This window comes from Hakea prostrata, chromosome 11 (genome assembly GCF_041222555.1).
Source record: "Hakea prostrata isolate BN-2017 chromosome 11, UWA_Hpros_2, whole genome shotgun sequence".
Classification (NCBI taxonomy): Eukaryota; Viridiplantae; Streptophyta; class Magnoliopsida; order Proteales; family Proteaceae; genus Hakea; species Hakea prostrata.
The window spans coordinates 25,189,725-25,323,036 of NC_142610.1; the positions used below are offsets into that span (position 1 = coordinate 25,189,725).

The window sequence follows — 133,312 nt, forward strand, 5'->3', positions numbered from 1 at the left end:
TGAGAATCAGATGAATTTGTAGAATTGTATTAGTAGGTCGGAGGAGCAAAAACGCATATCATAATTAATAGCTATAACTAAGCTGGGTACCCATGACGACTGTCTGTATTATAATTTCATAAGACGTTCTACTTCTACAGCCACAGGAGATAAAACCCATTCATAATAGCAGCACAAATGTGGAATTCCAGCACAACTACTCCTCCCATTTATTAGAAGACAGCCCACAGAATACTCTACCCCCCATTAATTCTTAATCTTTCTGGCCATATATATTATTTGATCCTTGATCTTCTCTGGTTATGTTCTAGTATGAGTAAACAAATTTCAGTTTAGATTTTGTCCTTTTGAAACTAATTATGTTAAGAGGTCCCTAGCTGTATGTATCTCTAAGTGTAGTACCTAAAGTCTGTTTTTTTTTTTTTTTTCTGTTTTTTCATCGAAAGAAAAACTAGATATGATAACCACTATACTTCTCCAGGCCGGACTTGTTCATTTGTAATGCAACGAGCATCAATCATTATTGACATATATGATACACGTCAATTTTCTACTAACACCATTGATGTATTCAGATGTGAATTTGGTACGTATCATGGTATATCTCACCAAATTAATAAATATACCTAGAGAGTAGAGAGTAGAGAGAGAAGAGTATATATAATAATATATGTGTGGGATGTTTTTGAGAAAAGAAGATATTTATGTAGGTATGTGAATGAGGAAACGTAACGTACCTGGACAAGTGGGACCTCCGTAGGCTCCATTAGGACAAAAGCAGATAAACGCGTCGGCGGTCAGATTATACCCACAACGCCCACCGGAGTCCTCGCACGCATAGCAGCTTCTCTCTGTTCCCCAATTCAACTGAAACCCAGATTTCACGGCGCCGGCATAACCAGTACTCAGTCCCGTCACCGTCAAACTTTCGGAAGCGTTGGTTACCGGCACCAAGACGTTAACGTCACAATGGAGTTGCCAATCGAACCCACCACCACCACCAGCACCACCTCCTAGGATATCAGCTGGCTCCAGGGACACATAAGACTGGTTGGAACCAGACGAGAGACACGAAACGGGAGACAACTGATAATCGTTTGTTTGAGCGTGGGAAGAACAATTGAAGAAGAAGGAGAGGTTGTGATCCAATTCAGTGTAGTATAGGTTGGGAATGGATGAGAGGGAAACGTTCTGAGTCGGCCTTGGGCAATCTTGATCTACGACATCGGTGTCCACGACGGTGAAAGTCTCGGTGGTGTAGTTGATGCTTCTGACGTAATAGTAATCGTCAGAGATGTTGATGTAGGGCGTGTCGCCCTCGCAGGAGATGCGGAAACCAGGGTAACCACAGTAGAGTTCTGGGTTTGAATCGCCAAGGTGGTGCCAGAATGGGTACCTGATGGCAACGCCGTCACCGCAGTCATAAGATGAAGAATTGCAGAGGCTGGAATATAAGCTTAGGGGATTGCTATTGGATCCGTTAATCAAGAGTAAGAGTAGGTAGACGAAGAAGAGGTAGTGGAGCAGGAGGAAACGGTGGATGGGCATGGGCATGGGCATGGGCTGTGGAGGAGGCATCACGGCGGAGCAGCAGATCTGATCTAGAGTCGATCTACACAACCTACGAATTAAGATATTTTTGTAGCAGTGCGTCTCCTCCCTCCCTCCCTCCCTCTCTTATTATTCTTTGAAATCAAAAGAAAGAAAAAGAATTGGATTAATGAGATTTTACCTTATTTATTGTATAATTTGTTTTGAATTCCTTATTTCATTGGCTTTGGCCTTTGGGTGAGACGCTCAGCTAAGCAAAGAAAGGAATTCGAAGAAGATCGAGATACCTACATAAACACGTCATGGCGTTTACCGCAAACCAATACAGGGTCAGGGCGGACCCAGGACAAAGGGGGGGCGAAGAATAAAAAGAAACCCCCACGGGAAGCATAAGCATGAGGGCCCAATGATAAAAGACAAAATAGATAAAAAAAAAAAAAACAACAACAACAACAACAACAACAACAACAGAAAACCCAGAAAGCAACACAAACCGTAGAGAGCAAACCAAGGAGACCACTAACATAGACATTATTCACAAGATAAAATCAAATAACAAAATTGTAAAGAAAAAAGAAACAAATAGTATAAAATCAAATAAAAATAATATAAAAAAGAAACGATAAATAAATGAGAAAGAGAAAGAAACCAAGTGGAGAAGATTTCCAACCAACCCAACAGAAAGGGAAAGAATAAAAGAAAGAGAAAGAGAGAGGAGAGAATAAAACGGAGAGGAGAATTAAAGGAAGAAATTGAATACCAAAAGATTTTTTCAAAAATTCAACCCACGTTATAAAAGAAAGAGAAAAATAGGAAGAAAACGAAAGAGAAGAAATGGGAGAAAAAAGGATGAGGAACAGTAATTGGAAGACATAACCAAAACCAAAAGGCCAAGGGGGGCAAAGACAACAGAAAGAGAAAACGAAGAAAATAAAGGAATTAACAATAAACGAAAATTAGGAATTTATAACAAATTTTTAAAATCCGGGGGCCAGGCCCCCCCCCAGTCCGCCCCGGGGTTCAGACTTCAGACTCCGCGTGCGTTAATTCTTTTATTTTGACAAAACATTTCAAAATCCCAGTTTCTTACGTATCTCCCACAATACACAAAAAAATAAAAAATAACACGCTTTCTGGTTGGCTTCAATGTACAGTATTTGAACCTCGGCCTGCAGTATTTCCACCACTGGAGTCTTGGGGCTGTTGTAATTTTTAAATGTAATATATGAATGTATTTCTTATATTCATTTTAAGTTTTTTTTTTTTTTTTTTTTTAATTCTATGCTAAGAAAGTATTTATGATTAGTCCACGTCGAAGAGTCAAATGCCGTGAAAAGAACACGATATTGCGTGTGTGCAATGTACGCGCAGGCAGGCAGTGAAATCGTTTAGACACACAATTCATTTGTATCATCTAGATCGTATTATTCAGCATTTATTATTATTAAAATTCTTTTAAAATGAATTTTTATTCTTATCATCGAAGGTTAAGTATAATTAGTTATCTACAAATCAAAACTAAATTTAATTTAATCACATGTTATATTTAAGAATTTGACTTTAATACAAACAATTTTTTTTTTCATCAGACCAATTAAAGATTAGGGGCTCAAAAGTCAAAAGACGGGAAAAGAAGAAAAGAGGTGGGAGGGATGTAAATAGACGGAGGTTAGCATTTCGACTTCTTATTGTATTTATACAATAATCTATCACTATTATACCAAATGCACATCTATAATTTTAACAAATATATATAAATAGACAATGAACTAGATAGATAATAGTAAACCTGTAAATGGATAGTCGAAAATTTACCTCCAAATTCACATTTGTATTGTTTAAGGGTGTTCGTATTCGAATTTTTTCTTACCATAAAATATTTATCCGTCCATTAAACAATTGAATTTGAATAATTGCTAATTATATCGGATAATAATTGGATAAAGTAAAATATTCAACATTTTTTTTATTTGAAAATGGATGATAATCGGATTCTAAAACCAGTAATCAAATAATTGGAAATAAAAAATTATTCGGTTAGAGTAAAATATTAAACATTTTTCACAAAAAATGGTTAATAATCGGTAACCGAAAATTATAAATAAAAAAAAATCACCAATCAATAGGTTGTTTATCAGATCGGATTATTATCTAATATCCAATAAAGTTCCGGATTTGAATTGGACGCCGCCTTCTCTAATTTCTGCTAGATTTGGGTTCAGATTTAGAACATAGTTTTGCTAATCGAATGTGGATACTAGTATATTCGAGTCAAATCCGATCCGTTTAAAGGTCTAGGTAATAGAAGATGCCATACCAAAACCTCCTAGAAAATTTATTCTTATTTACCAAATTCAAAGTCAACTGTGCGAAAGCTGTCGTCGTACTTGAGCGACTTTTCCTATAAATTTTGTGCCCTCCACACATTGATGACAGGGTGGTAATATACAAAAGATTCTCTAATTCACCAATCGATGTTTAAGTTTAACCCAGGCCAACTAACCCAATTGCTCATTTCTTATTTTGGATATGCTATTGCTATGAAAAACAAGTGGTCCCCCCACCCCGGTCCAGGACAAATTAGAAACGATAAGATATTTGAATAAAAATTCGATTAATAGATAAAATAAGAAATTTAAACTTTATATTGGTAATAGAGTGCGATAAGTCCAACCCCTATTAGGCTATTATGGTAAATGGTAGGTGCAGTTTTGATTCAGTAATTTACTAAAAGAAAGGGAGCACACTTTCTCTTACTCCCTGCCATTCAATAACATATCTTTGTTATTTTAAGTAGCACCAAAGTAACTTTAAGGTATGTTATTGTTTATTCATTTTATCAACTCCAACTTTTTGTTATCTAAAGTCACATCAATATAAAAACAACAAATTAATATTTCATTTCATTTGTTTAATTGAAAGTATTATCTTCTTTTGGTTTCTTAGTTCTACTAAAACAAAATTGATGGGCACTATCTAGTTTTTCCGTAGGTGGATATCAAAAGAGATTGTTTAGGCCTCCAATGAATATTGTTGGATCATGAATTATTTGGGCCTTTCCAAGTAATGGAGTTAATTCAAGATCGTAAAGAAGTAGCCTTAGGCTGTTCTAGTTGCTTCTTCTATTTTATTTGTAGAATCTCAAATGGGGTTGTCCATAATCTAGCACAGGAGGCCAAGCTTGTTTCTGCTAAGACCTCTTGGCCAGTATCCTCTTTTTGGATTTTGGAACTTTGTAACTGTGATTCAGTGTTCTTCCTAGATTTTGGAACTTTGTAACCGTGATCTAGTATTAGTTTCTGTTTTTCTTTTGATTGAAATGAAATCGTTTCCATACCAAAAAAAAAAAAACTCTACTAAAAGAAAAATGAATATTACATATTCAATGTTAACATTATAAATATAATTAAGAGAATTGAGCAAAATTTTTAGACTAATCTTATGATGTAAAACATAATGCAAGCTATAAATATATTATCAAATTTCTTTATCATAGGCAGCAGCATCTCTAGGTGTAGCCAAATTTTGACATCAAATATATTTTGGTCTTAGCTTTTGTACATTGGTTAGAAGAGCCTAAAAGGTGCATTCCTCAATAATTACAATCCATTACTATGGCATTAGACCAAGGTACAATTCCCTGGCACTGGGAAGAAAAAATTGAACAACATTTTGACGAGGCTAAAACATTATGTTATTAGTGGATCATTTTCAAGCATTTTCTAATTGTATGAAAAGTAAGCAACCAAATGGAATGAATAGATCATATAAATGTAATCACAACTAATTCATATCCATCTAAATTGCTTTACGAGTGTGTTAGGCTAAGTGAATGTTTCAGTTTTTTTTTCTCTTTTAATATATGTTGTTGGGAAGGAAGATTATATCATCATACATACCTAAACCCTCATATGAAAAGCCATAATCATGATCAACCATAAATGACAGGATGTGGTGAAGGAACAATTATTACCTGCATTATGCTATTTTATAGACATCTAAACTTGGATCATACAAGTCTAGAAGGCCTTGGAAAGTGTTTTGAAGATATCCTAGTGTAAACAACTACAACAGTCAACTTTTAAAGAGAAGAACCTTATTCAGAGCTTCATAATGGTCCACCCAAAATTAATGACTATGCTTTCCACATAATAGAGTGAAATTAGGATACTTTATGATTCTTTTTCTTTGTCTCTATGTCAGCTTTCACCCAAGTTTAGATAATTTAGAATTGTCTACATATATTTAATTAGCAAAAAACAAGAATAATTAAGAATTATTGAAATATGTATCAGTTCTCACCACTGATGACCAGAATCGAATGAGAATTCACTAGGATTGGTGATTAATTGGTGAGCGTAAGTTAAAACTTGCCTCAATTTAAATATAATGAATTGGATCATAGATTCATTAGATTGAGATCGAAAGGAATTCTAAGTATCAAGTGAATTTAAACTAATTAATTAAGAAGGCCAACTATTGTGGGTATGATGTTAAATGTTAAATATGATTGTTATTTTAATTGACATAAAAGGATAAAGAAAGACCTCTTAAAACTTAGACACTTTATCTGAATAATAGCAAAATGCGATAATTTCAGCAAGAGTAGAGGACAAAGATGGCTACTATACCAATGGTTACCTTTTTAAATGTACTTTCTTTAACGATTTAATCTAGAAACTGAAATGTGTGATTGATCCTTATTATGAGTCAAAGAATCAAGATTCACATTCAAGTACATACAGGACACCATGGGTTCTTGCAGGTCTCTCTCCAAACAGGATCACTAGCTAGAGGAGAAGAATATAATGGTCTTTTTGTGAAAATGTTTTGATTTGTGAGGATAGTAGAGAAGGGTAGTTTAGAAATTTTTGAAAATGTAATAGCAGATGCGTCACTTGACCTCATTATTCTTATAGTGTATTAATATATAATGTAAAATACAAAGGGATGTAAATGTAATAGGATAAATTTCAAAGGATGCATATTTAATAGTTTGCAAAATTTAAGGAATGTGTATGTCATGTGATCTATGATTTATGAAAAAAAATCTTTTCATTCCATTTGACTCGTCCCTCGTATGTTTGTTTAGAATAAATAACCTTGGTTCTTTAAGCTGGCGTGAGGCATTCCTCAGTCTTTGTATAATAAGCACATATCTATTTATCTTTCCTCAGGTCATATACCAGCCGTGCAGAACTGCTACTGATACCAGCAGAACTGGCTTCCAACAAAAAAAATTATACAGAACCGGCACTTGAGAATCTAACCAATTTAATTTAGTTTCAGTTGGAATCTTATATATAAGACTACTTATTCGATTACAAAGAACGTGAGTGTGGGCTTCCTCTGAGGACATACGGGAAGCCACCTTCAATGATTAAGTCAGAATTTGAAAAACACTAATTATCAAAGAGAGGATTAAATACTTGAAGAAGACGGAAAAAAAAAAATCTTATTGAGTAGTCATTGCAATAAAGTAAATGCCATAATTCTTGTTTATGGACTTACCTGCCTAATATGTGTAGAACATTGGAGAATATATCAAAGTTCACACCTCTAAGGTGGCAAAAATGCATCATAGTCCTTTGATCTTTTAGTTCCAAATAAATGATTGTGATGACTCACAGTGGATTACTTGATCACCAAGTTAATGACCCAATCTTTTTGAAGAAACTTCAAGACACTTATACCTTATTTCCATCGATTTAGTGGTCATGGATGTGACAACAATCCCTTACTTTAGTAAACAAAACGTAAGGATGCAATACTAGTGAAAGTACCAAGTGAATGAAAAGCTTCTTTACAGACATTGAGCGGATGTTCACTATTGAATTTAATGCATTGATTGACGTTTTGATAAAGGTATGCCCAATCTACTTACAACATTATTTTTGCCGATCGAGATATAGCTTCTCAGGCCCTAGACACTGAAAAGTTCACTATTCCAGCTGACAGTCACCATGAAGTGTCATTTTCAACAAGGAGAAGAATTCTACCAAGAAATGCTGTGTAGAGAAGTATATGATGAACCCTGCAAATCGTGTCTGAACCAAATGTAGTGACCGACGTGGTTCACTCAGGTCCAACGGTCCAAGGCGTTAATAATCCCATAATGTCTATAACAGCCTGTTGCTGCATGCCACCGTTAATTTGGAGTCCTATCTAGTGAGTAGTGAGTGACTGCAAACAGCAAACCCACGAGGAAGGGCAGGGCCGCAGGGCCGCAGGGCCTTCCTTCCTTCTACACTTCTACTTGGGCTTCACTCCCACGGCCACGGGCTGGCGCTCACCACCCACTTCCCCACTTTTGGGGTTTCAATCTTGGGGGCAGTACGAAACAATTTTCTCCACCTTTAATCCTGTACATACACGTGTCTACTTCTGAGATTCTTACCACGTGTCGAATATTCCGTCCATCTGTCACCCAGCAAATCCGAATGCTAAAAATGTTAGCCAATTACACCACTCTATCGACCCACATCATCAGGTACTGAATAGGAGTGAGTACTAATGAAGATTTTTACTCTTTAAATTTTTCTCACTAACTCGACTGTTTAATGAAAACATGGGAAACTAAATTAATTAATCTTCCTCGTCGTTTCTTGGCCCCTCCAATTTAGTCCAACCTTGATTGCCCTTCCTTCCTGTCTTCTCCAGTTCTCCCGTCTCGTCTCCGCTTCTCATTTTTTCCTGTCGCTCCTCCGCTTTTGCCTTCTTTTGTCTGAAAGACTGTTAACTTCTGTTGCCGGCGAAGAAGATACTGATGATTATTTTCGTTTCTGGCAGATCTAAAGCCTCGAGTTAGGTTTAAATTGCCGATCTTGCTCTTCCGTTGTTCCCCTCCTCACTGTGCCTCTTCAGCTTTCCTGGTAGATTGTGAGATTCTCACTTTGGGCAAATTCTGATCTTCCGATTATTGGCCAGAGTCGCAACTTCAGCGAGTCTGGTCTTGTAGATTCGTATTAATTGGCTTTATAACGGAATCTTTTGTTGATTTTGGTCTCACAACCTGATTTCGATTTTAAAGAGGTAAATTAAGGTTTTTGTCCGTGGAGATGTTGGGGGCAGGATTGCAGTTCGGGCGTGCTCATGGAGAGGATCGATTCTACAATCCTGTGAAAGCCAGGAGGAATCATCATCATCATCATCAACAGCAGCAGCATCAGCTGCAGTCACAGAAACAGCAGCAGACACAGCCACAACCACAACCACCGCCACAGCCACAAGGCCCACAATCACAACATCAGCAGGTTCATAGGACTAGGAGTAGTGGAACTGTGAACGCGGCGGCGGCGGTCACTAAGGGCAAGGCTATAGTTTCAGACAACAGAGAGCCGGAGAATCGAGTGGTGTCTGAAGAGACGTCGAAGCCTATGGCTGTGCCGGCTTCAGAACCAGTTATAGCTTCTCCGAGTAATCTCGATCGTTTCCTGGAGTCTACTACACCATCTGTTCCTGCGCAGTACCTCTCTAAGGTTCTTTTTTCGGATCTTGATCTTAGTCTCTATCTTTGTCTGCTGTTTGCAAACTAAAGTTCCTCTTAGTTTTGATTTCCTTGCGATTTTTGGTTCCCATTTATTTATTTATTTACTTATATATTTATAATTCTGCTTCTAGACTAGGATGAGGAATTGGAGGACTTGCGATGTCGAATTCCAGCCTTTCTTCACCCTCGGTGATCTATGGGAATCTTTTAAGGAATGGAGTGCCTATGGCGCAGGTGTGCCTTTGATACTGAACGGCAGTGACTGTGTCATTCAGTATTATGTCCCATATTTGTCCGGCATTCAAATATATGGTGACTCAAGGTCGTCGGCCAAGTCGAGGTACTGATCATGTTCTCAGGTGTTTGTTTGTATCTGTTTATCTTTACCCCCTAGGCGAGCCATAACTTGTCTGGTTAATGCAATTTAAGCTTCGATTAATACCTAAGAAATACATGTGTTGCGTTTCACTTAATTCACACCTGATTTCCTCAGCCACTTCCTCTTTTCCTCTCTTTTACTGCATGTTCTTGTAATATGTTTTATATTATTTGAAGTGTAAATTTGAATGGCTTGCTTTTCGTTTCCATTACATGCAATTTGGTTCCTTGAAGCAGGGTTTCCAATTGATGCCAGGTCAGTTCATGTTGCTTGTTTCTTTTACTATTATTTTCCTCACCAAAATGGAATTTCCTCCTCTTGCTGTGTGGAAACTGGGGTATGGTTTCGTATTCGGAATTTTTTGTCAAAAAAGCTACTGTGATGTAGTTTGGTTGACGTGCAAGAAAATCATGGTTCTAGTGTTCTAATGTATCTGTGACTTATTTTGATGTGAAGTGAGGTTGGTTTCTCTTTCTCCTTAAAGGGAACCACATTGTGAGTGGTTTTGCATTCTTTGCTCCTTAACTGGCCCAAAACATAGTTTTTTTCCCCCTCATTTGATAGCTCAACCATTTTGATTCTGGTTGTTTGAAGTTAGTTACATCAATTTTTCATGAGAAGCCCTTTGTGAATTGGTGAGGGAATTACTCTTCTCATTTTTTAGGAGGATAAACTCAGTTTGGTGGGGGCTTTTGGTAACTACTGTGATTCCTATCCAATCAGAAGTTGGGCTACAATTTAGATGCTGTCCTTTTTTTGGTATTCATCTATTTTCAGAGTACACTGTCGTGGGCTAATTATTGTGGATATCTCTTCACAATAATTGTGATGGAGAAAATATGAACTCAAATTGAATGAGTTAAAAATATGTTAATGCTTGGATCAGGATTACAGAGTTTCCCATTTTCATCCATTTAATAGTTTTTAAATACTTGGAAAGTATGCTACTGCTGAATGATTCTTTTCTGTTGCCTCTGTTTTTCTCTCCCCTTTAGGTGCAACATTAGGGTTGCTCAATTGTGACCTAGTGGTATATGAGTTTGAGTTTGGAAACAGCCTCTCTTTGCAAAAGCAGTGGTAAAGGCTGTGTGCATTATAATCCTCCCAAGACTTCGGAATTGCAGGAGCCCTATGTGCCGGGTTCGCCATCCCCTCCCCCCTTCTAACCTATTGTTGTCTACCTGAAAAGATGGCCCTAATTATCAAGGTGGATCATCTCATTCTGCCGTGTGGAATGGTGATGTTGTCAATTTTGATTGTTTATTTCCCTTACTGGGTATACAAATGATCTAAAATAATATTCTTTTGAACTTAAGAATGCAATATTTTAGTTTATCCATCATCCATACTATGTTCTTGTTGTGGATTTATTTTTCAGCACAACAGGAATACTATCTCGTACCCAATTAAGAGAATCAAAAGAGTGTATGGACTTTCTCGTTTGAAATTAAAGGAGTAAAGAGTAAAATATGGGAAGGGGTGGAGTCCTAGATTCAAGAAAGGTGCATGTGTGTCTTTCTATATGGGTGACTGTTTCCAGAAAGAGGTTCATGGGTCTTATGTTAAAGATTGTATTGAGTTTTGTTATTTATTTCACGTCTTTATGGAAAGCATCTACTTTTGGTATTCTATAGCCATGTGGTGTCTGTTTTTCGGAGGGGAACCGTGCTGTTATTCCTAATTTCCGAAAGTCCGGGATTTCCTTTTAACGCAGGACCAGTTAGATTTGGTTTATTTAGTCTTATTTATGCGAGATTTGAACCTTTCGGCATGATTGGGTTTCCTGCAGAATCTATTCACAATTAACATGACCTGTCTTGGGTGTCGATTATCTAGTTTCATTTGTAGATGTGACAGCTGTCAGTTATTTGAGCTCCTGGTTTTTAGGAACCTAATCTCCAGTCCAGACTTGGAGTCTGGGTTATTTATTGTTTCTTTCTTAGATTAAGTGTTGTCTGTTAGATATGGAAACTCCTGAGCTGTTATGATTGGCATTAGAGATGTATATGTATAGTCGAAAATCTGAATTCTGTGGAAATTCTTATCTGTTTATTTAGATGTATTTTTGATTATTGAATATCAGATATGATTTGAATAACTTTCGCTTTCCAAATGGTTATTGGATATGGATCCAGCTATTGATGTATATAACAACTTAACCTTATCTGAACTAAATGGGGTTGGATGCTTGGATACACATGGGAATAAATCTTGGTTTTGTTGGAATTTTGTTCATCCGAAAATGAAAAAAATACCAAGTTTTGACAGGTTTCAACACAGTTTAGTTAATATTGCGGAGATTTGGATAGTTTTGACCAATAATTAACCAAGATTAGATCAATTTTAACCAGTATACTTTTGATAATTCTTGATAGTTTTTACAAGTTTAGGTGTTTTTGACCAGCTTTGACCAGCCCAAAAGAAATACGTTATGAACAATTTTCCCCATAAATCTGATATTGATGTGGTGTTCAAAGGCCTAAAGTAGGCTAAATACCATGTTTCAGCCCTGTCCCACTCTCCTAAGATGGGCATTTGAGTTGCACCTCCAGGTGAAAAGAAGAGAGGGGGGGGGGGGATGACCAAACATCCCAACTCGGTTTTTGAGGGAGTGAGATCGAGTTCTTGAACCATGGTCATAGGAGCAATGTGTGGAAGAATAAAATGGTAAGCTCCCAAATGTTGGAAGAGCAAGTATATCTAGTTAGCATTGAAGAACCATCCAATGCTTATACACTTTGATACGTGATCATACCCTCCAACTTGTGTTTTCACACTGCAACTTTAACAACTGATTACTTATACTTGATTTTGTATTGTTGGGTGCTAGTCTGATTGTTGGTTTCATTGGGTCAAGGCATAGTTATCAAGGGGCTTGTCTAGGAGACACAAGTGTCCACAGTTCTTGATTACACCAACTCCTCCCCGCCCCCCCGCTGCGGCATGCGTGTGCCTGCTGCAGGGTGCAATTTCTTCTTTATCGTCCAAATTCAGGTTTGAATCCTCAACCTGATTATATACAGCAAGAAATCTAAAAACCAAACATTTTTATTTCATAAATTTGTATGCCTGAATGAAAGGCTTGAGATATCAACTCTTAAAATCTGGCTCCTAACATGACTAGAATTGGTCTAAGCCAATGAATAGTCAAACAAGCTAGTAACTTAATTGAAAAATCGAAGATAGGACCAAAAGCCTGGTTTGGGTTTCCATACTCGATCTTGCTGGTCCCATCTACCCATCCAAAGCAAATATAAGAAAGTAAAAGGTGTAATGTTTAACTAAACTACATCCAACCCTTGCTGAACAAAAAACAATTATGTCTGGATTTGGGTTTCCATACTTGGTCATGCCAGTCTATGCAGTCTAGTGCTACTGCATCAATCTGCATCCTGCATAGTAGTGGGAGCAAATTCAGGCCGTGGTTCTGAATCTTGAAATGCTCCCACATTTTCCTTGTGATAGAATGATTACTTGGGGTCCATCCGTAGTCTCTTGCTTCTACTGCAACCAAAAAGATGTCAAAGTCCACATGTTTGCTGGACCTTAGAGATCCATCACTCTGTCATTGTTTCTTGGTTTTACTGGCTTTCTGAAATCAGTAATGTCATACTTTCAAGGACCTAGCTTATCTATCAAGCATTAGTAGGAATTCAATATCAGTTTCTTTTATTCAGCTTGATCTCACAATCTCAATATTTTAATTATTTTGTCACAGACAGTGGAAAAATGCTCGGACAACTTTCAAAAATGTTAGGAAATATAATCATAGGATAAGACGATTATCAAAATCCACCGGGGCGGGGACCGACTATTTTATGATTTAAAACCTTTAGGTGGATCTGTTTCCTCTTTTGGTCCTGGTTCTATTTTAGATATTTAGTCGTCTTTTTTCTTTTTCTTTTCTTTTCTTCTTCTTCTTCTTCTTATATGCTTTATGCATATCTTTGGTTGATATTTTTTTATGCTATAGGCAACCTGGGGAGGACAATGATGGTGATTATTATAGAGATTCAAGTAGTGATGGAAGCAGTGATTGTGAACTTGATAGGGGCATGAAATCCTCCAGGGAACTTTTGAATCATCATCATCTAATCAGTGAGATCCCTCTTCGTATGGACAGGTTGTCTTTGCTAGATAAGCACATTTGTACACAAGAAGGTTCTTCTAGTGATGATGGTGAAGCTGGGAATTCAGAAGGTCACTTGCTTTTTGAGTTCCTTGAACAGGATCCTCCCTACAGTCGAGAACCATTGGCTGACAAGGTAAGTTGTTTCTTCTATATATACCTCCCTCCCTTACTCCCTTACTGTTAAGGATGATCTTGCCTGCTGAGAGTACCTCACTGTTGCCCCTCTGATGTCACAGATCTCAGACCTTGCATCACGATTTCCTGGACTAAAGACACTCAGAAGTTCTGATTTGGTTCCGACCAGTTGGGTCTCAGTGGCATGGTAAAATCTTCTGTTAGCATATCGCATCTACTTGTTCCATAGTAGGCATCATTGATTTATTGGATTTGCTTGATTTGGTGTAGGTATCCAATATACAGGATACCCACAGGACCAACCCTTAGAGATCTGGATGCCTGCTTTTTGACGTTCCATTCTCTTTCTACACCAATGCGAGGTAAGACTAAACTCATTGTTCTAGTCTTCCGAAGCAATCTATTTGTAAGTGACATTGAAGACATTAGTATGACTTGAGAAAACATTTTCTTCCTCATAGTAAAATGTCCTTGTTTGAGTTTTGAAAATTCACCTTTCATTTGGCATAAGTTATGTATTTTTAAACTTGAATGGCAGAACACGCTTCATATGTCCATGATGTTCATTAGTTTGTTTAGTTAACTTGGATGTATGCATTGTGACTTCTTGTAGGTGCAGGAAGTAGACAGGCTCCTGTTGTTAACTATCCTAATGGGATTGAAGTTGTTCCCAAGATTTCCTTACCTGTTTTTGGGTTGGCCTCATATAAGTTCAAGGGGTCAATGTGGACTCCTAATGGTGGATGTGAGCGTCAACTGGCAAGCTCACTCTTGCAGGCTGCAGACAACTGGTTAAGGCTGCTTCAAGTCAATCACCCGGACTTCCAGTTCTTCTCTTCACATGGCAGGCACATGCTGTAGGTGAAAGGAAAATGTGCTAGAGCCACATGAGTCTTCCATCCTGAAGGCACAACCTATTCCATGGTTAATTCAACGTAAACCAAGGGTTACCATTGCAGAAATCTAGATGGCAACCCTCTGGTGAATTGCTCTCTGATTGTTTTTCCTGTTATCTTTGTGATCAAGGGGGGAAAAGGGAAATGGAAAACGGATGGAATTAAAATTTGAAAAATGGATCTAAAAACGAGTCAATACAAAGTGTATGCCATGGAAGGGGAGCAGAATAACGCTCCAGAAAGTGAAGGTAAAAAGACAAGCTATGCTTCTGAGGTAGACAAGGGGTATAAAAAGGAAATAGTTTGGCATGATAAGTAGGTGGTTGGGTGAGTTTCTTTATTGCTTGTTTTTCTTATACATATATAAAATATGATATAGTATTTATTATAAGTATATTATGGGAAACACAGGCCCTTTTAGTATGTCCTGATAATTTTAATTTTAGACTTTTCTGATTTTTTTTTAAAATTTTCAATATCATAGGATTACTTTCAAGGGGATTTTGAAGCTATGATGTGTAAGAGGGCTGAATTTGAGTTGCCCTTCGTTTGGTTATCTCTCGAAGACTAACCTTTGTTTGTTGACCGCCCAAAAGAAAGAAATTAGTTAACTTTCTGCTGAGAAATTTGTATGTAACGAAACTGGTTTTGGATTCATAGTCCTTTTCTGTCGTTGTGCCTATTCCTGTGTTTAGCCTCTGTGTCATGGTGTTTTGTATTGCCGAGGCTCTGTTTTAATGGACAACCGTACCTGAAAAACGAAAATTTCAATTGAAGCAGGTTTTGTTCTGAATCTTCTGATTATATGTTCAGATTTCGCTTCTAAAGCGAGACCGAGATTTATGTGGTCATGTAGTTGCATTGTTTACAAGATATATGTAATCTGTATTCTCGTGTACGATATATTAATTGTACTGTGTTTACCAGAAAATACTCAATGTATATTATGTGCGTACAAGATTTGTATTATGAATCGTGTTCGACCAAAAAATATTATTTTTGTATTGTGTAGCTATGATATGAGCTTCCACTGTTAAACCAAAAAAAAAAAGGACTTCCATTGATGCTGTGAATGGATCGTGCCTTCAGTGGGCGGCGGGTTGGCTCAGGGAGTTCACTTTACCAAATATGTGAGCTCTCTTATGTTCGTATGTCATGTTTGTCCTTATTTACGTCTATTTGACGAGCAGAAAGGCATTAGGGTGTGGTTTACTGTGGGATGGTTTCTATAGGTCGGTCTTCACAAGGTGTTTCTGCATTGTGTGAACAACTTGATCGAATGATCGCGGAGTTCGAGAACATCAGCCGTAACAAATTCCTTGCTGTTTTCACCATTTTCCCAAGGCCTGATTAATAGTGCTTTTGTGTAGATTTCCTTGTTTGTTTTCACCATTAAATGTTCTGAAAATGAAGGCTTTTTTTTTTTTTTTTTTCTCACTTTTCAAAATGATGAAATCAAATTTCTTCCTACTAATAACTTCCATTCAAATTTTTTTCTTTCTTTCTAGAAAACATAATAAAATTTTATCATCAAGAGGTTGTAAATTTGTAACGCTCCACACTTTTTAGTAAAGGTCATGACTCATGAGTTCGACTTATCTTGGGGTGTGTAATTTTCGTTATGTAAAATATGTGAAAAACATCTAAAAAAACATCCTTTATAAGAAAAACATCCTTCATGAGAAAGAATTGTAATATTACGTGAACTTGTCAAATTACCATCAAATCACCAAAGTGTTATGTGGATTTTTCAAATTAAAATAAAGTATGGATAGTAACTTCTTTGTTTGTTATTCCCAAATTGATCGAGAGGGGGATGAACGGGCTTCAAAATCATCACAATGTGGGCGACCACCTCCAATCAAGGCACTCAATATGTGCAACAAAGAAAAATAAACAAAACGAAGACCGAGAGGGGGAAAGACACAGGAAAAACCACAGGGGAAAAAACACAGAAGACACACAACCAGGAACACAACCAAGCAAAAGAAGGAAAGGGACCAACCCAACCCCCAGACAAGCAAGCAGGACAAGAGACAAACCAGAACACAACGAAGCAAAAGCAAAGACAAAGGACAACCCAACCCAGAAAGCAACAGACAAGAAACCAAAACAAGCCCAAAACAGAGAAGACACACAAACAAACCCGAAAAAAAGACAAAGGAATAGGACAACGGAAGAGCAGGAACAAAGCCAACAATAGCAAAAAGAAAAGCCGGAAAAAAAAAAGAACCAAGACCCAACAACCAACGGGGACCAGCACCCAACCCAAAAGGAGAAGAAAAAAGAGAAAAAAGCACAAAACAAGGAGGAAACAAAAGAAACAGAGACAAGAAAACCCACCGTGGATGAAGCAAAAGGAAGCCAAAACAACGAAGAACACCGGAAGAGGTACAAAGAGCCCAAAACGGGATGAGTTTTTATGAAGGATTTGAACTTGGTGTTGTGACCTTCAACCATTGTTGCACTGACAACACCTTTTAGGCCAATGGAACAACAGTTTTATCTCCAAATTAAGTACGCTTTGTTGTCATGTTTCTCATGATGGATGAACCAAAAAGTTCTCAAATTTAGGCGATCTAGAATATTGTATATAATTATCCTGTTATTTAGAATATTGTATAATTTTATCATGTTATTTTTTTTTTGAGGTTAAAATTCTATCATTTTGTTATTTTACCATATTCTATTCCACCAGTTAAGGTACACTTTTTTTCTTCGTTCTTTGCTGGTAAACACCAGTTAATGTACACATGTAGGACTTTCTTGCAGACACATGTGACATGGCGCCGATAAATCGGGGGCCTTTTGTTCCACGATAAATAACCGAGAAATTGGAGAGAAAAGGGAACTCGAATGAACTAGCCGTTAGGATTCTGAATTAAAAATGATTGGGCGTTTCTTTCACTTTTGAGTTTGATTTGTTTTTCGTTTTTTTCCTCTTTCTTCATGAAAGCTCTTAAAAACCCTAGAAATCAAGGCTCTCGTGAGTTGTAACGCTCTTCTTTCACCCACTCTCCTACTCAGTATTCGCGTATTTTCTCTCTCAGATCGCTCCTCTCATCGTCTCCAATTTGTTCGTGCGTTGTTGAACCTCGCGTTCTTGACACTAGAGGAGCAGAGCAGTTTTAGAGACTTCTGTTCTTTCAGATTCTGTGAGTAACTTCTTTACTTTTTCCTCCCTTGGGTTCATTCTTGTCTTTCAGGTGGAACCTGTTGCTTATAATGAGTTGAAATGTCGAGAAAATTTTGTTCCTCAGTTTCCTTTTATGATTCAGTTACAGAGTAGTTAGATGTGTCATGTTCTGTTTCTTTGCTGAAAAGAAAGAAAAAAATGGGTTTTTTCTCCTCTCTGTTATGATAGTTCCAGTTGAATCTGTAACCAATTCAGATCCTTGAGTGAAGGAAGAAATTCTTAAAATGAGAGAGACGGAGAAAAAGTTTTGCGAGAAATGACAAATTACTTCTGCTCTTGGGCTTTTGGAGAGTAATCCGGTTGCCAAATGAATAGTGATATGTTTGTTACAGAAGAAATTCATATAGATTGCCTGAAATTTCTATGTGCTTTTTTGGGTCCTTGAAATTGGCTAGACTTCCCTTTTTCTTTAAATCTCTAGGGTGTAACCTTTCCTACTTTGTTAAACCGAAAAAAAGTAAAAGCTAGCGTTCGCTGTTCTCTACCTGGTTCTTCTTAATTTGGATGATTTGTTTTGATGGCTTTCCATGAATTGTTTCGCCTATGTTTTTATCACCTTACTCAGAGGTGCCAAGAGAATTTTAAATTTTTTAAAAAAATGTTATTTATTATACTTCAGAGCTATAAACATTCAAATGATTTATGTATTTTATTCTTTCCTTACCTGAGATCATGCTTTAAACGACAAAATTTTATTATTGTTCAGCTAAATGCGAAGTGCTTATCAGTAATTGGCTTGGGCATGTATAATTTCAGTCCCCTCAGGCATTGAAAATTCTACACTTACACTCATTTGGGGAAGATTAATTCGTGTAGCCTCTCTTCGGAGAGGTGTGAACTGTTCTCTTTGTCTGTTCTTCCTTGGAGTAACTCTGTGAAGGTAGTATATAAATCGAATCAACCAATATGACAATCCGAACTCCAGCTACTCCGGGTTCAAAGATAGACAGGACACAAGTATCTACACCAGGTGGGCCCAAAGAGAGGGAAGAAAATATTGTTGTAACAGTACGGTTAAGGCCATTAAGCAAACGAGAACAGTCCCTTAAAGATCAAGTAGCCTGGGAATGCATTGATGATCATACAATCATATTCAAGCCACCACCTCAGGAGCGGTCAGTTGCACCAGCTTCTTATACCTTTGGTACGAATACAAAACACTATCTGAGATCTCGAAGTCCTATTTATAGCATAATAATAGATTTGTGTAGCTTAATATCTGTGATTTATAAAACACTAAAGGAATTTGTTCTCTTCTGTTAGATAAGGTCTTTGGTCCAGCTTGTTTGACAGAGACAGTCTATGAAGGAGTGAAGAATGTTGCTCTGTCTGCATTGATGGGCATAAATGGTACCTATGCATCTAATATTTGGATATTGTACCTTCCGACTCTACTTGTGGTTCAGGTCTCTAACAGTTTATTCTCCACCCTTGCAGCTACCATATTTGCTTATGGACAAACTAGTAGTGGAAAGACATATACAATGAGAGGAATAACAGAAAGGGCAGTAAATGACATATATGACCATATATCAAAGGTATGCTTTAATAGAAAATTCAATTATTTGTCAAAGATTAATATTACAACCCCTTTAATCCGTTGTTGAGTTGCCGGATGTGCCTAGCTGATATACATTCTTTCTGGGCCCTCTACAGAATCCAGAGAGGGATTTTGCAATAAAGATTTCTGGACTGGAAATCTATAATGAGAATGTGAGGGACCTGTTAAATCTAGACTCTGGTCGTAATCTTAAGCTTTTGGATGATCCAGAGGTATTCCTATGTCAGATTTTAATCAATTCAGTAAAAAAAATTTGATCTTTTTTATTATGAATTTTTTTACTTTTATTTCTCAGTTGCATTTATTTCACTTGTATCTGCATACAGAAAGGAACTGTGGTTGAGAAGTTGGTAGAAGAGACTGCAAATGGTGATCAGCACTTGAGACATTTGATCAGCATTTGTGAAGGTACGAAATGAAACCTTCAATGAAAGCTGGTATTACATGTTCTGCAAAATTTGATTAGAGTGGAACGCATCTCTCTTGATTTATGTACCATGTGTTTGACAGCTCAAAGGCAGGTGGGTGAAACTGCACTAAATGATACCAGCTCAAGATCACACCAGATAATAAGGCTGGTGAGATTAGTTTTAGAATTCATTTCTGTTCTTTTAATTTGATCTATTTAGTTGTGCGAGGATCATTTTGTCACCATTAATCTTTTTTGTCAATCCAGACCATACAGAGTACACTTCGAGAAAATTCAGGTTGTGTGAAGTCTTTTGTTGCAAGCCTGGTAATAAAACTCACCTACGTTCTTGTGCCAGATATTTAGAAGGTCTTTCTACTTGGTTGATAATAATTACTATCACATATGTGCAGAATTTTGTAGATCTTGCTGGAAGTGAAAGAGCCTCACAGACTCATGCAGATGGTGCTAGGCTTAGGGAAGGATGCCATATCAACCTTAGCTTGATGACTCTTACAACTGTAATCAGAAAGCTCAGGTCTGAACTTATAGATAATTACCTTATATGTTGAGTAGTGGTTTATGTAAATAATATAATGGCTTTGATTATTTAGATTTTCTGGCTTAAAGTAAAAATTGTCTTGTTTTAAAATATTCTCTTGGTGCATATTTTTGTTTCCTTTTTGTTGATGATGGACTATTTCACCTTGCAGTGTTGGAAAAAAGAGCGGTCATATACCTTATCGAGATTCAAAGCTCACACGTATATTGCAGCACTCGCTTGGTGGAAATGCTCGTACTGCTATCATATGTACATTGAGCCCAGCTTTAAGTCATGTGGAACAATCTCGGAATACTCTATCCTTTGCTACCCGAGCAAAGGAAGTCACTAATACTGCTCAAGTAAACATGGTACTGGTTCTTGCTTTCTCTTTCCTATGGATTCTTCTGGTGACAGCTTTTTAGATGTTCAGGACTTATATTCCATCTAATCAGGTTGTTTCCGAGAAACAGCTGGTGAAACATTTGCAAAAAGAAGTAGCCAGACTTGAGGCAGAGCTTCGCACCCCTGACCCATCCAGTGAAAAAGATCTGAAAATTCAGCAGGTACACTTTGTGCCTTCTAATCTGGATTTTGGTTTAAGGATTTCTTTTGTCTGTTTAATGAGTATCTTGTTATTATGAATTGTATGTAGATGGAGATGGAGATTGAAGAACTAAAGCGTCAAAGAGATCTTGCTCAAATCCAAGCAGATGAATTGCGTCGGAAAGTGCAGGAGCAGGTGGTAAGGATGGACCCTCACTGTCTGTCTGTCCTCTCTCTCTCTCTCTCTCTCTCTCTGATGCACTTATTGACTTCTATTGCATATTTCAGGTTCTGAACCCAGTTGAATTGCCACACCCAGTAGTCAAGTGCCTCACCTTTTCTGGTTCAGTGTCACCAAAACTTGATGGAAAGGAGTCTGCTCGTGGTGATAGAACGGGAAACATATTGGGAAGGCAGACAATGAGGCAATCTTCAACTGCTCCCTTCACACTCATGCATGAGATTCGGAAGCTTGAGCAGCTCCAGGAGCAGCTGGGAGACGAAGCAAGCCGGGCCCTGGAAGTCCTACAGAAAGAGGTTGCTTGTCACAGATTAGGTAATCAAGATGCAGCAGAAACTATTGCCAAGCTGCAAGCTGAAATAAGGGAAATGTGTGCTGGAAGGTCCATAGTAAAACAGGTAGAGGAGGGGGAAGTCGTTGCTGCAAACAAAAGTGTCAGTGCGAACCTCAAAGAAGAGATCACCAAGCTTCATTCACAGGGAAGCAATATTGCTATTCTGGAGGAGCAGCTTGAAAATGTGCAGAAATCTATTGACAAGTTGGTGATGTCTCTCCCAAGTAAAATTCAACAATCGAACAGTGAGGCTACTCCAAAATCCAAGAGTCAGTCAAAGAAGAAAAAAATGCTTCCTTTGTCCACAAGTAACAGTCCCAACCTACAGAATCTCATAAGATCTCCATGCTCACCTCGGTCATCATCTAGGAAGATATTGGACTTAGAGACGGAGAACAGAGCTCCAGAGAACAATAACATGGTATCTAATGGGACTTTACCTGAACCCCAGAAAATGACACCAGCAAGGAGTGAAGATGGAGGAGATATATCATCAAGGGAAGGAACTCCCTGCTATCAACGTTCTAGTTCTGTAAACATGCGAAAAATGCAAAAGATGTTCCAAAATGCAGCTGAGGAGAATGTGAGAAGCATAAGGGCATATGTTACAGAACTGAAAGAACGTGTGGCCAAGCTTCAGTACCAGAAGCAGTTGCTTGTTTGTCAGGTCAGTACTGACTTGTAAACTACCTACAGTTTTCTGTTGCCACTGGTATTACATGCCCTTGATTAGAGCAATTTTTTTCTTACTATAACGATTTGATTAGGTGTTGGAACTTGAAGCAAATGAAACTGCTGGATATGTCATGGAGAATGATGAGAACGCATCTGAGCTACAAGAGCCCCCTGTCTCATGGGATCTCACTTTTCAGGAGCAAAGGAAGCAAATAATTCAGTTGTGGGATGTATGCCATGTCTCAATCATACGTAGGACCCAGTTCTACTTGTTATTCAAGGGTGACCCTGCAGATCAAATTTATTTGGAGGTTGAGCTCCGTCGCTTGACTTGGTTGGAAAAGCACTTTGCAGAGCTTGGCAATGCAAGCCCAGCGCACATTGGGGATGAGCCTACCATCTCTCTATCCTCCAGGTACAGCTCCACTTAAACACCCTAACATGCATGGTTAACTCTTTTTATCAGATAAAACGGCTGAACATCTGAACTAGCTCAATTTTCTTGATCGTGTAGTGTTAGAGCATTAAAGCGTGAAAGAGAGTTCCTTGCTAAGAGGGTGATCACGCGATTGACCGCGGAGGAACGAGATGCATTGTATATAAAGTGGGACGTCCCACTTGATGGGAAACAGAGGAAGCTACAACTTGTAAATAAATTATGGGTAGATCCTAATGATGCCAAGCATGTAGAAGAAAGTGCAGAGTTAGTCGCAAAGCTTGTAGGATTCTGTGAAGGTGGGAAAGCATCGAAGGAGATGTTTGAACTAAATTTCGTGGTTCCAGCTGACAAGAGACCATGGATTCTGGGCTGGAATCCAATTTCAAATCTTTTGCACTTGTAGGATAGGAGACTATCTCATTGAATCTTGCATCACTGTTATTAATAGAAACTAGGTACGCCATAAATTTGATTGTGCAGATCGCACTGTATTCATTCATTACCTTGTACAAAAAAAGCAGAAGTCGCATCCGAGTTGGTCGATTTCTGCGTTCGTATTAGCCCTGATGATATTTTGATTTTTTATTTTATCTTTCATAGGAGGATTATAAATTTTTTGTTGTATATGGAGTGCAAGAAGAAATGGTTGATTCACCGCTCATTTGCCATGCATGCCACATCAAGTACTAAACTCTGACTCATTAGATTCGTTAATAGTAGGCAGGAATGTCTTTTAGCTGGTCTTCTCTTCGCGTTTAATACCTCATTTTAACCGCATGAGTACTCTTGGCTGTTGGAGTATATTTTCCCTGAGTCTTCCAATATGTTCTTCAATTAGGGCCGGTGGGGAATAACATTTCTCTTTCATATGTTTGTTTTGACCTGCAAACAAAAATTGAAGAGTCCACCACAGCTAAATGGCAGATGAAATCTAGTAAGAGAAGCGATTAATCACTAGTAACACACAGAGAAAAGCCAAAAAGAAAAAATAAGATGAAGGGAAGTTGGGGGAACTTGATTTTTATTTTTATTTTCATTTTCATTTTCTACATTTCTTGCTTGGAAGTGAAAATGAAGGGAAGTTGATTAAATGTATATCAGTTAAAGCGTGCATCAACTATGGCTTTGGGTAGATTGAACTGGAGGATCGGGAACTCTTTTTAGTTGGGATAAGATACATTGGAAAGGTACATTGACCAAAAAAAATATACATTGGAAAGGTACTGTTCTATAAAAACACTACACGATGTTAAACCTTACAAACTTATTCTTTTCAGTCATTTCGGACAATTTGATGTAAATATATATTTATTGGTGTTTTCTGCAACTCGTGAGGAGAATTTGTGAAGAATTATTATGTTATTCAAATCACTATGTTGGCCAGCATGGAATGCTTCATGATGAGGATAAAATGTAAAGAATATTATTCATTTTTTATGGAGTCAATTTTCTCATGTAGAGAGTCTACATACATGTATGTATTGCCCCATTAGAAAAGCATCTGCAAGTATCGCCTTGGTAGGCATTTCCATACCATTTTCATGTACAAGAGCCAGATGACAAGTAGCATTCGTTCTCCATCAATCCTCCCTTTCCAGTTTCCACTCCCATCATCTTGGGAAACTTGATTCATTGCAAAAATGGTACACCCAAAACAGGAGGACCGGTAAAAGAGAAATAAAAGAGTGTCCACTAATCTAATTGAGAAGGCACTGCACCTGATTCTCTAAAACCTCTGAGCAAATTGTCCCCATCATGTGGTAGAAGGATCTGAGATCAGACAACTGCTCTATTGACATCTTCCCCATTATATTCCTGGCTAGTTTCTCTCTTTCCTCATTCAATTTCAATCTCTCAAGATACATATGAGCATTCCTAACAGTTGCACCCATCTGTTTCAACCTATTCTCTTGTTGCGTACTCAAAGCCTTATTTGACTGAAACAGTAACATTAACCAAACAAAACAAATCATGTCAAACACAATAATAAAATAAGGACATGCAAATTAAGGTAAGAAATCACGGTCACCTGAAGGAATTCAGCTCCTGCTTTGAGGTCAAAGTCAGAGTCATGATCCGGAGGCATTTCACGCCCTGCAATGTACAGCTTTTTGGCAACTGAGAAACTCCTAACTATAGTGCTTCTTTTCTTTTCCATCTCTTTGTAAAGCTTCAAATCTTTTGTTGTGCTTATCGATGAGCTATCCAGTTTCTTCTGATAAGCAATTGCTGCCCTCACAAATTCCTGAAATTAACGACAATCAGTTAATTGACATCACAAGACATCCCATGATTTGTGAGATTGTATATTACAGTATTAGCTAGACGGCCCCGTCCCCGTCACTGACTAACTCTTGCGTACGTACCTGATATGCTAATGAGCAACCAGGGTAATCGAATTCATTCGAAACAGGATGTCTCATACGCTCTGGATGGAATTGAAGTCCCATTATGAACTTACCCTCAAGGGGGTCATAAGCGTCAGGATCATAGAAGCCTTCGACCAATCCATCTGGAGAGAAAGCCATGGGAACAAACCTTTGGGCCAATCTCTTGACGCCTTGATGATGGTAGCTGTTAACCCACATCTCCATTTTCCCTTCTTCTGGCAGAGAATCTTTGAACCAGGCGTGCAGTGGGGTTCCCTCCAGCAGTTTCACCCTGTGACGATGCCCATCATAGTTATCATAGTCAATGTGAACTGCTCTCCGTTCTTCTGGGAGATTCTTGGAGAGTTCTTTCTCAATGTCTTGATAAAGTGAACCGCCACTGGCAACGTTGAGGATCTGTGAACCCCTACAGATTCCCAAGTAAGGTATGTTTCTCTCGAGGCAGAGCTTGGCAAGACTCAATTCTATGGCGTCCTTCTCTCGATCGATGGATGTATCGCTGACATGCAATTGCCTGATTTCTTCTAATTCCTCAGGGGATAGCCCGGAAGAATCGGCATCGTATTGTGAAGGGTCGATGTCTTCGCCTTCACAGAGCAGAACTCCGTGGATAGGCTCGAAGCTGTCCAATAGGGTATGAACTCCAGCAACCCTGGGCACAATTACTGGTACCGCTCCGTATTTAACAATGAGATCGAGATGATATTCACCTGAAAAAGACGCGAAATGGTTATGTAGGATAGATATATCGAAATGAATCGAAAAAAAGGAGGCGTTAATGGAGAAGATTGATCAGTAACCGGAACGAACCCACAAAATCGACGAATTTGTTCTTGCGAAGGCTCCGTCGGGAGACGATTAGGATCCTTGGAAGTACGGAGGAGAGGTCGTGGGAAGCCATTAATTGATTCCTTGCTTGGTTTGTCAGTGTCGGCTGTGCTTGCTATGCGTGAATGCTTATCCCAAGTAACCTTCTGGAGATCTCCATTAACACTGGCTTGCCCTTCTTTTCTTGTCTGGCCCTGCTCTTCTTCTTCTTCTTCTTCAATCTTCGTTCATGCCTGCATGGCTGGATTTTGGTTGGGGTGGATTGTGTATTAAGTATGTATCTCTTCACAAGTCTTACCCGACTCACATGAATTACAATCGATTAATGTGAGTCAGGTATGACTAGGCCAGGGTTTATCCCCGTAAAAGGTGTATCTCACTATGCCAGCCAGGCAGGGTGCGAAGGTGAAACGCTCCATCGTATGTACAAGTGCACAAAGACTCCGGTGCCACGTTGTCCGACTGCTCCACATGGCAATCAGTCTTTAGAAATAAATCTTATTATTATTATTATTATTATTATTATTATTATTATTATTATTATTATTATTATTTCTCTATCCAGGTTAACAAGGTCTCAAAGCCAAGGAATGGAAAATTGGCCAAACTACGTCTTAGCTAGAGAATCAACACAACTGTTATTTGTCATTTCTCCCATAATGCGGATTGAAAGAGGAGACAACCCCCATGTACTATTACATTGTCCATTTGCGAAGAGTGTATGGTTTGGTTTTTCCCTTTCTCTCAGATGACAAATATAAATATCTTCAAGAATAAATAACTATATGGAAGGAATTCAACAAATTGGGCAAGAAAAATGGCAAGAAATTATGAAAAACTTCAGTTCATTTGTAGCCTGGTGGTTATAGAAAACTAAATGATCGCATTATGGGAAAAAAGACCTGGAAAATCCAAGAAATAATTGAGAAAGTGGTCACTGCTATGAAAGAGTTTTGGGATAATTAAAAAATGACTAATCCATCTTCAGCTAGTAGAGGTATTTGTGAAGAAAATGATCGGCTCTCTTGAATACCTCCCCCAAATTGTATATTATGTTCTAGTCCAAACAATTCAATCTCCAACTTAGGTTAGCTTTTGGTAAAAAGCAAATTCATTAGGTAAGAAGGAAAAGAAGAGTTGATATAATCTTCAGCCTCAGATCTAAAGAAACTCAGAAGTCAAAAAATTGCATTTGGTCCAACAAATGACTGCCCAACCGAAAGAACCAATCAATTTAAGGCATCATCAATCGATTTGAGACGAGCCAAATGGTTGCACCTCAGGCTGAAAGATTACCCTTACACCATTAAAACAGTAATTACACATCAAAACAGTAAAGTCCACCGACAATTAAAAAAAAATTTCTGTTATTTATTAAGAATCATGTTTCTTCTATATATAAAAGAAGGTATTCACTCATTTTTCTTTTTCTTTTTTGTAGAAATGTTGTTTACAGCGTATTAATTTGCTCATTTTCACTTACTTGAAGCAATTTTATTCATTTATTTATCTGACATTTGGTGGATGTATAAGTCTATCTGTAGAAGTCCCAAAATTGAAAGAAGAATTTTGTCTACAAAGCCAGATTAGAGGGTATATATCTCAATTGTAGTAGACATAAGCATAGAAGATGTTTTTTATTTATTTATTTTGTAGTGGAAAACATCATATATATATATACATATACATCTGAGTACATAGACTCCCTTACCTTGAGAACAAATCTACAAGGAGAACGTATATATGGAGAATAGAAGTAGTATTAAGTGATCGTAAACATGACTAAATAACATTAGCCATTATATTATTAACTATTTCAGATCGAGCAGATAAAGCGTCATTAAGGAACCAGCCATTCCAGACGCATATGCAAGCACATATATAATGATGATACACAACTGATAGGTGCGTCAGTTGGGTCTAGCAACTGGGCATGGCAACCCCACAGGCGCTTGCAACCTTCTTAGCGTTGGCAGAATTGACGAACTTCTGGTAATTAGGGTCCTTCATATACTCGCAAAGGCATGGCTTTTGTTCCTTGAGCTTGTCGCAGCAGGACTTAGATGGAGAGTTGCCTGAAGTTATCGCAGAGTAACAAGGAGCCAGCTCCACCGCATTGCAAGTAGCTGCCAGCGACAAACTCGCTTCGCCCAGGAGCAGCATCATGACCATTGCAAACATTAGGGTGTTGTTAGAGACCTTCATCATCTTCACCCAACAGATACACGCTAAAAGCAAAGCAGAAGCAGAAGCAGAACAGAGCAAGGAAGGAGCTTGATGGGTTTGGTTCACTGAGCTAGGATTTCTTCCGTATTTATATAGAAATCAGAAGCCACTGTTGTCGTATTTGTCTTTCTGGATAGCTTAAGTTATCTTGTATTTGCTGCTAGTGCGCCAAATCATGGATGGATGTATTGCGTGGAGCATTGAAACATGCGAATTGTCACTTTATGTCAAAATAAAAATCACATACAGGAGATGGGAGTAGGTGCAATAGGCGCGTCACCCTCTGATTTCTTCATATTGTTTCTGATAAATGCTATCAAGTCACCCACCTATCTCCATGGTTGACGGTTGGCAGCTGCCCCAAATTAACCAAACTTTCAACTTCATGGAGTGCCTTGGCCATCCAGTAAACCTGCTATCTGCAGCTAACAGATTTGTAATGTAGTTTAGAACAGAAAAAGGAAGACTTTCAGCTGCAAGCAAAGCTTGGCAGAAGCTACATTTGGAATTGAACCCGCCCCACTCCCCAGAGTGGTAATGGTGACAAACCCTTTTGATTTGATTATGTGCATGATTAAAACACAACATGATCAAGGTAACTTAATTGGAAAGATATTTGAACCGACCAATCTTTGAATCCGATACAAGAATTTGAGGTGCACAAAACAGATCTGTCTAGTATTTTCTCCACTCAGGATAAATAATTTCACAGTGATGCTGCTGCTGCTGGTGAAGTGGGTCTTAGTTTTTTTTAATTAAGCCGACACCAGGCCACTCACTGACCTTATTTTAATAGAAAAACTGATATCATGGAGCACTTGCTCACATGCATAGTTTTTCTGGATTGATTGCTGGCATCGATCCTCACAGCTTTAATTGTGTTGTGTGGTGTGGTGTGTCAAGTTAACAAGGGCTCCAGCCAGAGCTACACTGGAAACTCATGTTGCATTAAGTGGTCATTTTTAGTGGAAGACTAACACAAACCCCACTAGTAAAAAAAGTAAGTGGTTGTGTCCATTTCCATTGGATCCACCATATTTTTAATTTCCCCTTAAATTTTCTTTTAGCTAAAATGTTAATTTATTTATAACAGTAAGAATCGCGATACCAATTCCATTAGAGAAAAAGAAAAAGGAAAAAAAAAAACAGAAAAATCTTATTTGAGTTGAATATTCAGAAGTTATAGCCATGATGAGTCCATCCATAACTCCAAAACGTCATTGACTTAATACTAGGTATTGGGTATTATTAATTAATTCTTCCAGAGTCGACGCCGACATCTCGATTATCCCCACCATGTTGGTTCTAGCAAGTGGGGATGGTGACCTTGCGTACATGCTTTGGCAACCCTCTTGGTATTGGGAGATTTTAAGTACGTTCCCCAATTTAGGGTCCTTCAGATATTGAGCATGGCTGTTGAAATTATTACGCAGCACTAAAGTCGAAGTCGAGTTCCATTGTTATTTTGCCTTTCAAGTTCATGCAGGACTCCATTGGTGGAGAAGAGCCACTAGAGCCACTAATTATTGAAGGTAGACAAGAAACCAGCTGCTTTGGATAATTGGATTGCAAGTGACTGCCGTCGAGAAACTGGGGAGGTCGTGGGTTCGCACCCACTCCCCCGTATATATAAGTACACATTGGCTAGAAAGAAAGATGAACAACAGATTTGGAAAGCATAAGATAAGATTGCTGTTAATACCAAAATTTGATATTGATCTTGCCTGATATGGGAAAATATTACTGATTTGTGAATAAATCCCTTGGATAATGGGATTGACTAGCTAGCAACGTAATGGTAAAAGATAAGAATATAGTTATAAGAAGAATCCTACTGAAACGATGTTTCAAATTCAAATTCCTACTTCTTTGGATACCTACAGGCTACATCCTCCGAGTCTGAATCCCCTAATATTAAGAAGAAAATTTTAGGGGTTAAGTATTTTAGTTCCTAACATCATTATGGAGACGGCTGAAATTGCAGTGTTTAAAACGGTGGCTTGTCAGCAGAGGAGTTCAAACAATACGTATGGAAAGAGTCTCAGGAGGATATGCGGCCAAATGAAAAGTGAAGAATCTGCCAAATGAAACTTTTTACTCCAAAAACACCAGTATTAGGGGCATTCCACACAGGGGAGAGTTTGAGACCTTGATCATCTTCACCTAAAGCAGCAACAGAAAGAACAGAGATGGAACAGGGAAGAACAACCAAAGAGATTGGTTGATGGGCTTCATTGGGCTAGCTTGGACTCCTCCATTTATAGATCCCAGATGAAAAAAAACTTCACAATTAATGGACTTTTAGAAAAGTTATGGTTTCTAACTATCTAAGTGCACAGATGATAGATTTCTATATGATGTATTGTCTATTTATTTTTTGGTACAAGGGAGTTTTCTATGTAGGGGGCGTGGATATTACATATGCTATCAGCAAGAGTTGAACTAGGACTTCTTCACTAAGAAGCGAATAGAAAAGGAGAAGAATAGAGAGCTGTGAATACAAAACTTTGATCTCACCTGATACAACAAAATATTACAGATTTGTGAATAAATCCCTTGGATAATGGAATTGACTAGCAACATTAAGGCAAAAGATAAGAATATAGTTATGAGGAGAGAATCCTACATGTTTCAAATTACTACTTCTTTGAACCTCCAGGTTGCTCAGCTGAGAAAAGACCAACGCGGCCATGTAGGAAGTTAGAAAAAGAATCCTCCTGGGGCCAAGGGCAAAATCTCGCTTTATATTTAAGTAGTATATAACAGCTAAGCTGGCAAAACAAACCTCAATTTATACATACTCCTACTGCTTTGGATATAATTTTTATCTCACACATGTAGTTCCTTCAAAGGATCAGACTAATGATGTATACAATATTTGAATTCTCTATGTAGATGCTACATGATTGCTTCATATCCTTCAGAGACTACAAGTGTAACAGTAGCATCTATCGATAAAAAGATTACCCTAAGATGGTCATCTCCCAGGGCTACATCCTCCTTCTCTTTCTCGCTCCCTTGTAGCCATGGTGATACATCGGATCATGCTAGTATGTTGGGTTCTAACTAGTGCTATTTTTTTATTTTTTTTTTTGGTAAACTCTAACTGGTGCTACTTATGATGTACAATATTAGGATTACACCATGTCGCTTAAACAATTATGGACCATTGATTTTGAGCTTATGCTCAATGAATTAAATGAACGGAACTAAACCGAATGAAAAAAACCCTAAATCCCCAAATCGTCTGACATTTACACCTAATGGACCTTGAGGTTAGTTTGCTTTACATTCTGAGTGGACACAATCATAACATCAAATTCCTCCACTCAATTGCGGAGTGTGGATCCAATTTGATATGATCCTGCAACTCCAAGTTGATTAATGGTGATAGTAGTAAGTATTGCACAGTCACTAACCCATGTACCTGTCTATACTACACATTCTTGCGTAGAGGAGCTACTGATGATCTGGTCTTCCCAAGATCCGGACTTCATCACCTGGGAAGTTTCAAAGGAAGACAGGTCAAAGTTACTGGTTAAATACAGTCGACCTGGTTACGAAGCTGTAACCTAATTCATGTATTCTTGATGGCATTCAAGCTTGATAGTAGCACTAGTTTTTGGAGATTTTCCACCTTTCATAGTACAACTCGTGAGTGAAAACAGAGGATTGATGATACATGAACAAGAACAATATATATTGCAAAACAATACTGAACTGATCCAAGTAGCAAATACTCTCCCATCACCACTAACAGTCTTAATGAGGTACTATAGAACTACATCAGAAATATATATATATATATATATATAATCGTTGTAAATATACTAAACTACCACCAAACCCAGTAGTAGATCGATATGGTGGACGATAAATCAAATTGGAGGCGTTTGGGTCTAGCAGGAGGGGAACGGGGTACCACATGTGTTGGCTACCTTCCTTGCATTGGGGGAGCTGACAAACTTCTTGAGTTTAGGGTCTTTAAGATAGTTGCAGAGGCATGGTTTCTGCTCCTTAATCTTGATGCAACAGAGCTTAGATGGAGGAGTTGCAGAGATGATGGCAGATGCACATGAAGCCAGTTCTGTGGGCTTGCAAGTGACAGCCATTGAAACTTGAGCTTCAGCTAGAAACATCACCAGCATGACACACAGTGCTATGGATGACACCTTCATCTTCGTAGTGTTTCTTTGTTCAGGGCCAACAATGGAGATGGGGAAGGAAAACAAGAGGAGAGAGTTCAAGAAGATGGGTGTAGAAAGGGTGAGGCTTCCTTCTCTATTTATAGGCTTGAAAACCTCTGGAGGGGCAAAGCCAAATGTTGCTGGAGTATTAAACTACGTATATGTCTTCTCCCTCATCATGATAAAATATGACCTTGAAATGAATTTTGAGTCTTGAATAGTTAGCTTTTAGCATCAGTTTGAGGTGGTAGAGGGTCATCAGCCATGAATGATTCTCACTAGGGTCCAAATTAGTGAACCAATGAAGCTAACTTGGCTTTGGCCCATCTATTCATTGATCTCCAAAAAAAAAGAGGGTTATTAGACTTCCTGCCTTTGCCATCTCCCAACCCGAGAAATGAATGAATAAAAAATAAAGGACTCTTGCAGGTAAAGCTAAAGCTAAAGCATGGAGATTCAGAGGAGCTGGGTACTTGATAAAACTTGGATACAGAACTAGAAATTTAGAGAAGCCAAAATATGTACCTTCAGCGGATCTAGGTGCTTGATAGAATTTGAAGAGAGAAAGAGATGTCCCAGTAACATGTGGTTGATTTCACCACATAGAGGCAGGGGAATATTAAGCTCACGAGTAACTCAACTAGTTATGGTGAGGAAAAAAGATTTAGCATGCTTATTTGCATGGTCAATTATTAGCTTGATTGAGAATTACACAGGGGAGAAAAATAGTTGGTTGAAAAGTTAAACAAAATTCAGTTGCTATACTGGTAAGTTTATAATTAGGCTATGCAATTATGGTTGTACAATGATTATTTGTATTTTATTTTTATTTTTAGCTTATAATACTACATTATAGCATTTTAGATCTACAAGATTCAGGTTGGAATCTTGACCAAATTAAAAACAAAATGGTTATCTCTTAACCTCACTGCTTAAACCATAATGTTACCAGAGAAAAAAGCCTAGGTATCTGCTGCTCATGAAGGTTGACAGACAGAGATACCATATCTAGGGAAGGAACAGAACAGAAATTCTCGAAATAGCCATAGAACTGAACATGGAAATATAAATTATAGACTGTACAGCTGTTAAGAACGTCAAACTGGGGCAAATAAGAGTGCATCCAAAGGGTTTATTTAACATCACATGAATCAACATGCATATTTGACAGGTAGTTCAAGATACACTAATTTTTGGAAATTCCCTCAAGTCTTAGAAGTGTTACCCAAGGAAAAGGAGATCAAGAGCTTCTGATCTCGTTGGCTATCTCTCTTCAAGATTTGTCAAGCCAAAGACCACGATCTTCAGATGAAGTTCTTCACCCAGACCATGTTTGTTGGAAACCATTGTTCAACTGGAGCCCCCCACCATAGTCTTCTTTAGAAGCACATGTTATCAACAGAAAGAGGAGTTAATGCCTGTTATTTCATTTACTAGATTCAGGTAAAGGGTTTACCATTTGCAGATAGTTTATCAAAAGTGCATGACAAAGTCAAAATTGAGATAATACAAGATAACCAAGAGAACATGTCTACTTTATAAGACCCAACAATGGCACTCGGTCTCAATTCTGATAATTGGGTTTGAAGACTCTACAAGCTCGGGAAAAGACAGAAATTCTCTATTCAACAATAACATGAGCAATGAAATTGAAATAATTGATTGAATATTATTCAATCAACCCTATCAAGCTTATCATATCGTATAGCTGGTGAAACAGAATATGTTTTTCCTGAATCACAACATTGCCCTTGCTTCTGAAATTCTAATCTCCCCTTAAGGCCCTTGTAAATGATATCAACATTAGGCACTGCTAGATGGTGTTCTCTAGTATGTCTGAGTTTTGAGTCCTTTGCCTAAAATATTCCACAGCATGTTAAAGGATTCACAGGACCAACTTTACTTGGGATACAAAAAGATTATCCAAATCAGAGATTCTTTCAACCAACCCTATTTATACGTATATTGGCTTTGAGTTGGTGAATATGTCTTCAACCCAGTATCCAAACAAACCCCAACCCATGCTAGCCTGAAACCTATTCACGTACTTAAATGACCTACCCTGCAACCAACCCAAGCCGAACAATCAACAAACAGATCCTGTTTGGCTATTGGACCTTTAGTATCATTGCTAACAGTCAATGCCAGTATGCCACTGATCCAATATATTGCCGCTCTTATCTCTTGTTCATCTACTGGTTCAAGTACTGGACACAAGGGTTATAGGACCAGATCTCTAGAAACTCTTCATTAGAAGAGAATTCCATAATGACACCAGTGAGTTAAATAGATACAAACATAACAGTCTCTTGCTTGATCCTTGGCACCATTTGGGTGTGCTCTACAACATCCTAGGTCCTCACCAGCTCTATGGTTCCCTTATTTCCAAGGCCATTATTACACTAGTGAGTTAAATAGATACAAACATAACTGTCTCTTGCTTGATCCTTGGCACCATTTGGGCGTGCTCTACAACATCCTAGGTTGTTGCCAGCTCTATGGTTCCCATATTTCCAAGGCCATGATGCTCTCTTTGTTCATCTCTAATGGTACTTGGTCCCCTCCCTCCCCCTCCCTGGTTCTCACATAGATTTGGTCCTCCCTGTCAACAACCCCCCCCCCCACCAAAAAAAAACCGCAGGACTGCACCCTCTGGCTCCTTTCTCCGCTCAAAGGTTTTCTCCCCCTATGGCAGGAACCTTTCCTCCCCATCTAAGTAGTCAGTTGGTCCCAGGTCACATACCCCGTCATTTTCCTCACAGTTTGATGATCCCTACATTGCCTTCCTACTCAATCATTTCTCATTCACCATCACCTCCCTACCAACTCCAATTGCATAATCTACTGGAATGGCACTGAAGATGTCAACCACCAGTATCCTTCTCCAAAAGATAAATAAGCAATTCCTTCTCTTTCTTTATTCTCAATTTTGGAAAGATAGGTTGCTACTTGAAGTCATAAAGTGGTTATTTCTACTTCCTAGAAGAGGAAAAGATCTTGATTAGCATAAAATATTTTGTTATGTTGCTATTTTAACAGTCATCTAGACATTAAACACCCTAAGTACTAGTAGCTGGAAGATACTACTATTAAAGTACTCACCATGCAATATTGTCCCAATGAAGGAAACCGCCATGACCTCTAGCATTTGAGAAGTTATAAACAGCACCACAAACTGGCAAAGACAATATCAACAGGAAGCCATATCATTAGAAAGTGCTGTCAGTTCTACTGCATGGTGTAGAGATCTGTAAAGTAAATAAAAACTTGCAGTGTGGATTGAATAAAAACATGAACTTTGAGAACAAAGCAACAAAAAGCATGAAGATGAATATACCTTCGTACCCTCCAAAAACTGGATCCTCCGACAACAGCAGAGGTGTATCTAGATCAACGAATCTACAATTCAAAAGGGAGGGGGGGGGAGAAAGAGCATAAGATGAATAAACTACCACAAAAATTCAGGGGACTACCACATATTTATGCACCAAAGACATAGCAAGCATGCAAATAAATACATAAGACACAGACACCACTCCAGGGAGACACAGTACATGCATTGACCTTTTAAAATAAAAAATAAATAGAAGGGATGACTAAAAAGGGAGTGTGATACTTACCTAAAGCAGCCAAGCCCGGCAGCAAGATGACCAGCAAAACCCATAGCAAGTCTAGTCTCAACCATGCCTCCAATCATCAAACTCAAGCCTGATCTTCTCACTACCTCAACGATTTCAAGGGCTCCCATAACCCCAAATTTTGCAAGTTTAATGTTGATGACATCAGCAAGATTTCCTTCAATAATTTTCTGAGCATCTAACAAACTCCGGCAGCTTTCATCTGCAGCTACGGATATCCCATATTTTTCCTTTGCAACACGGTTGACTAGACTAAGACCTTCCCAATCGTCCCTATGAACTGGTTGTTCGAAGAGAACAGGAGTCACCCCCATCTCTGCCAGAAAGTAATAGTTAAAGGAATTGTTCACTGTCATGGACATATAGATTCTGCAACATACTGAAACAGACGTGTGTGTTTCTCTCTTTTCTGTTTTTTGTGTGGCGTTGGTTTTTCCTTTCCTTTTTTCTTTTTTTTTTTTTTTTTTTTGGGGGGAGGGGGCATGGGTTTTAGGTGAGTTTGATGCTTGGAAAGCTTGAAAAGTCAACACTTTCCAGATGCTTGAAAAGCTTGAAGAGACAATACTTTTCCCTTCTTTGTGAGTATCACCATTGCAACTAGGGTTTCAAAGACGTAGATTTTTGGTTCCTTCATAATTAAGGTGGGAGTATCAGTACAAGAAAGGACTAGCTTTTACAACAGGTCTATGGTATACAGATATTCTTACCATGTAATTTGTCAAGAACTTCAATAGCTTCCTTGGATGTGTAACCCTCATTGGCATCCAGGATAAACAAGCAATCGGGGTGGACTAACCGAATTGCTTTAAGAGCTTCAATGTCTGCATTAAGGTTTTTCCCAACCTTAAGTTTTAAGGTGCAGAAACCTTGTTTCTGATAAATTGAAGCCAATCTTGAAGCTTCAGTTGGGGAAACAATTGGAATCTGCATATTGGAACAAGGCAATCAAATTTAGTACTGACACCATGAAGATCCACTGAAGAAAAAAGTTCTTTTTAGTGAACAAGCACTGTCAAAGATTGGAATTGAACCGTTATATCAGTAGTTATGGTATTTGATGCCCCGCCAAACAACCTCCAAAGGGGTACACCGATGCTATTAGCCGTTGCATCAATCAGTGCCATCTCAAATCCTGCTCTAACCTTCAATCACAGATATACTATGGTAAGGGCAACTAATCTACCTCAAATGTATGACGAATCAAATATTATTAAAAGGGAAGGCTAGGTGTACTAAAAGTAAGAGGAGTGAATCAATCCACATAACAACAGATACTACATAGTAGGATCAATTAATCTGCCTCAAATGTATAATTATTTGAATATGATGAAAGGGAAGCTAGGTGGACTAAAAGTAACAGGAGTTAACCAATCAACAGAACATGGACATCAGTTAGAAGTTGAAAACCACTAGCTTCAAAAACAGAGTCTTTGACATCTATAACACGAAAAATTAAGAAGCCACAACTTAGCCAACAATAATTAACTCAAGAACATCAAACCGATGAGCTAAAATCTCAAAAAGAAACTGACAGTGCAGCAATATCACATACGGTATGAAATTATAAGAAGTTTACTCACAGAAGCAAATTCGTGTCCAGGAAGAAGAGCACTAATCTCGCGGAGTATCAAACTCAGAGTCATCGGACGACTCCGAGCAAGGAACTCACAGACTTCGCCGGCCTTTGTAAGTGCCGTATGCTGATCCTCGGCGGTAACAAAAGGAAGGATGGGGGTCTCACCCCAACCCGCAGACCCATTATTGAATTCGATCCTGATGGCTACATTCTCCACTTTGTCGAGCCTCGAATTGGCAATCGTGAAGGGAGATTTCAGGGGTACGTTCAATGGCCTTCCTTCTGCTCTATGTACATCGACGGTGAAAGTCTCCATCAAGTCCTTGAAGCCAAAGATCTTCGTCTTCGTAGTCGCCGTCATCGTGGTCGGCGCCGATGCCGCGGCCATTGTATTGGAGAAATAAACGACCTTCGAAACAGGATTCGATTTCAATGTACTCAAACTGGGTATGGTGTGAAAAGGAAGAGAAGAGACAGTGCCCAGGGAAGGAGAGTAGATAGAAACCCCAATCTGATTCATCTGGATTGAAACTTCGTCAGCTGTACGTGTTTGTTTCGACTGTTTCTTGTTGTCTGCAACGGACGGATCGTATCCGGTTGACGTCGATCTCGGATTCGATTATGAGGAGCAAACCAAAACCTACTGCTGCTTCCATTATTACGTCATTTGTTAATTCATTTTTGTCACAAATTCAACCAGATTGGCAGATTCCCCTACTTTTCCTTTTTTCCATGCATCTGTTGCTTCTTTCTTTAATTGTCTCTGCCGGCCTCAGTGCACGCCTTCCCTCCATTCAAAGAACCATCGAGTTGATTACAATATTATTAATCTTACAGAAACAACGTAACAAGCTCAACCGCCACTGGATGTGCTTGACAAACTGCTCTTATTCACTGCTGGACAAGACAAGATTCTCCACAAGATTCTCTGTTCTGATGCCATGCCATTGGTGTCTACCAGACCCACCATTTTAGAATATTAAAACAGCCATCTTCGGTGATCTTATGGACATTAGTCACTCAATTTCTTTAATTTGTTAGAACTCTGCCATCACTATCTGAAATGGACGACACAATAAACCTATCTAGGTCGACCAAATAAGAATTAGAACGACTTGATTAGACAATAAATAAATATACGAAAGAAAAGTATTAAGCAACATATACAGTATGAATCATAATCAATCTCTTTAAAGATAGAAATAATAATCCTGATCAAGTGAAATAATTTGAATTGCTAGTGGAGTCAAGATTAGACCATTAGACGACAACCAACCCAAGGAATTTTCTCTCTCCTTTGTTAAGTTTAGCAACGATTATAAAGTTCAAGTTGAACTCCATCTCCACACAACCAAAGTAACTTCCTAAATTATAAATATCTTCACCTTCACCATTATCAGGTATGCATTCTTGAGTTACTCCCTTTAGTATTGAGATCTACAATTTTCTTTCTTGATACAAAAAATGTGAGCTTCACTGACTTGATGGTAGTTGTTCAACCAAACTAGTCAAACATGATTTTTCAAGTTGGCTCACTTTGAACTGTCAAAAGGATTTTGGAACAATAATATCCAATAAAGCACTCTTTTCTTCCCAACCTGAAGGATGAGAGATTTCAGCCACACACAAACCCAAAAGATACCTATAAAAATGGAAAATACAAGAGAAGCTGATATTCTCATTTTCTCAAGAACAATGAATTACTACCCATAAAATAAGAAAAAAAAGAAAGATGGAACCAGATGATTTTACTTGATTAACAATAATAATTCAGTCTTATCTCAATTACATAATTTTCTTCAAATCAGCCCTATTGAAGGTTATTTTTAAGGTTATTTTGGAAGTAAGATCTAAACCCTATTGAAGGATATTTTTAAGTAAAGATTTTTTTCATGGATTAAGTAAAGATCTTAGACATTGCTCTCATCCCAAATCTAGATGTCAATTAAGGTCGCTAGTGTTTTAAAATCTTGGGAAGATTTGTGAGTTTCAAATCCACGAGACTAGAGGGGATATTATCCTTTTTGTTTTACTTGGGAACTTGGTTCGTTTTAATGGATTTTTGTCTCCCGTGCGGCAATCAACAATTCGTTTGTTACCGTTATTTAGATATAAACAAGTACCGCGAATCATTTGTGTTGATTATGAACCAAGCAACCATACTTTCAACGGCTACAACCCCGGATTTTGGATTCTCTCTCCTTGATTTTGCTTCAGTCCTGTGCCTTTAATGTACAGGACTGTTCAGTCAACCGTTTGATGCATTACAAATGATTCGTGGCCGTCGATCTATACATGTGTGACTTTAAGTGAGTTAAGTGAGCAGCCGACCGGTCTATCTACGAACCGGCCCATTTACTGAACCAGACGAACCAACCCATATGTTTTTTCAAAATCAGTTGAAAACACCAAAACACAGTTGCAAACGAGATTTTGACATATCGTCTTCTGCCCTAATTTCCGAAACCTCTGAAGAAGCTCTTCCACTTGCTTCTATATGGCTCTCTACTGGGTGTGAACGCAGTCTTGTGAAATCTAGATTCATTTTTTGTGGTGATCGTTTGCTTTCTTTTTCCTTATTTTTTTCTGGTCTTTGATGCTCGGGCCTTAAGAAGAAGGAAAATGAACTAAACTGATTTTCACGTTTTTTTTCTTTTCTATTTGAGTCTCCTCCAGATTCGCCAGGTTCTCTATGTTCTATGCAAATATTTCACCTGGGTATTGTTAATTTTATTTGCCCTCGCGGTTTTCCTTCTCATCTGTTCCTCCTCTCCTATTCGTCTTCCATTTTGTTTAGATAAATTCTGGAGTTGCCAGTGAAAATCTTACATATTTCTTTACTCATCTCTTTGTCTTCCTCTGTTATTATGTATTCCATCTTAGAGATTGCTCTTTTCAGGTTGTGCAACAGTACATCTGAAAAGTGTTCTTTGGATTTATCCTTGACTAGAAAATCCGTCTTTCTTTTTCTTTTCTTGCTGGTTTAATATTTTTTCTTGGGCATTTGAGATCTCTTTTCGAATTTGGGAAGTGGATCTTTTTTAGATTCTTCATTTCATGCTTATATGAAAGGAAAAGGTATTCCGATTCCTTGCAAATGACTGTCGGTATAATACTTCGTCTCCTCTTAAAATCTCCATCTCTCTGCATTTCCTCTCGGGATTCCCTTTCCCCCTGCAACTCTGTCCTCTATATATCGATCTACTTTGGCTTAACTCATGATCTCCCCCGTTTGAATGAATGGGAGGTTGAAGAAGACAGGACGCAACTAGAAATAGAGAGAGAATCCAGTTGGGTTTGTTCCTATCAATATGCTCTGTGTTTACCTTTGGACTTGCATTTTGGGTTGGCAAGGGAATCCTTTAATGTATTTTGAATCTGATGGTGCAGCTTGTGCTTCCCACCTTACCTTTTGGCGGGGTTGGAGAAAGTGGTACCGGTTCCTACCATGGAAAATTTTCATTTGATGCTTTCAGTCACAAGAAGGTAGTTCTGCACCGAAGTTTTGGTGGGGATGCACCCGTGAGGTACCCCGTACCCTGATACACGCCTAAAAACCAAAGATTGCTCAAGGCTATGCTAGCGGGTGATATAATTGGAGTCATTTGCGCTTTGATCGGATGGCCTAGGATTTGATTGATCATGTAAATTTGCATCATGTTTTCTGTATTACTCGTATGGTTTACCAACTCGTTTGTAAGTTGTGTAATTTGTTCCAATTATATACAAAGAAATGATGTTTATTGTTTGTAAAACATTTGATCTTGGTGATTAGTTTTTCAATGTTCACTTGGTGTAAATTGGTTTGTGTTTTGAGGGATTCTTAATCAAATGTTGGGTCAGTTAAAGAGTTCAATTCTGGGAGCACCAGTATCAGTCGGTTGTCAACAAGATGAATATTTAAATTACCATATGGTCGGACATGTTGCCTGAGGAAAGATGGACTGGAGCACATTTATGGAACTCAACCATTTTCATTCGTTCATTCTATTATTTGTCCTGCCCAGATGTTTACTTGAATACGGTGGCCTTGTGGTCTACTTGTTTGTATCACTTCCGAAGCTTGCTTGCTATTTTTGTTAAAATGGCACGGATGTGTCTTCTTCATACTAGAAGGCCACCAACCACATAGAGCCAGAGGCTGTTACTTAGCGCATATTTTTGGTCCCATCAAAATGATATTTCTTTTTGTCCAAGGATGCAAAATTGACCAAAGCCAAGCAGAGGGAGTTGGAGGACCCTGGTATTCTGGAAGTTATACCCACTTGAATGAGGAAAGTTTTATCTAGAGTTTACGGATAAAGAATGGTTTTCTTTAGTATTCTCAAAATTACCTGCAAATCCGACAAAGTTGCCTTGATTAACCAACTAGATTATTCAATTGGTTGGCCTTCTGGCCTTTTGTGAACAAAACAGAGTTCAAGTTCTGGGGCTGGTGGTATGAATGCTTGTGAACAAAACAGAGTAGTGCGGTAGAATCATCAACCAGGCTGATGCTCATGTTATTTAGAATAATGCAAAAGCTTACCATTCAAGGGGACAAGTGCGGTAGCCTCCACGGCCGGTGAGCTTCCAAGGTGGACCTTGTTGTCTATGAACTTGTTCCATGAATCTGTGGACCCTCGTAGACTCGTAGCTTACAGCCATCCCTGCAGTCCAAAACATAGAGCATAAATAGAAGAACAGTAAGCAAAAGTTAATCGGGAAGGACAAGAACTGGGGTTATAGCTAGAAGGGTTTTGCAAGAAGAGCAAACACCATAAGCATCAAGCAGCAAACAAGAACTAGGTTTGAAACAACAATATCAAAACTACATTGATCAGCTTCTCATGCCCACAAGTGAGAAATCTATGGTGAAATATACACAGGGTCTCCAGCAAATAATCATGCCTAAGACAAATGATAAATCTGAAGCCATATATACAACAAAGTAGGACAATAAACTCATCCAGAAGTGAAACGCTATCGCCACTCAAATAGGTGAAGGAAGAGCTAAAGTAAGAATGGGATCCTAGCCTCAACTAGAGGCTAATCTTGCCTGAACAACTTCCTACCCCCTCAAATTTATGCTCTAATCTAACTCGAACAACTTCCTACCCTGAAGCAAAGTAATCAAACTTAGAAACACCAATAGTCCTGGACTTCACATAAACCACCGAGCTTACTGGACTCATCATTTCCTATAGAAAAAACAACAGAACAGAAGCCTTCTGTCTTATAAGACCAATATATCCAATATGTAATCCGCCCATCATTTGATTTAAACTGCCTGAAACAGGAAAATGTAGCATTCTTGCAGCTCCAAACCCCTAGATTTGAAACCTGAAACAAGATAATGTAGCAATAATCAAGAAAAAGATAAAAACAAAAATGAAAACCAGCAGATCCTTCAAACATTTAGGCACCTCAAATTTCAAAGCTTTCCTCCAAGGCTACAAATTCAACGACAATTCCATCTGGTACCTTTTGGAGATTGAATAGGGTATGCAAGAAAGTAACAAATGAAATTGATTCTGGAGTGGGCTTACTAATGGAGCTTGAACTCGGACGCCTCTTTCTGCTTGGGAAGAAGTTTCACCGGCCTCCATCTCTAAAGGACAGGTTCATCTAGAAATTTAGCATAAATCCCACAATTAGCAAAACCGGGCTTATAGGAGCAGAGGAGGCTTTAATCGAGCTTCTGGTGCTTTGATTGGTGAAAGTGCCAAGAGACAGAAGCCACAAATGGAAAGCTCTCTATATATCTCTTCCAATGCAACCAATAAACAATATGACCAGAATCAAAATCGTAGTACGAAAAAATAAATATAAAATATAAATTTTACATTGCAAAAGAATGGCGATTTAAACTTTGCGCGACAACAAATGTATTTCCGGCCGTAAAAAACATGAAATTTTTTATCGTTACTGAATCCACCAACAAACTTAGAAGAAGCAAGAAGCAGAGGAATATGAAAAAAAAGAACAACGATCTACTTGATCTTCGATCTCCTTTCATTTGAGAAAAAAGTTCAGTTTCTTTGCAAAGCTAGAATTAAAGCCTACCAGATGAACCTTCTCTCTGCGATTTTGCCTGTTCAGAGCTTCTTCTTCTGAAACGAGGGTTGAAGACGAATTGGAGACCTGTGTTTTGGTGATTTTCAAATGATTTTGAAAAACGTAAAACCCTATCGATTTTGATTTTGATTTTGATTTGGTGTTTTTCAAACGATTTTAAAAAACGTATTACCTCGGTTCGTCTGGTCAAGTGAAATGGATCGGTTTGTAGAGAACAAACCGGCCGGGTTGTTCACTTAACTCTATAAATTGCATGAACGGTAAAGATTGATTTGGAGGCATCGGACGGCTTGCTGAACAGTCCTGCGCATTTAATGCGTAGGACTGAAACAAAATCGGGTAACTTGGTGATTGGCTATTTGGATTCCAAGAAAAAGGCGATTAAAAGGAGGAAAGTATATATATATTTAGGAAGAGTCAGATGGGAGGATATAAATTCTAAACCATCTTATGCACTGGCGGGCATGTGAAGTAAGCTTGGAATCCATGCCAAAGCACCCCCCATATATTATGAGGAGAGTCAGATGGGGGGAAATAAATTCTAAACCATCTTATGCCTGGCGGGCATGTGAAGTAAGCTTGGAATCCATGCCAAAGCCATTCCTTTCTTTCCTACTTTTTGTAACTTTCCTTTCTTTCCTACTAAGACTAGAATCCATCTTCTTATATAATGTCTACCATCTTAAGACCTGCAATCCATTACCAAAAAATAGAAACAGAAAAAGCAAAAAAGAAGACCTGCATTTCAAATTCCAGTCTTAACTGTTCTCAGACATTCCTATCAATATGTCTCTCATTTTAGATGATGAATTGCCTTCTTCATCCAGAACTCCACTCTTTGGTCGAGAACGATCATTAGATGCAATCTTTGGTGGAGGAACAGGTATTCTTCCTTTGCAAAAAAACTACTCTACCGCCTAAGATGCTTAAATTTCGAATTCTATATCTATCAGTTCTAACGTTAGCATAAACGGAACCATAATTCACAACGCATGAGCTGGAAATAAATAAAAGCAAACACCTAACTTTGTTCTGCTATTAAAATGATGGTTGTATTTTTGCAGTTGCAAATGTGTTGTTATGGAGAAACAGGAACTTATCAGCTGCAGTTCTTATTGGGTTCACACTGATATGGTTTCTTTTTGAGGTTGTCGAGTATCACTTTCTGACACTTCTCTGTCATATCTTCATCACTGCGATGCTCATCCTCTTCATATGGTCCAACGGCGCCCCATTCTTCAACCGGTGAGCTCCTTTCCCAAGTTTCATTCTTTCTGATTCTTCTATAATAAGAACATTGGCCATGAGTATGGTGACACAAAGCACCAGCTTAAACTATATGTACTCAAGTACCAATACGTCTACATAGTGCAGTAAGATTCTCACAAGAGACTTCTCAGTTAGCCGAAGGACTCCTGTAACAATAAAAAGGAATCCTAATCCCTTAATCTGCTGCTTTTGATTATGGAAGCCATTGTTTGGTTCACAGTTTAGCTTTCCTAATTCACGTTTTGTCTTCAGGAATCCTCCAACTCTACCTGAAATTGTCTCATCAGATTCGGCATTCCAAGAAGTAGCTATAAATTTCTACAAGAAACTCAATCGATTCATATTAACTCTCTATGACATTGCATGTGGAAAGGATTTGAGCCTCTTCATTATGGTATCTTAATTTACCTCCTGTCCTGTTCACTTTTTTTTTGTTTTTTGTTTTTTTTTTCCCAATTTTGAATCACCATTATCACTTACATGATTCCAACTATCAATGTTCTCAGGTCATTGCTTCCCTCTGGCTACTATCAATCATTGCTTCCTGTTTCAGCACTCTGAATCTTGTATATCTCGGTAAGCAAATAGTGGGTTTTCTTTGAATTTCTCCAACTTCAATTCTTGTTAACTGACCTTTTGAGCATGTATCAAGGTTTCCTCTGCATGATGGTATTGCCAGCTCTGTATGAGCGCTATGAGGAAGAAGTGGATTTTCTTGCAAGCAAAAGCAGTCAGGACATGAAAAAATTGTACAAGAAATTTGACTCAGAAGTTCTTAACAAGATCCCCAGAGGTCCAGTGAAGGATAAGAAATTCAAGTAGAGTGGAGATGCACGTTTGATGGTTGAAGGTTACACGTAAAAATTTCATTCAAAATAAGAGAGTTTCTCATGTGGGATTAAAATGGAATCTCCAATCTTTACTAAGAGATCCAAATTTCCAGAGGACCTCCCTACAATTTCATATGATGATATTATTCAATAATAAAGAATCCTACAATCTTGGTTGTAAAATTCAATCTGCGAAAGCATGGCACCAACAGTCTGGAACCATTTGCAATTTATGTTTTTCCTCCACTCCTCCAACCCCTCCACCACCCTCTCTTTTTCTTTTTCTTTTTTTTTTTTTTTAAATTTTTGTATCCAGAGACATACTTCATGATGTACTTTATCATGCTCTGTCTAGTAGGAATATGCCCCATAGTAAAAACAATGAAAGAAGACCCAAAACAAAAGGGAAGATGAACCCTAACACCAAGGACACAAAATTTTGATTTTAACTCACAACAGTTGATACAATATGCTTCACATCATTTGACAGCATACCATTTGCTTCACATCAGTAATAGCCAAGGAATAGATGCACGAGATGCATAAAGCCTATGAATGACAACCTGGTATACAACAAAAAGCCTTGCCCCAACTAAATGGGGTCGGCTAAATGACAACCTGATATGCTGTATCCAAATTATGGTATAGATGCTGAAATGATGTCAGTATCGCCTATGTAATAAATAATGGATGCTGTTTCTAAAGCAACATAAAAGCATCCATTGTAACTTTCCAATCCAGCATGGACACAATTCAGCTAGTAAGAAAATCACATATGTCAGTTTCATGGAAGGAAAATATGAAACTAGAAAGGAATTGAAAATACCTAACAATAGAGTAACATAACTGAGAATAGGACTTACAGTAGGGGTTAAACTCGTTTGGAAACAAAAGCATGTACTCAAGTTACAAAAGACAACAACCCAAAAGAAAGAAAAAAAACAAAGCAGCACCTGGTGAGTTACTTCACAGATAGGTAAACAGGAATATATCGTGTCTCCTTATTGTTGTAAGTTTTCTTATGACCTTTGCTGACTACTACATGTTTGCTAACTTTTAGTAACGCATCATATATGTAATGAGGCTTCAATGGTTCACTTGTTACCGTGCAGAAGGCAGCCTTCTACATGAAGGTTTGTCCTTTCAGCCTGCCACCAATGAACAGCATCAAGGATGTGATTCCCGAATAAGTGAACATCCATGCAGTAATTACGTTGAAAAGGGAAAAAAAACTAGTTGAGCTTCAAATGCATAAAATGTTTAGACTAAACCATATTGAGATAGAATGGCAGCTTCTACTACCTGCAATCCTCAGCAATAAGAAGAGCAGTATTGTAGAATGTCATCAAATGAAGAAAGAGAGAGACACTTGGTGGACTTACAGAATGTAAACCAGTTTGTGTAGACTAATAGAAACACCAAGCAGCACTATTTGGGGTCCAAAAACTTGTCAAACCACAAAAGTTATTCTTCAACAAGTATGATATTAGAGAATGATGGTCATTGCATCACATATTTGACAAAGTTAAATAAAGAATTAGAGACAAATATAGGTAAATTAAGGATATGTATTTTCTTTCAGTTCCTACTAATAAATTTTAGGGGTATTCATGGTTTCTAGATAATATTCCGGATTGGGAGAAGGGGAAAAAAACAAAATAGGTTACTTGAATATGTGCAATTTCAATTAATTAAAGTATTCAAGTTCAAAGTGAACCTGGTAAAGTACTGGAACCTGCTGGACATCATTAGCAGATTTCTCTGGTGTTGAAGAGTGGGTTGTGAAGGGCATATACTTCACGGGCACTAAAGTGGTAAAGGGAACCAATCCTGACCTTGGTGTTCCTGGCAAACTTGCAGCTGTTGTGATTGGTGAACAGGGACCCTGTGAGGGGACTGCAATCATGGGAATACCCATGGGATAACAAATTGCGACCATGCCTATTCCAAAACCAATCCCTACTCCACCTCCTGTGCTAATATTCATGCTTGTAGGCATAAAGGGAGGAATTTGGGGAGGATCTACATTTTGAACACCAGCTGTTGATACATATGGAGCTTTCAACAGGCTACCTCCCCCCATTGACATCATCTGATGAATGAAAGCACAAAAGACAATTGCAATTAACCTAGTTTAAAGAATAAGGAAAACAAACAGATATACATGGTGGGTCTTCCTTACCTCAACTTGCAGTTTAAGGGCTTTGAGATATTTAATGGTCCCATCCAACACTGAAGCTCTGTCTGACTGAAAGCCACAGTTGGAACAGATAAAGCTTAAGTGCGTAGATATTTTATTGCAATGAAAGTCAAGCTCTCAGCGACAGACTCAGCAGCTAAACCATATTTTAGAATTATAGTATTGGGGATATTAATGTTTTTGTATTTTCAGAGTGAAAAACGGAATCCAAAGTGTTTGTTAGGCAATGAAACAGAACAGGGAAAATAGTGAAACTGATTTATCAAAAATTACAATTTCACAGAACTAAGAGAGGGAGAAGATAGAATTTATGAAAAACCAATAAGATCAAACTACATAGCAGCATTTTAAATTCCATTAATTGCTTACATAGCCTGTTTTGAACAGCGTTACATGTTCAAACATTTTGAGCCATGTGTACAACTACTGGACAGAGAGAACGTGGTTTGGATCAGTAATTTATTGAATTCAGTACATGTAAAGGCTTAACACATATTAATCCAATGTTCATTAGATTGTAGGCAATTCACAAGATTGAAGTGTACAAATCATACAAGAAATTGGAACCGTAATTTCCTGGGAGGGTTCTCTAGCAATCTTGCGCATTTAATAAAACTTGCAAAAATTCCTCCCTGATGGTATATGTAATTTCCCCACCCCTACATATAAAAAGCTACCTTGTACTCGAAAATAAGAAAAAGAAAAAAAATAACATTTACAAGAACTCAATCAACAAACTGTCAATTCAAACGATGGTTGAATCCAAATTCACTCACCTTGTTACAATTGGGAATAAGTTCCTGCAAGGTTCTGATCTTCTCATTGATTCGATCCCTCCGCTTCTGCTCACAAGTGGAAATTATTTGGGGGAAAAGGAAACAATTTTCTTGTTCTTCTCTAACATAAATCCAGTAAAGATAGAAAAGCAGTTATCATGAGCAAAATCACGCTGTCCCTGCTCCCTCACCCTCTCAGACTGGTTGTGACCCTCGCCAGTCCAGTTACGCTTGCACGGGCTAGCTTGCTTTCTCTTCATAACGTCCATGATCCTCTCGAACTCCTATGTCCGAAAAATCAAATGGATTCAAAAACAACACCGACGGAAAGAAGTGCATATATTGAAGTCTTAAAAATTGATCTCTTTTACCTCGTTGCATACCCGCTCCTCGGAGCCGACAAGTTTCCCTTTCCTCCTACTTGAAGAGTTCCTTCTTTCCACAGCTTTCCCTTTGCTTCTATCTGAAGAGTTCCCTCTGTCCAAAGCTAAACAGCAAGACTCAGGTGTAAGAGCAAACGATTCTCTGTTCCGATGCGGAAGAACTATTTGGAGAACTCCTTAAGCCTGGTAGCTTGGACATCTCGTCCATCCTCAAGGAGCTCATGAAGTAGCTCAAGCGCAGTCAGCAAGTAGTTTTCTTCGAGGAGGAAATTGATGACACAGTTGCAAAGCGATGATCTCTCTACGTCCATTATTGGTTAATGGCGATTCGCGGTGTCCAAACAGTGGCTTAAGACATCCCCATAGTCGAAAGATAATACATTTCTAACAAATTAATCTCGAACACAGCGGAGGCAGAGACGAGTGAGCCTTCGTTGCAGCTCGAAAAGACATGATTCACAGAGGAATCCTCGATTTCGCTACAGTTTTCAATTTTCATATGGCAGATACAGGCAGGAATAATCCTATGATTTCGTGTTGATTCTCCGCTATGGGCTTTCCACGTCTGCAAGGGGCCCAAGTCATTCGCATGACGAAAATCCATAAACGCCCTACCTAGATGGGTCCGTCAAATTAAGTGAGCCATAGCTGTTACCGTTGATCCAGAATCCAGATGCTTTGAATTACAATGAAACACACCAAGGATTTATTTATTATTATTAAATTATTTTTTTCTTTTCATGTTTTGTCGTCATCAAATCAATCAAAGATTGAAGCCCATAAGCCCCAAGAGATTGGGAATTTTTAAGGGCCTGGTTGGTTAAGCTTATCCAGAGATTTCAATCTTCGATCCAAATGGGAGATTTTTGCTGATGGAATCCCTGATCATGAAACGAGACCATTTACACAACGGGAGATTTATGGAGGGGGAACGGATTCACCCAACATCAAAGCGTTAAAGATTTGAACCAATCAATAAATATTTTTAGGATAAATCTAAAATTTCTTCCAAAATTCAAACTAACCAACAGTTATTTTACAAACCATGACTCTAGAGATTTGAAATTTGTAAATTTAAAATCTCTAAAATTTTGAAATCTACCGACTCAAGTAACCAAACAGGCCCTAAGGGAATGATAAGGGTTTACATCTAAGAATAGATTTAAGGATAGAAAGTTATATTTATTTATTATTTTAATTTAATTGTAAATCTTAAATCTTAAACTTAACATTGTACTCGTATTGTTCATCCATAAGGAAATGATGATCATTTCCATGTCATAAATCAGATAGTGAAGAGAATAAAAATTTGGAGGAAAGGAAGAGTGGGAAAAGATAGAAGTTATAAATCAATACTTTCTTGGTCTTACTATCTACAAAACACATTGAAGGCTATCACTACTATACCTAAAGCATATCCACTACTAAGCCTTATTTAACTTTTACTTTGAAAGTTAAGTCTTGTGTGACTCGTAATTTAAACAAACCATGATACCCAAGAAGGGCAAAAAAAATGAAAAACCAACAAGTAGAACACCTCAACTCCTTCTTTCTTTGTATACAAAATTAACCCAAAAAGTAATTGTCTGAAGCACGCAACAAGGAATTATTCCAAAGATAGTGTCAAATAAACCAGTTTCACTTCTTCCTTGAAAGGGAGCCCCAGTAGGGATAGATAAAATTGTGATATTAGTCCTCAGAAAGGAAACCATGGAGGTTATGGTTAAGTTTTTCATGATCAAAGGGTTTGCATTTTGGAGGTTATCTCTTGTATAGTATTGATGCGGCTGAATTTTTTTTTTGAACCTTATGGTTCAATTTTTACACTTGCACTACTTATTCATGCAACCAAAGTAGGTTTTCAACGGCTGATAGTTGAATTTAATTGTAGTGAACTCATTTTAAAAAGAATAAACAGATGATCAACAAGGGGCCAAGTCCATTTATGCTACTAGGGAGAGAGAGAATATGATGATGGGGACCCCTTTGTTCTTGACACTGGCCCTAATCGCGCTGTCATTGATATTGGTTTCTAAGTTGTAACATATGATAGGAAGGCAAGGACCCGACCGAACCACTATTACTCATGGCTGCCGCCTTCCTTTTATATTGTTTTGGTTTGGTACTCTGGCATGCGCTGAACTGAATGATCTGTAACGTCGGTAACGAAAGGCTTTATATATCAAAAAAAACATGGAACCTGTAAAGAAAGGCTAACTGCTAACTGCTTTCTTCCAAATTAATGATTAACTAAGTTACATGAGTACTCTTTTCTGCTCTTCAATATAGAAATGAGATTAATGGGAATAAAAACAGTACCTGATCAGTTAGTTATGGAATGTACAGCAGAGATCTTATGATGTCTGCTCTTTGCAGCCGAGGGAGTCATTATTGAGTTGGGTTGGCCATGGCGGCGATGGCATGGCCCTCCCAGCTCGTTCTGTGGGGGGTTTTTACTAAAAGAAGACAATTAATTACATGGGAATTGATTTATTTTGGTAAAGATAGGTAGAGAATCATATCGACAAATTTAATATGCAGTTTTAAATCATCTATATTTATCATCCACAATTTCTTTTTCCTTTTTCCTTTTTCCTTTTTCTGTTGGGGCCTGCGAGTCATATGCATCGAATCGAAGGAAGAAAAAATTAATAGAAGATTGGAAGAATCGAGACATGTCAAAAGCCAGAAAGGAGAACTTCTGTGTGAGCAGGATTGGTTATACACTTATACGATAAGATATATGATCAAATGTTCTATCTATTAATCAAGCAGGCACGCTCTCACACACACACTTACCATTAGTGCCGACTGCCCAGGCCAGTGGGGCTCACATTTGGCACTTCAACTCTAGCGTCTCTGCAAACAAACGGCTACTTCCTTAGCTATTTCAATTTCTCGGCTTTTGCTTTATACTTTAAAGACATCTCGCGAGATATAGAGTTTAGTGCATGAGTGCATCCCAATACAGATGACATTGGCTAGTATAGTCGTTCTTTTGTTGCCTTTCTTCCCAGGTGGCTCGCATGCAAAAGGTGTTACCGTACTACATGGTCCGACCAAAATTCAGAATTGGACCAGGGTTCAAGGTACATATATGATATATCATTATCATATTCACCACATTTGACCAAATGCGTTTCCGGCACTAAAAATAGCCTGTATCTTCGACCAACATTGGTTCAGTCCTTGTTTTGTTAATCCGGAACCGGTTCGCTCCTGTGGGTGGAGTGGTTAATTTATAATGACTCAGGGGTTCAACCGACTGGTCTGCTTGACCTCTTCGAGTCATTGAGTGGCGACGACCCATCCACGGAGGACCGCAATGACCCTTACAACTGTCATTTTTTATAAAGCCGCTTTGCAATTCTCTTTTTCTTTGTGTCGGTTTCCGTTCTGAGGAAGAATAAAAGGGTTGGCCTCATGGGTGGGTTCTTCTCGCAATAATCAACAACTTCCAACAAAATCACTATAAAATTCTTTTAGCAAAGAAAAAAGGAAAACGATAAATTCGCAAAGCCAAATCATTCAATCACGAGATAACTAATGCAAAGTCCGTGTCAAAGATGAGACTTTCTCACTTGCTCTTTCTTTGCACTTCCATACACTCCCTAGCTATATTCTGGGTTTTGTGACCTCGAATCCATTCGTGTTATCCCAAGTCCAAACCCGTCTCTTCTTTTCTCATTGCTTCGAGCATCCGAAGACTAGTTTGCTTGCTTTCTCTGGCTGCTTCCTTCTTCATCGTTCCTGCGCCACTTCAAAAAACCCCCATACCTCCTGGATTTGATGTAACGGACGTTTCTCTCCGCGAATCACAGGATTTTGCTGTAATGGTTCTGGCTCTTGTATGGCTATTTCTTTTTCTCTGCAACTCGACTCTTCTTGTGGACTCTTTGAATGATGAAGGTGTTGCTCTTTTGTCACTCAAAAGGTCCGTTAGTAATGACCCAGAAAGGTCATTGAATAACTGGAACTCCTCTGATGACAACCCGTGTTCATGGAATGGGATCACTTGCTCAGAAGGTAAGGTTGTTTCCATCAGCATACCTAAGAAGAAGCTCGTTGGCTTTCTTCCTTCTGCTCTTGAATCCCTCACTGTGCTCCGGCATGTTAATCTCAGGAACAATAAGTTCTATGGGAGCTTGCCCGTTGGCTTGTTTCATGTTCAGGGACTCCAAAGTCTGGTTCTTTATGGAAATGCTCTATCTGGGTCTATCCCTCCTGATGTTTGGAAGCTTAGTTACCTTCAGACCTTAGATTTATCACGGAACTTTCTGAATGGGTCCTTACCCACTGCGTTAATTCAATGTAAAAGATTAAGATCTCTCGATCTCAGCCAGAACAGTTTTACTGGTTCTTTGCCATCTGGGTTTGGTACTGCTCTGGTTTCTTTGGAAAAACTCAATCTTTCGTACAATAAATTGAGCGGTTCCATTCCAAGCGACATGGGTAACCTCACGAGCTTGCAAGGAACTGTTGATCTGTCTCATAATTCCTTCAGTGGTAAAATCCCATCCAGCCTTGGGAATATTCCGGAGAAGGTGTACATCGATCTTTCTTACAACAATCTAAGCGGCCCGATACCTCAGAATGGTGCTCTCATGAACAGAGGACCTACGGCCTTCATTGGGAACTCAAGGCTCTGTGGACCTCCATTGAAAGAACCCTGTTCTTCAGACACCTCTGTTTCTGGCGCTCCATCTTCGTCCCCCTTTATACCAAATAACTCTTCTACAACACCCGACAATGGCCTTATGAGCGGAAAAGGCAAAGGACTGAGAAAGAGTGTAGTGATTGCGATTGTGGTGAGTGATGTAGTCGGAATTTTCCTCATCGGTTTATTGTTGTCTTACTGTTATCTGAAAGTATGCGATCGTGGGAAAGGTGAAGAGGGCTACAGTAATAATTTTGAGAAAGGATCAAAGGGGGGAAAGGAGTGCTTCTGCTTTAGAAAAGATGAATCTGAGAGTTTATCAGAAAATATAGAGCAATACGATCTTGTTCCGTTGGATAACCAGGTGGGTTTCGATCTGGATGAGCTTCTGAAGGCGTCTGCGTTTGTTTTGGGTAAGAGTGGAATCGGCATAGTATATAAAGTTGTGATTGAAGATGGAACTACTTTAGCTGTGAGGAGATTAGGTGAGGGAGGTTCTCAAAGGTTTAAGGAATTTCAGACTGAAGTAGAAGCGATTGGGAAGCTCAGGCATCCCAACATTGTAACTCTTAGAGCCTATTACTGGTCTGTCGATGAGAAGCTACTCATCTATGATTACATACCCAATGGCAACCTTGCCAATGCCATTCATGGTAAGCTAATTAAAAACTCAAAAGTTAAAAAGTCATTTCTACATATTTTGATATGCTGCTAATGTTTTCCAATCTTGGTTTTTGACTTTGATGATGGAATGGTTTCTCAAACTTTCTACAGGTAAGGCTGGGACGCCATCGTTTACACCCTTGAGGTGGTCTGTTAGGCTCAAAATAATGAGAGGGATAGCGAGAGGTCTAGCTTATCTGCACGAATTCAGCCCCAAAAAATATGTCCATGGCGATCTGAAGCCGAACAATATACTGCTTGGACAGAACCTAGAGCCGAAAATTGCTGACTTTGGACTTGGACGCCTCGCCAATATAGCTGGGGGCTCCCCAGCAGTGCAATCCGGTCGAATGACTTCAGAAAAGCCATTGCAGCAGCAGAGTGCCTCATCTGAGACAATTAGTTCAACTCCATCTGTAACCTTACGATGTTGTTATCAAGCTCCTGAAGCCATGAAAACGGTGAAGCCATCACAAAAGTGGGATGTTTACTCATATGGGGTGATCTTACTGGAATTGCTTTCTGGAAGATCCTCGGTGGTCCAAATGGGCACCTCAGAATTGGATCTGGTTCAGTGGATACAGCTTTGCATTGAGGAAAAGAAGCCTTTATCAGATGTCTTGGACCCCCTCTTGGCTGCAGAATCTGACAAGGAGGAGGAGATGGTTGCAGTTCTGAAAATTGCTCTGGCCTGCGTTCAGACCAATCCTGAGAGGAGACCCTCTATGAGATATATCTCAGATGCAATGGCTAAATTGCATGCCTCAATTTGAGAATGAGAAAGATAGCACAATTGGCACTTTAAATCCGTCTCCACTAATGGTCATGAAATTTGTATTTCAGGAACAGAGAATTGAGTACTGCAGAAGAGACACCCATGAAGCTATGAGGTTGAGTTATCAGTGAAAACTTGAATCTATTTTTTGGGTGGAGAGAAATAAAGTAGAATGGAGAAACAATAACTTGTCCTATATATATAATTTGGTTGAATCCAGATGGATATAATGAGTAGCGGTTTAATATCCAAAAATCATGCCATTCTGTTCATTAATAGTGTATGCTTGCTATTTGTTGATTAAAACTGTAATTTTTATCTCTTGGAAGATGGGGGACTTAAGGGTTTGGTGGGAGTGAAGAAGTTTACATCCAAGTCTAGTTTGTTTCGTTTTGGGTGATTCTACTGTTTGATGCAGTGCATGGTATTAGGTTTGTATAGTTTATTTTACCCTCGTTAATTATTCAGAAATATTCATCCTTCAGTTTGTAAAATGGTGTAATTAGCTAAGATTATTTGACATACAAAAGTACTTGAAACACCTAACTAAGCGTCTACTTACTCACCAAATTCCAGACTTAAACAATACCTGCCATGCATGGAGCAATGAATTGCTGAGGTACTAAGCACAGAACCTGATTTATAAGAATTTGAGGGAACTTCTTCTGCAATTAGGTTGCTTATATGAAGATTATGCATCCATCCATGCGTTTCTGGTCAATAGATCGAAATGGAAGGTGGGAAATTAACTCTTTATTTGTTCTTTGTCTAGCTCTGCCACAGTATGGATATGTATAACACCAGCCAGTTTGGATTTTGGGTTGCCTTAATTTCTGGAAATGGGCCAAGTTGATGGATTTAAAATATGAGTCACCCAAGTGTGGACTTGGGCCTGTGAATATAGGCTAAATAACTGGTTTTTGACACTAGCATTTGAAACTTTAATACCAACCATTGACAATGAATTCTTTAATTTAGTATTATTTGACTCCTTGTGTATGTATCTATGTCAAAGGGATAATAATAAATGAAAAACCATATTAAATCATTTCTATAGATTTCATTGACCTTTAACCATAGAGACCCTTAGACCTTGTTGAGTTTTAACTGCCATGCACATGCACACGGGATTCAAGATGAGTACCCCTAGACCTTAGCATGGCAGCATTCCTCTATTTTTCTTCTAGTGTTTGTGTACCTTTTGCTTTTAATGATATTCATAATTTCATAATTTCATATATATATATATATATATATTCAAAGATGAAAAAAGTGAGAATTGGAAGACAAGACCCTTTTTTTGATAGCGATAACAGATCGTCTTTCACATTTTATAGTTTTCAAGTCTGGAGACGCTCTGGAACTTTATTCAGTTGTCCTCAAAAGAATAGAAATAAAACTGTAAAAACACAATCAGATTCCAACCAACCAAATGTCACAATGTTCTTTATGGCCGGGCACACGACAGGGATCGAGTTTCCCTCCACAATCCACTTTTCACCAAACACGATGTTTAGTTTTAAAAACCAAAGAATTGAGAACAACTTTGAAAAGGATCTCATTCTGGCCCATATTCACCAATTCCATAACTCTCCTCTGTCATCAATCCTCACCCAGATGTCTTGAAATTGGTGACGGTTTATCCTGATTCAAAATGTTCTGTAGCTCTGAAAAGAGATGGGAGTGGAAACAGAACATGTATCTTAAAGCTGATTATACTAGACATTAGTGAAAGTCCTTCAGCTCTTCCGAAAAGTTCCTTAGTTATATGTGTTCATATTTTTTGGATAAACAAAAAGGATGCAACAGTGGTTCATTTGCCACATTTACTGAACAATGTTTGGACTTTTGAGTTCAATCCATATAAGCATTAGTTCTGTGACTGTCCAATATAGAAAATTGAGAAAAAAAAAGAATTTGAACTTAGGACATTGAGGCTACCAAACAATTTGAAAGTGAGTTTGAGACCACTAAACCACTCCTACCGCACCAATGGTACATGTGTTCATATTTAAATGAATAAACTCTTTTTGGGGGTCAAATTTGGATGAATAATAAAGTAAGAAAAGGAATTCTTATAGTGAAACAATTATCACAATACAGGTTCAAACTCCAATGAAAACAACCGCAATTAAGTTTGCACTTTATTGTGCTAAGTTTTGGGGTTTGGTCCAATACCAATAGATCATGTAGGAGTAAAATATACATAACCCATCAGATCAGATCAGATCAGATCAGATCACTTTTGCTGTTAAGGGCAATAAGGATTAAGGGGGTTCACACTTCACACCAATTAACAGCAACGGTTTCCCTGCTCGCCTGTCAAAGAGGTTTTGTCTTGACAAACTTTGTACTGTCTTCTCCAACCTCCCTCGAGAGGCACAAATCCTTGAATTTTCTCTGTCAAAACTCTCCTACATTTGTAACTTCATGACAGTGTTCAAGGGAAGGTATTGTCTGCTCCTTGGGTGGAAATTTTAAATGCATGTTGAAGTGTCAGTCAACCTTTTGGGGCAAAAAACAGTTTTACGGTACGAATGATCAGTTGCCAGTATATTGGTTTTCCAACAGGTTTCCCTTTGCTAATTGGTGGCTTTTATAAAAAAAAATATGAAACCTTCCTGAGTTCTCCGTAGAAATACTTATCTTGAGCTCAGCTGCTGTATTTGGATCCTTGTGCGCCTTTAATTTCAACATTTTTATGTCATCAAGTTCATATACTTTAGTGGATGAAACCTCAGCTTTACCCATCATGAAATGCAACTCAGGGTTTCAATGCAATAAAGGGCTGTGCCTAACTTGTATGGTGAGCAATCCATGTTGATTTTGATTTTGATCCTCCAGCATAGCAGTAGGAGTAGAAATTTAAAAGCAATAAAAAAGGGGTTGGCGGAGAAAAGAAGGAAAGATGCGCTTAGTAATAATTGATTACCACTAATGCTTATCACCCACCACTACAAAGAAGTTGCATCATTTAAACAAATTCTCCCATTTTGCATCTTTAAACCTTCAAATCCATTAGAAATTTAAACAATAAATGCTTGCCAACCCAAACAGAACATTCATCATAGTACCATAAATAACAATTTAACCTAAAAAAAGAAAAGAATGTCTTAATACCAATTCTCTTTCTTATTTAAATATCACCATACCCTCTGACCAAGCCTTTGTCTGTTTTCACCAAAGAAAGTTATGAGGCTCTGAAAAAACGATTCCCACCAACCCCACTAGGCCACTACTACAGTAGTACCAGAGGGAAAGAAAGAATCTCAAGTAGAACGCGTTAAGACAAGAATTGATTAATTACAGTAAAAACGTTCTGTCGCTTTCTCTCTCACCTAACCTCTTCGTTTCATTTTTTTTTTGGTAGAAAAGGGTCTATATATTAACGCGTGACCCACGCAAGGCATCCAGATTACAAAGATCAAGAAACCCAGGATCTAACATAGGCCAAAGAGTCCGGCACGCTACGGACACAGCCTTACCAGCAAGGAAGTCTGCTACAGCATTACACTCCCTTTTAACATGAAAAAAAGAAATATTTGGAATCTAGAGGAAAGATTCACCACATCCCAGACAAGTTGAATGCCACTGGAATCAGTCCCTGTTGGTCACAAATCGATCGCCTCCGCCGAACGACCACCAGGACATTAACAAAGCCTCCTCTAGAGCCAACAAAATACCCCGAGCCACACTCGCCCACAGGACGAGGCAAAAAGGCGGACCAACCCCATGATGGGTTTTCCATCCCCGCAAACGAGGCCCAGCCCACTTCCACCCCCAGAGCGCATCCACATTAATTTTGAGAAGCAAAGGAGAAAACCCATCGACCAACACGGACGATTTCTGCGAAGACGATCTGCAACCCGAAGAGAAGAGGTGAAGCTTCTGGAATACTCCGCTGCCTCCATTGCTGCTTTCTCCACCACCAAACATTAAAAAGTCATCTATTTTACCCAGCTGGCTTTAGATGTCTTATTTCTTCTTTTTTATATATTTTTCTTTTCAGGATAATAAAAAATCATGGACTTAAATTGAACTGTTGGTTCAATAGAAATGGTACAATAGAAACTTAGAACTACCCAGCCTTAAGTTAATGAATTGAAAAACCCAGCTAAATCTCCTCCCATTGTTCCAGTTCTTGAGTCGATATTTGGGTTGTTATTACTGATGCTAAAAGTAATGTTTGGTTCAATTTTGGACATCAAAGGGTGGCAACCATTAACCTAACCACCAAATCTGAGAAATGACACATTGACACATGCACCCAATTTGCTTAGTAATTAAACTTGGGTGAATGGCTTCACAAACTCAGCTTATACTGTCCTCAGTTTAAACAGTAGAGGGATCAGAAGTAGTAGTAGTACTTCATGTATTAGATTAAATGTGTTCCCAAAGAGGATCTGCCTTCTATAATTAGAGAACTTATTCAATTCTTCCTTTGATGCAATGAAAATGAAATATCAGCCACTGTATCTCTGAAACTGTTCTATTGCTCTCGATAATTTGCTCTCCTAGTTCTTTGAATAAATAAAGAGAAAGAATTAGTGCAAGGTGAAACTTGTTCAGGGATATGTGGTGTTCTGACTTCTGAGGGTGGTTGCCCCCTCTGACATTTGGGATTTTTTTTCAAAAGAGAGTCTGATGATTCTGATACATAACAACTCTTTTCAGTGCTACCAATAAAACAAAAAAGAAACAGAAAGAGAAAAAACGTTGTACAATTGCAAATCATATAGTTGCATCACTTTGTCTATTAGCTCTTTGTCATTGCAGTATTGCAGTGACAGTAAGCAAACAATTACGCCACGAATGAAGGTATAATTGTATCACTAACTGAGAGTCACCACCCACTCACCGTCTGAAAAAAGGAAAGAGAAAGACTAAGAGTCTAAGACCATATGGTTCACATGTAGTGGAACTGTGGAAGTGTAGGACTTTGGGAACCTGCCGACTTGATAACTAATTGTATGCTTTCTATTGTATGCTTTCCACCAAAGAAATTACAGAGAGAGAAGAGTCAAAAAGAGGAAAGCATAGAAATTTAATCTCTTCACATGATTGCAATTAGTTGGCCTTTCGACGGAAACTAATCAATTGGAGATTTATGTTCGCATATACAAAAGCACCCATAGAAGATGCTTAGATGTCCCCCTCTCTCTCACTCTCTCTCTCTGTTCTGGGTTTGGTTCAAATACCCCCAGTTGTTCTCACAAACATCAAATCATGGATGACCGAGGGAAGAACTTACATCACAGATCTATACAAGGTGTGATTAAAGGGTTCCTTTGGAAAACTCTCTCCATAATAATAACTTAAAAAATAAGAGAGCCCAGGAAGAAAAGAAACAAAAGCTTATCATAAGTTTGTTTGCCACCCACATCTCCAATCTTTAAAAAGAGTATCCAACAAAGACCCTGATAGGAGAACAACAGGAAGAAAAAAAGCAAGAACCAGTAAACTCCACCAACACTCTACCACGGTACAAATCAAACTGTTCAAAGCTTAATTTTCAGAACTGATCTCCACCTTTTTCCTTTCCTCCCCTGGTTTTTTTTCTGTCTCTTCCTTCAATCATGGCTGCTGTTGCAGAGAACTCGATGACAGCTGAAGAAATTAGACTTAGGAGGTCCCGGACCCAGCCCATTACACCTTCAGATCGAGACACACAAATCCCTCCTATTATTCAATCTACTCGCTGTAAATCCACTATTTCTTCTCTGCTCTTGTCCACTTTCTCTAATAACACCATCAACTCGGACATGAACCACATCAGAACCAGCAACTCCGGCAACGATAACAATGCTTCCCAAGTGTCGTCGACATTACAGCACAAAAAGAAGTTTTCATCCGCAACATTTAGAGGACTTGGGTGTGCGACGTCTTCACAGGCCTCAGCTCCAGAGGTTATTCGGTCTTCGGCAGATTGGCAAGCTAAGAAAGTGAGGAAGAAGAAGCAAAAGACCCCACAAACGAAGAAGAACCAGCCGGGCTTGACGACGCCCACTACGGTGACGAACCCCACGTCCGTTTCAGTTGTTCCTGATGTTTGGTGCTCTCCGGGGATAGCTTTCGTTGCCGATGCTGATCCTGTTGATTGCGTTGTAGCAAGGAGACCTAATGCTGGAAGAGGGAGAGCTGATGGGGATCGCTCAAATCACAGAGAGGTTTGCCTTCGCCCCCACCTTCCCGCTTTTGCTTCTCGTATTTGTGGTTCATCCTTCTGTGAGGATTTCTTTGTGGAAAATGGAACTCAGTTCTCTCTCTTCCTCCATAATTTCTTTCTGGCTATTTTGGCTGTTTGTTTGGAATTTATCCTGTACGGGTATTCCCGTATTGAATCTATCCTTCTTGTTATTATTTCGAATTTAGTTTTGGGTTTCTTGACTTCTGCAGTTCCTGTTTCCCTGTTTCTAAGGTTTGCGCTTTGGGGTGTTTTTTTTTTGGTACAATGCGGTCTTGTACATTTAGTATCCCTTAAAAGGGTAAAAATCTTTCCAGTTTTGGTTATATTTTTGTTAATGCACGAACTGCTGATCTATAGAGGAAAAAAGAAAAAGAAAAAAAAGTCAGCTCTGTTTTCTACATGGTGATCATTTGGGCGATCACACAGTCACACTGCCCTTATTTAGGAAGTGCTCCTGTGTATCCAATTCCATTATTGTACTTCAAATCTTATTATTGTAATTGTTTTGAATTTCGTACTTTCTTTATTTGTCACCCTTGATACTTCTTAGCCTTTAATGTTCATATATCATTGTGAACGAATTTACGTTGACCCTTTTAAGTAAATGGATGTACCGTGCTTGTGTGTGTTTGTGTATATATATGTTTGTCTATTTGAAACGAAGGTTATGAAACTCTCTTTTTTCTTGTTTGCCTTGATAGCGTTCCTATACCTCGAGAAGAGCTTCTAATCTCGAACACATCTCAGAGTTCGATTCTCCATCTGTCTTTGAGACACTGCAGTCAGGATCTGATGTATTTGGAGATAGAGATAGGCACTACCGTCATTTCCGCCATCATTCTCCAGGAGGACTTGCTGAGGTAATGTAATATGTATTTTCTCCTCTCATCCCAAAGCTATGGGGGTGCATGTTTCTGTATTAGTATATTTTCATTTCTTTTGGCACCATGGTTTAACATTATCTCCATGATGCAAGAAAGGATAAAAACTTTTATCGTCCTGTTTTAAAGAACTACATTTCCTGGTCTATGGTGTCTCCTGTTAGAGCTTGAAAAGGTTCTTCTTTTTACACTAAAGCTAGATCTGATAGAGTCATCTTCTTTTCCACAGGATACACTTACACTTATAATCAGAAACTAGCATGCCAAATTTGGGTGAAATCTGATCAGTACCCAAGTGATGTTGAAGAAGAATGTAACCAGAAAATTAGATGGAAACAGGGGTCTAGCCCTTGTGTGGAGATTTGAATAAACTAAAATATTATTAAAGAAAATTAGATAACAGAATAGAAAAACTTTTTTTTTGGTTAGCAGAATAGAAGATAAACAGGTCAGTAACAATGCCCTTGGAATTCTTTAATTTTGACTTGAAGTCCACACTGAATACTTGATTTCAGTGCTTGAAGAAAAAGTCTTGTGAACTCATAAAGAGGTGTTGGCTGTCTGAGAATTCTAAAGTTCCTCTTTTTGGCCCAAGGAATGTAGCTTGGCACACAATTTATGGTAGAGGGGTACTCCTTGTACGGAAGGACACATCAGTGAAGCACTTGAGGACCTTGTGAGATCCAGTTGAACCCCTGCTAAGATGTCAATTCATACTCCTCTGTAGGTCAAGGCCCAGGCCAAATATTAAGGTCAAAGCCCCTGAGTGCTACTCTGGATCCCTCTGTTGTAGGTGTGTTAAAATTAGTCAACTTCTGATGCTTCCTCCTTGCATTATGCAATCATATCTTGGGAATAGCTCTTGTTAGGGGTGGTGCTCTCTATGTATAGCTTCCAACTTATGGGATGATGACTTGTGTTTTAAATCTGGAACAAACACACAGATGTGAAGAGAAGAAACAAGGAACTGGAGATTAAGTGAGTCAATGGTTGCTCACTCCATATCCTCTATGGCTGCTAATTGATGAGTTACCGGAATTTAATATTTTTATTACCCTAGCACTATTCAAACTGAGTTAGAAAACGTGGTCCTTGTACTATTCTAACAGAGGTTAAAAACATAGTCTCTTCTCACTGCATATGAAATTAAGGATATATTTGATGTCACTGTAAACCTGTTTGACTTCAAATATTTTCATCCAAGAGGGACAACAGAACAGTACAATGCCTTTCCATGTTATGCTTTGGTTGAAAGACTCCTTTGACCTTACCATGTGATTTTCACAATCTAATTCCATTGAAACCTAGGAAATTACTGGATTTCCCCTTGGACAATGCATTCCCTTGCACTAAATTTTACTAAAGTTTACAATGAAATTTTCTCCGAGCATTACAAAATCTGTTAAAATCCTTGAAGCATTAAGGAAGCTAATATGGTATGATCATTGAATTGGAGCCAGAGAGGTGCAAACTCAAAATCATATGTACACCCATGAGAAAAGTTGTATGCGCATTCCTAGATTGTTTTCTGTGATTTGTTCATTTTCCATAAGAATGGTAGTGGGACTAGCCTATTTTCCAATCAAATCTCTAATAAACCCTTCTAGTGTTGTAGACTTGTAGATGAAACAAATGAACAAGAATATTCAGTGAAGTAGAGGGCGGGTACTTGCAGACAGTTTAGTTCCTTGTTGACCTGATATGACGATGGAGCTGCACTCTTAACAATTTAGTCAAATTAATAACAGAGTAGAGCTCTACTATTTAGTTAAATATTGAAGTATCGAGCCTTCACATTGCACATTGAACATTAGGGTAGGTCCCCCCCCCCCCCGGCTCTCTCTCTCTCTGTGTGTGTGTGTGTGTGTGTGTGGTTGCAGTTGGTGGGGTTGAATTAATGAATGCATGGTCCTAGACCTCCAGAAATGATTCTTAACTGTTAGGAGTATACAATAGAACATGTCTAAGCTTAGGCATACTCTAGAAATTTGAATTTTCCAATTCTCTTTTTAGTTCTATGTGACTCGCAAACTATTGAGAGTTTGAGACTCTTGATCTGTCTAATCAATGGCAAGAACCACTGTAGAAGTGATTAAGTTCAGCTTTAAGATTCACTTTGCCCTATTTTTCCTTTCAATATCTTAATTAATTAAAGATGTCCAGGCCAAAAGCATCATAATTTACTCAATATTCATGCAGCACTTAATCTCTCTCAAGACTTAAACTTTTCAGAGTTGTCCATGCTTTTTGTGCAAGACTGATATGTGAACAAAACATTTGATTATTGTGAGATTTGTCAAATTATTATATGGTTGACAAAGCATCTTCTGAACCCTGTAACTGGCTGTAGATTGTAATGTTCCAAAGTGGCCTGCTGCTTGGAGGAAGATCAGATCAATATGACCAATATAGAGATTGGCGGCTCGATGTTGATAATATGTCATACGAGGTTTGCATGTTGCAGTCCTCTCTTCATACTAATCGCGCTTCAAACCTTTGTTTTTATTTAGTGGATTAAAGTACATTTATTGCTGGTGATATTTTCCACTTTTTTATATTTTGAACTTTATAATGGTAATAAAAACAGGAGTTGCTTGAGCTGGGTGATAAAATAGGTTACGTAAGCAATGGGCTGAGAGAAGATGAGATATTCCGGTGCCTTAGGAAAAGTAAACACATGATCATGGATGACTTGCCATCGTCCCTTCCCACTGCATTCGATTGGAAATGTAGCATTTGTCAGGTGGGTTTATCCCTTGCATTCCTTTCCTTTTTCAACTTCTTTAACCCCTATTATATGCCCCTTGTTAAGATTCAGCTTCTTACATTTGTATTTATGGGTTTTGTAGGAGGAATATGAAGCAGATGACGAGGTGGGGAAACTGGATTGTGGCCACACCTATCACATAAGTTGCATTAAGCAGTGGCTTAAGCGTAAGAATGCTTGCCCTGTCTGCAAGGCTGTTGCAACAGTTCAACAGTAAAACTGTGGATTGGCTTCTTCATTTGTTTGATTAACCTCAAATGTTTTGAATCAGCTTTTCTGTCTCATCTATTACTTTTGTGTATAGATTGAACTCCAAAATGAGCAAGTGTTTATTCTTTGGTGTGTAATTTACCTCCCTATTTGGTGGGCATTTTTGGTGGGAGCCAAGCTCCTTTGGGTTGGCATTGCTTTTGGCTGTTTACTGGCACTGTTACCGTATGCTTCTTTATACAAGGTTGGGATTAAAGCTTTTTATTGAAAGTAGGCCTCCACTCTCTTCAAAAGTATGTAGTCGGCCCCATTTCTCCATGTCTCGTCCTGTTCGTCCTGTTCTTGTTCATGACATGAACATGAAAACAAGAAGCCACGCGTCTTGTTAAAGGAGACGATTGTTTCAACTCTGTAATACCTCATCGCTTTCTTTTCTTTTTTGGGGGTAAGTTGCGATTTGATGATTCATTCATCAGTCAGATTTCATAGAGTAAACCCATGTTCAATGCCAATGCCAAAACGATGCGATAGGCACAAAACAGCTGTAGTAGCACTCGTAGCAGAACCAAGGTATCCCATGATCAAGGAGCTTGACTTCACTGCTGCAAACGTTCAAGATCAAAATCTCGAATCTCGACCATTCGCTGCAGGATGTGCATATCCAGCACCGAAGCAATTTCACATGATCAAGTGAAGAAAAATTCTACCAATGCCTACAGGAGTAGAAAGTCTTCAACCCATCTGCATTTAGCCAGAAACTATAGATGTGAATCATGTCTTCGCGGTGTAACTTTGTATGGTAGCAGGAAAACTGAACTGGGACAGACACAGAAAAGAAAAAATTGTATTAGGAGTTTTTGATCCTTCCCCTTTTTTTCCCTGGTTGAAACAAAAGCCATAACAAATATCAATGGCTTGAAGCATCTAAAGATCAACATCAACATTGATATCAATGATTTGAGCTGCTGGGTCATCTGAAATGATATATTTTCTACCGAAAGAAGGGAAAAGGTGGGTGTAGATGAAATGAACAAAAAATAAATGGAACAATGAGAATTTTCAGAGTATCAATTAGTGAACACGTAAAGTATATAATCTATATCAATTATTACAGTTTTGTTATCTCACTCAAAACACGATTTACAACCTTATGTTTCATATTCGTTTCCTTTTAACTAAAATATGTATCCAATTACAAGGCACAAAATACTGATGCTTTTGGTTTACCAAAAGTGTTTTTGGTATCTTTCCTAGTAATGTACATATCTACTGTTCATGCCAACAATAAGAATCGACTGCAAGAATATGGAATATGAGTAAGTTGTAACTATAATGGTGAAGATATTTCGCCAGGAATATTCACGTCTGGTCATGGCCATTCAGAAACTCAATTATATAAGGATGGACTTGATCTGCAGCCTGCAAGTAAATTATAGAAATGAATATGAACTTTGAAATAGTCAACCTACATGGGAATCTAGTTAAAAGAAAAACTATAAGCATACCTAATGTACGAAGCACAACAAATAATATATATTTTTAATGGGAACAACAAAAAATTATTGAAAAAACAAGAGAAAAATTACATACCGTGTGTCCTCCAACCAGATCATAATGTGCATAGTGAGGACCACCCCGTTCACCAAAGATTTTATATCTAACCGAGTCCCTAGAAATGACTTTGACGGTTTCTTTTTCCATTCATGCCAAGAGGCAAATGACGAAGGTGAGGTTATATAATTGCATCATATTAAGAAGCTTGGGGGATGTTGGGGATAGGGAAGCATGGCTTATGTGTGTGAGCTTGTAACCTACCATACACAGCTTCTGGTGGACATATCAGATCTTGATCTCCAGCAAGAGCCAACACAGGGACATTGTTTTTGTTTAGATGATCCTTGTAAAGAAAAGTACCACTCCTGTCACACAATCCACCTTCTTGGAAGACTGTCGATAACTGCAATAAAAGCTTAGTAGGTACCGTACCTGAGAGTGGTGAATGAGCATCAATTAACAAGTAATATTTATTAAAAGATCTTTTATTTGTCACAAAAAGAACATATGAACTTTAAATAAATGATGGTTTGTCCAGAAGGGAAAAGCACAGTTTAGTTCACAATCCCGCAATAAAAGCAGTGAGAAAACTAGCTCTTTGATACAGTTACGTCAATTCCCTTCAAGTGGAAAAAAGTAATGGATACCCTAGCATGCTAAAATTTGTCCTTTTTCACACAGAAATGCATGGGATGAAAAACCCTTTTCCTGCAATTTGAGAAAGACTGCATCTTTCAAGGTTGAAGATGGAAAGTTGTTGGATGTTAGGATTTTGAAATATAAGGTTTGTCCATGTCAATCTTTGATCCTAAGCGGCATCACAAAGAGGAAGCATCAGACACCATCTTCCCATGGCAAGAGATGCTTTAGATTTTGGCAAATAAAAGTTTCATCTTTCTCTTATGTTTTCACCAAATTAAGATTTTTTTTTTTTTTTTTGGGGGGGGGGGGGGGGGGGGTGTGCTCAATGGTGTTGATTTGTTAGGGTTTGTTGAAGTTATATTTCTGAAAATATTTTCCACCTTTTGAATGGTACCCATGATCCTCTTTCCCACTCTCTCTCAAGTCTTGCTCAAGTCAGATCCAACCTTCCCCCCTCCCCCGACCCTGTTTGACCAAAACTTCAAGGTTCAGATTTAGATTTCATCAACTCTAGCCTCTATACCATAACTGAACCCTATCTAGCCTCTTCTTGAACCTTAAAAAACTCTAAACAGCCCCTACAACACCTAACCACAGAATTTTGAGAAACCCTAATTTGCCTGCTGATTTCAACTAATTGATCCTGTAATCCGGCCAAACAATTTTGAGCCTACATCAGCATTGCAATTGGATGGTACACCATACACGCACAGTTTAAGTGAAGCAATGGAACTTTGAGATATTTAATTTACATGCTTTCTTCATGAAGCAGCAGATTGGGAGGGAAGCTAAGTAATATAGAACTATAGTAGGTGTTAATCTCTCAACAGAAACACAGAAGCAGTTAGATAACAACATATTTGAGTGTGCGTTGTATTAACTTACAAAAGTTGTTCAGGACAAGCTTTTCAAATAGCTCAGGATGCATCATGCCATGTGCTGATATCTGAGGATTAAGCCAAGACAAGACATAAGGAGGGCGGCTTGAAAGAGGATAAACAGCTGCCAGCAATGCCTCCAGGGGAAGAGCAGGAACACTAAAAGCTTGTATAGGATCTGCCTACAGTGCAAAGTGAATACCATAATTTTCCATTCAAATCGCAAGGTACAGGTATAGATAGTTGAATGGAAGACAACTGTTCACTAGAAGTTGATGGTTTCATTTTCACTTACAAGGGGTAACAGAAGTCTAAGTGATGAGTTTGAAGAAGTGTAGTCCAATGATGATGCTAATGTAACAACTGCTGCCAATCCGGATTCTCTACCTTCAAAACCTTATACAATGAATGTACCATTACATAATATGGGTTTATAGTGAAATTGAAACACCAAGGTAATCCAGCACACAGTTATTATCCAGTAAAATCCCGGACTGTGATACTGCTAACTTGTTGCATACAAACTTCAGCAAAATACAAGCAAAGAAGAATAAACTGGACAAGGAATTATCTCCTGAAAAATTTTACCCAACAAAACATGTAGGGTATTAGATTGCAAAAGCGTCAACCCAACACCTTAATAACAAGAATACATGAACACCATGAATACAAGTGCCTTGACAAAGGCTTTCACCAAGTTGAAAAGATTACAATGCAATCAGACAGACACTTCAAAGAACTGAAATGCATCAAGTTCAACAAACATCTATCACAACAGAATTACACCCTCAGTAGTAATCAAGAAAGTTTGAGTAGGAAAATAAATTTTATATATTACAGTGTCTTAGAAACCTCCAAGGACCACCAATGGAGAACTGGTACCAGAAAAATATACAGCAATTGATGCAAGAGAAATCACTGTAACTTTTGTTTTATTTTTTCTTTTTGTATTTCTTGCAAGGGGTGCCAGGGATGGGCGGATCCCCAAAAAAAAAAATCTCAGCAGGAGACCTTAAGACTAAAGGAAGCTTAAGAAAAAGGGATGGGGAGGGGGCGGAAATTACAAGATTCCCTAAAAATGGGTTTCAGTTGACCAAATTATATGACTGATCTTACCTTTAACCAACTTACCCAAAACTAAGGAGGGCACTCCAAATTTCCAGTACTCTCTCCTAAATAGCAAGGAAAATAACAGCCTCCGGCAATTGCCTAAACAGGTAGCCAAAAAAAAAAAAAAAAAAAGAAGTAGCAGCAAAAACCAAGAGGGAAAAACCAATTCCTCTTGACTGGCAGTTGCCCCCCCCCCCCTCTGTATCTCTTTTGTATTTCTCTTCTTTGCCTTTAATTCAATTATTTATTCACCCAAAAAAAAAAGTGAGGGAGAGGCTTTATTCAGAGTGTTGTTATAGCCCTATTGCATGACAGAAAAATCCCCCTAAAGCACTAAAGCTAGGAAACAAAATAATACCCTGTGGCACTAATATTTGAGTTCTTTGGCAGCAAGTTTCAATTTTCCAACAGTAATATTCCTTCCATCCAACCATTAACTAGAGGTATTCTTATAATAACTTTATCCCCCCAGACTTGGGCTACCCTTGATTGTGCTTTCACGGCCATCCAATGGCTAAAACCCCCTGAGGCAATGTAGTTCTAATTTTCTGAATCCTTTTGTTCCTAAATTTGAATCACTCACATACTTGTTGAACTGACCATCAGTCGTGGCTAGAATTTGAAGTGTGGAATTGTTGTACTTTCTTAACTTAGCAAGGGTTACAGCCCCTTCAGGGTTGCTTAAGGTTGGTTTACTGCCATCTTCAGTTTCCATGTTGGAGTATCTCTTGTAAGTTTTTGGTTTTCCTGTTATACTGAATACTGAGAATGAGGATACCTTACAGTTTGTTTCACTGGTATTTAATATTATGACGGCATATTGATCATGCTGTTTGTGGTACCATAGTGTCTTATACTTTGGCATTGCTGTCAAATTCAATTTACAGTTTTTTCATACCTGTTAATAAGAGACTGCCTTGCTGTCAACTAGTCCTAGGGATTCTATCATTGGATCAGGTATACAACTTGCTGTCTAGTGACCATAGTCCAATCAATTCTCATCAGACCTCAATATCATCATGAAGAATCTCCATCAGGGAAAGGAAAAGATGATGAAATGAAATAGAAAGGCAACTCTGATTAGAAAATGTACAAATAACAAGTTTGTAGCCAAACCAATATCACTGCAATCAGCAGAGAATTTCAAATTTGAAATTCAACACGACTCCATTGCGCCCCCCCGGCCGCCGCTTAGCAGAACAGAAAAATAATATTCACAAAAAGCTAGGTCACAGCAGGATTACAATAAAGTAAACTTGAGTTGCTGATACTAGCCATATGCACTAGATACCTGAGGATAATATCTATACAGGGGTTGTGATTCACTTGGAAGTTTAAAGAGCAGATATTGTATTCGTATACATGTATAATAGAGTTACGAAAATTATCACCATCCAAGAGTGAGTTCTCTAACCACATCGTGACAGCATTGCATACAGCAAGATTCCCCCCATAGAGTGTCCAACTGCAAGCAGTTTACCATCCTTCGGTTTATTTTGACTCCTTATGTATTCCACCTACATTGACAAGACTCCTGATTTTCACAATTAATCACATAGGAGCCTTTAAGAAAATCGACTTTATATTCTATGAGAACTCTACGGAGGCATATCAACAGGAAGACGCATCAGGAGTTAATAAATGGAAAAATAAACTTAAGTGAGTTATCATGTTCACATTGTCACCTTACCGCGGAAGGAACATCCTCTTCCAGATAGTTATCAAAGTCCCAATCATACTTCAAAATCAAATCAAGTTGTTTCTGGAAATCCTCTATGGTTGTAGTCAAACGCTCTTGCAAATCAAACAACTGAGGTGCAAAAAATCGTTGTCCTTCAATAATATTTACAAGCCTTTGAATCAAATACTTGATTTGGTCAGCAATCAAAGACTTCTGCGTTGCTTCTAACAAACCTGAAAACATTGTGCTGATGTCATTGAAGTTTTCAGATCATTGAGTACCTTCTAAGAGCTTCGCTATTTTATCAAATAATCTAGCTGAAATGATCCTTAATTGACCTTCACTGAGAAAGCCAGATAGTTGTTCTGACAAATAGATAACTGTTTTTGTCAACTTTGTCACCAATTGTAAATCATACCAAGGTGTCAACACACCTGTCGTGTTTCCCTTAACAGCTGAAGCTTTAGCACCCTGCAAAGCACTTTTGTTAATGATTGACTTCTGCTCCACAGATATAGCACCATTTATCAGGCCCCTGGCAGAACTTTCTGTCATCTTCGTTATTGCACTATTACTTGAAGAAGGATCAACTTGATTGGAGTTTTCAGCCCTTGTGCTCAATCCAGAACCTCTAACTTCAAGTATCCATGTATCATATCCTTGACTTGACATATGACGTGCAAACGAAGACTGTAGCAATGGACACACATTAGTAACATGTAGAAGAACATGAATGACAAAGAGTGGTAGGATACCATGTAATGCAGAAAATTTACTCAATCATCTGATTTTTTCTTATGCTTCTGTTGATTAAAATTAGAAAGTTCTTCAATGTTGAGATTCAGACCAGGATTAGACATATACTTGTGATAAAGTAAGAGTAAATTTCACGTAACCCCTTATATAGATGTCATAATATATTGTCCAGCCCCAATTTTGCAAAAATATCATGAACTACTCCCATTTCTATGTTCAAATATCAAATTAGACCATTCTGTTACTATACTCTTGTTAAGTGATTACATCAGCATGTTATATTTTACTTAATCCCTAAACAACCCTTGTCAGGAGATAAGTTTACCATTTTATCCTTATTTCCTAAAAGCCATGGATCATTAACATGAGGCTAGTGTTTTTAATCTCAGTCACCCTACCCCGAGTTTTACATGGATGATTTGCCAACTTGGCCAGAAATCACATTGGAAGGCTAATCCACATCATTCAATCCCCTGAACACTAATTTCAGTGCTAGGCTAATCCACATCATTCAATCCCCCAAACACTAATTTCAGCGCTACTGCGTTATCAATTTCTTGCCCTCAAAAGACATGAAATGGTTGCTTTCAGGTTGCACTGATACACTGTTGACTCCCAACCCAAACTAATTTTTGGAATAAGTCATCCTGGTACCCCATGTCTTGTTTTGGTGACAAAGATCATGTCATTTGGAATAACTATATATTGGACAGTCTCATGCACGTGAGCAAGACTTATGGGTAGTTTTGGACCATGGTTGAAGTTCCTTCATTTACATTCTTAAGGAAACAACACAATATTGCAATTCCCCAAAGACTTTTCCCTTACTAACACCAACTAGATAAACAAGTGCTTTCTATAATCCCAAAAAAATTTAAGCTGTCTGAAAAAATAAAATTCTCTTATGTCTGGAGATCCATTATTCTATTTAATTGGTAACAGAAAGCGATTTTTTTTTATGTAACGATATTAAAAGAAAGCCAAAATATTTGGGGCTGAGGCAGCAACTAACTGCATGACAAGGTATATTTTCAGTCTAGATAATCTCAATTGTTCACATTGGTGGCATGAAACAAATGTGTTCTTCCTGCCTCATTGTAATTCTTTTATTTCCATCTTGTAGAACTCACAGGTATGCTCAAAGATGATACAAATTTTTTTGTCTTTTGTGCACAAGTACCATAAAACTCTTAGTTCTTCATTTGACGTTGTCATCTTTAGAGGTTCACTGAGCAGCTTCTCAACCAGAAGCATCCAAAAACATTCTTCCAAACCTTTGATAGAGAAGTAGCAGCATTTGGAATGACACAATTAGCATGTATCCAATTGGAAGGATATTTGATACCATAGCATAGTGCATTCCTCAATCCTCATAAGTTCTAATTCCTACTAAGAAGAGTTTCTCTCGTTCACGTTTTCAGGTCAGAAAGAGGTGTAAAATATATTGGCATGTATTTCTGTGGCAGTTGGTAATGGATCACATAGCACAGGGGATATATAGGAATCAAGATAATTAAATGGCTTCCCAGATACATCAATCTTCAATCCCATAAAAGAAGATAAGTTAAAGAATAGAAAAATATGATGGGAGTCTACTGGTAATTGACACGGCGGAGACCCATACTACATCGATCAATTTCTGGGTTAGCACTATGAAGACCTTAAATGGAACTAGGACATTGTTGGGAGTTTGGCAGAATAATAAGACCATAGAAAAAGTGGCGTCGTATAAGTTCTTCTTTAAGATGCCTCACTCCAAGTCTCCAACCCTGCCACAAACCCAAACTAGTGAAGGCAGAGTTAAGATTCATTGGAGTATAACCTGACAACCGACAACCAAATAGGGTTGCCTCGAAAGTTAAAAGTCTCAGATAATTAATTGTTGATTTTGGTCCGATTGAGTCAATAACGATTATTAGCATGGACAAGCACATTGCATGGTCCATAACAAGGCTAAGATAAACGGCTGCCCCCCAACCGCAAAACTCACTCCCTTCTCTCTTGTACCAAACAAAAAACTCAAGCTCAACTAAAAACCATATGCAAATTAAACAAGAGAATGAAAGAGCTAGCTCACCCCTGGAGAAAGATCAAATCCAATGGCATTCGTTCCCACACCAGACAAAAGCAGCAGCGGATGATTCCTCCGAGGGGCCTGAAAGAAAATAAAAGTCCTTAACGCAACAACGAAATTTTATCTGGGAACCAGGAAGATGCAAGGAAAAAGTAAACCTTGGGAGGAGGGTTGTAGCGCCATAAAGCAAGCCTCCAATCGCCACTGGCAGCAGCCACATAATGAAGCTCGTCGGCTGTACAAATCGAAGGCTTCGTGTTTGGGTTCTTCTTCTCTGTTGTCGCATCACTCTGGACAGAGGAGGAGGAGGAAGACGATGATAAAGACCTCATTTTGAGACACGAACTAGACCTCAACTTCATCCCTTCCGATTTCGCACGTATGCGTAACTCATGCTTCGTCTCCCGCAAAATTGGGTTCATATAACAGGCGGTGGCCGCCATATCCATCACAGATCGGAGGTCCAGTTAGATTAAACTCAATAATCTCAATTATTCATTTTTCCTTTTCCTCCTCTGTTTTCGATACTCTCTGCAGATATGCATTAGAAGACAAACGTTTCTGACTACAATGGAGTTTACAAGATGGCGCCTCACTTGCGATTTTGTTTGCATAAGACAATTTGGCTACAGCTAACTCCTACCTGCAATTAATTATTCAATTGGTCGTTGTTTTTAGGCGCCGCACACCAACATCTGAGCCGAATTAAATGGTTCAGATTAACCTGAAAGTACAGGTGTTCATCTAGCCGTTGGCTGCACATGCAGCCTTGCACTGAAGCCGAAGGCGCTTCTTGACTAATGCTAATCTAAAATTAACCGTTCCCTTTAAACGAAATTTACTGAATATTGAAATCGTGTGTACTATATGGTCTCATTTGTACAGGAGGGTTTTGAAGGTTATTTTTTGTAAAATTTTCAATGCCACCCCTGAGTTTCTCCTAGAATGGATGCCATCCCTTGAATTATCCGAGTTATATAACCTATTACACTCCTGAGTTGCCTATAATATTCATGTCACCCCTTAAATTATCCAAGTATTAATGGTTATTACGTAGGACACTTGTTCTGTACTGGGGAAGCGAGGTGTGGTTACTTTCCCCTTGGTAGGGTATGCTGAGAGTGGAGTGGAGAATCAGAAAACTGGGGGCCCCCCCGCCTTTAAACCCCATGGGACGTGGGGTGAAAAAGTAAAATAAACCCCTCTTCCTCCTCCCCGGGACCATTTCCTCTTCCACCCCACTACAATACGCACCAGAGTATGTAAACAACGCAACCTTGAAATCCTTGAACATAAAAGGGGAATGTTATATTTACAAATATAACATCGCGCTTGATTTAGATAGTAAGATTGGATTTTGCTCAAATGGCAAGCATCTAAAGGTAGTGGGGCTGCCATTGGGGCTACTACAAAGAAAAATCTCTAACAACAAAAGTTGGCTCAATTAGTAACGACCAATGCTTCTTAGTAGAGAAGTCAATGTTTAAGCTTCCATGATGGCAAATGTCTAAGTCCCTACCCTTATTTTCCACCGAGTTAATATAAAGCACATTTTTAATAATAAAAGAAAAAAGGAATTCCATATGGACTTTCCTCACAACCAAACAGAGCCGTGTTGGGCTTTCGCATAATTTCTCAACGGCAAAACTCCTCCGTAGGGTTGAATGCTGAAACTGCTTGATGCTGCGTTCGGTGCTCGCCAATTTCGAAGTACAGAGCAGGAGAGTGCTATCGAGTGCGTACCGTGAGCTTGTAGTTCTTTCTTGGCCCCCCAAAAAAAGCTTGTGGTTGTTCGTTCTTTCTGGTTTCCACGTTAGGATCTCTAGTGTCTTTGTTCATCACAACAGAGAGAGAATCCATCTTTTGCTTGGACCTTCGAAGACCCATCTCTGCTGTTTTCTGGGAGTACTTGTGAATGGTTCCCATTCGAGAGAGAGGCAGACAATGTCTTCTTCTGCGAGTAGCGTAGAAGTGGAAAGAGCGTTCATCGGAGCTGGTTGCAATAGAGTCGTCAATAACATCTCCTGGGGTCCCTGTGGTTTAGTGGCTTTTGGCGCCCAAAACGCTGTCGCTGTTTTCTGCCCAAAGGTTAGACCTTCCCATGTTGTTATGTTGTTCTTTTACTTTTAAATTTTCTTTGCTTTTCTCTATTTTCTTTTTAGTGGAATCACTTCTTTGGTTTTGTCCTCAGAGTGCCCAGATTTTGACCACTCTTCCTGGGCATAAGGCTCTCGTCAATTGTACTCACTGGCTTCCGAGTTGCAAGGATGCTTCCAAAGGTATGAACTTTTCTAGTCTTATTCCAAATATATACCACATTGAAGTCGGCCACCTTGGATCAGATGGAGTTCTTTATGTTACGTGTGTCTCACTGTACTCAATGAAAATGTTGGGGATAATCTGTTTGATTAGGATCAACTATGACTTTCTTCACTATCGAATCTCCTTGTCTATCCACAGTTCAACGTTTGGAGAAGCACTTTCTCCTTTCAGGGGACACTGATGGTGTCATCATTGTATGGGAATTATCTCTTAAAGATGGAAAGGTGCGTCCTGGGTTTCTTGCATTTATTTATTTATTTTTGTGAAATTGAACTTCATACATGCTATTGCATCGTGGGAACTGAAGGCAGTGACCTCATTCCTTGTTATGTGTTTAGTCTGAAAACTCAAACCCCTCAAGAAAGAAAAAAGAAAGTATTAGGCCCCTACCAGAACCCAATGATAGAAGGAACCTGGAAATGCTATTTGATACTTTTGACTGCTACATCATCAGTCGTTGGACAAAATTTTTCTTTACAAATTTTGCACTTGTTTCAGGGCAAACTGCTAATAATTTTTAACAACAAACTCTGAGATTTACTTAATGATAACTTGTTTAATATTGGCTGGACATACATCCTCAAGAACATTGTAATCTATTGTTACTTAGACTTACTGTCTTCTTTTGCGCCATTTCAACAGTGGAGGTATGTGTCACAAGTACCACAATCACACAAGAAAGGCATCACATGTCTGACTGGAATTATGGTTTCCGAAGCTGTGTCCGTGTTTGCTTCCACTTCGTCAGATTGTACTGTTTGTGTTTGGGAAATGATCTTCTCTCCTGCTGTTGGAGGTATGCCACAGAATATGTGTCATTGCATATGATCTTTATTAAATCTCACACTGATCTACATTAACATTAGCTTCCTCAGTGGTTTGCCGTCTCCAAGGTTTGTTAGCCATTGCCAACATTGCTTCAGGAAAGCGTGTTACCTTTTGTGGCTAAAATCTTTTGGCACAACATTTATGGAACATGACACTAATCTAGTCATCAGATATTTGCATTCCAGAGTCTAAAATTATTATGTTTCTCATCATCTTTATTTTCTATGAAGTTTCTACACTCACCTTGTTTAGTTTCAGAGTATTGCTCCAAGATTTTGCTAAAAGTAGCTGGCTATAATCCTGCTATTGTTAGTTAGTTGAGAAATAATACCTGTTAGTCTGAAAACCTCGTTGGGGTTAAACAAAGCAAACATCAGCTCTTTAGCAGTCACGGTCACAAAACTATGTGAATTGGCAAATACAGATTTATTCATTGGATTTCATGTTGAAATGCTAAATTAACGCCCATAATATGTTACTAGAACAAGTTGTAATGCTTCTTGTGGATCACATTTGCGACTACCATTTATTGTTTATATGCATGCTTATGCATAGAATTCTTCAAACTTACAGAGATTCTGAGACAAATGGATAACAAATCCAACCTTTGGATGCTTGGGTGTCTGGTAAGGGTTTGCAATTATTGAGCGGAGCATGTTCAACCACATTTGTTGATCATTCAAGGGAGGAAGGGATATAGGTTCCAAGTGAAAATGCTCTGTACTGTATTCCATGAGAGGATGGAACATCAAACCCTGTTGGAATAATTTCCCTAGAGTTGCCATTTTGGATTGTCCAAAATCTAAATACGTCTGTGGCTCGAACTAAATAAATACACACTAATATAATGTATTTATGTATGAAGTTGACAAAAAAATTTGGCAGTTTGTTCGGAACAGGGTGAGAATGAGTGAACAGTCTGCATTCTTCATGTGAATTCAGTTCTCCTAGGGATAGTAAATTGACCTTCTCATTCTATGATTTTGTTTCTTTTTCCTTCCCTCGCCCCTCCCTTTTTCTTGATTGTTGCGCAAATGACCATGCTTAATTGGTTTTATCATTCTCATCAGGCGAATGTGAACTTTCGTGTCTGGAAACTCTATCTGTTGGTTCAAAAGCCGTAGTTGCAGTTTCATTAGCAGAACTGCCCGGGATTAGTACTGGTCATTTGGTCTTAGCGATGGGAGGATTAGATAACAAGGTTCATCTTTATTGTGGAGAGAGAAAGGGGAAGGTTTGCATCCTCAGATAATACCTGTTTCCTTTCCCCGATCTTTTCTTTTCCTATAGCCTGTGCATATCTTTTCTGTTGTTTGATTATTGGTTTTCTTTATCCAGTTTATTCATGCTTGTGAATTGAAAAGTCACTCAGACTGGATCCGAAGTTTAGACTTCTCATTACCTATTCATACCGGGACTGAAATGGATAGCCTTCTTCTTGTAAGTTCATCTCAGGACAGAAGCATTCGCATATGGAAGATGGCATTGCGCAGTTCTTCAGATAATACCAAGGTACCATACAAGAAAGAAGAAATAGGCTTAGCATCATATATTGAAGGTCCTGTGCTTATAGCTGGTTCTTCCTCCTATCAAGTTTCTTTAGAGTCCTTGCTCATTGGACATGAAGATTGGGTATATTCAGTGCAGTGGCAACCTCCTCCATTTTCTTCTGATGCGGGAACTGATTGTTATCAACCCCTGAGCATCTTGTCTGCATCCATGGACAAGACAATGATGGTCTGGCAACCTGAGAAAACCACTGGCATCTGGGTGAATGTGGTTACTGTTGGAGAACTAAGTCATTGTGCATTAGGTTTTTATGGTGGCCATTGGAGTCCCAGTGGAGATTCAATTTTAGCTCATGGCTATGGTGGATCTTTTCATCTTTGGAAAAATGTTGGTGTTAACTTCGATGATTGGCAACCACAGAAAGTTCCATCCGGTCACTTTGCTGCAGTGACAGATGCTGCATGGGCCCGATCTGGTGAATATTTAATGTCAGTGAGCCATGACCAGGTGATACATTGACCAGTTATATTGTGCAGTTTCGTGAAAACATTTTCCTTATTCTGCTTATCACTTCCAGAGTACTAGTGGTCCTTCATTTGACTTCATTTGCTGCATAGTTTTTTTTATTCTAGATTCTTCTAGGTGTTTCAGTTTGTTGAAAGGTACAAGCGGGATGATAGAAATTACCAGGAATATACTAGGTCTCCAAACAAGCACACCCCCACCCCGGGGGCGGCCCCCACGGGGGGGCAAGGAAGCCCCTTCCCCCCAAGGTATTGGACCCCAGTTGCCTAATAGGTTTCCCTCCGCGGAGCTGGTCTCCGGACGGGCCGCCACCCAAACGACTCTAATCTACCAAATCAAATGATAAGTTGTTAAATATTAAAATGTGCTGAGCACTCTCTCTCTCCCTCCCTCCCCATGGGCACTTAAAATATATTTCAAAAGGGTAACAAGAGTGTAAAAGAGAGGTGGGACCCAAAAAAAAAATCATTCTTCAAAAATCTGGCTGGGCGTTGGACTATCCACTGTCCAAACCCATTTTTTATGAATAAATAAATTTATCGACCAAAGGAAAGAAAAAAGGTGGGGGAGGAGTGGAGCAAAGGCCAGAGCCTAGCCAAAACCAACAAAAGGTGCCAAGCTAACAGAAAACCTAACGGCAAGCAGCAAAAGAAAGAACATTAAAAAAAAACTAGATTCTAGAAAGGACCACAACAAGACCAATAGGCCAAGACTAATCTACTGGAGCAATATCTAGTTCTTTTTTGTTTTTATAGAAGTCAACAATGAAGTCTCCATTGTACAAACCCTTTTCATATAGCTTCTTGTAAGTTTGTTGGTTTGGTCAATAGAACATCCAACCCAGGCAACCATCACCTGACTGGTGCCCAGAAAATACTTATATTTTGTTGATGTGTGTTGATAGACATCATTGTAGCCCCTACTTAACAGCTTGTGCTTTCGGGATAAGCAGTTGTAGCATGCATACTTTTTCTATTGTATACAAATTGACATATGAAACAATTGTCTGGATACTGAGGTTTCTGTAACCCATCTCTAGCACATTCTAATAGACTCCTCTTTTTAATTTGTTTAAAATATATACCAGCAGTACTCATAGTTTTCATATATTCAAAAATGTGGAGTTGAACCCATTTGTTAATTGTTCTTACTTGCCTTTCAATGCCCATAGCCGGGCTCCTTTGAATATTGTGAAACACTAATGCTCCATCGTACTTGTCCCCTTAAATTTATTCTCCATAAAAGTTATATTTGAGAGCAGATTTGCCATTCAAAAGAGGTAAGTTTTAATTTCTTAATAAGGATATACCCTAATCATATTGTTTCCTGAGTCATCAAATTTCACTTATATACATTCTTTTTTGAACTTTAGTCTTATACCTCACCAGAGGTTTTTCTCTCATGACACTTTATTCTGAAGCTACTCATTAAAATTTCTTCCTTTTGTTTTTTCAAGGGGTGGGGGTGAGGGGAGGGGAACAGGTGGTGTGGGTCTTGAGTATTATGAAGATTTTATCTTTGATAATTTGATTGAAATTCCACATTTTAAGTCTTTTAGTTCATGGGACTCCTTTGCTGCGTCCTTCCAAGGACAAAATAAGCATGTCAACTTTCTGAGTAACTTGTCCTTGAAAGTGAAGTATTAAATCCTCAAACATTGTATAAAGAGATGTTTACTCTAAACTAGATGGCTAACATTTGAACCTTGAATTTGCTTCATCACTTTATATGGTTTTAATTGCATATTCTTAAAAAATGCAGACTACACGTATTTTTGGTCCTTGGAAAAACGATGTTTCTCTCAGAGATGGGCAATGTTGGCATGAAATAGCTCGACCACAAGTTCATGGGCATGATATTAACTGCATTGCGGTCATTCAGGGAAAGGGTAACCACCGGTTTGTTAGTGGAGCAGAAGAAAAAGTTGCCCGAGTATTTGAAGCCCCACTATCGTTTTTGAAGACACTGGCTCATGCAACTACTGAGAAATTTAGTTTTCCTGAAGATCTTCAAGAAGACATTCAAATCCTGGGTGCAAATATGTCTGCTCTTGGGTTATCGCAGAAGCCCATTTACAGCCACTGTAGGCTCTCTCTCTCTCTCTCTCTTTCGCCTTGCTTCCTTGTGCACACACATTTATCATTCAAATAATTTCTTTGTTGCCAAATGAGTGCTGATTTATGTTAATTCTGGATGAACCTTGATGCTTTTTGTTTTGTGGTCTTTGTGTATTACTTTTTTTCTCAAACTTGGAACTTGTAATATCTGAACTTAAGGGAAACTGTTGAAGGCTCATCATTCTTGGAATTCCTATTCTAATCTGACATTTTTGTTTCCATTATGTTTGTACCCCCACCCCATTCCTCTATATTCCCTCTAAATGCAATGAACAAGTCTTATTCAAACTTGAAAGAAAACAACTCCCATTTCTGCAATTCTCCTTGTCATTTCCTGTTATGATTAATGATTGATGATTGATTAATCACCAATGTCCTTTGATGTGAAGCAGTAGGGCATCAATTTGAATGCAATTTATTATTCTTTTAGAATCTCATTGTGGAAAATTTTGGCATTGTTTTGTTTTTCTTAATTTTAGAAAGTGTTTTACTTTTGCTTCCGAACCTTTTTATCAATTACAACAGAAGAAAGCGTGGTGGTGTCCAGAAGTATATTTTTATTTGCTGTTTTGTAATTTCATCATTGTATTCTTATTGACTCAGTTGTCAAAACTAGTAAATAATGGTATATGGTATTATCCATGGCTTTTTTTAACCTTCTGTAGAGCAAGGGGAATTCTATGTCTGAGATATCTTCAGAAGGGGGATTGACTACAGATGCAACTTTTAGTTTTTGCTCAAATCTTTAAGCACATGATAGGTATCATTGCATCGTGGGTTTTATTTTTCCACCACAACCAATTTTAGGAAGTCTAGGTTCAAGTGATCGTATATTGTATAACCATTCTTGAGTTAGGAAGATGTAAGTCACATAAAATAAAAATAAAAAAATCTTTTGGGGGGCCAATTTACTCTACTATCGGATGTTTTTATACTGTTTCTTCTATGGAGAAGAGATTGTTGCTTGGGTTGTGTAGCCTTAGCACCAGCACAGGAGCCAATGAGAGCATGTGCTGGACATCAACTTAGATGGGGGTTTTAACTTCAGGAGGGTCTGGGTGGTAATTTTGTGCATTCTGTGTCTGGGTATAGTAGCCATGCAACCTAGCAGCAATCTGTTTCCATTTCACGTATAATCTAGTTTGATGTTTTGCCAGCATCCCACACTGTTATCCTTGCAAGTTCTATGGACTTCGGATTTCCCTACTTAACTCTCTTAATGTGTCACTTGTTAATGCAGCTACTAATGAAGCTTCAAGTGGAAATGGAAATGTTGTAGACACCCTGGAAACTATCCCCGATGCTGTTCCAACTGTTTTAACAGAACCTCCTATTGAAGATCAACTGTCATGGCATACGTTATGGCCAGAAACACACAAACTTTATGGTCATGGGAATGAGCTATTTTCTTTATGCTGTGATCATGAAGGGAGGCTTATTGCTTCGTCATGTAAGGTATAAAATTTTATTACTACTCTTATCTTTTCTTACTTGAGCTTTACCTGCCATTAAGCATCTTGAGACAATGTCTCTGATGATATTTCCTTCTTTATCGAGTCCCAAAAGCTTTCTACACGATGTTCATATTGACTCTGAAGTATCTGGGAAGGTGAGACAGAGGGGGCTGTGCAGTTGAGATTCATGGTTTCTGAAAATGATAGATCAGCTGTTAGACAACTAACAAACAGGTTTTGATGGTAGACAAAATATCTGTGAACTTAAGTGGAAATGTCCAAATTTTGCAAATTCAGTGGTTGAAGAGTAAGGGACAATTGGGTAACCTAGGTTCAGGATTAAGTTTGGCCAAACCCTGAAGTAGCAATGATCTGAAGAAAGGGTGTAATTAAGGCATCTATGACTTCTCTACATGCTTTGGAGGACCTGAGGCTGGATGATTATAGCTCAGAAACTGGGTTCTTTGTCTGGGTTGGGGTTGAAAATTGTAGACGAACCATAGAATTTCTCTTGATAAGCATCTATGAGTTTTTCTTTTCTTCTTTTTTTTTTTTGGTGGTGGGGGGGGGGGGATAAGTGACTGATTTCACTATGGAGTGTGGATCTTAAAAACCCACCCTACCTGGAGTTCTTGGGTTCAAGCTTCTGCTTCTCATCATCCCTCCCTCACCCATAGATAGGCACCTACCCAAACCCTTCCCCCCCCCCCCCCAAAAAAAAAAAAAAAAAAAAAAAAGGAAAAAAACAAGGGCACTATATGCACCTGATGGATCTATACTTGTATGAGATGGAATGAATGATACAGAAGATACAACACTACAGGGTTTTATTCTATTATTGGGGCATGGTTTTTTTTTAAGGGGAGAAACAGAAAATAGAAAAAGGAGGGCATGGAAAATGGGATATTATATTCAAAGATGGAAGAATACTATTAACAGGATGAGAAAGAGGAAGGATTGAGAACTAATAACCTTGCAGGTTTCAGCCTAGTGTTTTCTCTTGTCTGAGCTCCTTTCCTCCAAACTTAGTCACTTTGAGGGTGGGTTCCCAAACCACAGGACCCATGGATGTAGAGACCTCTCTCTTGTGCCTTCGGAAGGAACCGACCTTAAGCAGGCTGCCCCTCATAAGATAGAGCTTGAGGGTACTGCTGAGATCGAAACCCCTTCATCTGTCCCAGATTGCGATGTTTGTAGGAGAAGCAACTGCTCTACTAAATGGTGCTGCCATGTTGACACAGACTTCATTGTTGATTTCAAGTCTCTCAGGAAAAACATAGTTGCGTTCTAGTCAAGTTTGTCTTGGGCTTTTAGCCTTTTGGCCTTTTAGAGTTTAATCCTTTTTTCTCCTTTGGCTTTGCTGTTTAGCTTTGTGCCTTGTTGGCTTTGTTGGGGCTCTTGGGTTTGGTTCCTGTGTGTATTTCTTCCCCCCCCCCCCCCCCCCGGTTTCTTCATTTGGTTATGATTTCTTTATTCATCCAAAAAAAATTCCTATATTGTGGAAAACAACTTACTTTTTTCCCTTTTTCAGAGATAATCACTTACCTGTTTCAAACCTGGAAAGAGCCTCTCCTGCAAGGCTGGTGGCGAGGCTGCATATTTGCCCCTCTAGACCCTACAATAGTGGGAGCCTTGTGTACTGGGACTCTTAGTAACATTTTTACTCAATAGGATTTCTGTATTGTTTGTGTGGGGACTGGGAGGAAAAGAGTGAGGTAACTGTCTTCTATGGATGGCAGGATTGGATTTGTCTGGATAAAGCCTTCATCTGAACAATCAAATAGTTAAAGTGAACGTTGTTACTGGTGTCACTTCTTTTTCTTTTTAGTGTTGGGTGCTGTATCCATGTTTATAATGTGATCACTATTTTTTTGGGTCTTACCAAAGAAGATCACTATTTTTTAGGTTCACATTGTTGCTCTGTCTGCTTTTCCATCTTACAAACTGTTCATAAACATCAATCTTGCAGGCCCAATCAGCAAAAGTGGCAGAAATATGGCTGTGGCAAGTTGGTTCATGGAAGGCAGTTGGGCGCTTGCAATCTCATAGCTTAACTGTGACACAGATGGAATTCTGTCATGATGACTCTCTTCTTTTGGCCGTCTCCAGGGATCGCCAGTTCTCAGTGTTCAAACTCACAAGGACAGGTATAATCTCAAGACCAATTACATTGCCTTAAAATTTTAAAATTTGGTTGCTGTCCCTTGGTGCTTGCTGGTTGATTTCAGTCCATATAACTTGGAGGTGCCATGAAGGTATCTGCGTTAGTGGTCAACTAAGAATGGGAATTGATAACATTAGCATTGGGTGATTAACCAATCAATTCCTATTGGTTATTTTTGTAATTACAGTTTGTCACTCCATGCCTTGTAGAATACCTCTTGATACCATTTTGCACTGGGTCATTGATCTTTTGTTTAGGAAACATTTGAGTAAGCACAAATTTTGCAGTAAATCATGAGAAAACCGAAGTTTTTAGATATGATGAAGTTTTGGTTGATTAAGGTTCTATGGAAAATGAGTCTGGATTTACATTCATGGAAGTCATGCTAACTCTTGTAATTACAGTTTGCCACCCCATGCCTTTACATACCTGTTGATACCATTGCGCATTGGGTCATTGATCTCTTGTTTAGAGAACAATTGAGTGACCACAAATTCTGCAGTAAATCATGAAAAAGCTGATGTTTTCAGATATGACGAAGTTTGGGTTGATTAAGGTTCATTGGAAAGTGAGTCTTAATTTACATTCAGGGAAGTCCTGCTAACTCTGATGGAGTTACCGTTGAGCATTTTTTCTATGCTCTGCTCTCCAATGGGTGAGCCTGGTGTTCACAGTTGAGTTGTATGATAGTGTATTAATATATCTGTTCTATTAAGCTTTTACAATTCATGATAACTGCAACATTTTCTGGTTTTTTCTGAATTAGGGGTAGATGAAGTCAGCTATGAGCTCATTGCTAAGAAAGAAGGGCACAAAAGAATAATATGGGCGTGCTCATGGAATCCATATGGTCATGAATTTGCAACAGGCTCAAGGGACAAGACTGTTAAGATCTGGTCTGTGGAAGGTTCCTCTTCAGTTAAGCAGCTCATGACTTTACCGCAATTCAGCAGTAGTATTACTGCCTTATCTTGGGTCGGTTGTGACGCTACAAGGAATCAAGGGATTCTAGCAGTTGGAATGGAAAGTGGACTCATTGAACTGTGGAGTCTTAAAGGCAGAGTTGACGGTGACGGCATGGCACTGCCCGGGTTCATTGCTGCTCTTGCAGTAAAGCTTGATCCATTCATATGCCATGTTTCCACTGTACACCGTTTGGCTTGGAGAAACTTGGAGAAGAAGGCAGAGTGCAGCACCATACAGCTTGCATCTTGTGGAGCTGATCATTGTGTTAGAGTGTTTGACATAAAGGTTGACTTAAATAATTGCATCAGTTAGCACTTTTTAACTTCAAAGTGGTATTAGCCTGTGAGGTAGCAGGCCATTTCCAGTTTATTTAATGGATTAGCTTAAAAGATTTCCAGTTGTTGTAGAGTAGCATTTCAGAGCATCCTGTTGCTGCCACAGCAGGATTGGGGGGGGGGGGGGTTAATCACATTATGCCATGCCATGGGTGTAGAAATGGTTTTTTTTTTCGGTCCAAAAGTCAGCTTATATAAAGCTCTCCTGGTGAAAATCCCTGGAGGAATGGTTTTACCCAAACGGCCAGCTGCTTAAATGAACCATAACACAAAGTTCAATCTAGGTTGTCCATGCTGTTGGTAGCCTGGAATGAACCTAACATATCCGTTGAACCATTGTTCTATAGAAATGACAATAGGTGTAACCAAGATCTCTCTTAATGCACTTTGTTTCCCAGCTGGATTGCAGATTCCTATTCCAATACGTGTTTGTTCAGAGAGGTCCATTCTTGAATGTGGTTGGAGGGGCATTGTGGCATCCTCTACCCTTGAAGATAAAGTATTCTAGGTTGTGGAGAGAAAGGCGAGAGGACCGGCTTGTTGAGAAGCTCAGTCTATCTTAACAGACTCCACATGTTCTTTAAATAGATGTAGCAGGTGGCTGCTCACTACCCTACCAACAACTCACGACTTTCCCTTTTGATTCATTCCTGAGTCACTACTCACAATTAACTAATGGTCACATTTGACTAACCCTAACCTACAATAAGATATAATATTGCATAATAAATCTTAGAGTAACAAGAGGTATCACAAGCTCACGCACCCTTGTCTTTGATACTAACCCGTAAAACCTAGGTAAGCTCTTATTGCAGAAAACCCGATAGTAATAACTACGGAGAGTAATTTATCTGAGAAAAAGAAATGATGGATGGACCATTCACAGGTTGTGACTCAAATGAATGGTCTGAAGTGTCTGTCAAAGTCTCCCGATGTTCCTCAACCTCACCTTCCTATTTGACCTATTATTTTTTAATACCAACTTTCTTTTATAGACGATTGAACTATCATGGGTGCTTCCCACGCTAAACAGTTCAGGCTTTTCCGAAGAATTGTCATGTTCATATGCAGCCTTTATTTGCTGTCAATTGATGCCAACAAAATCATTTACATCAACCAGATTCGCCAATTCAACAGGATAAGCCAGAATGAAGACTTAACCATAGGTTATCCAAAAGAACGTTTTTGCTGCTTCGGTCTGTAAACATCGACTGTATCTAACTGCTGTATCAAAATTATTTTCAAGTCAATGAAGAAAAGAAGGCGGCCCAAGATTGAGACCATATAGAGGTTTGATTCCTTTTACAGTTGGACTTTCCTGTATCAAATAGCAGGTACATTATTTAAAAAAATATATAAATAATAAAAATTTGAGGAAGTGATTTCCTGATACAGAACTGTTGATTTATACATAGATGCTGTCTGTGCTTCAAAGTTCAAGCTCTTAGGAAGATTTACCCGGACATTTGCTTTCCCTCAATACCCATGCAAAGGAAATGTCCTTCCCTAACAGTTAATGAGCTTTTAGGAAAACCTGTAGCTGACAAGAAACTTGAGCAACAAGAACTAAGGTTCAAGACATGAGGCGTTGCTTATGCTGTTCTGGTCATACAAGCTGTTAGCTACCTGACTCGTGGCATGTGTAGATGGATCCTGGATTAATCATTCAATGGCCCAACGAGACCAAATGTTCCATGTAATAAAAAGGAAAATCTAATCAGAAAGGTTGATTTATGACAGTGGGAGCACTTGCCATATTAAGCACCTAGGGCACTGATTATTGAACCCAAGTTCTAGTACACGACCAAGTGTGTGCCATAAACTTCAATTAAGGGTTGCTAATTGTCAAGGGAAAGTTGTACCTCTTCCATCGTTTTACACCTTTATTATCTTTTCTTCTTCCTATTCTGCTGATGACTTCACAAGAGAGAGAATGTGTTGAGCAATCTCTACAGAAGCATCAGGCCTTGCTGCTTTCATGGCTTTATCAGACATCTCTGCCATCAGACTTTCATTACCTGTCCAATAGAGGAAATTGTGAGGAATGCTAGTGGTATAGAAAATACTTTGCACAATGGTTTTCCTAATCATGTATACCAACCCTGTAGTGCTTTCCTGACAAGCAGCAATGGTTATATCAACAAGAATGGGAATGTAACTCCGAAAACTTTTTGTACATGCAGTTTAACTTAATAAATTAGTTCTATTTTCCCATCCAAAGAAGGGAAAAGATAAATAAAATAAAATAAAATAAAATAAAATAAATGTAGAAGAAGAAGAAGAAGAATGGAAATGAGGATACTGTCCATAATATATTTATACATTAAAAGTATTTGAAAAGGCCATATTCGACAAGAAATAAATAACAAATAAACTTGTTTGCTAAAACCTGATAACCCTACAAAGAATTTACAATGCACACACTCACATAGAGAGACCAAAAAAAAAAAACATGGCTATTATCTCAAGGATTCCTTCATCATTTCCCATTTCACACATGGATCACATCCATCCATCCACCTGATAGCATAACCAGTTTTACCCAAGATCCACACAGCTTTAATACAACCTCTGGCCCATAAAATCCTCATCCAAAGAGAACCTGAAAGACAACTGAGACGGCCCTGGTAACCCCTCTACCACTGGAAAGTCCTTCATGAACATGACTGGACTTTCACCCAAGTCTTCTTCAGGCAGCTGCTGAAGAAGCAACCAGCCTAAAGTTAATTTTTAAACACAGGTGCTACAGCAATTCAATAGAGTTTCTCCGCAGAAGATTATTATGAATTGAATCAATTTTTGAGTAAAAAGTATACTCGACTCATCAACTCAGGCTTATCCAAGCCAAATGGATGTTATCTTATACGATCAACTATTGCCTCAGTTTTATTTTATCCCCAACGTACCAAACTCTAGATTTAAAAAAAAAAAAAAAGAAAAAAAGACAATTTACACTCTAAACTAAGATTTATATGAAAGGCTGCAATATCTAGGAGTGATACTTAAGAGTTCAAATCAGTTGTGTGGTTGTAATACTGTGGTTTTGCCTGGACAGAAGAACTAAAGTAAAGCAAACGATGTAGCAATGCTGACCATTAAAACTTAAAACCTTCATCAAGCGACAGAAGACAGATGACAAACCTAAGATCTCTTCAATTGCAATTGCAAGAGTTGTTGAATCGAGCTCATCTTCTGTTATAACCTTTGAACCTGCTAAGTCTGCCAGCATAAAAGCATTTTTTGTTTGATGTCCTTCAGCCACATTTGGTGATGGGATCTAAAACATTACAAGAAAACAATCATTCCACCAAACAATTCAATGAATCTGCTGGAGATGAAAAATAAACTTAAAATGAGAAATATTCAAAGTAATGGCATCCCATGCAACATCAAAAATACTAAGACTACTCAGTAATAACATGAGCTGGACAGGATAGGAAACGCTACAGTTTTGTCATTTTTTTTAACAAAAAAATAATCTGTTTGATCTTTACACACCATCAAAGGTTTGAACAAACTGTTGACCCAGAAAATGAAAAATAAGGATCGATGAACTGGAAAGAAATGCTTGTACAAGATCCAATTGATATAGCAAATGTGGTTACAAGCTAATGGCATCAAAACAGCATTGTCGGATGGGATTACAGCAAAAGTCACAACCACATTGACCTTACTATTTACTAAAACCAGTTGGGTTGACTTCAGTTCTTGATCTCATTCAATTCATCATCAATAAATTCGTAATTTCATTTGAACCTGGCTCCTCCACTACACACTTTTGAGAGACATAGTTTTAATCCTTTTGGGTGCATGCTAGGAAAATGCCACAGATTCGGTGGACCACAGTTGTAGCCTGAGGTCAAGGTATTGAAAAGCCTCTCAGCAAAAATTGTTGGGTTAAGGTTGTGTAGGAAAATTTCCGCCCATCCCTTGGGACTCTGCTTGTGCTGAAGCCTTCGGCACCAGTTTTGCCCTTTATTTCATTTTATAGTTCAAACTCTGAGAGTTATGGAACAAGTTGCAAGTGTTAAACAAGAGGACTGGTGAAACACCATCCAGAAATGATCAAATATAAAGGAAAAAGTATGATCCTCCCATGTTACAAGATCAACACATAAACGAATGAGAACTCCACTCTCAATTCTTATAATTAAAGTTAAAAAGGCAAGCAGTGGACAAAAATGTCACATCATGTTAGAGTTTGAAGCTCAAAAGAATGTACCTTAAATGATTGGGAGAGAATTAGTTTTTCTCCTCCATATTTATTGACTCATGAAATGTGGAATTACATAGAAACCTCATACTAACAGAAGAGAGCCTAGGGTGATAAAAGGTAATATACAAGAGAATAGAAGATTATTATGATTATTCTTATTACCTGAACTCCAAAACTCTTCTTGCCAAGCTCAAGAGTCAATTTCATAGGAGTAAAGTTTGCTCAGTATGGTTCTAAACTGGGGAGAGTTGACCCCTCTGGTGAAGATATCAGCTAACAGGCCGCTTGTATTCACAAAAGCAATGCAGATGTAGCTAGTCAATTTTTCTCTCTAATGAAATGCCAACCCCCCTCAATGTGCTTTGTTTGGTCTTGATGCACAAGATTGAGAGCTATACTTATAGCAGCCTTATTATCATAATAAAACCTCACACATCTCTCTGTTTCAAACCCCAAACTATTGGACCAACCTCTTCAACAATAGAAGTTCGTCGTGGCACCATATTCTGCCTCTGTACTTGATCCAGCAACCACAAGTGGTTTTTCTGGCTTTTCCATGTAACCAGGTTACCACAAAAAAATGTGCAAAACCCTAATGAAGACCTTTTTTCAGAGACAAATCCTGCCTAATCAGCATCAATTGTACCCTTTAATCTTCAAATGGTTGTGCCTGGTGTATGGTAAGCCATTTCACTAGTCTAGCCTTGAAGCACCTGAGGATGAGATATGCATAACCCAAATAACCACTCTTGGGTAAACACGTGTACAACTCACTACCCCAATAACGTGAGTGACATATGTGCAAATAAGAGAAAAATACATCAGCTTCCTTGTTAATCTCCAGTATTACCCGGCATAGATCAAGGATGGTCCACAGTTTTCTCCTAACTCATGATTTTGATTAAAAGGTGAGATTTCTAGTTTACGGCTCAATATTCCTATTTCTGTAAACAAATCCAACACAAAATCCCTATATGACTGACATTCTATTCCCAGAAATACATTGAAGGTACAAGGTTCTTGATCTCGAACAGTTGGGCCAAGTAAGAACTCTATTTACTCAACAAGGCAACAGTACCATTATTTCCTCACTCATAGCTTCCTTCCACCTCAGATCAAATATGGCCTTCGGACATTCTTAGGAATTGGGGTTGAGGAAAGAGCAACTGATAAAGCAAAAGTTGCAAAAGAGATTGCATCAAAAGAAACAACTTTGCTATGGATAGTACAAGCTCTGATTCCCTTACTAACATACTCATTTACATGAACACCCAAACACTAGCCAAATAATTTAGGAGAAAAAGAGAAGGCAACAACATTTTGTTTCAGGTTCTTTTTTTTATTATTTTTTTTTAACACAGAGTAAGAACTCTATTTACTCAACAAGGCAATGGTAGCATTATTTTCCCACTCATAGCCTCCTTCCACCTCAAGTCCAATATGGCCTTGGGACATTCTTAGGGATTGGGGTTGAGGAAAGAGCAACTGATAAAGCAACAGTTGCAAAAGAGATTGCATCAAAAGAAACAACTTTGCTATGGATACTACAAGCTCTGATTCCCTTACAGACTCATTTACATGAACACCCAAACACTAGCCAAGTAATTATATATATATATATATATATATATAAAAAGGCAACAACATTTTCTATTGTTTTGTTTTTCTTTCATTCTTCCTTCTTTTTCCTTTTTTCCCGCCGTGGGGGGAGGGGGGGTGTTTTGCAATATTTCTATGGGAGATTTGGAATCAAGGATACTAGAAAACATACAATTCATAGTCTAAGGTACATGCATAACGAACAGTAGAGTAGTAGACTCCTCATGACTCCTGATAAATGACAAATTTTTTTGCTCTGCTACTCCTTTCTGTTGGGATCTATCAACTGAAGCTTGCTCATGGACACCGCTCGTGTTGCTATTTTGGAGCCCACCATACATATACTTGCTCAAACCCTACCCTAAAACCAAGTCCAAAGTTAACAAGTAATGGAAGAGAGTAAGAGAAGAGGAGCGGACTATGAGAACATTGTAGGCTCAATGGTTAGGATAAAATCACCCTTGCAATGACTTTCTTTCTTATACAATGTTGAAATACATCCTTAACCCCCCACCCCCCTCAACATATACACAAACATAGGAGAGCATAGGGAGGTAAAGGGTAAAATTACAATTCAAGATAACAGCAAAGTACCTTAAATACACTTATTACATGAACTCTAACAGTTATCCTATCATAACTTCAATGTTACTAGTATGGACCTTTAACAATATATAAGAAGTAGTGACCGAGCCATGGTGGCAAGGATTGCCTTCCCATAGTACTATCTTTGAAGCTAGTAGGACCAGCAGTCTCTGCTATGTCCTACAACCACAAACAAAGATTGGTGAAGTGTAATGAACCATGATTTTCCCCTTGATTTGAATCAGTAAACCTAACAACCATATAATTGGGACCTTAAACTCGAGAACAAATTGCTCGGGCACCCAAAATGGAGGTCTAAAACCCTGACATCCCACTTTATCTTTGAAAATTGAAAAGCAAAGACACCCCAAAGTTGGATTTTCATTGGACACGTGAGTACAATCTGTTACTAAATGTCATTAAAGCACTGTTTTATTTTATTTTTAATTCCAAAACTACCCCATTTTAATTACACACGATTATCTAAATATGATTCCCCCCCCCCCCCCACACAAAAAAAAAAAAACAAAAGCGGCACCATCGTCATCTTCATCCGAATACCCTTCAGGCCTTCATCAGCAAAACAGAAACCCTACTGAGATCTCCCTCTTCATTGTCTTTAGTCTAGATCACATGGAGAACAAATTATTGAAATTAAATTGGTCTTCGCCAGAAGTGTGCTTGCTATTCAGATTTGTTATCTGATACTATGCAAAATCCAAACCACTGTATTTGAACAGATTAATTCCGATGTTGGTGCCTTGGTGGTCTGAACTTGCAAACACAATCAAAGGGCATGTATGGGAAGATGGAATGACATCCAAGCCATGACAACCCAGCAGCAACAACTGGCTTCCAGCAAAGACAATTGACAATTCTACTCCCAAACATACCAGCAATTTCAAGTTCAAAGTCAACAACCTCCACAACAATACTCCTGTGCTCCACTCCAGTTAGGGCAAGAAAATGAATTTCCTTTAATCTAACAACATTAAAATCAACAGCCACACCAGGTAGCTCCCATTGCTTATAGTGGCTTTCATATTTGTATTATTAGGGGAGCACAAGACCAGGAAGAAGATGAAAGAAATTCATGGACCAACTGAAAGTGCTTGAAGCCCCAACCTTGTCTCTCTTTTTGTCATCATTAAAAAGAAGGGATATGCATAAGTTGACATACAAATATTTGAACTAGCAGCTTCAACGGTGTTGATCCAATTGCAGGTTCGCTCGCTACCGGCAAGAAGAGGAATTGTTCGAGTTCGGTTGCTGGAGAAGCTGATGGTGTTTGGTTCTGGTGGCCGTTTCCATCACTCCTTGATGGTCACTTAATCGTATGTTTTGAAATGGTGGAGTTCTTAAGCTTCAGATAGGGTTTGGGGTGAGAGGGGTGAGAGGGGTGAGAGAGAACGGTTGAAAAGTTGCTGAAGAATAAGTCTAATAGAGAAGAGTAGATGAGGCCTTTACATCCCATCATACACAAGGGTATAATAGTCTTTACCATTGTACCACTAACCATTCTAACAGAATTGGACCTATTTGTTTTCAAAGACAAAGTGGACTGTCAGCATTTTAAGGACTCCATTTTGGGGTGTTAGAGCAATTTGCTCTATAACTCTATAGCCTAGTGTCGACCCAACTTGACTTAGACCCCTTAGCGTTCAAGATCATAATCTGGAACAAAAAATACAAGTGTTATCCTAAATCTCTCACCCTCGGATGCAACATAAATCTCAAACTTGCCAATTGAAGGCAAAGATTTTTTTATTTAGTCACCTTGAGTGTCCACCAAAATCACCATTTTCTACAACACTTTGTCTTCAACACTGGAAGTCACATTAGCTTTCTCACAATGGATGGAGAAAAGTTTGGTTTCAAATAAAGATAAAAAGTGTCAAGATAGAAGGAACTCCACAGAACTAAAATGGCTATAAAAGCTTTTTTGCATAGTTCATATGGTTCTTACCTAGGTTAGTTCATATCAATGTTTTGTAAAATACTAGATTCCCTTCCAAAAGTAGAGTGGTTGAAAGAATCTAAATGTATAATCTGAACAATTCGAACTTTTGGCACAAGAAACAATAGAAATATGATATAGGTATTAAAAAATAAGGACATTGGCACTTCAAACTGTAGACCACCTTTACCTTCCATTTTTTCATCAATTATATATGAAAAAGAGAGTTTACAGTTTCATTATCGAAAATAGTTTTAAAAAGTTCTTTAAGGTGCAGAAAGCTTGTGCTCAAAATGTATTACCAGGATAGCAGGTTTTCCAGTGCCCAAGATTTCAGAGCAAGTCATGGCTCCAGCTCTAGAGACGACAATGTCTGCAGCTGCATATGCCAAATCCATTGAATGCAAGAACCTTCAAAATTTTGAGAAAATTCAGATTCAAACACAAATTGGAAAGTCATGAAAGAGAAGATAAGTATGACATGAAATGCTAGAGGTTAGCAATGGACAATGTCATTGCCTGAAAAAGTTGTCCAGCAATTCAATATACGTAGTCAAGCAATTTAGAGATCAACATGAAGAGAATTATTTTTCAGCTTGAAGTCTTCACAAAAGACAATATCATTACTAGGACTTTAGAACACAAAAGTTGCTAAAGTAATGAAGGGAACTTGTAAACAACCCTTCCAAGAGGGGTTTTTTTTTTCTTCCTCCCTTATTTATCCAAGTAAGGGACTCGGACAATAATGTTATCATGTACTTTATCTTTCTCGTAATTTGTTTTCCATCTTTTGGTAGATTTAACATTATGACATATCCAAATGTGATGGGTAATTAACTTGTAATTTCATGTGTATGGTTTGATATGATTCATTGTTATCAGTATACCAGAGGTGGAACTATAACATAGGACATTCAAGGTTTTAAATTTATCTTTTTCCTACATCCCCTTCCCCCGTGTGTGGGTGTGTATATATACTTCGAGTTCACCACTTTGCAGAGTCAGTTGTCTCACCTTACCAATTTCATTACTACCAAACTAATCATAAATTTAGAAGCAGAACGAAATCAAGGAAAGAAAACAGAGTATAAAAAGACTCACGGAGTCAATAGCAAACGGGGATGATTTCTAACAAGGCTTTCCATCTCATCAAAAGCCTGAACACCCGTCTGCCATATGATGAACATGCTCTTATGCTGCTCCAGCAGCTGATAATAAATGTTAAGAAGTGCAATATTAATGGCATTGGCACCATAAGAACCTCCAAGCACCAAAACAACCTTGGCTTCTGAGTCGCCAGCTTTGGCCGTCTTGGGAAAGTAATGGGATCTTGCCACGGCCTTGGACACATAACGCCTCATGGACAACCTAACAGGATTGCCGCTTACGATACATTTGTTCTTAGGAAAATACTCCAGCGACGAATTGAAAGCAACAAAAATTAGATCAGCGAAAAGCGAGAGAATTCGATTAGCTATCCCGGGCATAGAATTCTGTTCTTGAATGACGACCTTTAACCCATTGATTGCCGCAGCTAGGCAGACAGGGAAGGAAACATAGCCACCAGTCCCGAAGACGACCTGAGGTTTGAAATCATTCACTACCTTCCGACACTCTAACACATACTTGACCAGGCGGAACGGCAAGAGAAGATTTTGGAGAGAAAATAAGGGACGGGTCAACGGCACAGCTGGGATAGTGGCGAAATCGTAGCCTGCAGAAGGGATTGCGGTGCTCTCCATTCCACGTTGGGTTCCAACGAAAAGGACTTGAATGTTAGGGTTAATAGTGACGAGTTCATCGGCAATGGCGACGGCAGGATAGATATGGCCACCTGTACCTCCAGCTGCAAACATGATCCTTAGATCATCTCCGAGTCTTGTTGGAGGGGAATGGTTGTCCCTATCAACAGCTAAGCAGCAGAAAAGCTTGGGACTCCTGAAATGAAGAACCTGCTGCTGCTTGGTGGTAGATGTTGGGAAGGGAAGAGAATTTGTGCTTCTGAGGTTGAGTCGTAGTGAGTTAGAAGACATGGGAGTGAGTGAAAGCAGAAGAGTCATGGAATACATTGAACCAGAGGTTGAAGTAGTAGATGGATTGAGCTCTGCTTCATACAATAACTCATTCGCGTTGGGTTGGTAGTTACCTGTAAAGAAAGAAAAGACGGAAGGTCTGGAGCCCTGGAGGGGAACCGAAATCAATCAATGAAATGGAAATGGAAATGGAAATGGAAATGGAGGAGCATGGGGGAGTACGGACCAGACTAGCTGTAGCCTGTATGTCTTCCACACCTGCCTGGTCTACTACCCACGGCCACAAGGCCACAACTCACAAAGAACATTTCATGATGATGCAATGCAATGCTCCACTGTGGGCTGATCTGTAGCTTGAATGTTGCCTGCCTGTCTCATGCTTTTAGTTTTACCCACTCTGACTGACTGACTCCCCCGACCGAGAGACGACTAGACGAGGGCAATGGTGCGCTTCTGCTACTACTGCCGCCCTAAGCTCGAGTGCGCGGCACTTGTCAACCGTTAATAGGGACTCACAAGCTCACGAGCTCAGAGCACGTAGATTCGCCAACGGAACCGACCAAATTGACCAGGTCCACCGTCCACGGAGAATCTTCTTCTTCTTTCATTCTTTGCCATTGCCCGCGACTTTGGCTTTCCCCACCGAAAAACATTACCTTACCAGTCACCACTACGGTCGAACCCTAATTCTCGCATTATGGCCGTTGGATCTTAGTACAGTTGGGTGAATGCAGGTAGATTGTACAATCCATGCGGGGTGGAATGGAATCAAGATTTAGCATCACGAAAGTCAAGTACTATATTTTACATAGAGCAAAATAGTTTTTCTACTAATTGTATTAAGATTAAAAATTTTCTTCAATTGAGAGCCAATATTCCATACATAGAAAGAAGACCAGAGATGAAACTTAGGGAAAAAAGAGACGGAGTGGGAAGTTTTAAAAAATATGGGGGGTGGGGATCGCTAATATTTTATGCATTTGAAGAAAATCAGAGAGAAAACTTCAAAAAATCAAGGCCCCTTGTCCAAAGGGAGCTTGCCTTTGATCTCGTATCCAAACTCTAGCTCACACGTTGGGAAAAACTTCCCACAAAGAAGAATATGAAGTCTTTCATTGACATTAAATTGTAAGAAATTACAAATGATTGGTCAAATAAAATGACCACAAAGAAGATGCAAGAAAAGGGCCCATCCCAATCCCAATCCCAATGATAGCTCCATTGGTAAAAAAAACAATATTTATAAGTAAAAGTTAATTTCTTTGGTTTGGTTTCTCCCCTATGTATATGGGCTCTTTCAATGATCAACCTATAATTGTGAAGTTTTTTGAGGATGTATATGTTAGAAAACTTAAACTTAAACTTTAATCTTAATTATATTTATAAAAAGTAAAGGTATAAATTTAACTGTCACCACCAAAAAAAATGTATATATTATTTTAACTCAAATTTCACTGATATGCATCTTAAAACAGTCCAATATAAGATATGAGTTTTTTGAAAGGGTAATTGTGAGGAGGTCATGTTAAAGCTCAGAACATAAGAATGAGAAAAAGTTATATATAAAATTAGATTTTTACTTGAAAACTAAGAGATGATTTTAATTAGAAGCAGCATAGTCTTGTTTTTTTTTTTTGGTAAACAACATTTCATTCAAAAGACCAAGCAAAATAGACATAATTTCACTTCACTTACTGGTCAATTGGTGGATCAATTGGTTTGAAAACCGTTTTTTCTTTTTTTGATAATTGAGGTTTCTAAATCAATTTAGGGGCAACTCTGATCAATTGATTCAAAAACATTGGTTAGTCTTGTTTATGAGCAATATGGACTCATCAATTTTGACATTCTATTAAAGTTGTAAATATCTTTTTATTATTTTCATCACAAGATTCATTTAAATCAGTCAAATTCTTTTGAGCCTGCAAATGTCCCACCCAACCTTATGGCTTGGTCCAAGTGACATGGGAGAGAGAACATTTGGTTGACAAAAATCAAATAGTATAATTCTCTTTTTCTTTCAAAAATAAAATTATAAAAATATAATATTTATAACTTTCAATTGTTTGTTATATTAGAAGACATTTTTGATATATAAAAGATGAAGATATTACATATATCATTAGCTGCCTAAAGAATTTCACTGCAAGGTTCTTACCGATCAACCTTTTTCATGATTTGTTACTAACAAATTATGGCCATAGGCCATATATTTTGTTTGGTGGAAAGGTATGACCGTACGGATAAGTTATTTAAAACTCACCAGAATTATATTTATTTTTTGGGTGGGGGTGTTAAAACCTCACCAGTTCCTATACATCGTGAGAATGTGTAAATTTCTCTGCAATTCTCTCTTCCTATCAAAAGAAAAAGGAAATCAGGTGAGTTACACACACGAGGACTCGAATCTCGAGGTCATACATCGTACATATCAACATATGCGAGGATCCCAGAATCCAAAGTCCAGGCACATATCTCGATGACTTGGGCAACCTGTGAGGTCTTCACTGGACTGCGTGAGACTGTGAGAGGAACGTTTAGAGGTCCAATGCAGATTTAACCAAAACTTTTCAGATTTGACCTGATTTCATGCAAAAGCAAAACCAGGGGACAATGCAATGGGCACTCTCCTGTACATGTGTGTCAAACCTCTGGATCTGAAAGCTCTCTTGAAGCTGGAAACCGCCACTATTGTATGGGACCAAAGGCTTGGCTGCCGGTGAGAAAAGAGAGAGAAGATAAGGGGAAAAAATAATTAAGCATTGAACAAACACCCAATGTATATATGCGTACTTATTTCATGACTGCTAATAATGTACAGACTCACCAGACACTAACATTTGACGTTGATATCACATACAAACTCCCTTATTTCAATATCACAGGTAGAATAACATTTCTTTAACAAACCAGGCACTACCAAGTACCAACACAAAGGAAAGAAAAGAAAAGAAAAACGCAAAAGGAGATGAGAACAAAAATCTAAAATTTACCCAAAACAACCCCCAAAATTGTTACTTTTCTTCACCAGCGATGAATGATGATGAATCACAGTGGTTGTGAAGTTCTGATCTGCTGCTGATGCTTGAAGGTGTCCGTGGGCATCTGGGCAGAAACCTCCGACACCCCAACAGCCGCTGCAGCGGTCATGGTTTGATATTGAGTAGGCAATGTAGCAGCTGGAGGCTGAGTGTAGTATATCTGCGCATGGGCATGATCTGTGAACTCGTATCCATAATTGGCGGCACCAGTGGCAGCCACAGCGATGGACTGAGATGGATGATGCATCTGATGGTAACCCAATATCTCCTGCTGATGCTGATCAGGACCCATCTGAATGATCGGCGGTGCTGCTGCAGTAGCAGTTCTGTACACATTGGGGGCTAATTCTGGCTTCGAAGGAGCTGGGTTTGTAGTTGGGTAAACAGATGTTGCAGGCTCTTTGTAGGCAGCAGCAGAGAAAGGGATAGTGACCGTGCTGGGTGGTGTTGGGGGCCGACTCGATTGGACGGTTGGAGGATCGCTAAGATTAGGTTGAACAGGCAAGTTGTAAGCTTGTGTTTGCCTAACAGGCAAGTAGTACATTTGGTATTGCGGATCAATCTGCTGTTGCTGCGCCGATTGGTGATGTGGGTGGTATGAGGAGATGGATACTGGTCCTGTGGGATGATGGGTAGTAATGTACTGGGTGCCTGCAGGAATAAATTGTTGCTGCTGCTGCTGCTGTTGCTGTTGCTGTTGCTGTTGAAGCAAGTGCTGTTGATGCTGCTGATGTTGTTGCTGCTGATGCTGCTGTTGTTGAAGCTGCTGAAGCTGTTGTTGGTGCTGAAGGTGCTGCTGTTGTCGTTGCTGAAGCTGCTGTTGGTCCAATTGTGAAGACATGAAGTACCCAACATCTTGAAAGTATTGCTGTTGTTGCATCTGGATGCGGTGGCTAGGATCAGAGACGTTACTCTTGTTAAGGATACCAGGACCCCTATTTTCTCCAGCCGTAGCCGCCACTGGCTCTTGATAGAAGACTGGTTTTTGGCCAGAATTGGCTCTGCAACATTTCAGAAAATCTCTTAGTCAAATAAAAACTAGTATAATTGAAACTCCTTAAGTTGAAACAGTGGAAAGAAGAAGAGGAAAAAGCAGAGAAAATGAGATTGAGGGTACCTGGCAACTGTATCTGATGATGGTAAATCCAAACCCCCACTAATCCTCTGTTGCAGTTGAGGTTGTGGTGGTTTCCGAAAAGCAACCGGAACCCCATGGTCTGATCGCTCTGATCGCTCTGATCGCTCTGATCGTTCTGATCGATCAGATCGCTCATCGTCAGATAAAACGCGGCCGGAATTTTCACTGGTAAGATTAAGCGCAACAGCTGATGATGCCGAAGCTACAACGGTGGTCGGAAGTGCAGGTGGAGAATAAATGGTCTGCGCAGCAGTTGCAGCGGCAGAAGCAGCAAGATTAAGCTGGGAGAAATGTCCCTCCAGCCCAAGCATCTGATCATGGACCCGAACCCCAACACCACCATCCTCGACACGAACTCGAATCGGAGGCAAATTGGGCTGAGAAGGCAAAGAAGAATTCGAACCAAACGAAGAAGTAGTTTCTCTCATCGGAGAATCCGGCACCGATTGAACATCTTGCCCATGTATGCTATTAACCTGCTTGTTCTGATTACCAAGAGATTCAGGTTGAGCCTCCACATCAGCAGATTGGTGGTCGACATGGATAACATCATCGAGGCCTAACAGGCAATTAACAGAAGCAGCATCAGCGGAAGCCCCTCTCGGAAGAATTCCAGCACCATTAAGGGCATCCAAAAACCAGTTCTCACACTTGGAATTATCGAGAAGAGGACCCATTGAAGCCGAAGTTTCGGGCTTCGTAGGGAAGAGAAAGAGGCGGAGACGAGAGGGCTTCAAGGAGGAAGTGGAGGTGCGATCGTACTCTTCGATCATGTTCTCAAGATCTTCATCAGTAGTGACTGAGATAAGAGAATCGAGATTTTCGTTGGGAAGTTGGTATTTGAGGGTAAAGGTGCGACCATGGAGGAGACTGCGAGAGAGTTGAGCAGAGAGCTCCGACAAGGTGGAGTGGCGATCGATGACGACGATGCGGGTGTCGCCGCCGAGGTAGCAGAGGAACTTATCGTGAGGGCGAGGAACGATGCGGCCTCCATAACTACACATCAAGCGCAACTTAGCGCCAGGGACGGGAGGGTAGGGCTCGTCCCAAGAATCTGCGTTACGCGACCTAGGAGACGAATCCACTGAATCAGGATAGGCGAGATTGGCGGCGGCAGCCACTGCCTGCGGTGGCGGAAGTGGTGGTTCCATTCGAACTTCTTTTCCCTTTCACTCCTCCTCCGTTTCGGCTCCACCACTGAAGCAGTTGCCGGAGAAAGAAAGCGGAAAGAGGAACGAAGAACCTCGTTGCTTTCTGTAAGAGCGTTCTCTTATAATTTCGCTAACTTTATTTTTAATTTTCTAAAAGATAATAAAAAATTAAATAAAATCTTTTTCCTTCCAACACAGCGCATCAAAAGAGGAACGAAAGATGGGCTTGGACCTTGTGCATCATATTCAGTGAATTGGACCCATAATTGGCCTCACGGCTTACGTGGACCATGGTGGAGATTTTTGGGGCCTTGGGTCTTTTTCATTTTAAGAAATCTATAAAAATATTGATATCAATTTATAGAAAAAGGATTTGATAAAGATAATATAGGATCCATAAAATCTGAAGAAAATTGAGAGAATTTCATTTTTCCAAGAAAAAGGATTAACTAGACAATTGAAATGCTAAAGCCATAATGCCATTCTTAGAACCTTCATCACTCAGTGGCTCCAATAGTGATATTCTCCACTTGTAAATATAGTAATTTAAGGTCAGACCTACAAATTGCAGCCTATTTTGAAATGTTAGAAATCTTCTGAAATTAATTTTTTATATTTTTTATTAAAAAGAATCTATTTGACATATTTTAAAAATTTTCAGCACTATATCTTGAGTTATTCCCTAAAATTAATATCATCTCTTAAGTTATTCAATTTATCAATCAAACCCCCTATAAAATAAAAAAATATATATATATAAAATACCCACTGTGGTATCACAGTTAAGCGTCAATAGAAGCAAGTTAAATATCTCAAAAAGGACAAGAATAATCCTGAAAAACGAATCCTAAGCTTGACTCACTTGTTTGTCTCTTTCTACTGTATACAATTCATTCCTCTCTAAATCATAAATCCTCATAAAAATTGGAATATATAGTATATAAATAGTGTTTTTAAACTTAGGATGTGGGGGTGATGGTAGAAAAAGATCAGTAAAAACTAATTGAGACTAATGGTGCTATAATAGGAAATCTAAATGATACATTAAATAACTTAGGGAACTACATTAATATGAAGTGTAACACAACTAGGGGTGGGATTGAAAATTCATCTATAATATTTTAAGTGATCCACAAACTGACTGTTCAATCAAATTTTCGAACCACTTAGTTGACCAATGATGAATTGCTTAAACCGAAAAACTATAAAAACTTTACACTTGAGTAAATATGAGATTTATGTTCATCAAAAATAAAATATGAACACCGATTAATTACATCAGAATCTAAATATAAAGAATTTATTAATCTAGTCACAACCCATCAAAAGTATTGATGAGGTAGTAAGCATATCACTTTAAAAAAAAATTTGAGACAACATGAACAAAAGGCAGGAGAACTTCTATGCTAGTGAGCTGCAAACATCCTGTATAATTTGATCATGTGAGATCTGCTCCGAGGTAAGATTAGAATAATTTTATTTCCTTTCTTTACTTCTACTCTAATCCATTGTAGTACAAGTGGACTTTTAATTATTGTTGATGAACACTTCCGTATCCATTCTTTTCTTCCCACTGAGATCACTGCACTTTTATAAAACCAAGCATATTACACTGGATCTCCTTATTAACATATAGAAACTGTCAATTGACAAGCTTGAAAAAAGAAAACAAAAACTGTATAATTTATATGAACTTCAACCATGGATGATATATTCGATGGGTGGTAAAATATATAAGTATAGTTTGTCTCTTTGATATGTATTTGGTTTAATCTAATCTAATAATTCTCTTACTTGTCGTAATGGAACTTACTTTGAATCTATACATCAGTTATGTGATACTGACATAAAAGATGTGACTCATATCCACCCCATAGCAACCACCTCACAGCTTTCTTTCTCTCTCCCTCTCTCTCTTCTGTGTCATGAAAGAAATCATCTACTTTGTCCACTTGACATATGATATGTTATTTTATTAAAATCAGGATAGATTCTCCTTCAATTCTCCACAAACACTTGTATCTTTTTGTTTGGGCAAGTGATGTGGATTAAACTTTTGTACTATGTTAGCAATCAATTCATGTGACAAAGGTTCTTAATTTATTTCTTGACTATGAATGTATGGTTTCTAAAATATCTTAACTACCAACAGTAAAACCTGAGTTGGACTTGATATATTAATGACTCTATATAAACCCAGAAGAATAAAGGGAAAATCAAATCAAGGCTTCTGCTTGGAATATTTAATTTGTGTAATTGTTTCCATGTTACAAAGCGTTCCAAAGAAGTATTTTTAGAACTTTCTAAACCATAAAATCACTAACTAGCTAGCATCTCATGCATGTAGTGGTCCTCTTGCTTATCTTCAGACTTTAAGAACAGGTAAACTAGCTTTTCTGAGAATGCTAACCAACCATCCTGTAAATGGATATCCTTAGATATTCCTGTTCTTCAGGAAGAAGGTAAAGCAGATAATCTATAGGTTCTTAGTGTTTTCTTTTTCACTTAGCTGAGTTACTTGCCTTCAACTTTATAGAAAGCCAAAATGAAATGATTCTATTCCACATGGCTGACACAGAGTCTTGTAATAAAAAATAAAAAAAAAAAATGCTTCGAGTTCAAAAGAGTATTACTAAGGGCCAAACTTAAAGTTCTAAGGTAATTAATCATGTTGTCTATATAGTACTAGAAGTATAACACTAAGAGTAACGTGTCATCAGTTTTCTCCATTAAAGAAATCGGGAGAGCTTAGAGAACAGTTTCTAAGGGAGCAACACTCCATGTGGAGTTGTAATGGATTCCATAACATATCTGTTGTATTGGCCTGAAGCAACCGATTCAGATCACTTCTTCCAATGTTGGATCTATATATATATGGATTGATTGGTGGCTCACAAACCCTAATTAACAAGCATAATTTAATTCGTGCTATGTAATCCAGCTAATTAATTGGCTTCACGGGCTCTAAATCTTATGCGTGTGCCAAAGCCACCCTGAACCTGGTCTGTAAAAGATCCGAGAGATTGCAAATTTGAATACTTTCACTCGCTTGCTTATGCATATATCATATATTTATACATATTGTGTGAGTCCTTATAAGACCCACTGGGGGTGTCACCTATGAATTATTTTATTATATTAAGAAATATGCCAACATATATTTGTGAGGCCCACACGTATTTGATAAAAATAGGTAAATTATTGATAGTGATATATATATTTGTAAATTAAAGCATCAATACAAAAAAAATACAAATGACTTCCAACCTTAAAATGTAAGATGCAAACCAAATTTTTTTAGGTAAGAAATGCAAACCACTAGTAGTTAGTTACCTAATTAACGGTAAATATTTTATTTACAATATAAAATAAAATATAAAAAATTGTAGAAGAAATAAAGAAATAATAAAAAATAACAAAAAAATGGAAAAAAATATAAATAATAAATAAATTGAGAAAGACAAAGAGTACTTAGTTGTGGAGAAATTTTTTTTCTCAATTTTCCCTTAACTCACGCTTATAGAAAGAGAAAAAGAATAAATAGGAAGACAAGAGGAGAGAAGAGAGATATGAAAGAATAAATAAGGATTGAAGAGTTAGTTTTTAATTAGGAATGATATTTTGAATTTCTAATAAGAAAATATGTGAGAGAGAAGAGAGTGGAGAATAAATAGATATTGTGTCACCCCAGTGATACGATTTTGTATCGCCGACCCATGGTTCCATGAGGATAGCTTATAATTATGCATGTGAGTGGTCTTGCAATTTTGAAAATAATAAAAAATTATTAATTTTATAAAAAAAAAAAGTTTTCCAAAAAATAGGTGCCGTGTAGTTTCCTTTTATTTTTTTTGATTGAAGGTTGAACCCTACTCGGAAAAGGAAAAGAGAAAATTACCGCACCCTAGAGATCTGGTCCCTATGTATAAATATATATAAAATAGATAGATGGGAGGAGATGATTTGAATTGACGGCCCAAGAGTCAATCTATTGATTGTCAGTGGATCCTTCTTGTGGTGTGGTGCAGGTATTCCGTATTAATTTGGTTCTTCCGTTCATTAGCATCTCTGTTTGTTTTTCTTCTATATCGATCCCATGCATCTATCGTCTTGGGTAACTTAGCGCATGGCTTCCCTTCCTAGCTGTTCCTCAACTGTAAATTGCCATCGCCATTGCCATTGCCATGGTGGTTTCAAGAAGAATAATAATATCACTGCTGCTACGCATATGGCAGAACTTCCGGACGAAATCTTGATGATAGTACTAAATAAATTAGACTTGGTGGAGTTTCACCGTCTTGGTGCTGTTTGTAGATTATGGCGTCAGTTTCTCTTTAAGCCTCAATTCCTTAAGCCTCAATTTCCTTGGCTCATGCTTTCCTTCTCAGATTCAAAATCTGATCTTGATCATCAGGGTTTTTTCAGTGCCTTCCATAGCAAAGTTTATCACTTAGAATTTCCTAAACTCCGTGGTGCTCGGTGTTGTGGGTCTAACTGGGGATGGTTGATAATGTTGGGTAATGTTGAGGGATGCATGTTTCTTTACAATCCATTTACTAGGGTTCGCATTGAACTTCCCCCTAAATCCACTCTTCCTCGGATTCACTATGGTAATTATAATCCAAAACCAAAATACATTCGAAGGGCTATGTTGTTGTCGCCTGCTTCTTTCTGCTACTGCTAACAACTTTAATTTGGATGAAAACAAGTTCAAGCTGGTTGATTGTTTCGTCATAGCTCTTTATATGGGCAATCATTTAGCCTTCTGTAGGCCCGGGGATCAGGCGTGGACTGTGTCCAACCATGTACATATTGTAAACTTTGTTGTCTATGATGGAAGACTGTACGCCATCAGGCCTGATTATGAGCTTATACTCTTGGAGTTATTTCCTCAGAAAAGAGAAACAAGAGAAACAAATTGTAACATTGCTCTTCCTCCAAATCTTGATTTAGATCTTGATTTAATAATCTCTGGCGAGGCTGATTTCAGTGATCTTTATTTGGTGGAATCTCGTGGGGAATTGCTAATGGTTGTAAGATGGATTAGATTCAGTATCTGTGATTATTATTTAGCATCTTCAGCATCTCCCAAAACTTTCATGTTTTGGATATTCAAGTTAGATTTACAGCATCGATGTTGGGTTAAGGTTGAAGACTTGGGTGATCAAATGCTATTTGTTGGCAATAGCACTAGCTTCTCTTGTTCAGCACTTCAGTACAATGGATTTAAAGGAAATTCTATATACTTCACTGATGAGTACTTTTTCCATGCTGCCTTTAATTTAACACCACCATGTGATGATTTGGGTGTGTTTCACTTGGAAGATAAACGCATTGAATTCAATTTCTACCCGACTAATTTGCATGCCCATGCATCTCCACCTATTTGGTTTACACCTATCTCTTGGTACAGAGGAGAGGAAGTGGATTTGTGGATAGATCAATTGTCGAATAGGGTAAGGTCATCTGATTTTTAATGCTCTGTTTCTTTTATATTCTTTTTATTATTTTTAATGCTTATGTTAAAGGGAATGGTTCCTTTTTTATTTTATCCTAGCTTCCAAATTTTTATATTGTTTCAGTGAGAGGTTCTCTTCTAATGCAAGTGTTGGTTAAGACGTTTGTTAGATAGATCTAGATTGAATGTTGTATTTGAAGCCTTACCAGTAAGTAAAAATGGAAATCTGCTACTAATAATAATGGCAATTGGTTCCATTACAAGTTTAGATCAAAATGCATATATAAAGACTAGCTGTTTCAGGATATAAATATGATACTACTCCGCTTGTGATATTTTTACCACTCCATCATGGCATAATTTTCTAGACAAGGTTTCCCAGCCCCATTGTGTTTGATACGTGGATCGAAATGTGAATCGGTCAGTCATGCATTTCTTCATTGTGAATATGTGAAACAATGTTGGAGACTATTCCTTCTCCTTACAGACACCACCAAATTTATAGGTTCTTTATTGTTTGATTGGATGAAATTTATTCATGAAAATTTTAAAGGATATATAGATTTACAAATAGTTGATATCATTTGCTCATCCCTTTGCTGTGGTATTTTGAGTTTGTGTAATGCAGCCCTTTTTAGAGGCATTCCTTTGAATATTGTTCAAATTATGACTCGGCTCTATTTGCAGGTAGCTGAAATCCAAGCCCCTTGTTCATTGCAAGCATCAAATTAGCAAGTTCACTCACCTATTACAACGGCTATAGAGGATGATGAATCTGCCTCTCATTTTTATGTTAATGTAAATGGTGCGTGGGGACAAGGCTAAAGGGAGAGGAGGACGTGACTGTATCTTATGGGATCAATATGGTTTATTTTTGGCGCAAAAGCAAAGGATTGTTGGGGACTATCTGCTCTTGTGTGATGGTGTCTTTTATCCATGGTTTTATTTAGTCCCACATCGGGTTGAGAGGATTTGATTATATGGTTTATATATAGTAAGGACCCATGTATTATTAATTTGTGTGACACGAATCAAGCTTGAATCCTGTTATGACCTTGCTATGGTTATATAATATATATTAATATTATGACCCTGCTATGTTTCTTTGTATCTTTTGATATAGATATCGAACATCTAATTCCTGATGATTAATAGATTGATTTTTTACTTAACAAACAAAATTAAACAATCAATTATCCATTTATGCCCCCAGCTCACCTTTTTGTACTCTTACTTAGTATAGATAGACGTAGATTTTCAAACTGATTAGATTTTGGGTTTACAAACACTGGCGGGCCCAGCCAGCGCTTAGAAATCAAGGCACTGAAAAGGCCGCAATAATTCCTGTAAAAAAGAACTGTTAAGATTGTATAGGAAAATTACTTCCCAAGACTCCATTTGTTAGAAACATTTGGCATAATAAAAGAGTAAGGTGGGTGAAGGGATTTTTACTGTTGTTATGATATAAAAAATAAATGTATATTAGTAATTTTATCTCTTTTATTATTATTATTATTATATATATATATATTTTATATAAGAATATTTCAATCATTTAAGCTAGTGACCTAAACAAAATTTTGACACATTGGGGGTGGAAACACAGTTTAAGTCCAGAATACTGATTTAAATTAAAAAAATTTATAATTAATGGACAACCAATGGTGTTAGTGATAAGGTTTATGACTTATGACTGATAAATTGAATAATTCAGGAAATGAGACTAATTTTAAGAGATTTTTCAGGGTGAAAATTAAAATTCCCCAAAAATAAAAGACTGAGTGAAGATGAGAAAATGCCTTCTTCTCCTTAAAATTCAGGCCGGAAAAAGTTTGGTTAGTTTTATAATCTGGCCAATCGACCAATGTCAATCAGGTCAGCAGGGTAGTAATTACACAGGTGCTGACGGGGCATTTCATGTTTTAACCTAATTGGCAAAACCCTAATCTCCTCCTCCATATATTTCTTTCGTCGGCACCTCTTAGAACCCTTTCTGAGGAATAGAACGTTGCCGTTGTCGTCTCGCCGGATTTGGATTCTTAGTGGTAGCAGAAGAGAGTCTTATCAACAATGAAGTACAATCCTAGGGTTTCAAGTTCCAGGCGCAAGTGCCGGAAGGCACATTTCACCGCTCCGTCGAGTGTTCGTCGTGTGCTTATGAGTGCTCCTCTATCTTCAGATCTGAGGAACAAGTACAACGTGAGGTCGATTCCTGTGAGGAAGGACGACGAAGTGCAGGTGGTGAGAGGAACTTATAGGGGCAGAGAAGGTAAGGTAGTTCAGGTTTACCGTCGCAAATGGGTCATCCATGTAGAGCGCATCACCCGTGAGAAGGTTAATGGATCCACCGTGAACGTTGGCATCAACCCCTCGAAAGTCATCGTCACAAAGCTCAAGCTAGACAAGGATCGCAAATCTCTCCTGGATCGTAAGGCAAAGGGTCGCGCCGCCGACAAGGCGAAGGGCAAGTTCACCGCAGAGGATGTTGCAGCCGCCGCTGCACCCTCTCTTCAAGAAATTGATTAGGTTGCTCTGCTTTCTTTTCATTGTTTTAGTTCTCTTCTGAATGCGCCCTTATTAATACTGTATTTAGGAAGTAATGGAATTGGTGTTTAACCTTTCAAATTTTGAGAATATTTTGTTCTTTTCGCGGATTTGACAATTGAGAAATTTCTTCTTGCAACTTTATTGATTTTGATTATATGGGATGGCTTCAACTTGTTGATGTCAAGCAATGGGTAAATTACTGGAATATGGTTATAACTGTATAAACATACATGACTTTCAGATTTAGATGGGTTTTGCCAACAAGTCCTTGTGCGTGAAGAGTAACTGTTAAATATACTTATCTTGATGTCATGAGTGCTTTTTAAGGTTAACTAGTCTAATTCGTATTGTGGATTTTCAGAATGCTGCAGTTCATTATGATCAATTTTGGCATCGCCATTGAAGCTTGATAACTAATGTGTGAGATCCATGAAACGTATTTTTATGTGGGGTGAGGTGAGATATCGCCTCCTTTGAGGTGTTTGCTAGTTTTGCAAATGGATTGATCAAGAATTAAATAAATATGAAATTGAACCGGAGAAATATGTTGCTTGGATTTTGTTGAAATACTTGGCTTGTGTTACTGTTAATCAATGATGCTTCAAATTTAAGTCTACATGTGCCTTAGTGCAAGGCAACCCTTAATACAAATCTTAATGATTCAAATGTTCAAAGCGTTTTAATTGTAGATTTGGGTGATTTCTTTTGATTGCTTAGTCGAATATTCATGTAGGAAGTGTTGTATATCACATTTTGATGTTTCATACGCTGTATGGCTAGCCTTGTAACCACATTCTCCAAACATTATGGTTAGTTTTATCATCATTAATTGTTGAGGTTTTCTTCATTTTTTTGTGTGGGGGTAGGTGGGTGATATTTTATCCTAGGGGAGTTGAAACTTTGACCTCTTTACTAAGAACCATTTTTCATTTTCAACTGAGCCATTGGGAGTTTCTTTTGAACTGAGGACTTGTGGCATTGGTTTCTTTGCAAATCGTTTTGAGTGTTTTTGCTTGTTTGAAGAGGAGTTTTGCTCAACGTAGAGGTTGCTAACTTATAGGGTCTTCGTATATATGCATGACTTGGCCTTAACAGTAGAAGAGTCAGGATTTTTGTCTCCAAAGAGACAGGCCTGTTTGGAAGCCAGGATGTAGCAATTCGTTTGTGGGTTTTTGGTTAGGAAGAGGTGGAGTGCAATTTTATAGTATGTTGAATTTTAGTACATAATGTACTGGTAGTACTGTTGCATTATTTTCCATTGCATGTTTCTGGGTATTACTATTTTTTGTTTCTTTGGCTTCAGCACAGTTGTTATTCATTAGAGGGTGATAATGTGGGAACATTTTTGGCATTAGATATGTTTGTTATGATTTACAAGTATCCACCTTGGTGGGGGGGGAGAGGGCCCAAGATAGGGGGGAAGGGGGCTCCGGGTTCCTAGCAGGTGGACCGGCCGCCGCGTGCGGGCGAGGTGGGCTTAAAAGCATGAAACTCGGTGCGTGAGAATGCTAGTGGATGAGTGGCAAAACCAGGAGGGAAAAGAAAAAAAACCAAGGCGGGGTGCCCCATAAGTGAAAGCTTATGGAACGGGAGGGAAGCTGGAACCTTGAGAAGGACATGTTGAGGCCATGGGCTAGCTGGCCTTGACAGACTGTTGGGGGGCGATCCAGACCCAATTTAGTTGGGAAAAGGCTTATTGTTGTTGTTGTTGTTGTTGTTGTTTTTGGGAGAAGGAGAAGAAGAAGAGGGGTGTTGGGGAGTTGCATTGAAGGAGAGGATTTGGTTTTGCATTGTGGAAGCTGAAACTTAAACTGTTAGTTTTGCTACACCATGATTGCACCTCTATTGCTCTGTTTGGTAATCATTGAGTACTTCTTTGTGTATTACCTACATATGATTGCACTTCCATTGCTATTTCTGGTTACTGTTGAGTACTTTTATGTGTGTTACCAACATGTGATTGCACTTCCATTGCTCTGTTTGGTTATCATGCTTCCTGCATTTCTAACTACGATTATTATCTTTCCTTCATGTCTTTGTTTGTGTGTTTTAGATAAAATAAATGAGCTTTAGGTTAGTGCAATGGAATTTGTTGGTGCCATTATCATAGGGTTGTCAGTTAAAAAGTTCACCTTGATATAGATGCATGATCTAGGAATGTGTGATATGGGTGTGCAGTGGCTTTATTCGAATCAACTAGGACGACATGGAGTCGGTGGATCTTTGTATATATTTTTTTTGGTGATGAACAATATATTTGAGATATAGTTTCATTGCATGCTCATGAGAAAGACCACTCTAGATTAATGCCTGAAATTTTTATGAATTAGTTGTGTGCACTAGTTGGGTATTATATTGGTGCTAATTACGTTCAGAGGCGCTGATTTAAGGTGAAGTTCATGATAAATCCTCTGCAGCATGATTTTTAATGCCCCTGATGCCTAAAATATATTCCCTCACTTTTTAATCTACCACATTTATCCGTTACATTTGAGAAAATTTAGAATATCTTATGTATGGAAGGTTGTAGTTGTCAAGTTTCTTGTTTTTTAGGATCAGATGGTTCGTGGGGATAAATAATTTTCAACCAGTGCATTCAGTTAGCAGAGAGGGAACTGTTAGCTGCAGAATGGTAGTAGTTTTTCATTATGGGTGAACCATTTCATAATAAGGGATGATTGACCTTGGGTTAACTTTTACATTATCTACATTTTGCTCTTCTATCAATATTTTTGTTGATGTTTAACAGTCTATCCGGTTCCAAATTGGCTATCCAAGTTATTATATAACAGTGGGTTTTCCATTATTGAGACTGATCCCCAGTCTTCCCCTTGAATCAGTCTCCATTCGATACCTGAAATCCCCAAAACCACACAGGGTAGTTTATTTCCTGTTATGTTATACCCTACAGTGGCCTACACCTTATACCATTACCTGCTTCCCATACTCTTGTAACCTGTGTCTTAAATTCTAAAACCTTTCTTCTCTCCTCGCTCGATGCTCCTCTGACCAGAATTATAAATCTTAATCACATACTCTGAAGTCCCAAACCTTAAACATGCTCCTTCGCTTAGGATGACAATCAGCAGCGGTTCCATGACAGATTTTCTGGAGCTGGTCAAGCAAAATGCTGTCTAATTTGGCTATCGGACTGAAGCCACAATAAATTGCAGATCTAGAAGAGCTGAAGTCCTAAGTATGGCTGTCACACTAATCCAGATGAATCCGTAGAATCGTAGTTGACCTTCCCTTGGACCTTAACAGTTTATATATCAGCCACATTTCTAAGTGCGAGTCTGGTTCCATGGTCTTGATAGATTTTGTCTAAATGGAAAGAAAGAGCCAGTCCCTGATAAGGTGGTCTAGTTCTTCCTTTTGGCTTATCGAACTGTGTAAGGCGATGCCTTAAGTGTTTCACTGGAATTTGAATAAAAAAGTGCATTATCCAAAAAATATTTTAAAATTAAATAAATAAAAAGAGTACCTAATCTTTCTGTCCTAGTTGGAATTAAATTGACGAACAAGACTATACATTTAGGGCATCACTTAAAAGTCTGTAAGGATATTTTCTTCACCGGGGTTACCAGTTGTGAAAGCAATCTAGTTACTTACTTTGACCCTTTCAGCCTTGAATCTCCATTTCATACTTTAATCTATTAATTTTCCAGAAAAACTACATCTTCGAACAATGAGGAACAAAGCATCAGAACATAGTAACTGAAACCAAAAAAACAGGGTAACTGAAATTATAATTTTTTTGAAAATATTTGACCAATGAAGAATAGAGAATAAGGAGCATGGCTATGAGAGGAAACTAAATTATGAGCATAACTATGGCAGGGTTGAAATGATTCTATCATGGCCATGGGGAATGAAGGTTTTGATTTACATAGAACATAAAGCGGGCAAATAATAATTTGTCCTGATAAATAAGTTATGTACAATGATAAAAGGTGAATCGACGGACTTGTAGATCAAGTTGTTGGTATACTGGCAAGTATCTAGGTTAACATATCCCACCTACAGTTACCAAGCACAACAATCCTTCACACAACACCATTAAACATGTCTTGCCCATGACACCCCTACGGCATTCTGACTCTCAAGCACTGCTGCTCTTTCTGCGGCTAGCAGTCCCAAAATTCCAAAAAGGTTTGGGAGGGGTGCACTTCAATGCCTTGATTCCTGGTGGTTTGTTCTTGCTCTGTTTCAATAAGAAAGAATGTAAGTAAGCAATTTATTCAAAGAGATAAAAATCAATAGCTAAGCGGTGAAAAGTAATAAAGTGCAATAATACCGTCGGGCAAGTCCCTTGTTCAATGTTGCAGACGGGGTGGGGTATTCATGTGGGCAGCAGCTGTAATGGTCATCACAGCAAGTGGCAAACTCAAGAGGGCAGCATCCCCATGCAAAGCAATAGCTACCATATTGATACATACAGCAGCAGGTGTTGCTCTCGGGACAGACAGGTATAGTAACTATCACAGATAGTGGGTGGCTTGATCGGAGAGGGTGGAGAAGGGCCAGGGTTGGGCGGGTTCTGGCCCTTCTTGATGGGGTAAGAGGGTTCAATACTAATTCCACACTTGCCGGTAGGGGAAGATTTCAAATTACGCTCCATCCTGATGTATACAGCTTCACCCTCACCCCAACTGGAACCCCATGAGTTCTGTCCCATAACCGACAGCAGTCACACCATGATCAAGCTCTGTCCCGCAAAGCCCAGTGAAAACACCCTGAAAATAGTAAAAAGGAAGATTTGAGTTTCAGGTGACAAGCTTGCAATTGGTCCCATCCAAATTATACTCTTGAACTGCAAAAAGCTTCTGTCTTGGACTATTATATTTTATGTGTAGGACTGAAGCAAGGCCTGAATGGTTGCCCCCTTCTAAAGATTGATCAGGTGACAGAGCTATGGGGCCCCCTTCAAGGTTCTTGAGTCCTCCATCCCAACCCCTGAAGATTTCCAAAAAAAAACAAGGGGGGATCCCCTCCCCTTTTTTTTCCCCCCTTCCCCCGAAACTTTTTTCCAAAAAAAAAAAATATAAATTTTTGGGGGGTTTTTTTTTTTTTTAAAAAAAAAAAAAAAAAAAAAAAAAAAAAAAAAAAAAAAAAAAAAAAAAAAAAAAAAAAAAAAAAAAAAAAAAAAAAAAAAAAAAAAAAAAAAAAAAAAAAAAAAAAAAAAAAAAAAAAAAAATAAAAAAAAAAAAAAAAAAAAAAAAAAAAAAAAAAAAATTAGTTATAAGGTTGTTGGATATATTATGAAGGCAAATAATATTTTGAACGATATAATGTGAAGTAGTGAATTAAATGAACACAATAAAATGTTTAAAATTGTGATGATTATTATAAATGCTAATCACGTGAAACATTTTAAGAGTATATCATTTTTTTTTATCGTTTCTTAGTAATTTTAAACTACTTTGTTCATACACTAGGCATGATATTTATTGGAAAAACTTTAGGGACACTCCAAGTTAATTGGCGCAAATCATAGATACCCCAAAACTATGCTAAATTAGCAATGACTTCCTTTTTTTTTTTTTTGTTAGAAACATTGATTAGTTAAAATAAATGACAAATATACCATAATTGTATTATTCTAGATCTTATAATATAAAATGAAGAATTAAAGATAAAGCATCAAGATGAAATTAACGATTTAATCTTTTTGGGGGCAACATTGTAAAGTAACAAGAAATTAATGGTAATGTATGAATTGTGAGATTATCTAAGGATGACTTAAGGAATTTACTAACGGGAGTGTACCATTGTGAAAATTTAAGAGACATCTTTGGTTGTAAAAGTCAAATTGATATCTTTTTGGGGTGTCCATCATTTTTGCAAAATGTTATGGGGTGTCTTTTAAAATTTTTTTTTTTAAGAAATAGATTATGCATGATTGAAGATAATAAATAATCATACAGAAATCACATTAATAATCGAAAATGTTTGAGACTATTGTATTTAGTTATAATTTAACACAATGATTTTCAATTTATCTTTTTTTGAATAATTTGTTTGACATATTGGAGGCAATTGAAATACTACTAACCTATAAGAAGAAAATCACAGGTAAATATTTGTTTCTAATGTCATAACAATATGAATTAAATTATACTATTTATTTTTAATTAGTTGAATGATTTTTCAAATTCTTCAATTACAAAATATAGCATATTTCAATATATATATATATATATATTAAGTGCTTCTAGCCTATTCTTATTATTATAAATTATAACTTTGAAGTTCTATTAAAATAGAAAAAAGAACGATAATTTTGAGTATTATTATATATATATTAGTTAATTTGATAAGAAGACTTTTTATATATATATATTCAAAATTTATATGTGCAAATGCATGTGCAACTATATATGAGAAAAAAGATGAAAAAAAAATATTGAAGTATAAATTTGAAAAAAATAGATAAGAAGACAATTATACTAAACATTAATTTATTTATAATTTCAAAATAATTAATTGATGTCTATAACATCATAGATTCTATTCTTAATGATATTTGTTAACTCTTCTTTTTTTTTTTTCTTTTTTTGTAAGATGGTATTGCTTAACCTAAATAACAATAAAGTTGTTATTTCATTCAAAATAATTAATTGATGTCTATAACATCATGAGTGTATTTCTGGTATTTCCGCTGCTTGTTTGAATAGGAGATTTGCCCTGCACCTCCGTAAATGGAAGGGGAGAGGGAGGGTACTGGATTGACCCTCCAGATGGTTTATGATGGAATATTAATTCTTCGAAATGACATAAGAGATTTATCGCTAAGATTCCAATCTCTTCAAGAAAGCTTCAATGGAGGTGCAGCAGGTTCCAGCAATCAGGGAGGTAGCACACTCCACGGCGGTGCAATGGTAAATGTAAGTTTCTCTATTGTGGCTTTCTAACCTTATTGTATCAATGGATATATTTTTGTTTTGTATTATATTTCTTTTAGTTTATTCTAACTTTCACAGATAGATTTGTGTAATTATATACTTACATGCTTATTATTTTTGTATGAGAACGATTCAGGCAGGAGGCCGAGTAAAAGAGAAGCCGTGCATCCGTTTTCAAATGGATGGGAAATGCAAATCAGAAATTTACTGTCGGATATGCCCACGGCGAATCTGAACTGGGGCTCCCAGGGGTTCGCCACCCTCTTGACAAGACTCAGGTCTGCCACGTAGATGCTGCTGGGCTGAAATGTGTCAATGGGAGCAAATGCAGATAACACCTGGAAGTGTTGAGTGGAAGGGTTGCTGGAAGGGAGAGTACTAGCCTTGTAAGAAACATTAATTTTTGAGGTTTTCTTTTGGGAGTTTCTTTTCAACTCAGACATGTGGCATTGGTTTTCTTCCTGAATCATTTTGAGTATATTTCTGGAATTTCCACTGGGAGATTTGCCCTGCACCTCTGTTTCGTTATCTTTGAGCACTCTGTTTGTTACCTACATACAATTGCACTTCAATTGCTGTCTGGTGTATTACCATGATTGTACTTCTATTGCTCTGTTTGCTTATCATGCTCCATGCATTTCTAACTACGATTATTATCTTTCCTTCATGTCTTTGTTTGTGTGTTTTAGATATAATAAATGAGTGCAATACAAATTGTTGGTGCCATTACCATAGGGGATAAATAATTTTCAACCAGCGCATTCAGTTAGCAGAGAGTGAATTGTTAGCTGCGGAATGGCAGTAGTTTTTCATTATGGGTGAACCATTTCATTATAAGGGATGATTGACCTTGGGTTAACTTTTATATCATCTACATTTTGCTCTTCTATCTATGTTTAACAGTCTATGCAGTTCCAATTTGGCATCCAAGTTATTGTATAACAGAGGGTTTTCCATTACCGAGACTGACCCACAGTCTTCCCCTTGAATCAGTCTCCATTCGATACCCAAAATCCCCAAAGCCACACCCAGGGTAGTTTATTTCCTGTTATATTTGTTATACCCTACACCCTATACCATTACCTCCTCCCCCCATACTCTTATAACCTGAGTCTTAAATCCTAAAACCCTGTCCTCTCTCCTCTCTCCTCTCTCCTCTCTCCTCGCTCATCTGACCAGAATTATAAATCTTAATCACATACTCCCAAGTCCCAAACCTTAAACCAAACTGTAGCCCTTAAACGTTAGACATCCATCTTGTTCTCTACCCAATTCTGTGCCCCCAAACAGTGCTAGATCCCGAACCTTCAATCCTAAAATACTTCACTTGTGGGTTAGGGTCATTTTTTTTTTTTTTTTTTTCTTCTTTTCTGGGGTGGGGGTGGGGGAAGCGTCAGGTTCATGTCTGTATGAGTTTTATAGATTTCTGGAAGTTCTTATTTGATTTAATCAAACGTTTAGTACCTGCACCAATTTGGAGGTCAATGACAGTATACATTAATGTATTGGTTCTGAAGATCTCTCAAATTTAGGGGGGCTGAGTAGCCTTTTGACATGCTCCTTTGCTTAGGATGACAGTAAGCATCAGTTCCATGACAGACTTTCTGGAGCTAGTCGAGCAAAATGCTGTCTAATTTGGCTTTCGGACTGAAGCTACAATAAATTGCTGATCTACAATAATTTAGGTCAATGACAGTATACATCATCAGTTCCATGGTCTTGATAGGTTGTCTAAATGGAAAAAAAGAACCAACAAGTGACCTTTTTCTATTGTCAATGATATCCGGAAATGGAAGAGTTTTTTTACAAAGGTCAATCAACCATGTGGCTGATACCTTGGCTAGGGAGGCCTTATCAACCCAGTCCCAGTCCCCGATAAGGTGGTTTGGTTCCTCCTTTTGGCTTATCAAACTGGGTAAGGGGATGCCTTAAGTGTTTCACTGGAATTTGAATAAAAAAGTTCATTATCCAAAAAATAATTTAAAAATAAATAAATAAAAAGAGAACCTAATATTCCTGTCCTAGTTGGAATTAAATTGACGAACAAGTCTATAGCATCACTTAAAAGGCTATGTAAGGATATTTTCTTCACCCTAAAAGAAATGTAAAAGATGCTAATCTCTCAAATATGTTGGGAGAGGGTTACTAGTTCTCAAGGCAATCTAGTTACTTAACCCTTCAGCCTTGAATTGCCATTTCATACTCATTTTCTTTGGTATTGCCGGGGAACAAAAGTCTTTTCCTTTGGTAATATATAAATATATATATTGGTTGTCAACCCCGGTTTTCAAGGTTTTGCCCTAACTAATCCAGTGTTCGACCCAAATCACACACTGGCTGTAGTGGGTGAGTCTCCCAGAGGGGATTTTTTGCATCCACAATGTTTCGATTACGGAACCTTGCTTAAACGGATCAAGGTTTCGATACCGGAACCTTGCTTAAGTGGACCAAGGTTTCAACTTCCAACCTCCTTCCTCCATGTTCTAATTTCTAAAATCCGTAGTAGATAATATCAAAGCATTGTAAGTTCATGTGTCACTTCCAAGTTCCAACAGAAAATTTCAAAGCTACCTATTCAATTAAAAAATAAAACTTCTCTAGATGGACTTAGTATACATTTTAATACTTCTAATGTTTATTTTGCTAGTGAAATTTTGGAAGTTTTCAACGATATCCTCACCATCATCCATACATCTAAAATACTAATAAATCAGAGTCAAAAGTCAATGCAAAAAGATTTGACCTATTAGTATAACCGAACATAAAAGTCAACCTCTTCAATTTCTTGAAGCATATATTTTTAATTGAATGCCTCTTTGAAATGGTAAAGCATATATTATATATGTCTATTGCCCTCGATTTCATCTTAATGACTTGGTATTCATTGTTCTATATATGAGAAGTCTTTTGAAATCTGCTCCAGTACCTTTGATATACATTGATCGTAGAATTCAAACTATATATTCTCAAGATACTTCAGTAAAACCTATTATTGTATATTTAACAATGTGAAAATTAAGTTCGAACATTTAGGGGACCATTTTAATGAGGTTTCACATGAGTGTTTTGGGAGTAGTGGCCCGGGGGGGGGGGGGGGGCCCCCCGGGGGGGGGGGGGGGCCCCCCCCCCCCCCCCCCCCCCCCCCCGGGGGGGGGCCCCCCCCCCCCCCCCCCCCCCCCCCCCCCCCCCCCCCCCCCCCCCCCCCCCCCCCCCCCCCCCCCCCCCCCCCCCCCCCCCCCCCCCCCCCCCCCCCCCCCCCCCCCCCCCCCCCCCCCCCCCCCCCCCCCCCCCCCCCCCCCCCCCCCCCCCCCCCCCCCCCCCCCCCCCCCCCCCCCCCCCCCCCCCCCCCCCCCCCCCCCCCCCCCCCCCCCCCCCCCCCCCCCCCCCCCCCCCCCCCCCCCCCCCCCCCCCCCCCCCCCCCCCCCCCCCCCCCCCCCCCCCCCCCCCCCCCCCCCCCCCCCCCCCCCCCCCCCCCCCCCCCCCCCCCCCCCCCCCCCCCCCCCCCCAACTGGACTTATTCTCATCAATATCATTAATAAAGTATGCCTCTGAACAGGTATGGCCAAAAGTCTATTGACAAGGCCCCATAATATTTATTTATGCCCCTAGAAAGGTATGACCAAGTCCATTAAGGACAAGCAGGCTCCCATCATACTAGGTTGCTTGTGTGGGTAATGCATTTTTCTGTTTATTTTTCTATATATAAGTCTCTTTTCCATACTTATCAAGTAGGCTCTTCTCTTCCAAAACTTCATTTTCTCTTTCTGTCTCCATAGCTATCTTGAGAAAAGCAACAAGAAGAAGAAGAAGAAGGAGAAGAAGAAGAAGAAGAAAAAAAAGAGAAGATGGACAAGTCTTCATCAGCTCCAATTTACGGGAGCTTGAAGAGGCTTTTGAGTGGGAGGGCATATCAGAGAATTGAGGGTACCGGTGGATTCGTTGTCAGGAAGAAGTTGAGGGTCTTGAGGCTTGGAGGAGAGAATAGCAGTAGAAGACGGCCATCATCTTCATCAAAGATCATAGAAAACAAACCAAAGCTGCAGCTGAAAACCAAGTGGCCCTTGAGGGTTTTTGGGAAGATCCGTGAAGGTTATATAAATATTATGCTTGGGGTGGCCAACAACGTTGGCTACTTGGATCAGGATCCCAAAAATGTTTTCGGCGAGAAGAGGATTCCAAGAGGGAGACCCATTCCAACAGTTTCAAAGTTAAAGGAATTTGACAAGGAATTTGTTCTTAGGGTCTACAACTCCATTGCAGCTTCCCGAGAATTTGCTGCCTAATGAATCCTATCTTGTCTCAAGGAACCTCTTTGTGTCTATTTCTTTCTCTTCTTCTTCAATCCTCTCTACCCAAAAGAAACAATTTCCTTTTGGGTTTGTCTATATGAGAAGATTGACAAGTTTAGATTGACAAGTTTCTTCTTCCAAATTCTGATATATATAGTTTTGAGTAGGAAGCTTGGGTTCCTCTGTGAGAGGGTTGATGTTTATATAAAAGTGTGTATGAATTGATTGTCTTTAATTGATATGCAATGACGATCAAGAATTTCATTTTCATTCTATTGTTGTTAATTAGGATCCACAGAGCCATTGTAACTCTTTGGTTACCACATTAATTAGAATTGTGTCTCCCTGCAATTTCTCTGTTTTGGTTTCAATGTTCCTTTGTTAATTTCGAGAAGATAAAAAGCCAAGGAAGGTGGAGTCTTGAAGGACCTTCACCCTTACCACAAAACTAGCAAATTCAATCTACCGGTAGAGATATAGAGTAACATTAAGCTCAAACGATTTTATTATGTTCTGCAAGTAAACACCCGTTACATCATTTTTAACTTAGCCAACGACATCGACATCGACAAGACTAGTAGGAGGAGGGACAGAAAACGATGGAAAAGGAGCCACAGATTGGGTTGGCGAGGGAGACGAAGTATCACAGTAACCTTGAAGAATGTCGCCCTCTTCGGCAGTGAAACCCAGATTGGTAAGCATCGAAGGCCAACACTGGTGGGTGATCAAACGGATGGCTTTGCAGCATTCAAGGCCAAGATAAGCCTCACCATCCATAAAGAAGAGGATGATTTCATTGGTGCATGAACGCAGCTCTAGCAATGCATTCCAGCAATCTACCATACCAGCCTGTTCTAGCCGAGCTGCAAGATGTTCACCGGGCTTATGTATTGGTAGATCCCGCGCCTCAGCCATGGAAACAATACCAATCAAGCATGACATGACCAGTAACGAGGTAATCAAATTGTTGAAGGCCATGGCTTCTTAAGAAGATTTTTGTCGATGCTTATGAGATTGGTGCCTGAACATATATATATAGGACTTGGGTTGTAGAGTAGAGTGATTCCGATTAATAATGGGAAGACCATAGGACTCCAAAACTGCCATGATTGAAACGCAGTCTGTCATAAAACTCATAACTGAACAAATGAGGGTTATTTCCACACTTGGTCTTCCACCCATTGACGTTAAATTAACTTCAATGCTTTGTAACTTCCGAGTATGCACCATATAGTAGACTCTACGATCCAATCTTGGATGAAATATACACAATTTAAAAACCACTACATGTGGATGGATTCTAATGGCAACCGTTGGATGAAAAAGCCCAAATGGAAACAGTCCGTCTAGAAATGGCTAAACGAAACTACATCTTGGAGGGTTGTTGATTTGATCATGGAGATTAGGGAGTTAAGGGGTGGTTTTTTGATATGTAATTTTGTTCATCATGTTCGGGAGATTAACGTTTGTGCGGACTGTCGCCCAGGTTTCCTTGATACCTCCCAAGGAGTCCATCTAGACAAGATGCGCTTGGCCGAAGTCAGGGATGATGCTAATGGTAAGAAATTCTTCAGAATGTAATTTTCTTTCTTTTTTTCTCTTTATTTAATCAAAGCTCCCTTTCTCTGAAAAAAAAAAAAGAAATTAGTATGTTTTCAAAAGGTGTATTTCCTTCTCATATGTTGATTGTCAAATCTTTCGCAGTCGGATACATTGACAAGGATTTGGATTCATTAGGGAGAATCAAACCGTGAGTCAGTCATTACCAATTGAAGTTAACCTATGGGTGGTTTACCTAGGTAAAAGATCAGTTATATTAAATGACAAAATAAAGTATACAATAAAATACATGTATGAAATCAATTTGCCCACGAGCAATTAAGGAGCTATATAGACTTGGTCAGAAAATCTAAATTCTTGTCCAACTTTTGAGTAATCAATCCTTACGTGCCAAGACTGATTAATTGAAGTAGACAATTGATCTTTTGCAGCTAACTTCACCAAAAAGTCAAGCCACAAACATTTGATGGTTATATCATATCCATTATTCTGATTCGAACAAATTGAGAGGAATGCGACATATAGGTATATTAAGCCATAAAAAAATCTCCTTCCGCCCATTTAGAATGCGACATATATGTATGCCTTGAAGAGGTTTTGGAGTGGTAGAACCCTTAAATGGTGAAGATTCTAGTTCCGGATATGTATAGGGCCACACCCTATAAAAGACCCCTTGACCCTAGCTCTGTTGAAATATTCGAATTAAGAACTACTTCTTCTTCTACTTTTTTCTTTTTCTTAATTTTTTCTTTTCATGTTTTCAAGTTGGCAATTTTACACATTGGGTAGGAGAGTAATTTGGAATTGTTACAGTTGTATTAGGGGATAGGACTAGGAGACTATTACATATTCTTACGGGAGTCCAAATCCTTTGTATTTGTGCATTCAACACGTCTGTGTGTCCAACTGTTGGATGCCCTGTCGGTAGTATCAAGGTTGGTTCCCGGTACTATAGACAGGCCATGCAGTGGTCTATTGTCAGAACGTAAAAGATCCACGTTATCATACAGAGAATCAAACACATGACCTTTTCATTAAAATTAAAAGTATTGATTATTGTCAATTAGGCAACACCCCAACAGCATGGAAGGCTATTCCATATTCCACTGGATGGAGAAAGTGGAACACTGAGCTCTTCCTGAAGAGATGCAATGATAATTGCCAAGTCAAGCCAACCTTTGGTGGATATCGTATTTAATTTCTACACGTACCGATGAGAAGAATGCCACATATATGTATGTATGAAGCCATAGAAACGCTTCCAGCCGCCAATTGAGAATATTTCCCTGAGACCCAATAGGATTTAGCGATGTATGGTCAACTTTGTTGAGACGACTCTCTTTAAGTAAACCTGCTTCTAGTACATCAGTGATGGCGTGAATGGGAACGGATTCAAGTATATTCAACATAGAAAATGTCAATCCAGTGACTTGGTTTATACCGATTAAGCGTTGAGTCAATTTTATTGGCTCTTTTTACTTCTTTTTTCAATTGTGTGCAACTTATCGGTAAGCCAGAATGGACTTCTTCTTCTTCTAATTTGTTTTAATTAGTAGAATTAAAATATATGCTTTTGGTAAGACCGTGTCTGTTTGCTTGTTCATATATAAAGGATCTCTCGGTGTCCTAAACCATCAAACTTAAGCAGGTCTCCGGTCTTCTAATCCAAAGCTTCGTTCACTTTCTCTAGCTATATCTTAAGAAAAGGAAACTAGAAGATCAAAGAAGACAAAAGAGAGAAGAGATGGACATGTCTTCTGTTCCAATTTATGGGAGCTTGAAGAGGCTCTTGAGTGGGAGAACATATCAGAGAATCGAAGGTACTGGTGGATACGTTGTGAGGAAGAAATTGAAGGTCTTGAAGCTTGGAGGAGGAAATGGTAGCAGTCGACGCTCATCTTCATCATCATCTTTATCATCAAAAAAGCTGCACCTGAAACTAAAGTGGCCCATGAAAGTTCTTAAGAAGATTCGTGAAGGTTACATAAATATGATGCTTGGCATCTCAGCAAGCGGTGCTGGCTACATGGAGGATCCTAAGAGTATTTTCGGTGAGAGGAGGATTCCAAAAGGAAGACCCCTTCCATCAGTTTCCAAGTTGAATGAATTCGACAAGAAACTTGTTCTCAGGGTTTACAACTCAATCTCTGCATCTCGAGAATTTGTTTTCTGATGAATATCTGATCCCAAGAAACCTTTTTCAATTATTTTTGTGTGCCTTAGAGAAGGAAAAGAGAGTTTGATTTCTGGGTTTTCTTGTAGTGGTGTAAGGATGTCAAAGTTTCATCTTCCCATTTCCGATGGTTTTGAGAGTGTGGTGCTAAGCTCTTCTGCTAATTTGTATTTACTGTTTATATTCATGTACGTATTGGAATGGTCTTGTTCTCCTGTTAATTCATCCTCAAGACATTTATTTTATAAATTAATGTGTTCCTCACTTCAACCTTTCAGAACTGATCTATTTGCTCGTCGCCTAGCTATATCCAGTGTGAGGCTGCAGTGATTAGCGTGTGCCATTAGCTCATGATCAGATACCTTCATGTGAGAATGACGTCTAACTCGTTCTAGCTAGCCAATATCATCATGAGGTACCCAACTTTTTAAGTAAGAAGTCAAAGACTCATTAGCTAAAGAAAAATCAAAGAAATGGATAATTTAGATTTAGCCACAGTGCTTCTCATTCAATCCCAATATGTCTTGGTGTGAAAATGTCATTTATTGAGCCAAGGAGAGGAAAGCACTGGAATCTCAACCAAATGGCCTTCCTGGCTTGGATATCTATGAGGGAATTGTGAGTCCTAGCAACAAAGGAAAACTTACAAACTTCAATGTCCTAATGACAACGGCAACACACATCGAGGGATTGGATATCTTTCTAGAACAATAATTCATTACATCTAATCATCCGACTCAAAAAATAACTTTATGCCAGTCCTCTTCGATGATTACCGAGCCGAACTTCATTGTATCAGAGATAGCAAGAAGGATTGTCCCCATACAGTCACAAGAGCAACAATACTTAAACCACCTTTCACTCCATCAACCACCACTAAGGACGATCAGAATTGAGCTTTATCTACCCATTAGGTGGTGCTTCCCAATGGGTCGAAACTTCCTGGACTAGAACACTCTCTGCAGCTACTCTTGATAGAAGTAGGAAATAGGAATAATGGATTGCAACTCAATAGCTCTACAAGCTGCTTCACCCACCACCTGCTCTAGAGACCATAGACGCGCGCTTCTTAAAAAGCTTATAATTCCTTGGAATTAATCCATAATTGCTAGCAGACACCAAAGCAGTGAGCAAGAAAAGCTGACTTCTTCTCCTTGCTTCCATTGCCAAGGATTGTAGAGCTTCCAACCACCTAGAGATAGAAGGTTCAACTACTGCGGGAGGAATATATGCCATTTCACTTGCAAAACAAGTGGTTCTCGCAAAAGGGCAGCCCAAGATGATCTGATCGAAGTCTTCTTTATTTGCTCCACAGTGAATACACCCAAGATCAATATTAAAATGGCGACAAAATTAACATGGCCTCATCTGTAGCCAGAATGGCAACACATCCCCTCCATAGAAATATTTTTACCTTTGGCAAGGCCAGTGCTTTCCAAATGAGACCTCACTTATTGGGATGCTAAACCAAGCAGGTAACGGAGAAGTTCATCAATGTGTACTCACTGGAATAGTTGGATCAAAAGCTTAGACATCCATACTAACAAAAAAACATGTGTAGATCCTCTTGCTGTAGAAATCAGATTCTTTTTTTTTCCTTTTCTTTTTTTCCTGCTTTTTTTTTTTGTTTGTTTCACAGTTCTATGTAATTTTGTACTTAAATTTTTTCCTGCATTCCTAGGATAGTTTTTAATATATAATTTAAACATATGACGGAACTTCACCCCTAGTTTCGAATAAATTTGAAATTTTGACCTCATACTATAAGACATTGATCGTTTACTAATATAGTGTACTCAATTTATTATCTAAAGAAATTATACAAGCCATTTTTTTTTTCAGAACTGATGTCAATGTTAACCTCAAAATTTCAACAAAAATTATGATTCATCATTGTTCCACCAAATTCGGCTTTTTCTGCTCATCCCAAAAAAATTAATAAAATAAAATAAGAAACATTTTGGATTTTATGGGACTGAATGAATCATGGTGCAAATTGTTCTTTTAAAATATGAGTTGAATACAAGGAGAAACAATCATAAACTACGCGAGCACCTTGTGAGGGGTTTTGGACATCGTCATTGAATCTAACATTCTTATCTTGATCCATTTTAAGTTGCCCCTAACGCATACGATCACATTCAAGCCATCCTCATATTATATCTTCTTTTTCTTTTTAGTAAATTATATTCTATCTTATTATACATACAAACTTTTATTTTAGGGCCTGTTTGGTTATCTAAATCCAGAGATTTTAAATCCCTGGATTCATGAATCAGAGATTTTTACCGTTTGGTTGTAAAACATCACTAGATTCATGAAATTCATGAATTTAAATTTTTTTTTTTGTAAAAACGTAAATTAAGTCATTTTTGGGTATTGGGTGAAATCCGTGAATTGCATCATCAGTATAAAATTGATGAAATTTGCAAATTCACATGGAGTAACCCAACGAAACTCTATGAAATTCGATAGATTTGAAGCTAATCAAATAGTTAATTTTTTTAACCATAAATTCCGTAAATTTGAAATCATATTTCATTTCAAATATTTAAATTCATGTAATCAAACAAGCTGCAATTAGGCTTTATAGACTTCTTTAATGGTTACTTCTTGTTGTTTCAATGAAAATAAATTAAAATAAAAATAAATAAAAAATTTGTAGAAGTTTCCTACGTCATCAGTGTAATATATTGAACTAATATAAGATTTATACATAAAGATACCCTAGATACTAGTCGAGCTGCATGCAAACTGGTGAATCTTAATTCCAAAAATAATAATAATAAATAAATAATTAAAAAAATTAAAAAAAAATTCTAATGTGTCATTTTCATATTGTGATGTTTGAAGTTGATGATTTCTGGGCCGGTGGATCACAACTCTTTTGGCGCCAGCAACACGAACGCAAAGCAAGCTTACGGTTATTTGAACGTTGGAACACGAATACACGACACACAAACCTCGGTTGGGAACTTGGGAGTTGAGAATTGGAATTAAACCCTTGAGAGGCAATCCATGGAGAGAATCATCCGAATTTCAGAAGCTGATGAGTCTCCATATCTTCCTCTCGAAGACTACTGCAACTCTGAAGCCAACGATTCTAGCTTCAATCAGTATGGATACAAGCAAAAGCTCGATCGGCAACTCGGGTACGCCTTTATCCATTCCTCTTCCCTCCTCGCTCTGCTGTTCTAGTTCCACATTTCTCTGAAATAAACGATCCATCTGAGTTTGAATTTCTTGTAAACTTATAAATTAGATCGAATTCTTGTTTTTAATCGTTTACGGGGTAAAACCAGATAAAAGCTTGAATTTATCAATTTTTTGAAGTTGGAACATGAATAGAGATCCTTTGGCAATTGTTTTGAGTTGTAATAATTTCTGAGTTAGGGTTTGCTGATTCGTTTTTTTTTTTTTCTTCAGTGCTGTGTCGAATTTTGCCGTGTCATTCTCGATCATATCGGTGCTTAGCGGTTTGACAACCATGTACGGTACAGGATTGACGTTTGGAGGGACGGTGACGCTAATCTATGGATTTCCGATTGCAGGCTTCTTCACTCTCATTGTAGGTCTGGCCATGGCCGAGATCTGCTCTGCATATCCAACCTCCGGAGGGCTTTACTACTGGAGCGCCAAGCTCAGCGGCAACAAGTGGGGCCCCTTCGCTTCTTGGCTCACTGGCTGGTACGCTTCTCTTCGATCTCCACTGCTTGATCGCATCCCATATAAATTCTCTCACTAAACCCCTGTATTCAAACCTGTCCTTGAACACTTCTTCTTCTTCTTCCTTCCCTTCGATCCTAATTAACTGTGAAGTGTTTAAATTTATTTTTATTTTTATTTTTTTTAATTCATAGCTTTATAATAGAGATAAGATCTATTAACCTCAAGTTTGGCATACATAAGATCCATTCAATAGAGTATCTCCATTTATGATATTTTTTTTTTGGGATAATGATCATCTATGAGATTCAAACTATCTAAAAATGCAAAATTGTTCCTCATCATACAAGAACTTGAGTTGCCCTCAAGGAAGAACGTAATCCATATTTTTCGAAGAATCTCTATTCTATTGCAAATACATCTTGCAAAGAAAATAAATTGCTTCTAATTCAGTTTTCCTCGATTTAATAAAAATTATCAAAGCCAAACCAATAAATTAATGAAGATTATCAAGTTGAATCTTAGATTGTAGTATGCTAAATGCTCATTAAGAGCTCAAGACAAAAGTAGTTTTGTAGAGTACCGAAATTGACAACATATATAAATCATACCCAAAGAAGTCTTTGTCATGAATGTGATGCAATTTTAGAAAATGAAGATTACGAAAACCATTAAAATTTGATTGGGAATGCTGAGTTCCTATATATTATTATTATCATAATGGTTGTGTATAGTAATGACTTTGGTGACGTAAGACGTTCTTTTGTCCTTCTTTACATGATGTTGCGTATGAAGCGTCTATAGTTTAGAATTGTATTCCCTAAGCTTGCCATATCTTTCCTAATCTTCCCCATTTAGTGATTAGTCAATTCATTGGCTTAATTACCATCGTCCATTACATGATGGGCCATGTTGGCCCATGATTTCTTTAAAGTAGTGGGTTGGGCCAAGGCCTCAACTTTGTCTAGGAAATAGTGGAAGAGTTGGGCTCAAAACCATAAGATTGGTTTAGATATTTCTTGCCAAGTGGCTGGGTTAATAATTAGATAAGGATGTCATTTTCCTTGCCCATGATGAACGAAAATGTCCTTTATATATTTATATTATTGTTTTATAATTTTTTGCAGAAAAATCTTGGAAAATTTTTCTAAGATCTGGACATTGTTTTGGTGGATAAAACTCATACCAATGCAATTGTCCTTATCTGCATTTATTTTGGTGGACCATTGCATAGCTATATAGCATATAGGAATCGAAACTGTTTAGGATCATATTATATAATGAAGCATAGTGAACATGTGGTAACAATCAAGAGTCATTTGGCAATCACTTGTTGAGGGTGTTTCTTTCTACTAATCATTTGATATATATTCAATCATGGCCAACCTATCACCTGATAGCATCTAGTATCAAGATTGATTAACTAGGAATCCATTCTTGAAGTTTTATTTTTCGTGCTTACAATCAAACCGTTTGGCAATCACTTGTTGACGGTGCACCTTTCTATTAATCATTTGATTTTTGTAAAGAATAATAGTTATGATAAGGTTTTCATTGCTTTCTAGTGTTTCTATTGAATAGTTTGTTAATTTTTCTTTCAGGTCTTTGACCTACCTGTTTATATATTAAAAAGAATTTCACCATTTTGAATTGAAGAGAAACCTTTTATTTATGCTTGTGTTTTGGGGTATTGTACAAATGATACATGTTTTTCGCTTTACAATTTTGATAAAGGATTAAGAGATTGTTATTGTTTCTTGATCTGGAAATTTAATTTGAAAAACCTGGCCAAAAAGATAACCCTAACAGTCTCAACCTCACTGTATGATTTTTTTATATTTATTTTCTAATAGTTCTCTAGCAACATTAATTGTTTGAATCTAATATTTTATATGGGACCACCTCTAAATGTCAACCTGACATCTCAGAGAGGATTCGGATTCTATAATATATACAAATGGGAGAAAGAACTTGAAGAATGAGTCTTAATCTACCCTGATGATCCAATGAGTTCATCATCTCTCTCCTTGATATGTAAAACGATGCTCCCATTCTTTTATTTTGAGGAAGATAAAGATAAACATATAAAATATTAGTTTAATCCACATTTCTACATAGAAATAATAAGATTCACAATGCTAAACCAATACGCTCAAACTTTATATATTATATCAGATGGTGGCTTTACTTTAATTAGGGGCTTTTGTTTTTAACACGAGGAAAATATATTTTTTGGTTGAGAGTGAATTAAATACACACTCTTTAAGTCATGACCAACACTTAGACCTATAAACCGATCAGATTCGACTTAAATATAGGCCTTTTGTTTTTAATGCGGGAAAAATATATATTTTAGTTCAGAGTGAGTTATATATACACCCTTAAGTCATGACCAACACTTAGACCTATAAACAGATCAGATTCGACTTAGATATAGGCCCTTTGTTTTTAACTCGGAAAAATATATATTTTAGTTGAGAGTGAGTTATACATACACCCTTAAGTCATGACCAACACTTAGACCTATAAACAAATCAAATTTGACTTAGATACACTATCCAAATCCAAATCCAAATAAGTAAAATCGCTATCTAAATCCGATATGATATTTGGCAAAAATTTACAAAAGGTATCCAAATTCGAATTCGGAACTTTATCAAATATCCGATAATAATTCGATCCGGTAAATTATCCGATTATTGAATGTTTATTATCATTTCTTTTATTTCTAATTTTCAATTTCCAAATTTTCAGTTACCGATTATTAGTTTCCCAATCAAATTATCAATCATTTTTAGCTAAATATTTAATATTTTACTCTAACTTGATAAGTTTTTATTCAAATATTATTTGATCAAATGAACAATTATCTGAATCCAAATTCAGTTGCTTATCAAGTGAATACAAATATTTTTCGATGAAAAATTTTCAAACTCGATTGCCTTTAAACGAATATTAATGCAAATTTAAAGGTAGATTTCAACTATTTATTTACAGGTCCACCCATCTACCAACATTTGTTTAGCCTTTGAAAAACTTCCCCGGTCCGAGTGGTCTCATTTTTTATCAATCACTGATACATGAATTTTTAAAGGCCTGTTTGCTTACATGAATCTAGAGATTTCAAATCTATGGAGTCATAATTCATAAAATTAATTATTTAGTTAAGCTTAATCTATGGAATTAAATATATGGATTCATCTTGAAAAATTATTTGGTTGACATGATTTTTGTAAATATTAGTGTTTTTATAGAGATTTCACCTCATACCCATAAATCTACAGATTCACGTTTTTAGTGTAAAAAATGAATCTTTAGATTTCATGAATCTAAGGATTTACATAACCAAATGAGTAAATATTTTACATTCATGAATTCAAAGATTTCAAACCCTAAATTAATCTAGAATCCCTAGGTTCCGTGAGACCCTTGTAGTCGGCAAGTGGGTACCAAAACTTGAATTTAAGTTTTCAATTCATTCTTTTAACTCTTTAACATTTTTGGTAACCAGTTTTCATTCGAAGAAGACACAAAACATCCATGAAATGGGTAAGCTAGATGAGGCGCCCACATCTTTGATTTTGAAAAGCCAAATACTCTTCTTTGGTTTAAATTCTGAAACAGATAGTTCAACCACGTAATTGACCGAGACAGTGCCCGGATTTTTCATTCTTTCAAATAGCAAATCATTATTCACCATTAATTTTCTTTCCTTTCTTTCTTGATAAGATTCTATATTGATTTTGATGTTCAAAAAAAATATACTTATTCTCATCCAAAAAATACAGATTCCGATTCCGATCTTTGTTTATAATTTAGTTCGATAGTAGTCATTCCCATGGCCCCCCCAAGGCCACAGAGCCGAAAGTCAAGGAACCCAGAAAAGACCCAGACTCCACCGGACAAATAATTAAACCCAGACCAAACAAAACCAGCCAACCGAGACTTTACTGATATCGCCGAGAAATCGGCGATATCCGACGATATATCATGAAAATATCGCGAGATATCGCCAAAGACGCAGATATCTTCTAAATGTTGAAAAAAATATTTTTAAATTTTTTTTGTGTATGCTTTTATACTATTTCTTGCACTTTTTGGCGATTTCGCGAATTGTATCACAATCTTACCAATTTTATCACAATGATTCAAGACTCAAAAGTTAATGTGTTAAATGTAATTAGAAGAAAATCTACGAGAGAATAACTTATAAATAGAAAAATTTTTATAGTAAAATCATCAAGATTAATGAGCAATCTTACCAACTATATTCTAGTGATCTAGTCCTCAAAAGTCAACATGCCAAATGTGGTTAGGGAAGAATATATACATGAAATAATTTATGGAAACAATTTAATTATGAAGATATTTTGTAATAGAATCATCGGTTAATCTTTTCAACTATGTCCGAATGATTTAGGCCTTAGAAGGTAACACATTAAATGTGGCTAGGCAGGAGATTTAAATGGAAATATATATTAAGAAATAATTTAAATTATCAAAGTCAACATGCCAAATGTGATTAGGGAAGAGTGTATACATGAAATAATTTATGGAAACAATTTAAATTAGTAATGAATCTTATAAAATAATCTTCAGAGTGATTTGATAATCGTTCCAATTATGTCCTAATGATGTAGGCTTTATAAGGTAACATATTAAATGTGACTAGGTAAGAGAATTTAAATGGAATAATTTTTAGGAAATAATTCAAATTTACCACATATTTGCATCAGATTAGGATAGGCATCAAATTTACCAAAATTATTGCATAAAAATACTCAAAAAAAATTAGGGCGAAATTTCTATAGAGGGGCGAAATATCGCCGAGATATCGGCGATATTTCACCGTTCCGATTAGCTCAACGGAACGAAGTATCTCGAAATGTCGTTCCCTGGTCATTCCTCAATAGTTCCAAGTTCCAACCTCTTCCTTTCTCTTTCCAACTGTCAAATCATGCCATCCAAGTGTCCAACCTGTTTGAGTATTATTTGCCTTTAGAGTCAAAATTTTCAATGGAAAACACCCCCAATAGATTAAAATGACGCCCAGTT

General features: G+C 38.1%; 17 protein-coding genes, 1 long non-coding RNA gene and 1 pseudogene across 27 annotated transcripts; 10 read left to right on the forward strand and 9 right to left on the reverse strand.

Annotated features, from left to right (window-relative positions):
- Positions 1-702: 702 nt before the first annotated feature.
- LOC149001087 (LEAF RUST 10 DISEASE-RESISTANCE LOCUS RECEPTOR-LIKE PROTEIN KINASE-like 1.2) lies at positions 703-1,578 on the reverse strand. Its single transcript, XM_089139260.1, has one exon. It carries the CDS (start codon positions 1,576-1,578, stop codon positions 703-705), a length of 876 nt encoding a protein of 291 aa, XP_088995386.1.
- Positions 1,579-8,150: 6,572 nt separating this feature from the next.
- On the forward strand, positions 8,151-16,009 carry LOC149001088 (uncharacterized). 3 transcript variants are annotated; one of them, XR_016170721.1, is made up of 7 exons: positions 8,151-9,029; positions 9,172-9,380; positions 13,393-13,684; positions 13,788-13,873; positions 13,957-14,048; positions 14,300-14,909; positions 15,067-16,009. XR_016170721.1 is itself a non-coding variant. In XM_089139935.1 (6 exons), the coding sequence occupies exons 1-6, from the start codon at positions 8,610-8,612 to the stop codon at positions 14,545-14,547; spliced, it is 1,347 nt and encodes a 448-aa protein (XP_088996061.1). In that variant the 5' UTR covers positions 8,151-8,609; the 3' UTR covers positions 14,548-16,009. The 3 variants fall into 3 exon arrangements, 2 of the variants coding, with proteins under 2 accessions (XP_088996061.1, XP_088996063.1); XM_089139935.1 differs by having other exon boundaries at positions 14,300-16,009; XM_089139937.1 differs by having other exon boundaries at positions 13,543-13,684; positions 14,300-16,009.
- A 1,459-nt stretch (positions 16,010-17,468) lies between these two features.
- On the forward strand, positions 17,469-23,242 carry LOC149001089 (kinesin-like protein NACK1). 3 transcript variants are annotated; one of them, XM_089140278.1, is made up of 15 exons: positions 17,469-17,737; positions 18,485-18,922; positions 19,042-19,128; positions 19,216-19,316; positions 19,435-19,551; positions 19,666-19,747; positions 19,850-19,917; positions 20,016-20,075; positions 20,162-20,286; positions 20,462-20,660; positions 20,745-20,855; positions 20,945-21,031; positions 21,124-22,077; positions 22,178-22,500; positions 22,600-23,242. In XM_089140278.1, the coding sequence occupies exons 2-15, from the start codon at positions 18,685-18,687 to the stop codon at positions 22,925-22,927; spliced, it is 2,880 nt and encodes a 959-aa protein (XP_088996404.1). In that variant the 5' UTR covers positions 17,469-17,737; positions 18,485-18,684; the 3' UTR covers positions 22,928-23,242. The 3 variants fall into 3 exon arrangements, with proteins under 3 accessions (XP_088996404.1, XP_088996402.1, XP_088996403.1); XM_089140276.1 differs by having other exon boundaries at positions 20,945-21,034; positions 22,600-23,241; XM_089140277.1 differs by having other exon boundaries at positions 18,535-18,922; positions 20,945-21,034; positions 22,600-23,241.
- A 584-nt stretch (positions 23,243-23,826) lies between these two features.
- Positions 23,827-26,045, reverse strand: LOC149001090 (putative glutamine amidotransferase GAT1_2.1). Its single transcript, XM_089139360.1, has 4 exons — positions 25,725-26,045; positions 24,891-25,624; positions 24,554-24,769; positions 23,827-24,461 (listed from the first exon to the last, which is right to left on the reverse strand). The coding sequence occupies exons 1-4, from the start codon at positions 25,813-25,815 to the stop codon at positions 24,222-24,224; spliced, it is 1,281 nt and encodes a 426-aa protein (XP_088995486.1). The 5' UTR covers positions 25,816-26,045; the 3' UTR covers positions 23,827-24,221.
- A 5,725-nt stretch (positions 26,046-31,770) lies between these two features.
- LOC149001091 (non-specific lipid-transfer protein 2 pseudogene) lies at positions 31,771-33,027 on the reverse strand (annotated as a pseudogene).
- Positions 33,028-33,189: 162 nt separating this feature from the next.
- On the reverse strand, positions 33,190-38,407 carry LOC149001092 (L-Ala-D/L-amino acid epimerase-like). Of its 3 annotated transcripts, none has more exons than XM_089139359.1 (7): positions 37,374-38,407; positions 36,825-36,935; positions 36,501-36,717; positions 35,776-36,109; positions 35,493-35,554; positions 35,258-35,330; positions 33,190-33,529 (listed from the first exon to the last, which is right to left on the reverse strand). In XM_089139359.1, coding segments are annotated over exons 1-7 (1,314 nt in total). In that variant the 5' UTR covers positions 37,890-38,407; the 3' UTR covers positions 33,190-33,528. The 3 variants fall into 3 exon arrangements, with proteins under 3 accessions (XP_088995485.1, XP_088995484.1, XP_088995483.1); XM_089139358.1 differs by having other exon boundaries at positions 33,191-33,532; positions 37,374-38,406; XM_089139357.1 differs by lacking the exon at positions 33,190-33,529 and having other exon boundaries at positions 35,254-35,330.
- Positions 38,408-44,134: 5,727 nt separating this feature from the next.
- LOC149001093 (reticulon-like protein B9) lies at positions 44,135-45,978 on the forward strand. The gene is made up of 5 exons (XM_089141025.1): positions 44,135-44,309; positions 44,491-44,671; positions 44,948-45,089; positions 45,202-45,271; positions 45,348-45,978. The coding sequence occupies exons 1-5, from the start codon at positions 44,213-44,215 to the stop codon at positions 45,515-45,517; spliced, it is 660 nt and encodes a 219-aa protein (XP_088997151.1). The 5' UTR covers positions 44,135-44,212; the 3' UTR covers positions 45,518-45,978.
- A 198-nt stretch (positions 45,979-46,176) lies between these two features.
- On the reverse strand, positions 46,177-49,340 carry LOC149001094 (uncharacterized). Its single transcript, XR_016170864.1, has 4 exons — positions 48,873-49,340; positions 48,502-48,785; positions 47,708-47,773; positions 46,177-47,617 (listed from the first exon to the last, which is right to left on the reverse strand). It is a non-coding gene; the product is annotated as an uncharacterized LOC149001094 (long non-coding RNA).
- A 3,053-nt stretch (positions 49,341-52,393) lies between these two features.
- On the forward strand, positions 52,394-55,532 carry LOC149001095 (receptor protein kinase-like protein ZAR1). Its single transcript, XM_089140915.1, has 2 exons — positions 52,394-54,194; positions 54,316-55,532. Exons 1-2 carry the CDS (start codon positions 52,718-52,720, stop codon positions 54,975-54,977), a joined length of 2,139 nt encoding a protein of 712 aa, XP_088997041.1. The 5' UTR covers positions 52,394-52,717; the 3' UTR covers positions 54,978-55,532.
- A 4,650-nt stretch (positions 55,533-60,182) lies between these two features.
- Positions 60,183-65,352, forward strand: LOC149001096 (RING/U-box superfamily protein). Of its 2 annotated transcripts, XM_089140792.1 has the most exons (6): positions 60,183-60,461; positions 60,572-61,146; positions 61,868-62,026; positions 64,398-64,496; positions 64,635-64,790; positions 64,897-65,352. In XM_089140792.1, exons 2-6 carry the CDS (start codon positions 60,580-60,582, stop codon positions 65,029-65,031), a joined length of 1,116 nt encoding a protein of 371 aa, XP_088996918.1. In that variant the 5' UTR covers positions 60,183-60,461; positions 60,572-60,579; the 3' UTR covers positions 65,032-65,352. The 2 variants fall into 2 exon arrangements, with proteins under 2 accessions (XP_088996918.1, XP_088996917.1); XM_089140791.1 differs by having other exon boundaries at positions 60,184-61,146; positions 64,897-65,350.
- Positions 65,353-65,756: 404 nt separating this feature from the next.
- On the reverse strand, positions 65,757-74,350 carry LOC149001097 (uncharacterized). Of its 3 annotated transcripts, none has more exons than XM_089139965.1 (10): positions 73,878-74,350; positions 73,723-73,800; positions 71,228-71,579; positions 70,899-71,122; positions 70,623-70,725; positions 68,394-68,485; positions 68,106-68,280; positions 66,840-67,010; positions 66,615-66,715; positions 65,757-66,443 (listed from the first exon to the last, which is right to left on the reverse strand). In XM_089139965.1, the coding sequence occupies exons 1-10, from the start codon at positions 74,166-74,168 to the stop codon at positions 66,384-66,386; spliced, it is 1,647 nt and encodes a 548-aa protein (XP_088996091.1). In that variant the 5' UTR covers positions 74,169-74,350; the 3' UTR covers positions 65,757-66,383. The 3 variants fall into 3 exon arrangements, with proteins under 3 accessions (XP_088996091.1, XP_088996089.1, XP_088996092.1); XM_089139963.1 differs by having other exon boundaries at positions 65,758-66,443; positions 68,394-68,494; XM_089139966.1 differs by having other exon boundaries at positions 65,761-66,443; positions 68,394-68,494; positions 71,324-71,579.
- A 965-nt stretch (positions 74,351-75,315) lies between these two features.
- Positions 75,316-86,040, forward strand: ELP2 (elongator protein 2). Its single transcript, XM_089140350.1, has 10 exons — positions 75,316-75,807; positions 75,911-75,998; positions 76,180-76,265; positions 76,684-76,837; positions 77,940-78,103; positions 78,208-78,885; positions 80,665-80,986; positions 82,261-82,475; positions 84,444-84,621; positions 85,405-86,040. The coding sequence occupies exons 1-10, from the start codon at positions 75,400-75,402 to the stop codon at positions 85,914-85,916; spliced, it is 2,805 nt and encodes a 934-aa protein (XP_088996476.1). The 5' UTR covers positions 75,316-75,399; the 3' UTR covers positions 85,917-86,040.
- Positions 86,041-86,900: 860 nt separating this feature from the next.
- Positions 86,901-96,895, reverse strand: LOC149001099 (UDP-Glycosyltransferase superfamily protein). Its single transcript, XM_089140785.1, has 4 exons — positions 95,398-96,895; positions 94,599-94,707; positions 89,081-89,216; positions 86,901-87,957 (listed from the first exon to the last, which is right to left on the reverse strand). The coding sequence occupies exons 1-4, from the start codon at positions 96,363-96,365 to the stop codon at positions 87,842-87,844; spliced, it is 1,329 nt and encodes a 442-aa protein (XP_088996911.1). The 5' UTR covers positions 96,366-96,895; the 3' UTR covers positions 86,901-87,841.
- A 2,166-nt stretch (positions 96,896-99,061) lies between these two features.
- LOC149001100 (uncharacterized) lies at positions 99,062-101,783 on the reverse strand. The gene is made up of 2 exons (XM_089140924.1): positions 100,488-101,783; positions 99,062-100,371 (listed from the first exon to the last, which is right to left on the reverse strand). The coding sequence occupies exons 1-2, from the start codon at positions 101,657-101,659 to the stop codon at positions 99,378-99,380; spliced, it is 2,166 nt and encodes a 721-aa protein (XP_088997050.1). The 5' UTR covers positions 101,660-101,783; the 3' UTR covers positions 99,062-99,377.
- A 4,483-nt stretch (positions 101,784-106,266) lies between these two features.
- On the forward strand, positions 106,267-107,136 carry LOC149001101 (F-box protein SKIP23-like). Its single transcript, XM_089139261.1, has one exon. It carries the CDS (start codon positions 106,267-106,269, stop codon positions 107,134-107,136), a length of 870 nt encoding a protein of 289 aa, XP_088995387.1.
- Positions 107,137-109,070: 1,934 nt separating this feature from the next.
- LOC149001102 (large ribosomal subunit protein uL24z-like) lies at positions 109,071-111,034 on the forward strand. The gene has a single exon (XM_089139956.1). The coding sequence runs from the start codon at positions 109,188-109,190 to the stop codon at positions 109,641-109,643; it is 456 nt and encodes a 151-aa protein (XP_088996082.1). The 5' UTR covers positions 109,071-109,187; the 3' UTR covers positions 109,644-111,034.
- A 9,380-nt stretch (positions 111,035-120,414) lies between these two features.
- LOC149001103 (uncharacterized) lies at positions 120,415-120,852 on the forward strand. The gene has a single exon (XM_089139262.1). The coding sequence runs from the start codon at positions 120,415-120,417 to the stop codon at positions 120,850-120,852; it is 438 nt and encodes a 145-aa protein (XP_088995388.1).
- Positions 120,853-121,404: 552 nt separating this feature from the next.
- Positions 121,405-121,845, reverse strand: LOC149001104 (egg cell-secreted protein 1.2-like). Its single transcript, XM_089139264.1, has one exon. It carries the CDS (start codon positions 121,834-121,836, stop codon positions 121,405-121,407), a length of 432 nt encoding a protein of 143 aa, XP_088995390.1. The 5' UTR covers positions 121,837-121,845.
- Positions 121,846-124,162: 2,317 nt separating this feature from the next.
- Positions 124,163-124,591, forward strand: LOC149001105 (uncharacterized). Its single transcript, XM_089139265.1, has one exon. It carries the CDS (start codon positions 124,163-124,165, stop codon positions 124,589-124,591), a length of 429 nt encoding a protein of 142 aa, XP_088995391.1.
- The last annotated feature ends 8,721 nt before the right edge of the window (positions 124,592-133,312 follow it).

Coding starts and splice junctions, on each gene's coding strand:
- LOC149001087 (XM_089139260.1), bottom strand. CDS start 1,578: ATGCCTCCTCCACAGCCCATGCCCATGCCCATGCCCATCCACCGTTTC.
- LOC149001088 (XM_089139935.1), top strand. CDS start 8,610: ATGTTGGGGGCAGGATTGCAGTTCGGGCGTGCTCATGGAGAGGATCGA. Junction 13,685..13,787: donor GAGAACCATTGGCTGACAAG/GTAAGTTGTTTC, acceptor CTGATGTCACAG/ATCTCAGACCTTGCATCACG. Junction 14,049..14,299: donor TCTTTCTACACCAATGCGAG/GTAAGACTAAAC, acceptor GACTTCTTGTAG/GTGCAGGAAGTAGACAGGCT.
- LOC149001089 (XM_089140276.1), top strand. CDS start 18,685: ATGACAATCCGAACTCCAGCTACTCCGGGTTCAAAGATAGACAGGACA. Junction 19,552..19,665: donor AGCTTTTGGATGATCCAGAG/GTATTCCTATGT, acceptor ATCTGCATACAG/AAAGGAACTGTGGTTGAGAA. Junction 19,748..19,849: donor TTTGATCAGCATTTGTGAAG/GTACGAAATGAA, acceptor TGTGTTTGACAG/CTCAAAGGCAGGTGGGTGAA.
- LOC149001090 (XM_089139360.1), bottom strand. CDS start 25,815: ATGGCTTCCCACGACCTCTCCTCCGTACTTCCAAGGATCCTAATCGTC. Junction 24,770..24,890: donor GTTGCTCATTAGCATATCAG/GTACGTACGCAA, acceptor CGTTAATTTCAG/GAATTTGTGAGGGCAGCAAT. Junction 24,462..24,553: donor CAGGAGCTGAATTCCTTCAG/GTGACCGTGATT, acceptor TTACTGTTTCAG/TCAAATAAGGCTTTGAGTAC.
- LOC149001092 (XM_089139357.1), bottom strand. CDS start 37,889: ATGAATCAGATTGGGGTTTCTATCTACTCTCCTTCCCTGGGCACTGTC. Junction 36,718..36,824: donor CCATAACTACTGATATAACG/GTTCAATTCCAA, acceptor TCCAATATGCAG/ATTCCAATTGTTTCCCCAAC. Junction 35,331..35,492: donor AGTTTTTGGAGGGTACGAAG/GTATATTCATCT, acceptor TGTCTTTGCCAG/TTTGTGGTGCTGTTTATAAC.
- LOC149001093 (XM_089141025.1), top strand. CDS start 44,213: ATGTCTCTCATTTTAGATGATGAATTGCCTTCTTCATCCAGAACTCCA. Junction 45,090..45,201: donor ATTTGAGCCTCTTCATTATG/GTATCTTAATTT, acceptor CAATGTTCTCAG/GTCATTGCTTCCCTCTGGCT. Junction 45,272..45,347: donor TCTGAATCTTGTATATCTCG/GTAAGCAAATAG, acceptor GCATGTATCAAG/GTTTCCTCTGCATGATGGTA.
- LOC149001095 (XM_089140915.1), top strand. CDS start 52,718: ATGGTTCTGGCTCTTGTATGGCTATTTCTTTTTCTCTGCAACTCGACT. Junction 54,195..54,315: donor CCTTGCCAATGCCATTCATG/GTAAGCTAATTA, acceptor AACTTTCTACAG/GTAAGGCTGGGACGCCATCG.
- LOC149001096 (XM_089140791.1), top strand. CDS start 60,556: ATGGCTGCTGTTGCAGAGAACTCGATGACAGCTGAAGAAATTAGACTT. Junction 62,027..64,397: donor CTCCAGGAGGACTTGCTGAG/GTAATGTAATAT, acceptor AACTGGCTGTAG/ATTGTAATGTTCCAAAGTGG. Junction 64,791..64,896: donor GGAAATGTAGCATTTGTCAG/GTGGGTTTATCC, acceptor TGGGTTTTGTAG/GAGGAATATGAAGCAGATGA.
- LOC149001097 (XM_089139963.1), bottom strand. CDS start 74,168: ATGGATATGGCGGCCACCGCCTGTTATATGAACCCAATTTTGCGGGAG. Junction 70,726..70,898: donor AAGAGGATGTTCCTTCCGCG/GTAAGGTGACAA, acceptor TTGTCAATGTAG/GTGGAATACATAAGGAGTCA. Junction 67,011..68,105: donor GCTTGTCCTGAACAACTTTT/GTAAGTTAATAC, acceptor CACCACTCTCAG/GTACGGTACCTACTAAGCTT.
- ELP2 (XM_089140350.1), top strand. CDS start 75,400: ATGCTGCGTTCGGTGCTCGCCAATTTCGAAGTACAGAGCAGGAGAGTG. Junction 78,104..78,207: donor GTGGAGAGAGAAAGGGGAAG/GTTTGCATCCTC, acceptor TTCTTTATCCAG/TTTATTCATGCTTGTGAATT. Junction 84,622..85,404: donor GTTCAAACTCACAAGGACAG/GTATAATCTCAA, acceptor TTTCTGAATTAG/GGGTAGATGAAGTCAGCTAT.
- LOC149001099 (XM_089140785.1), bottom strand. CDS start 96,365: ATGTATTCCATGACTCTTCTGCTTTCACTCACTCCCATGTCTTCTAAC. Junction 94,708..95,397: donor CCCCGTTTGCTATTGACTCC/GTGAGTCTTTTT, acceptor AAAATTTTGAAG/GTTCTTGCATTCAATGGATT. Junction 89,217..94,598: donor CTGGAAAACCTGCTATCCTG/GTAATACATTTT, acceptor GTAATGTTTTAG/ATCCCATCACCAAATGTGGC.
- LOC149001100 (XM_089140924.1), bottom strand. CDS start 101,659: ATGGAACCACCACTTCCGCCACCGCAGGCAGTGGCTGCCGCCGCCAAT. Junction 100,372..100,487: donor TCATCAGATACAGTTGCCAG/GTACCCTCAATC, acceptor GAAATGTTGCAG/AGCCAATTCTGGCCAAAAAC.
- LOC149001101 (XM_089139261.1), top strand. CDS start 106,267: ATGGTAATTATAATCCAAAACCAAAATACATTCGAAGGGCTATGTTGT.
- LOC149001102 (XM_089139956.1), top strand. CDS start 109,188: ATGAAGTACAATCCTAGGGTTTCAAGTTCCAGGCGCAAGTGCCGGAAG.
- LOC149001103 (XM_089139262.1), top strand. CDS start 120,415: ATGGACAAGTCTTCATCAGCTCCAATTTACGGGAGCTTGAAGAGGCTT.
- LOC149001104 (XM_089139264.1), bottom strand. CDS start 121,836: ATGGCCTTCAACAATTTGATTACCTCGTTACTGGTCATGTCATGCTTG.
- LOC149001105 (XM_089139265.1), top strand. CDS start 124,163: ATGGACATGTCTTCTGTTCCAATTTATGGGAGCTTGAAGAGGCTCTTG.